The sequence below is a fragment of the Chelon labrosus genome (assembly GCF_963514085.1).
Source record: "Chelon labrosus genome assembly, chromosome: 13".
Taxonomy (NCBI): domain Eukaryota; kingdom Metazoa; phylum Chordata; class Actinopteri; order Mugiliformes; family Mugilidae; genus Chelon; species Chelon labrosus.
In genome coordinates this window covers 20,214,422-20,336,317 of record NC_140346.1, presented here as the reverse complement: position 1 = coordinate 20,336,317, position 121,896 = coordinate 20,214,422, and the positions used below count along the sequence as shown (strand labels likewise).

The 121,896-nt window shown below is 42.3% G+C and overlaps 2 protein-coding genes across 2 annotated transcripts; both read right to left on the bottom strand.

The window, feature by feature from the left end:
• Positions 1 to 1,118: 1,118 nt before the first annotated feature.
• Positions 1,119 to 28,253, bottom strand: arhgap32a (Rho GTPase activating protein 32a). Its single transcript, XM_084558799.1, has 22 exons — positions 28,201 to 28,253; positions 21,098 to 21,208; positions 20,148 to 20,253; positions 17,465 to 17,556; positions 17,176 to 17,260; positions 13,213 to 13,299; positions 12,979 to 13,116; positions 12,798 to 12,890; positions 12,137 to 12,259; positions 11,871 to 11,948; positions 10,542 to 10,623; positions 10,287 to 10,436; positions 9,051 to 9,153; positions 7,992 to 8,136; positions 7,535 to 7,617; positions 6,934 to 7,041; positions 6,664 to 6,809; positions 6,373 to 6,586; positions 5,946 to 6,094; positions 5,684 to 5,758; positions 4,899 to 5,579; positions 1,119 to 4,722 (listed from the first exon to the last, which is right to left on the bottom strand). The coding sequence occupies exons 2-22, from the start codon at positions 21,184 to 21,186 to the stop codon at positions 2,492 to 2,494; spliced, it is 5,058 nt and encodes a 1,685-aa protein (XP_084414925.1). The 5' UTR covers positions 21,187 to 21,208; positions 28,201 to 28,253; the 3' UTR covers positions 1,119 to 2,491.
• A 6,322-nt stretch (positions 28,254 to 34,575) lies between these two features.
• igsf9ba (immunoglobulin superfamily, member 9Ba) lies at positions 34,576 to 106,459 on the bottom strand. The gene is made up of 20 exons (XM_084559341.1): positions 106,330 to 106,459; positions 87,927 to 88,124; positions 79,117 to 79,263; positions 69,131 to 69,282; positions 59,559 to 59,676; positions 55,961 to 56,102; positions 54,353 to 54,498; positions 53,033 to 53,175; positions 51,695 to 51,835; positions 51,490 to 51,609; positions 51,197 to 51,347; positions 48,839 to 48,962; positions 47,422 to 47,597; positions 44,539 to 44,765; positions 44,353 to 44,437; positions 44,108 to 44,269; positions 43,695 to 43,740; positions 40,461 to 42,080; positions 35,396 to 35,526; positions 34,576 to 35,311 (listed from the first exon to the last, which is right to left on the bottom strand). The coding sequence occupies exons 1-20, from the start codon at positions 106,391 to 106,393 to the stop codon at positions 35,103 to 35,105; spliced, it is 4,302 nt and encodes a 1,433-aa protein (XP_084415467.1). The 5' UTR covers positions 106,394 to 106,459; the 3' UTR covers positions 34,576 to 35,102.
• Positions 106,460 to 121,896: the final 15,437 nt, after the last annotated feature.

Below are 121,896 nucleotides of genomic sequence, written 5' to 3'. Positions count from 1 at the left end.
TTGATCCCTATCAATATTACAAATTCAAAATCTTGTACTGTGTACTGATAGATCAACACGGTCAATAAAAATAACCATGTTTTATCAAATCTTGGCCACAGTAACACTCTTCTTTTAGTGCAAACATGTACTATTTTTCTCTAAACGCTGTTTAGTAACACAGAAAGACTCACATTTGATGACTTCAAATGGAATCAGATATATAAAAAATATATATATATTCAGATAAGTGCATTACTTATCTGTACATCTTATTAATCATGAGATATAATATCTCTCCATTATGGAAGTGCAGCTGCTTTTAACAATAATAAACAACAATTTGGGTATCTATTCTGTTCATGCATTACTTGGCATACAAAATATGTGGCATATGGCATGTGAAGTTTCCAAATCAAAACAAAGATGGCTGCCCAGATATCTTTTCATCCCAGGGGGTTGCAGGTAATTGCTGAAATTTAATTGGAAATCAACACCAAAAGTCGATTTACATGTAACTGGAGACTGCCTTAGTTTAAAAGTCTAAAAACATAGCTTACCAATCCTCAGTAGACCTGCGTCCCTCTCCTGGAGAACGGTTCCTCATCACTGCTGGAGGCTGCGTTAGCCGCAGCTAGCACGACGCCAAGTAGCAGGTGTATGGTTGTGGTCGGCTTCACAAAATTACTTGAGACGGGTTTAAAACACTGACGTTTTGAAACTGCGCTTAGACTAGCCAACTGGAATTTGGACAACTTCACAAAAAGTAAGACTAAGTGTAACAAAAGTTAGCCAGCACTATACGACCAGTTTCCACGGTGACAACCACAAACTGACAAAATGGATGAAACGTGGCTGTTTTGTGGTTTTAAGATAAGATTTAGGGGCGAGTTTTAAGAAATATACTATTTTTCAGTTCCACAGGCACCTGTTAACCTGACGCTGCAGGTGGCGTATTACGCAGATCATAATCTCGCGAGAATGCCGCCGCACCGCAAGGTAACGTTTGGAAATTAACAGTTTTCTTCTTCGTTTTCTGCTCGAGTCGATGGAGATGTCATTTTAAAAAATAATAATAATAATAAATAAATAAAAAAGAATTAATTTACCCCAACTCAAAGCGAGTTATTCCTATTTAAAACTAAACAAGTTTAGCTTGAGGTTAGCTTTAAACGTCGGGCGCGATCGAATTGCATTGTGGGTAATGTAGGCTCGAGGTTTAGATAAACGAGGATGTATGGACCTATTATACACAGTGTATGGTATGGACAGAAATAGGGTAATGTTTCCGAGTCTGCTGCATTATATCATTTTTTTTTAACTGTTCCCCACCAGTGAGGCAATGTTACTCAACTGCCATACTAAATAGAGTAGTCCATTTAATAGAGTGCTCTTTTACGGTATGATAGTACTTAAAGGTCTCTGAAAATGTACCCATGACACAAGAGTTGCACAGACTCAATATCATTGATAATATAACTTTATTTTTTGACTCTCACTAAAATAACGCATTTAACATGTCTTAACAGAATAGCATCATCTACATGTCAGGATTTCATCTTTAATGCATAAATCAACATCATAATTCATGTAAAACACCACATTGTTAAAAGTTCCCTATAAAGAGGAAAGAAAAATTTCATTTTTGTGACAAAAAAAACACAATGCCATACAAAATACACTTTATCACCTAAGTGAGAATGAGCCGGTTTGCATTTAGCATTATTTCGCCATGGCAGCTTTGACCTTAACAGAAATCATAGCACACTTTGTTATTTTAAGTTTGCATTATACAACGTGTGATAAAGAAAAATGTGAAAAGTTAGAAACCATGAGGTTACGTTCCGTTTCATCCCCCACCTCCTCCAAAAAAAGTGCTGATTTCGCATTAAACAATGATTCAGAGCAAGCCGTTTCTTACAGGAAAAAATATATATCGAGAGGCTTCATGTACACCACGTTAAGACAATGTGTTTCATACACAGTTATCCTCAAAAGTGCTTGTTGAAGTCTGAGCAGACCAGAATAGAAAACAAAATGTACAGTACATTGGCCACATGTTAGCTGTGTGTTATTTATACAAATATAATACATTTAAAATGAATGTTATTTTATACACATTCCTACACTTAAAAATCATATTAATAAAATGTTAATTTACCTTGTCATCCCTTGTCATGTCGTTTCGACATTAAATAAAACATGTCGGCCATCTTTTTTTCTCAAACGTGCCTCTCACCGTTAATTTCAGAGCTTTGAATTTAAGACAATATCTGCACATCGTTCCTTTCCTTCCCTTTGAGCTTCCCCAGAAGCCATTGCAAAAGATGAATCTACCAGTGATGCCGACAGTTTGATCCCCAGCAGCAGCCTCACTTCACACATTTTTTAGCAGCTCCTGAAGGTTAAAACAAACACGCTTTCAACGCAACAGTCTGTTGGTCTGGCTGAGGATAAAGTGCTGTTCTCCTTTGGCCCCGATGTGGAATCAGATAAAAGTCAGCGGTCAGAATCACTCGTACACCCCGGCCTCTGATCTCAGTGCAGCATGATAAAAAGCCTCGTGACTCAGAGCATTGGACAGCAGTCTTTGCCCGCGGGGAGACATGCAGCCCTGGCCGGGCAAATATCCGGCCGTGGCTTTACCGGATCTTGTGGGTTTAGGTTTGGGGGCTGCGTAATACCCCTCCATGTGGTCATATTGTGTGGGCCTGACTTTAGTGCTCTGAGTCCTTCTGTTGGGCTGAGTGGAAAATGATCCCAGATGTTCAGGATCCAGAGGGGATTTGGCGTGGTAATGATAGTAGTGACGATTTTCTCTGGTGCTCTGCGACCGTCCTGGTCTCCTGAGGATACTGGGTTTCACATTGCCGGAGTAGCTGTTGACAGCGTTGGTCATCATTAATCGATTCAGGTCATGACCTCGTGTGTGGCTTCTGTCATTGTGCTCGATGTTCTTGAGGTTAAGACAGGCTCTTTCTGGAAGTGAGGGTACTTTGCGAAGTGGTGGCTGCTGCATGGACCTGTCTTTGATCTGAATCCGCCTGGATTGTCCCGAGTCAGAGCGGTGACCACGCTGCTGCCTGCTAACCTCATGGTCTAGTGGTTGGGACTTAGGAGAGGTTGGCGATATAACCACAACATTTTGGCTTTCCATCCTGTTGGTGGAGAGGAGGAAGGCATTTCCAGGGTCTGACTTGCTTCTTGTGTGAATTATGTCTCTGTTTCTTGTGTCAGCTGGTGAGTTGGGACTCTCAATGGGAGATGCAGCTGGATATGGGTTTTTATGTCTGGATTTGCTCTCCTGATTGACTGGTTGGTATATGACTCTTTCAAAAAGTTCTGCATCTCTAGCCTCATAAACAACAGTGTCCCTGCTTTCTATGTAAAGCTCTCTGTTCACAGGAGGGACCCGGTGAGGAGAGTAGTTGTAGTAATCTGATTGTCCACCTTCTCTTGTGGAACGCATCGTGTAAGACTGACTGTGTCGGATACCGCTTTGCTGGCCGGGCTCAGCATAGTAATGTGAGGCATCTGCTGGGTTCACGTCTGAATAGGGGTTGTAACGGTAGTCAGCTTGTGTGTTCTGTGGCCGAACAGGATAAAGTCCAGTCTGAATCAGCCTCTGATAGGGTGCTTCCTGGCTTGTCGTCTGCTCAACATAAAACATGGTGTCAGGGGGCAGGACTTCTGTCTCTGCCAGCTCGTAGTGACTAATCTGAGGGGCATGAAAGGAGCGGGCCCTCCGGATGGCAGGGTGCCCGGCTCCTCTGTCTTCTGACCTCTGCCATTGGCCTTGTTGCCTGTGGCAACCACTGATAAGGTGCTCATCTCTCCGGTAACGTCTGTACTGAGGTGACAACGGCTGCCTTAAACCTAAAGTGCTGTAGCGGCTTTCAGAGGACTGTCTGTACAAGCCTTTTGGCCCAGAAAGGTGACGTGGCAGAGCATCAGGCCTGGGGCAGTGAGGCGCAGGCATTCGTCCTGCTTGAATCGGCCGGTGATGATGATGATGATAATTACTATAGACATCCTCAAAAATGCCCAGAGGTCTCTTTTCCTCTGGGCTGTAGTGACGGCTTGAGGAAGGCTGTAATGGGCGAGGAAAGACCTCCTCAACGGAGGCAGGCATGGAGGTCTCTGCCAGAACAGCGCGGAAATTAAAAACATTGATAGAGTCGGTGTTGACATATACAGGAGAAGTTGTCGGGCTCTGAGCCGAGCCGACAGGCGGAGTGGGTGTTGAAACCCCAACACTGTGATAGGTGTGCTCTGCTTGTGTGACATCTCTGAGCTCCTTTTCCTCTCTGCGGTCCCTCCTCTCTGCACTGCCTTCATCCAAGCTTCCTGACCCGAGCGGGCTGACATTTGGAGTGAAATTGCACATGCTTTCCTGTCCATCGGCGCCCGGCAGCTGCTCTGAGCAGAGGTGTGAAGGTGGGAAATGGACAGGATGAGGGCAGCGGTGAGTCTCCACGGGGCTGTGTGCTGATGTCTGCCACTGAGAAACAGAAGAGCCGTGAGGGCCGCAGTACTCCTGAGGATACATTTTGAGATCGAGGACAGAGGGCCTTGGTAGCCTGTCCTGTGCGTGAGACGGCAATGGGGCGTTACTTCTTCTTTGGGAGCCACTGCTGGCCTTCTGGGCAGATTCGGCGAGAGCCAAGGCCAACTTGCGTGCAGCACTCGTCAAGGGAGGGTGAGGAGGGAGAACAGACACTGAACTCATAAGTCTATCTGTTCCTGGGGAGGGATAAGACAAACAACGCTACAGTATGACAAGACAAACAAAGCTATGGCAAGACATGATGGGACAAGACACAAAAGCTTTCATAAGAAATTAGAGAATGCATTATTATTTAAATAGTCTCTAACTATGGAATAAATATTGCATGATGTTAAAGAGGAGTGGCACTGACCTGGATCAGGGAGGTTCTGTGCAGATTGGCTGAGGTCTGTCATGGCTGATGCCTGGCTCGCTGTGCTGAGTGGGCTGCAGTGTTGATAAGACGCTCTGGGCTCTTTTCCATCTGTCACTGGAGCTGAACATTTATCCACTAGGGGGGAGGAAGGGTGTAGAGGTCGAATAGAGGCGGATGCAGACTGGACATCTGCTTGCGTCTTAAAGGATTTCTTCCTGAGTTTGGGAGAGAGCTGCTTGGAGGTAACCTTGCTCACATTTTTACCGAGAACCGGGCTAATATCTGGAGACTGCGAGCGGCTGACGTTGTTGTTGTTGTTCGGGGAGGAGATGGGCTCTGATTCACTTGAGCACCCAACACTCTTCCTCCATTTATTTCCATCTTTGCTGTGTTGCGGACCAGGGGTGGCTGAGCCTGGGCTGCACTGAAAAGACATGGGGTCAAAGTCCAAGGTAGACATGCCTGCAGCCGGCGGGAAAAGGTCGAGATCATCCTCCTGGTGCGGAGGGGAAATACATGCGGCAGTTCGGACACGATCAGCACCATTATGACTTTCACTCAGTGGGCGAGATCTGCGGTCTTCTTTACTTCTGGTGTTGTGCAGGTCGTCTCGACTGAGGGCAGAAATGGCCTCACTAGTTGAACGAGGCCTGAGGGGACGGTAACTTGGAGGTTCCCCTGAGATGGAAAAAAAAAATAATCACATTTAGTTGTCACAAATATACAAATAAGATAAACCACTGGGAGCTTGTGTAACATGCACAGTTTCAGTGAATAATTACCTTCTAAGTTGTGCAAAGACGTGAGAGATTCTTCACTTTTGGTGGAGCGCAGTGTGCCGCTATCTCCTCTTCCACCTGCAAATGATTTTTTTCTTAATATATGAATCACCACCTCTAAAGCGACAACACATCCAGCTGTGAAGATTAGCAAAAGAAGCTGACACATTCAAATGGGGAAAAAAAATTAAAAATGAGGCTTTGAAAAATAGTAAAAAACAGAAGCTGCGTTCTGGCTGTGTAACAAGCAGCAGGGTGAGCTGACCTGGCAGTGCGATGCTCTTTATCTCGTTTGGCTCACTGGGGTGTCGCTTCAGTTTACGTTTGGACACAGAATGGGACTTGCCCAGGTGGAAAAAGGAGAGCCAGTTCCCAACTGGAGACTTCTTAGCCTTAGCAGGAGGTCGCTTGCAGCTGTGACACAGAAACAAATCATCTTCAACTCTTGCGCTTGTTGCCACACAAGAAGACAAGGACAAGAATAAGACACTGGGGCTGAAGCTATTGACTATTTTTATTCTAATTTAATAGTTTAGCGTACACAGTTTAGAGAATAGTGAAAATACAAGTTTCCCAAACTCTAAAGAATTAAAATTGTCAAGAATATAGCACGGAAAAAGGAGGCAAGAGTGCAGCATGTCACAAACAAATCTCTATAGAATTCATATAATAACAAAGATAGATAAATCTACCTCTCCATTGGGAGCTCGATGACTGTGTGGAACTTCCCAAGGAGAGCTTCAGGTCCCTCCCCGACCTCGATGTAGTCACTGTGGGTGAGGCAGGGGGTGGTAGCTGGAGAGCCCAGCTGCGCCTGAGTGCGAGCCTGGGCCTCCTCCAAAGACAGCAGCTTAGTGGACGGGGAGCAGACCATCAGGGACTTGGGTCTGGATAAGGTGCTGTTACCTAAAGTTGTCAGATATGTTAGAGATGCATATAATTTCTCCATTTTCTTGTTTAACCCTTACACAAAGTCATCGTACCAGTGCTTTCTCTTATGATGGCGTTGAGCTTCGGGCTGAAGAGCGTCTCTGTGTTGTTGAGGATGAACTCCACCACCACCGACTGGATGCGCACTTCCATGAACGCCGCCGTGCCGCTAAAGCAGGCCGACTCGATCTGTCTGGACCTGAAACGCAGCCACAGAACTTCACAACCTATTTCACAACTTTGGGCCACTGAGACGTGCCCCAGTTCGCTGTGACAGAAACACTGGAAGGAAACAGACATGGTGCCACGACGGAGACAGTCACCTGAGGAGGTTGGGCGCCCAGACGATAGCTAGGTTTTTAGTGTGCATGTTAGTGGTGGGGCTGAAGGTGGCAAGGTGGGAGAGGTGTCTCATGAGGAACTCCAGGGTCCTGTAGACAAAGAACAAAACAAATATTTAACATCACCCACACATTTTCAAATATTTTTCTTATGGAGAGTAAAATTATGGGTCATAGATGAGGCTTACACCAATCAGACGTAACATTATGACCACCTTCCCAATATTGTGTAGATCTCCTTTGTGCCCGCATGAGTCACAACTGTTTTGGAGGCACAAAGGTGACTCAGAGAAGGTGACTCAGAGATTGGACATGGTCCTTCTGAGGGTGTCTTGTGGTGTCTGGCAAAAGAATGTTGTTAGTGGGGGCCTTTGGCTCCTATGGGTTGCATCCCACAGATACTTGATCAGTTTGGGATCTAGTGAATTTGGAGGCCAGGTCAACACCTTGTGCTGTTTTTCATTGTTTTCAGTTGTTCCTAAACCGTTTTTGTGTGTGTCTGTGTCAGGCTGCATCCTGCAGGGGAAAAAAAACAATGTCCCCTTCATGCCAGCAGGGTGCAGCAGCGCGCTTTAAACCTGACCTGTAATGTGGAGGAGGCAGCTGCTGGATGACATTGTGTATTTTGACCAGCCTCTCCTCATCAGTGGCTGCAGACACGGCCTCCTGTGAAGAGACAGAGGATAAAGCGGACATCACTGCGAGGCCGATAATCACAGCGGAGGGAGCTGTCTCAACGTCCCCACTCTCCTTTTCCCTTTTATATTCAGAGCAGGCAGTGATTCAGCTCACTTAATCTGCTATTCGGTTTTAGCTACGCGCCCCCTGCTGTTCCTAGAAAGCTCAGTGTGTTGCAATGACCCCATTTTGAGCAGCACTTTTGAATGAGTTGAAATTTTGAAATAGTTTCTTCTGTTCTTTTGTTATCACCGAGTTGCTGGAAAATTCTCCCCTCCCGTTTTTTTCTCCGCACAGTACTTAACTCCGATGCTGTGCCAGCTCCCATACCAACAGTGTGCTGTGCAGTCTCCGGTGCTTACCGAGAATCTGTCGTAGAGCTGGTAGGTGAGCAGAGGGTTGGGCAGCTCTCTGAAGTACAGCTTGCAGAGCGAGCCAACTGAGTGGATATCCTGTCTGAAGACATCTCTGGTCAGGTCTGGGATCTGTTCAGAGTCAAACTCATGTCTAGACAGAAAGAGACAGAAAGAAGAAGATATAGAACAGCGTGGGAGTCAACCCATCTGCCAGTATAAAGACACAGAAACAACAAGGAGGACTTTTCAAACTGTCAGCTACTTTATAGACTATATAGATATAAATTCCTTCTCAAATTCACAAAATTCATAAAATCTTCATTCTCACATTTTATGCATGGCATCCTTTAATTCTTAATGTGAGAGAGCAGTTTTTTATTCGCCATATTTTCCATCATGTCAAGGGACTACTTCTTCTGGTGTCAGTCAAGTTTTTCCCTCCCCCGCTGAGAAAACTCCTTTTGATTGGCCGTCAAATCTCATCTGCTTTTGTGCCTCCAATTTATGTACCGATCGGAGTTTGTTCCGCAAATTCCTCCTGGCAAGAATGAAATATATGAGAGGACCATTACGGCCGTGCGAAGCTGCACAGCTGGAAACAAATTGAATTTGATGGATTTCGGGAGATGCAGCTAAACAAAAAAATGAAAAAACTCTTGGTTTATCAGGGTTGTAAGTTGGGCTCTACAGTTACAGCTATTCTATTATGATTTTCAATTACTGTTTCCTAAGCCGGCCATGCTAGTACCAACTCTGTGCACAATTTCTCAAGAACACATTCACCAACCAAGATGTCAGCCATGAAAACACACATTTGCAGCCTTGCCTTAATCAGGCTGTTTGAAGGAATCTCTTAAATGCTTGGAGGACATGTTCGGTACTTGGTGATGGGATCAATAGGAGCTGCTTGATCTGAGGCATTGTTTCAGGCTACATTTCAATCATGAAACAAGGTAAAACGAAGGCAAAGGTATGAGCTTTCTTGAAGAAGTTTCATCGTTCATCCAGGTGCCTTCTACAGTCCTGCCTTTGTTACATATGGAGTGTTCATAGATGAGCACGAACCTCAGTTTCTGGATGTTGGAGGAGATCCCGGAGAGTCTGTAGATACCATCCACGACTCCATGCTTCTCTATGAACTCAGCACAACTCTTGACAACCTGCGGGACTACAAGAGATAAAACACAACAATGTGCTTTTATTTATTTAGGCTATGTAAGGACACATATTTAAATGACCCAGCATGAAAGTGTGGCCTGATAACCTACATCTTATTCATCTGTTCAGAACACACTCTGTGATGTGTTCTGAACACTGTTGCTCTATAAATACAAGAGTTTATTTTGAGGGAATCCAAAATACACTGTGCTGCTGCTGTAAATACTCACGAGACCACCAAATGTGCATGCCCCATTTAATCCATTTGCAAAAGCATACCACACCCAGTTGATAAATGAAAATATATATCTGTCTTTTTTTTAGACATACTGTGTGTTCGACAGAAAGGACACAAACAGGAGAAGGGGAGTTCTGAGAAGTCGCTAAATGAATTGGAAGAGTCACAATGTGATTATCAGGAAAAGAAAGCAAACACATTTCTTGTTGCTGAAAGTAACACGGGATTTCTCTCCCCATTGTGCCACATCGAGTGATTACAATACACGTTTAAAAGAAAGTGAAATAAATGAAGCAATTATTCAATAATCTAAAAAGATCTCTACTGACATTTATCTGGAATTATTTTTGAGGTTAGCAACTCAAGGGAGCTCCGTGGGTTTATTAATATATTTACTGATACTTAAGATTCAAGAAGCACTAAAGCTCTCCTGAGTGCCACATCATTGAATAAGGATTATGTCAAGCAAAGGTGGGGCTGAGTATTTGACTTTGAATGCGTGGAAAACAGTTTTCTTCCACTGACTCTGGATCTGGATCTGGACCTGGATCTGGAGAGACCTTTGTTGGGAGAAAGTGATTTTATATTTTATCACAGCTAAGCAAAAAGCAGGAAAAAATGGTCCTCAACTCTGTGTGGAGAAATTAGGGCTGATTGTGCACATGTTGTCTTGGGTTTTATGACAACGATCACATCCCTCTGTCTTAGACAAATACATGACGATCTTACTTTGATCAATGGATTATCCCATGGCCTTTGTGAAAAAAGTTATTAAATGATAATTGAGAAAAATATCCTCTTTGCAACTAACTCTTAGCTGCTGGTAGTTAACGTTGAAATGTCAACAGGAAAGAGTTACTCAAAGCAAAATAAGAAATAAAGAAGCCTTTTCAGGACTATTTTACCCTCGTGTCCAGAGTTGTGGAGATGTTCCCCGAGGTCGCAGCCAAACACTCGCTCTCGGAGGATACCCCGCGCCCGAAGCTTCTGCGGCGGCGGCCGAGACTTCATAAAAGTCCTCAGGAACGTCACCAGCTTTCCGTGCTTCTTACACACTGATTATGATGGAACACACACACACAACAGCCACTTTAAATCAGTCTGACTCATATCCCAAGAACAGGCCTTCCATAAATCATCAGGCACCGATTGAAGTGTACCTGGCTTTGGCACGGCGCTTTGAACGCTGGGGGGAATCTTCTCATTTATCAGCTCAACACAGTCACAGGGGAAGAAACCGACCTGCAAGAAGAGAGAGGAGACACTTAGCGGAGTAAAGAAGAGCGACGGTGATGGTGCTAGGAGCGATGGGGGTGATTAAAGCCGTAGCAGACTGTTGTAGGGTGAAGGTGCAGGAACAGGTCAGGATGCAAGAGTGTGTGAGCTGCCTCAGGCTCAACAGTGGTTGTTTGCATTATGAAGTCATGCATGAACCACAATCACAAACTACCTTTCTTTTTTCAAAGGTGATTTTTAAAATATGGAGTTCAAATCGTGCTATATTTAAGAATATTAGCCACAACATATTGTGCCGCTTGCCTAATTTTACATGGAGCCACCTTTTGGCACTAAAAGAGCCCTGAACCATCGAGGCATGCACTCCTCTAGACCTCTGAAGGTGTGCTGTGGTATCCGGCATTAGCAGCAAATCCGTCAAGTCCTGCGAGTTGCAAAGTGGGCCCTCCACGGATCCAACCACACAGGCCAGTAAGCCTTGGCCACCCATGACTCTGTTGCTGGTTCACTGCTTTTCCTTCCTCACATCATTTTTGATCGGTACTCCTCGGATAAGTACATTTGCAGCCAATCACAGATCACAGGAATCACTATTGATCGACAATGGTCACTGATCACAGGCTCTGGCTGAGGTTGCTTCACAGGCATCCTATTTTGACTCACTTATATGCACATAGTGTGGTTCCAGTAAGAGATACTTGGAAATACTGGACCTGGATAATTGATGGAAAGTAGTACAGCGTAAACATTATAGACACGTAAGCATTACAGGCAGCCCTGTGTAAGCTTTCTGTGGAATACAAATGTTTTTTTATAAATTAAAAATGTGCACAGACCAGATTAAATTACACCAAAGCCACAAAAATTAATTCTAGTAGGGTAGAAGGAACAAAAATCTGTTCATGTCTTTAAATTCCAGGAGACTAATAGAGGAAACACGTTTACATTATGAACTGCACTGCTGAAAAGTCGCTCACTAGCCAGACGTATGCACAGAAGTAGACTTGTGCTACCTGGCCAGAGCAGAAAACTGTCTTTTGTTGCCATGCAAAAAAAAACAAAACAAAAAAAAAAAACAAGACAGCTGTCTCTGATAGGAAAATGTTCATTCTGTGATGATGCTTGGCTGCCACTCCAGCAAACATAGCATGCATGGAGTACTACTACTATAAGACAATCAGTGCTACTCACTTCACCTGTCATAATGTTACGGCAGATCAGTGTATGCACACAGTCTAAAGCAGACGTTCTACCTGAAAGCCGTGTTTTCCTCTCCACCAGCCCGTGTCTTCCTTAGGAGGCATGTCGATGACTGACACGATGTCTCCCACCTGAATCACGGAGAGCGATGATGAGAACAAAATCTGATCACAGCCGAGCTCATTAAAAAGGAATTACGACGGGGATCAGAAAGACGAGACAATCAGCGAAATAAAATCTGCTCAGAGAAAAATAAAAAAACAATAGCGACATGACTATTTTGAGCGAGGCTGTGCTTCTCTTATGCAATCGCGGTTACCTCGAAGGTTAACTCGTCTGTGGCCTGGGCCGTGTAACGCTTGGTGACGTGGGCAGCGGCGATGGCGGGGACATTAATCGAAGCTTCTTCAGACACCAGCAGATGGTTCCCCTTGTTGTCGATCTAAAAATAAAAAAAGCTTTTTCAGAAGGAGTCCAGAAGAAGCAGAGAGCGGGAGCTGGTTCCACTTCATTGGAAGTGACGAAGACAGGAAGTGACAAAGTTTTAAGTGGAAAGGAATCTTTTCTGTTTTCTCCAACCTGAACTTTAATTAATTATTAATTTGGGGTGCTTTGAACTTGTAGCAGAGCCTGAACAATGAATCACACGGAAGCCAAACATGTATTTATTAAAGAATGTGTCGGATTTAGAAAAAAAAAAACAAAAAAACATGGTGAAGGTTTTTAAGCTGCATAAAAACTGGATAATTATGTCCAATGCAGCTTCTCCAGCATCTGCACAGTATTATCACATGTGGTGTTGGAGAAAACTAGCACCTATCACTTGATTGACTCAGCGAATTGTCTTCTTTATTCAGGGTAAAAAAATGTATTAAGAAATAGTTAAAAATTTAAATAAGCTTATATATGTAGTAGTTTAAACAATGAGGTCCTTTCTAAAGAATAAAATGTAAGATAACCATGATAAGAGGAAGCTATACCTCCATCCATGTTAGCACTGGCCCACAGTTGATCTTGTTGTCAGCGATGACGGAGAAGCGGGACAGGTAGGTTGCCAGCATCGTGGTAACCGACTGAAGAGAAAACAGAGCAAGACAGTTTGACTACTGGAAAAATCAAGATTTATCCATGACCTGCCACATTTGTCTTGCTGTATGATACCTCTACGGTGTCCTTCAACGTGTTGTATCGCGGCAGCTCGGCGAGTTGGGAGTAGCGACGGTCATAGATACACAAGTGCAGGTGTTTGTCCAGCACCCGGAAGTCTTCATAGGATCTCTTCACCAGCCAGTTTCGACCCTGACAGAGAAAATATGAGAACTGAAGAGTCCGACCGAACAAGGAGATTACTGACAAATCGTACACGATCACACAATCGGACATATGCAGCGTTACCTGGCAGGTGATCTGGACCAGAAAGACCAGCTCTTTGGAGTCCTGCCCGGTCTTCGGTCCTTCGCTCTGCCCCTCTGCAAAGGCCAGCTATGAGGAAAAAGACAGAGAGACAGTGGAGCTAACACTGACATGGATGGTATATTAAATAATGGATGAGTATAATACAACAACCTCTCTGTATAAGACCTGGTAGACAAGACCGACACAGTTTTCCATTAAATAGTAAAACCACGTGGTGTATAGCAACTCAACGGGAGGTAGAGCCTGAAAAACGATGTCTGTAAAAGAATTTCTGAAAAATATTCCTTTAATTTGACAGCTTTTGTGGCGCAGTTTACTTTGGAAATAGGGAGTGTATTTCCTCTGCCGCCAACGTACAGCAGATCTGATTTATATTCTAACTTCAAGCATAACTCCTGCAGTCTGAAATGTATAATACATTAGCCGCTAAGATGTCAGCTCCTATAGATTCAGCACAGATTTCTCCCCGGTCCCTCTCACCAATATTTCATTCGGCCTAAAAACAACTGAGGATCAAAGCCTCGCAGGAGTTTGGGAATTGGTTGATAGACGTTACTGTAGGAGCGACTTCAAAGGCCTCGAAGCCAAGGGAAGTTCTGGTTATTTATAACAGTTAGCAACTCATCCAGATACACGGTTACACAACACGCAGCGACCTAGTTACCGCTCAGCAGTATTACAGCAAACCAGACCGACAAAGAGCGCACAGCGAGAAATTTTGTTCCTGAATAAGTCATGATGGAGGAGCTCTTGTTCGCGGCAATGGATTTGCGGGGAAATATTAGGCCGAACAAATTCTGAATACTCAAGCGGGTCGAGAGGTTAAAGGGATGACGGGAAGCAGGATCATGGGCAGAATTAGAGATTAGAAAATAGCTCGAAGAAATAAAAATAAAACAAAACAATAAAAATGTGAAAGTTCACACCGATTGCCATGCTTCCTCGGTGATGCTCAAACCTTAAAGGCGGCTCCTTTCAAAATAAAACATGCTGGTGCCGCTCAACTCTTTGCACAGAAACATGTTATTTGCTCACAAACAGAAGCGCAAATCAATGCTCGTTCATGTTACCTGCCACTAAGGCATCTCAGATACCCATCCGCCGTTGGAGGAAGTGGCTCTCTCTTTGTGTGCAGCCGCAGTCCTGGACCTCAATAAGCTCCTCCAACAACAAACCTTCTGAGGGCAGCAGAGTTTAAAAGCTGCTCCTTACTCGCCTCTTCACTCGTCCCCTGCTGCCTTACGCAAAAAGCTCATTTACAGTGCTTTGGATCATCCCGGCACTCACGCTCTATTCAAAGCACAAAATATGAAAAGAGGATGCTGCCCACTGTGCGTCTTACCCCCCTTCCTGCCTCCCTCTTTCGATCTCTTCCCCCCACCCTCCTCCCTCTCCTGTGCTCCGTCTCCGTCGCCCTCCCCCCCTCTCCCGCTCAACCGCTCTCCTTTCTCCGGTGACAAAAGGGGAGGGTTGCTGCTAGTAAATGGGCTCAACCGGCACACACACACACACGAGCTCATCCATCATACGGAGGCTCAAGGCAGATAGACGACCCTACGTCATTTCAGAAACAATTCTCATTCATTGCACTCTCAAGGCGAGACGGGAGCTAATCTGGAGAGGAATCAGTCAGGCTGGCTGCAGACAGAGGCAGTCTGCTGTCCTTGTGCTATTCTGCAATCAGGGGAACATGAGAGCTGATCAGCGGCTTCCCTCTTTGCTGCTGTGAATGCAGACATCACAAGAAATACAACCAGAGCAAAGACTGATCTCTCACATCAAGTCAAACCCGTGCACACTGTGTGTATTTGTTGCAGCGGTACAGTCTTTAGTGCCAGCGTCTCTCCAGTCTGGTGTTTTGCTTTCAGCTTATCTCTGTCTCCTTGTGGAGCAGTTCAAGGTCACTGACACTGATGTGCTGCTTCCCTACCCTCCACATTACTGATGGAGCAATGAGAGTCAGGGGCAACCACAGCAGGACATTTAACCACCAGACTGAGAGAATCCCAGGATTAAAATCCCATCCAGCCTGCTACACACCAGCTCGATAATACCAATGCTCAAGGATTCAACCCCACAGTCTGCGTGCTCTCGCTCAGGCGCTCTTTTGTGTTAAGCCACACTGGCAGCTTCAGTTTGAGCAGAGACGACTGGCGCACTCTGCTGGCAAGCGAGCAGAACTGCACCGAGATTAACCAGGCGACTAACATCCACTTCCACACATGACTGAGCAAGCACTAGGACTTCACTGCCTCTCATTATCACTGCTGTGAACAAACAGTTCCATGAACTGAGTTAGTTATATGTATCACCAAATCATTTGCTGGGTTGTAAAAGTAGTTAAATCCCATCTAAGTGACCCCAGAACCAGGAACACGATTAAATATTGCATGTCAATGTTTAAATGGCACCATGGTGCAGTGGTTAGCTAGGAAGCCTGCCTCGCTACAAAAAAGTCCTGGGTTTGAACTTGCGGGCTGGCTGGGGTATTTCGTTTTTGAATCTTCTCTGTGAGTATGAATGGTTCTAGCTGTCGCAAACATCTGGGAGAGGCTGCAGCTCATAGCGACCCCCTACCAGGTAGGCAGTAATAGATTATGGGTGGACGGACATTAAAGGGGAACTACTGTTGTTTTACAACCTGGACCTTATTTCTAGCATAAAATACGATCGTTTACTCACCCATATAACTTCTGTGTCATTTACACTCGTTCAGGAGATAATTAGATCAGCGTATTTCCATATAGCAGGAGTGACTGGGGCACCGAGACGCAGGCTCGGTCAGAAGACATCATCCAGGGTCTGTAAATCAATCTACAGACCCCAGATGATGATAACAGGTAACTCCGGACTCAACGGGGAATAGCACTAGCGTATCATAACAAGATATTGGTGAAATGAACGAGTTTTGCAGCAGATAATGCGTTATTTAGAGGCTGCGTCTCGGTGCCCCAGTCACTCCTGCTATATGGATATACGCTGATCTAATTATCTCCTGAACGAGTGCAAATGACACAAAAGTTATATGGGTGAGTAAACGATCGTATTTTATGCTAGAAATAAGGTCCCAGTTGTAAAAAACAGTAGTTCCCCTTTAAAACATGTACACTTTATATAAATATACAACTGACAAGTGCATCCAACTGTCTAGAGCCAAGCTTGCAATGTTGAGCTAAATGCTAATATCAACATGCTAACAATGCTAATTAGCGTTAACTAACGTACTCCTCAGTTACAACATATTAACTTACTACACACTTCTGTAATTCCTAAAAACGTCAGCAAATTTTCTAATTTTCATGCTAATATTTAGCAGGCAATGTTTACATCATGTTAAGCCTGTTAGCATGCAAACATTTGCTAGTAAGTGCACCACTAATTAGGCTGAGGACATTTTATATTTAGAGCAAAACTATCTTGAGAATAATATGAACCCAACTTTAAAGTGACAACAAAAAAGGACAAATCGGAGTATTAGCAAACTCAGTCATCTGGGAAACAACTGGGTTCAGTCATCTGGGAAACATGAATATGTTCAATAATTTTAATGGTATTCCAATGAGTAGTTGTTAATATTTAAGTATGGACTATAAAGCAGTAAATGGACCAACGATGCCATCCTAGCAGCCATTCTGCTAATGTGGCTAAAACTACAATATAGGCCCTACCACCTCCAACCTATATTAAACTGTAACCCTCTCACACCTGTTATTGTTTTTGTCAGGTCAGGTCAGCTGTGTAACACGAGGCATTTCAGGAAAAACTAAACAATTGAGGTTGACTGTTCAGAAAAGACGAACAGGGATATTGATTCAACTGCCACAGTGCGTTTTAAGAACGATGCATTTCTGGAGCAATTTACCAAAAATGGCCACTGAACCTGAGCCAAACTCACAGTCACTAAACATAATAAAGTATGGGAGTCACAGTGTACTGGCTCACCTGAACGTTTCCAAAATCAACAGTCTCGTAGTGGAAATGAGCGCACTCTGCCAGTCTGGGGAAGTGACCTTTAGGGAACGTCAGCCTAAAAAAAACACATCAGTATTCAAAACGCACAGTGATAGAGAGAAAGTGAAAGAAGAGACTGTGTGCGAGGACAGTGTTAAAGAAGCAGCAGGGCCGACTCGTGTGTGTCCCATCATTTTATAGCTCCTCATTTCACTGGCCTGGATAAGAGCCCTGGTTTACAGCCTATAATAGCACCAACGCCGTCACAGGGAGCACCTACTTCTTCATGTTCTTGACCTTCATGCTGGCCGTGCTGACGCAGGAGCGCAGGAGAGGCTCGGCCGGGTGCTCTGTGATGTCATCGCTCTTCACCTGCCAATCGGAGACAGGAGAGATCGATACGTGTCAGTCAGTCACAGGAGAACTGATGGAGAACTGATTACAGTACACAGTAATTATATTGATCACATACTGTAGAGCAGCGGTGGTGCAGCAAAGGAAGTGCGATACACACTTGTGGTATAAGAAGAGTCGTGAAGCTTATGTTTTGCTACACACAGTTCAATGCTAATGTTGTGCTACGCTAAACTACACTCACTTGCCAGTTCAGTCCTGCAGTTAATCTTATTGTATGGTATTCAGGATTTGTTTAAAATATCTGAGAGAGCTATTCTTGTGTTGTACTGACACACGTTTCTATTATTTTAACAACTTTTGTGTTTAGTTCAATAGAGTTTAACATCAACGGGCCTGTAACGATTAAGAATATTAATGATGCGTTCACAGCAAGCTTCAGCAAGACAACAAGCTACTTGGATGAGTGCTGAAACACCTTCAAGAAACTCTACAAGTCCGGTTGCCCTTGTTTCCTCTTTTTTTTTTTTGGATACACCATGATCTGGATGACTGAGAACCTCCACACACAAATCCTCACAATTAGTTGATGCCTAACTGCATGACTGGAGCATTGAAAAAGTTGACGCCCTTAATACGCAGCACATTGCACCCATCGTGTTAATGGGCGCCAGTTTGATGCTTCATATTACCTGCTTCCATAATGTTTCCCGTGCTCATGAGAACACAATCTCTCAGGTGGAAATGTTTGATAATACCCGAGTTCACAAGTCTGTGGCGAATTTGCAGATGCTTTTAGAAATTATGGAACCGAGTTGTATAGAATTGTTTCAATCAAGTTTGATAACATGCCTGAGAAAAATGTTGCCAATCCCAACAGCCTCACCCTTTCATTACTCCTACAGATCCCTTTTGATGACATTTTTAGTGGGCGGGGCTTAGCTGGAGGCAAAACAACCCACCCGAATACATTAGCTCACATGGACTAACAGCTCCTGTCAGCTTGTTTTTGACAATGGGGGAAGAAAATACAAGTTCTTTATCTGAATCACTGGTCACTCACTGCCAAGGGCTGGGAGCGTTACTTGAAAAAGTTAGCACTAACAGACGGGACCAGATTGGTCGACCCGTACTCAATAACACAATGGATGGAGGATCTGACAGAATTAGCTTCTGTGCAACTGTCAGACACTTGATAGAGAAACCAAGCATGTAGACTGAAGAGAATATGATGACATATAAATCCTTAGATGCCTATAATTATGTCCTGGGTGGTCATGAACAAGACTTAACTTACAAAGATTTAACAGATGAGCTTTGTGTTGTGCGAGCCGAAAGTTCTGCCTAGCTAGCGGCAAGGCTGGAAAACCAACCTACATCAGGCTTAGGTCATTGTGAACCGAACCAACGGCTACATCTGGACAGCTAACTGCACTAGCATGTCTGGGTAAGTAATCTATAAATAGTATCTGTCAGCCGCAAAGTTAACTACATACGTGTTATATATGAGATAGTTATATAGGCTAATGAATATGCCAACGAAGGCCTTTTCTTAGGCTAATGGCTAAGACGCTAATGAAACAGCAAAATGGTTTTAGCTGTGCTATTTTTGCAAAATATGAAGTAAATGAAGCTTGCTGTCAAAGTATTGGTGTAGCTTATTCTTTTAACATAACTTCCTAGTGCGAGCTCGCTAAATGCTATTTTGTGAAAGCACACACAAGCATGTTCGATGATGACCTGAGTCCAGTCCTCTCATTTTATCACGTTTAACCACAGGTTTCTATGATATTTTTAACTCAGAGTGGCAGCTGGTATACTGTAGCTGATAAAATTTCAGTTTGGAGTTATTAACCGTACTCCTCCGATTGTGGCACCCTACAACACAGCAAGATTTAATTTTGTGATTTTTACCTCCAGCTAACCGCCATGACATAGTCTGTAAAAGGGCCAATACACTATGTTAGCTGGTTATTAGCTTGCCTGTCGGTGTAGCCTCATTGTCTTCTAGAGTCCAACAGTTGCCTAGCAGCAGTCTTCTCACGACTCATGGTAGATGTCACCACTTGGACTCCAAACATTTTGTAGACATGACTATCGGTCCATGTTGTAAACATAAGTTCATGCTTCATTTGAAGACAGCAAATGAATTGTAACTCGTTGGTGTGAACGCAGCGTGAGACATTTGTTGTCAGTATCAGTTTAGTGCTAATGTTTGTGTCTTGTCTGGATTTAGTTGAGATTAAAATAACTAAATCCAGTACTATTAAAGCACAAGTGCTTCTACATAGTTGAATATATAAACAATGACACAATGAGAGCTGTAAAACTGGACCAGAAGTAAACAGTCATAATGTGTCACTACGCCTTTACAAATGCAAATGTAAAAGTACACGTGTTAAAGTTCAATCACTGTGACAACCGTCCCTCACATGTCCGCTATGTGACGTCATTGACTTCATGGCGTGAATCACCAACCCAAGCGGTGCAGCCTCATGGAAGAAGGCCAACATGCGAACATGCCTGTTGGTGTTGATGCGTCTTCTTGTATAAGTGGTGAGTCAGAGTCGTGTTTGTGTGTGTGTGTGTGTGTGTGTGTGGGTGTGTACCATGGCAGTGGACGTCTCCTGTGGCTGCTTCTCTTCTGAAGGGTTACTGTTGGCAGCTTGAGGTAAGGCATCGTCTTTGTCCAGGTCAGTAGGTGGTAGCGCATCGCTGCAAGTTATTTAAATAAAGAAGGAGAAGAAGAAGAACACATCATGATGTCAACTACTGTAACATGGAGTTTTAAATTGAGCCTTGTAGTTTCTTAGAAAATGCACCAGAGGGAGCAAGTGAGGGAGAATTGATATCATATGAGGTTCAGGCTCAAATCATGACATTGCATCAGCATGGCTCAAGAAACATACCAAGTCTGTCATGTTTGGATTGCTAATACAATCCAAAAAAAATATTTTCAATCTGATCTGAGTGGGAACAAATGCAGTGAACTCATCCCTCACAGAGATTACTCTAAAAAAATGTCAGTGTCTTTGGTTGGGTCAACAAAAAGCCACAGGGTCTTTTGTAGGCACTCAGGAAAGCAAAGCTCGTCTATTCAGGGAGTGATAAAGGCAATCCACCCACAAGGGAGTACTTCACAAAACCTTTCCTTGAAATGTGACTCAGTGCATTTGGGAGTGAAAGGCGAGGTCCTTTAAGCTCAACTTTTATGAGCAACAAAGAGGGCAACAGGGCTTGGGCGAGATCGGGACATGAAGCCAAGAGCTCGGACACACAGTGTAATTTAAAATGTAAATCAGTGAGGAATACAGTGAGGTCTGGACATGATGATGCTTGAAGCAGGGGCGGTTCTTGTCTCTGAGAACTGGGTTATTCTTTGGCCTTAACGTTGCACTACTCCTCCTTTTATTCATGCAGCAATCTCCAATGCAAACACATGTAAACGAGCACGAGGGCACGTCACACAAGCACACGTACTCCTCCTCTGTGTGCACATGGTGAATGGCGTTACATAATTCAAATCAGCTGACGCGAAGCGAAAAAGAGAGTAACTCACCCCTCAAGGACGTCACTACTTCCTGGTTCTCCCTGGGGTCCTGAGGCAGCATTCTCAATCACCGCGGCAACCACGCATCCAGCCTCCATGATGCTGCCTTTCTGCAACAGCCTGCCGTAGAGAAACGTGAGAGGGAGGGAGGGAGGGAGAGGGAGAGAGAGAAGGTAAAAAGAGTAGAACGACGTGAGTACAACGCTACAAAGCCGCCAGGCGTTAACCCACTTGAGGCTGTGGCGTGCGCGACACTGGAGGCTACAAACCCACCGAGCCCAGACTGTAATCTGCGATGACATCATGCTACGGTGCCGGGAGCTGCTTCAGTGATAAAACATGTCAGGCTGCGAAATCATCGCATGGTTTCACAAGAACATCCGCTTCTTTTTAGCAAGACAGTGACAGCTTTTAGCCGGGAAACATCCTCTTCATCAAAATGTCATGGCAGCGTCAGTATGACTCTCAGGTAGCTAAATTAGGATGATTCGTTTTGCCTTAAACACTCTGCTAGGAGTTTTTTTTTTACAGACTGCATCCATTCTTGGTGTGATGGGCCACTTTGACCTGAGAGGTTTTCACCGTGAAATGAGAATCAACCCTGGTTATGTAAGACAAAACCCCACTGAGGCTCCTAAGCTTTCCTTGTAGGTTCATCCAACGGTCAATTTCTTAATCTTTTAACAAAAACAAAGATGTTTTAATTTAAATGCCAAATAAACCACATTCACTGTATTGCAAGGGGCTTTATGGATATTTACACTGAAGTCTTTCAAACTTTAGCTCCATGGTTCCCAACCTGGGGTCCACAGAGTGGTTAAATTACAACGACACACACAGAAACACTGTATATACAAGCTTAGCCTAGCTGCCATGCTCATCCTGGCTCACCCTTGTTTTCTCTACAGTTAGAGTGTCACTCTTTCATAAATGAAACAACATGTCGGGAAAACTGTTGCCCCATTAGTGTCAAAAAGGACAAGACCAGACATGACCAGCATGTGTCATTTGTGGTGACATGCTGTCAAATGAAAGTTCTGATTCAAACATCACGCAGTGCAAATACGTCCTTAATGCTTTAGTGAATAAACTGGATTATAGTTTTGTGAGTAAGCTCCAAAAAGGGCAGGGATGCTTTAGATGGCCCCTGGTCAAAATTTAGTTTTGATTTTGGTGTTCACATGGTTATCATCCATTCATAATCAATATCTAGTTTATGGAGGGGAATCCCTGCGCACATTAGAAAGCTCAGTGCACCCTGGACAGACTTTTACTCTACCATAAAGCCATATACACCGATAAGCCACAACATTATGATACGATTCCTGATATTGTGTAGGTCTCCCTTGTGCCTCCAAAACAGTTGTGACTCATCAGGGAATGGACTTGGGCCTTCTGAGGGTGTCCTGTGGTGTCTGGTAACAGGATGTTGTTAGTGGGGGGTCTTTGGGTCCTATGGGTTGAGGGGAGAGGCCTCTGTGGATCATCCCACAGATACTTGATCAGTTTGGGATCTAGTGAATTTGGAGGCCAGGTCAACACCTTGTGCTGTTCTTCACGTTTTTTTTTAGTTGTTCCTAAACCGTTTTTGTGTGTGTGTGTGTCTGTGTCAGGCTGCATCCTGCTGGGGATGGCTGCTGTATCATTACTATGGGGTGGGGGTGTCTGGTTTGGTCTAGGTGGGTGCTACATGTCTACGTAACATCCACATGAATGAATGCCAGGTCCAAAAGTTTCCCAGCAGAACACTGAATTGTCACAGGATGGTCAATGTTATTTACTTCTCCTGTCAGTGGTTTTAATGTTGTGGCTGATCAGTGTATATTCTGCACTAACGTGAAAGGAAATAACTCTCCATACCACCAGGGGGTAGTAGGCTGCGTTCATTATTCAAAAGGGGAAACAGGAATACCATAAATACAAAATATTTTTTTCTCTGAATAATTAGATGAAGATAATTAAATGAGAAGTGTGTTCCGTGTGCCCTTTGAACAAACATCAGATGTTCACCGCCTTCATGTCTATGGTCTGAACACAGATACTGGGGCGGCCCCTATCACTGTCACTCATTACCAGACTTCCATTACTGCTACTCCTCTCCTTATGTACTGTAAACACGCACTAGGAATGTCCTGATTAAATGGAAACCTGACTCTTCTTCTACGATCTTCCCATAACCAGCTCCTGAACGCATGTGGGTGCTTAGTGTTAAACAATAACTTAAGGGCATGTGGGCACAGAAACAGGCCCCTTCTCACTCCTCTGAACTCCACCTACAGTGCAAAAAAAACACCCAATTAACACAGAGGCAGTTTTACCTCTTCCCTAAGGAGTTCTGCTAATCAACAGAGAGAAATGTTCGGACTAACGAGTGGATTCATCAGCTCCGACTGACCGCTGCTGGAGTAGCAGTTTCCCACCGGCCTCTCTGGCCCAGAGTCTCACTGAGTTACTGTTGACGGACTTCCACAAAGCCCCCTGACTCAGCAGAATGTGAGCAGGCAGACGGGAACACGGGCCAGATCGCACTCGCTATCTGTCCACATCTCGTACTGTATCTCCTCTCTCTAACAGACGGTGCAACCTTGCCAGAGGAGGGCGAATGCATTACGCGGGCCGCGAGTTAATTCACGGTTTAGAAGTGTCTTATGAGGGTCACTTGAGGGAGTCGTCTTGGGAAAGTCACATGAATGTGAAAGCGGCATTTCACCGAATTATACGAAACAGTGGACATTAGGAGGCCTCGTAATGTAATTAGTGCCTGTTTCTAAATCTTAAACATGTAAGGCAGCACAGCCGTCATGAGACAAGCATTATCTTGTTTACAGTATCTTGTCTATTGTATACCGTGCTAATGGTGGACAGATATTTCTAGCAGCTGCACACATTCCATGTCAAGAAAAAATAACGTTGCGTGGTGCGCTGCATAGTACCTGACCTTGCCGATTGTACCACATCAGACAGTGGGTCTTTTCAAGCGTAGGAACATGTTGTACTGCACAGTGCAGAGGAGGCGAGCTGTGCCTTAAAGCTGCCAGGCTGATAGAGGACTTCTGTTCCTGTCTGAAGGTGTGGGAGAAGACAAATGAGAGCAACATGGACCGATCAGACACAACATTATGACAGGTCAAGGGGATAACTCGGATTGCCTGGTTGTCATTGCACCTGTCAGTGGGTAGCAAGTGAACATTTTGTTCTCAAAGTTGACGTTGAGACGTTGAGGAAGACCTGGAGAAACTCTGGCAAGGGCCAAACTGTGACGGCTAGATGGCCGTGTCAGGGCATCTAAAAAAGTGGAGCTCTTGTTGTGGTGGTGTTACCATTCTGCAGAGGTCAGTACCTAACAAAAGCGGCTCAAGGAAGGAAAAGCCGTCAGTTGTCTACAAGATCGTAGGTGGTCAAGGCTCGCTGATGCACGTGGTGAGCGAAGGCACGCCCATGTCTTACGTTCCAACAGACGAACTACTGTAGCTCAAACTGCTGAAGAAGTTCATGCGGGTTCTAACTGAAAGGAGCATGCGGTTTTGTAGCTGTAGCCCAGTCACGGTGTCCATGGTGTCCCTGTCCACTGCCGCGCAAAAGCAACTATAGTGAGCATCAGAACTGAACCACGAATGGAAGAAGCCACACGGCACCAGGATGCAAGGAACACCTCCTTGTCGTTGCCATGATGCTGGTGCTTGGTCTGTGACAATGTTCAGGTAGCGGTAGAGAAGAACATGAGATCATCAGTGTTAGTCAGTGGTTTTAATGTTATGGCTGATCGATGTATTATGAACCCTTCAGTATTACGGATTTTAGAATACATGGAAAAGAGACTATTTTAGGAAATGTAGCTATAAAAAGACGCAGTGTTCACGTTTATGAAAAGTGATCAAACGGGCATCCCATGCTGAAGCTGCATCGCAGGTGACAACAACAGAACAACGTGAAACCAGGTAAATCTCAACCTTGGCAAACAGCAGCTGTATATCAACCGTCGTCTTCTCCACCAGGCAGCTCCAAGTATTAAAGCGAAAAGCATTCCAGACGCACGAGTAAAGAAGCCCTCTCTACCTGTCGCAGTTAAAGTGAAGAGGTGCTTGCTCTGATGTCAGGAGACTGGAGCATAAAAGGATGTCGCCCCGCTATCTGATGGCCTACATGGCATGTTCACGGAAAAATAGGGCAGCCTGCACAAGCTTGCGCGCCGTTTGCGAAACCGGCGTCGGCAAGAACGGCGACAGGAACGAGTGACTGCTCTGTAGCTACATGTCTGAGTGAATCACAGACACTTGGTCATACATGAGGGAGGTAGTAAAGCTAAGAAGAGAATATAGCAGGGAATATAAAAAGTGACATTTTATCCTTTTTCTGTAACACACTTTAACTAATACGGCTTCTGTTTGGATACTAGGCCTCGTGTTTATGGGACAATGACATACAAAATTGTATAATGTGTGCTACAACATAACCTCGCCACATCTGTTAGACCTCTGAAGGTGTGGTGGTATCTGGCACCAAGACGTTAGCAACAGATCCTTTAAATCCTTGTTGGATTGGACTAAACAGGCCCGCCTTCCCTCCCCGCATGCATCAGTGAGCCTTGGCTGCCCATGACCACGTCGCCAGTTTACCGCTTTTTCCTTCCTTGGGCCACTTCTGATAAATTCCGACCACTGAACATCCCGCAAGAGCTGCAGTTATGGAGATGCTCTGCACAATTTGCCTCTTATCAAAGTCGTTTCAAATCCAGACAAAATGTTTACTTGCAGCTTAATATATCCCTGCCACTGATGGCTGCCATGATTATCAGACAATTCAGAGTTAACTTGTTTACTCTTTAGTTGTTTGTCGTTCCAAGCTGGGCAGATTGCATTTAGTGGGTCTCAGTAAACTGTTAAAGTTATGGAGGCTAAGAATCAGGCCAGAAAACCAAAACAAGAAGCCGAAAGACGCTCAAATGCTCTGTATAGTCTCTCTGGTTTCAACAAAAACCCCCATATACACAGGCATAGGATGCCTTAAAAATAATGACTGCAGCAGCGCCGACGTGCCTCGATTCTGCAGCGGATCCCAAATAACAAAGGTGACAGGACCAGGACCGTGTTGTCAACAGGGAGGAAAAGACGGTTGCCTGCTCTCATTCTGAGCTCTGGATTGCAGTCAACACGGGCTGGAGACGCAGTGGAGAAAGCCCTGCGGTTGCCATGGTAACCCCTCTCCCGTCCATCGTGACTTGATGCTCCTCCAGACTGAGGATGAGGTAGCAGAAAAGGGGGGGCGAACGAAGCCTGCGAGGAACTTTGACACATCATCGGCCCGTCTGCCCGAGGCACGGTGTCACCGTCTCTCCTCCTGCTACTACAGCCGCCGTGTGTGCCACAAGCCACACAAAAATAAATAAATAAATAAATAAATAAATACAGCTCTGTCACCCACGCCGCTTCTTGAACCGGGGGAGGAGGTGGATGAGCCATCATTTGATCCCATAATCTTCTTGAAATCTACCAGAGTGAGATTAACTTTATTTCATCTCGCACTGAGTCGGTGTCGCAGCTTCAATCTTTGCCCTCGCAACCTGCAGAGTCACAGTGATCAGCGAGGGGCAGAGAGCGCGGTCAACAGAAGGCCGATTAAGCTGCAGATAACACGGGCCGAAATATTTAATCAACAAGTCGATCTGTCGCTCAGGGGGACAACCTTAGACTCACAGTGAGATACAAGACACTATCAGCACAAATACACTTGTTCTAATAAAACAACACCGCAGAAACAATTCACTGTCAAACAAATATTTAAGCAATGACAGTCAGGAATATAAACCTACCACTAAGTCACTAAATCAATACCGAGACTCCCACACATCCTCACCTGTACGGTCGAAAGCAATCCGATACAGCATCCCTGCAACAGCTGCCAACGTTGTCACAGAGGTGTGGACTCATTTATGAGGCAGCACTGTGTCACAGCACTGGACTGCATTACATCATTAAACGCCAAACATGTTCCTGTTACACTGGGCCCACGCACTCCTACACACACATACTGGTGGATGCTGTATATGGCAGGGCTAAAGCTAAAAACAAATGGTTTCCTGTATTACGTAACTGCTGATCGATTCCTGGATTCATAATATCCTAAATAAATAGTGAACAGTCTCAGAAACCTAGAAATATTCAGTTTACTATCACATATGACAAATAATACAACACAATGTTGACATTTGAGCAGCTAGAATCAGTAATTTGGAGGAGTTTTTGCTTAAAAAAACATATTATGAATTTCAGTTTAACTTTTCTGTCAAAACTACAAAATCTAATTGAAAACTGGCCTAAATATTCTGCTAAATATACTCAACCAAGGGTCCAAAAACCTTAATATTTGAGTTTACTATGACATAACACAAGCAAAACTATCAAAATCAATTAACTAAAACTGTGTGAGGGAACATTTTCTCTAAGGGTTCAGCCTCTGATAAATGATTTTGTTTAAAAAAAACAAAAAAAAACTGAAGGGCCTAAACATGGTTAACGATAGCAAAACCGTTTCCTGGACTGATTCGAGGATTAATCGACTAACCGATTGGACTCAGTTCCTCCGACGTCAATCGATCAATTCACAGCCTCCTACATTACAATAAAATTCTCACATATGTGGATAATTAACTATATAACTTAAACGAATATGATCATATTAGTGTCACAATGGATGCACTTGTTGCAGTAGATTACATTATTTTGTGACCACGCACTGCATTACACTGATTCGTTGGGGGGGGGGGGGGGGGGGGGGGCACAGCACCCAAACCCTCCTGACAGATGAAGTGTTTTCATAAGCTGTAAAGCAATCAGAGTCACGATGCAGTCCTGTAAACCGACGTACTGGGATCCACTGGGAAAAGTTTACCACCCCTGCTGTACTCTGACCTGTTGGGCCTGACAGATCATCGGTCAGCTGCATGCACACATAGCGCGCGCGCACACACACACACACACATACACGTTCAATAAAATAATCATTTATCAGTACCTGATCAATTGAGAAAACAGGTGTTACAATGACACCTTCGGGAGCAGCAGAATAATTAAATCACCGCGTCCGTACAGTCGGTGGCAATCAAACAAGCCTACCTGTAACCGTGCACGCTGCTCCACTCCGCTTCCCTCCTCTATGCTGCACAGCGATGAGCTTCTCGACGAGGAAACATGTTGTCAGCATCGCACTGCAGAAAGGCGCAGCTCGGACACACACGCGCGGATTCACAGCTGATCATTTGAGGTAGCAGTTTTGGGGGAGGACAAAAAGAAAACCCTGATCGGGTGCGGCATCGCGGAGGCAGAGTCTTTTCCGGGGGAGCCGCGGCTGGCTGGCTGACTGGCTGGCTGGCTGACTGAGAGCCGAGGATCTGCACTCTGCGCCGGGAGCGCGCACCGACGTCGTGCCCGCGCCTAGGATGTTTTAGCCTCAGGGGTTCCCAGACCTTTTCAAAGTCAAGGACCCAGATATGAGGCAGGAGTGAGTGTATGTGAGACCCCGTATGATAATATTCATGAGCCCGAGGGGCCCCATCTGGCAAATTGGGCGGTGTTAGGTAATGCTTGGTACGGAATTACATAACCCTCCAGTGTAGGTGGGTGGTAACAGTGAGAGGAGAGAAAACTGGTGTAAATCACTCATCCTCATACATCAGCTTACTGTGCTAGTCCACTGAAGGAGATAATGTGATATTCAGATATTTATTTTTGCTGAGGCGCCACTGGGACCCTTTATGACCTCTTACCTGGTCGTTGCAAGTCCTGACAATTTTAGAGTTCCTTTACTCAAGTGATGAAGTAACTAGTTGACATAATTTTCACCAGTTATTGTCAATTTATCATTTATATAATATCGCAGCAGTTCAAAAGATAATTTTTTAAACAGCGTTTGACACTAACCTGACCACAGCTACTGGCTACAATCAACCAAAAAAACAACTTTTTTACAATATGGCGGCGTAAACCGGAAGTTTAGAAAACAGTACTTTCTGTCAAATGCAAATCTTTCCTCCAAATGTACGGCAAACATTGTAGTTGTGAAATAAGGCTAAACTATAGAACAGACACAGAATAGAAATCATTTTTTTAGCAATTTATGTATTAGAAATATATGTGCTACTAGCTAGCTAGCTAGCTGGTAGCCATTAGCGATGTTACGACGTAGTACTACAGTATCGCACCTTTATGATATAATTTTCTAACAATAACACAACTATCTTCCTCCTAAAGTAACTATAGCAAATACAATGGTCTTGAATAGGTCAAAATTGGACGAAGATTGAATTAGTTTTGAGCAAATGATCTAGCTTAATTTTAATTAGCAATTTGACAATATGGCAACAGAAACTGGAGGCAAAAAAGCGGTTCTTCCTCTTACGTCTTTAATATGATTTTCTAATAATTACAAAAATGTCTTTTCCGAAAAAAGGTCAAAGTTGAACAAAGACTACCAGTTATTTGTTTCAGCAATTTATCTTCTACAGATATTTGTGCTACTAGCTGTTTGTCAGAATGTGGGCTAATTTTTACCTCTTGCTATCGAAGCAACAACCTTTAAGGCAACTTTTAATAATAAAGATCTCACCAGCTATGTTTGTACACTGCTAGTCTAGTCATGAAAGAAAAGGGTTACAGGTCATGGAGCCAAGTAAATGCATGTGTGTTGCTAATGTTAAACGGTTCAAGGTGACCATGGCATAGCCTATGGCTCAGATATGTGGTTTCATCCACGGCACACCCAAAAGTGTTGTAAATGTCATTTCTTTTTAATTCAATCAGTGGGGAAACTTTGGAACAACACAATCGGTTAAGGATTTTATCACCTTTATACTGCTCTAGTCTTTATTTCTCCCCATTTCCTGTATTTCTGCTCTGTTAAATGGCTGCTATCTGATGCAGTAGTAACGTTGATCTTCTTATTCATCCTCAACAACAACAACAAAAAATCATTCTTATATCTTTTGTAAACTGAGCATGCGAAGCTGCCATGGCTTATTTGACCCAAGTGAAATATACAAAATAATTAAGCTCTCTATCCAAGTGTCTGGTCTCATATTTACACAACGTAACCTCAGAAGATGCGAGTGTTTGACTGGTGGATTAACTGAGCTTTTTTATGTCATTCATGTGTATGCAGATGGCTGCTCGCTTGTTTGCCTCCCAGCCTGCCACAGGGAATTTGAACAAAAGCACAAAGGTCATTCTGACAGACCTCATCCTCTTTCAGGTTATTTACTTTCCTTGTTCTCACTCATACACACACCACACACACACAATTCATTCCTTAACGTTTGGGTGGAGATGGCAAGGCCGGGGTCAAAATGTCAATCATTGAGCAACATGCGCGCATTTAAACACGGCCTTTGATCTACCTTGTTTTAAATTAAGTTGCATTTGTCAGATCTGAGAGAGAATTCAGAGGATAAATGGGATTTCTTTGGAGGGGAAAAAAATGAATTAGAGACTTGGCACTCCTGTGCTGCTCTTGTCTGAGTGTCCTAGAATTAAAAAACAAAAAAAGCCCCTGACCTGATTACAAGCAGCTCCCATCGCCACACCATCTTCCCCACTTACACCGTCTGGCCAACACTTACACCCTGTGTCCAGGCTATGAACTACACCACCTTCCTCTCAGAGTGGAGACAAAACCACAAGATTAATAAAACCTCTTTTCATTTTTTTATTATATCAAAATACAAAAATTTGAGAGGAAAATTTCATATGGGACTAAGCATTTGAAATGATATGGTGACATGAATACAACACTGCTTTCATATTCTCACAGACATGCCATAGATAGAGCATAGATCATGTGCTAGGCCCATGTCTACGTCATGATGAGCCACCCAGAGCGAGCCTGTGCGTTTTTTCCCTATAAAGGCTTGTGACGGCGACTGTCGCTGTACATCTTTTTTTTTTTTTTTACATCATAGTTCGTTCAGTTTTCTGTTCACTCAGTAAAGAAATAAGATCCATGGCAGTTGAACATGAAGAGTGAGTAAGACATGATCTGAGACAGAATTCACTGGACAGCAGTGGCAGCAAAAAAATAAAATAAAATAAAAATAAAAAAAGAGAAAAGGAATACAAATATTATACATAAGGCTTTGGTACAGCACCATACAGTATGAGTTAATTGCTCACAAAAAGTGAAGTGAAGCGTTAAATACCTGATGATGAGGTGACAGAAAAGAATGACACAAAAAAAACACATCAGGTTATAAAACAGAGAAAAGTAAAATAATAAAAAGAAGTTTTTCCTTTGAAGTATTTACATATGAACATTATGTAGACACAAAAAAAAAAGAAAACTGAACATATGACAGAGAATGTAAACATGTGATGTACAGCACAGAGTTCAGTGGATGAAATGAAATGTGTTTTTTATTTTATTTTTTTTATCCTTTAAGCACTACGCGGCTTGCTTGAATATGAGCTAAAACAGTCAACGATGTAGTGCTTATTGTAGCCTACGATAAGAATAATAATAATACATTCTAGTTTCTCAGTGCTGGTACACATGAAAAAACAGAGAATATAGAAAATACTACATATTTCTATTTTCCGTCCAATAACAAACCAGCTCAGATGTCCATGAATGATTGCTAAATAGGCGTTTGTTGTATTTTTTTTTTTCTTTGTATTGTCTCTACATGCAAGATTAATACAATAAAAAATCAAATCTGTTCTAAGTATCATCCTACCGGCACCTAGTGATGCACTAAAAGCTGTAAGCAGAAAAATAGAAAAAATAATAATAAAAACTGAGCTAACAGTACGTCCAAAGCAGCCCTCTTTAAACACTGTACATGTTTCTGTTGAATATGCGAATTTTAAAAATAAAATAATAATAATAAAAAAAAAAAAAAAAAAAAAAGCCCGGAAGACGACATCCGTTTTGTAAAAACCCAATGGGGAGGATGTATGAGCTTTTCCCAATACCTTTCTACCAGGAGAATAAATACAAACCGATGACTACTCATGGCTATACTGTACAGTACTAGTAGGGACTCTACTTCAGAGACGTGGCGGGATGATGTGAGGCTGCGCCCCGTTGCAGTAGTGTGCTTGAAAAACAGTGCCGTTGGAACGAAACTACAGGAACTGGTAGAAAAAAGATTCCCAGGTGACCTGCTCTCAGACTCCCTTCCCTCCCTTCCCTCCCTCCCTCCCTCCCCCCGCGTTTTCTCGTGGCGAGTACTAATCTAAATCAGGTTATGTTTCTCCTTTTAGGCTGGGTTAATATTCTCATCACAAATATACTTTAGAGAGGGTACCTTGGAAGCACAGACAGACATTGCAAACACACCATAGAAAACAGGTCATCTCGAGTTCATCTGAATGTCACGATTATCTGAGGTTATACGACTACTTGCCAGTATTGTCTATCACACCATGTTATGACCTACAGTGTCTAGTTTAGTTGCTCAAACACACACACAGGGCCGAAAGAGTTGCTTGTGTGGAAAAGAAAAAGAAAAATATATCTTCAGACCTCTATTCTACAGCACCACAAAGTTAAACATAGCACCAAGTCGTAATGTTCAAAGCAACTACGCCCTAACACACTTGTCTTCATCGAAACTAATGTAAACACAATTTTCCTCCACAGCACGTATTGTACATGACTATAGCATGTCCCGTGACTCTTAGAAAAAGGTTTTATTTGCTTTGGACACGTGAAGGCGGAGAGGATCTGGAGTGAATCTACATGTGTGCTCATGGACGGTCGAAATACAGTGTTAACTTTGTTCCAGGGATATTATAGAGGGCAACACACTTCTGCTTCTAAAGCTGTTTCCAATGTTCATTCACGTACTATACATCAGAGAAAATACTACTCAGCTTGTGCAGCCAGCGGGCTATGGCAATAATAATAATAATAATAATAATAATACACTGTACGGTACTAACATTAACTTTTCTTTTTCTTCTCAGATAAAATAACGTCTGCTAAAGTATGACAAATTAGGCACCTTAAAATGTTTTAAAAACATTATCCACTTAAAGCCGTACTGTAAGCAAATACTTTTTTTATATATAATCTAATTTTTCTTCCTAATTTTACTCCCCCCGTCTTTTTTTTTTTAAATACATCCTCGTACAAGAACGTCTTCCTGTAAAACATGGTTTCCATTTCTCTTTACAAATACAATACACACCATGTACAGTACATAACAAATATAGATTTTTTTTTTCATATCATACATGAAACCAATTTAGCTAAAGTAGAATATGCACTTTGACGCTCGCTTTTCAGGCAATCAACACTTTCTCACTAGTCAAAAGATTTCACTAAGCAGACATTTGAGTCGATTCATTCACGTGGGCGCTCGGCGGAAAACGTCTTGATTTGTTGGAAATCTGCTTGATATGTCTCGGAGCGATTGAACTAGCTTTGAAACGAAACAAACAAACAAAAAAATAACAAAAAAACTGTTTGGGTTTTTCTTGTAGTCGCGCAGCGGGACGGCAAAACAGGAATTTAGGGCTTAATGCGATATATACCGGGGGCCGTTCAATGTACCATGACATTGGGACATTCATTTCCTGTACAGCAAAACATACATTCATTATCGGTTAGTGTTGAAAAATGAACAAACATACAGAGAAAGTAGCTAGCAAGTAATATACAGTTGAAGATAAACAGTCAGGGTGGCCATTTTTTTTTTTTTGTTTCCCATTGCTTTATGATAGCAGTCACATTCTGCTTTAACATCCCTCACTGTACCTTTGTTGTTTTGTTGTTGGTATTTTTGCATGTACAGTGCTTCTCCACTACAGCAACACGTATTGATTTATTTCCAATCTGCTTTTTTCTCTTTAAATTCTTTACAAGTTTTCTTTCCTTTAAACTTGGATATACACAGTTGAAGCAGGTAAAATGAAAAGTTATGCATCGTCCCGCATAGGATTTCGTCTCATGTGTCCTTGGCAGAGAAAGTAAAACTACGCTTAATATTGGAGTCCGTCCACTCCCACAAGAGAGACGGATGTGAGAAGGCGAAGGAAAAAGGCAGTTTATGTTAGAATAACATAAAATAAAAAACAATAGAGAAAAAAGGCAAAATAAAGGCACCTCGAGACGTGCCACATTTCACAAATGATTCCTTAATAACCAAATACATACTACTACAGTACATTTCACAATTCGCCATCCGGTTCTTCTGACCCTTCGAGTCCGAACTCTGCTGAGCGTTTTTTGTCCCAAATTAGTTGGAGGGATCTCTCGCGCGTGGTCGTGATGCAGCGCTGCAGCGAATAAAACTAAGACACTGTCCTCTAATGGTCGGCGTCGGCTCACAAACCAAAAGAAACACCAGCTACCACTGATAATAAAAAGCGTCTAAATTAGATTAGGCCGTATTGTCCGTTTGAATGAGAGCGGTGTGTGTGTGTGTGTGTGTGTGTGTGTGTATGTGTGTGTGTGTGTGTGATATAAACCTTTGTAAAAAGGTCAAGTACGTACAGTATACCACAAGAATTACAGCAACTCTGCGTTTACTCTGAGGTATATTTTGTGGTAAGAACCCTGTGTTTAAATACTGACACTATTTGTATTGTAGGAAAGGTAGACTCATGTCCCTGTCCGAGGACGCACCAGGCTTAACAGTACGCTGTATCACTGAAAAACCTAAACATATGGACCCCTCAATGACCAGTGAGTGAAAAATCTTTAACGTGTTGTGACGTACTCAACCAACACATTTTTATTACTGTAGGAGGAAGCTTAATTCCCTTGTTTTACTATTTATATACATTATATATTTTTTTAGAGCGACTTCAAGTGAGACAAGGAGCGGTGACAACTCAGAAAAGTTCTTGTCTTCAGGTGAGATTTTCCAAACCCCCAGAGTATTCAGCTCGATGTTTTCCCCGCTCCTCAAACACACATGGGCTTTTAGAGGCTATAAGAAATGTTTGATTTGTTGGAGCATGGAGGGCTGAGGTGGGGTGTTCAAGTTTAGTCGAGTCCAATGGCTTGGTGGGCAGACGGGTCAGCGTAGAGTCCCATAGTTTGGGCCCTCAGAGTCTGCACTGGCCAGAATGCCCGTCTGGTCCTCCTCAGACTGCCTGCGGTGCAGGAAGGAGGTCAAATAGAGATAGGGGTTCTTCTTGTTTTGCCTTTTTCTCTTTCTGTGGAAGTTAAGATCCTCTCTCTCTTGGGCGGTCTGAGATTGCTGCTGGGTCTGAGAGGGAGACACACCTGAAAGAGAGGCGCAGGCGTAACACATCAGCCGCATATTTGAACATCAACCTTTTGTCTCCTTTCTCTGATCTCCACACGAACCTGTTCTCCTTCCGGAGGTTGTGTTGTTATTGTTGTTGGCAGCCACTCCCTTGGCTTTAGTAATACAGTGGTGTAGCAGTGCTGGTAAGCTCTCAGACCCGGCAGTATCACTAGACGCACCTAGAGGTTCCCTGGAAAGACGAGACACAGCACAGCATACATTGTTCTGCATTAATCCAACAGTCGTGTTTGGTCAGAGAGACAACATGTCACTTTCGCTTCTATTTCCAGTAGGTGCTAATGTATGATTGGATGAGCTCTTGAACTTCTATTGAGAGCCCACTCACTAAGATGATGAATTTCCACTTTCTATCTGCGTTGATGGATGATAAAAGTTAGATACAAAGAAAGAGAAAGGGACAGAATGAAAAAGAGAAAGTGAAAAGAAAGAGTAGTCGACGTAAGGTGGCAGTGGATTTGGTGAAATTATTGGCTACAAGTTCGTTCTTAAACAATCACCACGTTAAAGACCCAGTCCATGATTTTATGAAATACATATTTACTCTTACAGACTGTTCCCAATAATCTATTTGTTCCTCCAATTCTATTTGTTCCTCAAATTGTAACTTAGGAACATAATGTAGCGTTAGCAACAGCGCTAACAATGGAAACAAACACATTAAAGCTTTAGAGGTTTGGGTCTTTAAATAGTGACTGCTTCAGAAATGCGGGCAACATTGGTCTCTTTGCTGTATAAAACTCATAAAATGAAAATAATTTCTGGAACATTATTGTTCCTGTGACACTGAAGTTTTATTGTATTATCTCCAACAGCACCAGGTTTAGGCCAGGGGTCGGCAACCTTTGAATAGTTTATATGATGTCCTGTTAAATCAGCATTTACCAGCTGAGGGGTCGTTAAGCTGTCCTGAGGAGCAAATCCAGCAGGACTCCTCAACCCAGCTGAGTTTGGGTTTGTTTGAAGAAGAGTGCATTTTGCTGCGAAAATGTGGTGAGGCCGAATGTTAAGCATTAGAAAAACAAAACATCAAAGAATCAAGAGGGCAGTGTCGTGCTTATATGCTCTGCCATGTCCGAACGTTTTGCCAAATGTGTCTGTGCAGATGGGTCAGTCATCCTGGTCACGGTACATCCAAAAAAAACAAAGCTAAAACAACAGCAACTGGACGAGTTTCCTTGAAGACGTTTCCCCGCTAAACCGAGGGTCTTCTTCAGTTATTACTTGTGGGGAGTTTAGGTTTTTATTAAAGGGGAATTACCGTTTTTTACATCCTGGACCTTATTTCTGGCATAAAATATGATCATTTACTCACCCATATAACTTTGGTGTCATTTGGAGTCGTTCGGACGATATTTAGATCCAGCGGAGCACCGCGTATATCCATATAGTGGGAGTGACTGGGGCACCGAAACGAAGCCTCTAAATAACACATTATCTGCCGCGAAACTCGTTCATTACACCAATATTTTGTTATGATAAGCTAATGCTATTCCCCGTTGAGTCCGGAGTTATCTGTTGTCTATATTCGCGGACGTGCAGTGGTTTGTTGTTCTTCGGACAGCTGTTCCTCTCTCTGCCTCCGCATCCTACTTTCAACAAGGTATACTCTGGCTCAAAACGGTAAGGTCGCCCATCATAAACAAAGTGGTCGTCCACAACCTCAGAATCGGAAAAATATTCAGCCATGTTGCAAAAAAATAGCAGTAGCATATCATAACAAAATATTGGTGAAATTAATGAGTTTCGCAGCAGATAATGCGTTATTTAGAGGCTGCGTTTCGGTGCCCCAGTCACTCCCACTATATGGATATACGCGGCGTAATATCGTCCGAACGACTCCAAATGACACCAAAATTATATGGGTGAGTAAACGATCGTATTTTACGCCAGAAGTAAGGTCCAGGTTGTAAAAAAACGGTAATTCCCCTTTAAGAGCATCTGCTGGAGGAGCACACTTACTTGAAGCTCACGTGACTAGAGCCTGTTAGCGAACAGATACTCACTTGTAATCAGAGGGCGTTTCTCAGATTAACCTTGCCGTGTCCGCTTTGTCAATTACAAAATAATCAAATTGTGGAAAAACAGGACACCACCGGGTTAAAAAGATCCTCTAGTTATAGGTGAGTGTCTGGTTGTTAACAGACTCGTATGAGTCTTTTGAGCAGATGAACTGGAGAAGCTACCAGACGTTGGACTGTCTAATGTGAGAGAACCATTTATTGAAATACTAGAATTACTGAAGAGCTAACTGTATCACAGCAGACTACATCTTAGACTGTGTGAATGAGTACCTGAGAGAGGACAGCCTGTGTAAATAATACACTTGAAAGTCCACAAGTAGTGCAAACAAGGTCAAACCCTCTTTAATGTGTAACTAACTATTAGTTTAAGGTTTGCAAATCGACAGTGATCATATGAAAGGTGGTCGACCCCTGCGGTCAGCGTTTCTCCGACCGTTTCCTCAAGTTTGAGCGCCAATGTGTTTTAAAAAGAAGCCGAGTCTGAAACTCAAAGAACTATTTTCATTTCATGAGTGATACATGCTAAGTTGGATGAAACATTATTTAATCAGCACAAAATAATCTTCAGATTTCTAGCCTGTTTCATGTTTTACCTCAAACCGAATACTTGTTGTCTCACAGAAAGATGTAATAAAGTTACGTAATAACCTCACAGACATTTAAGTTCAGGCTCATGAGGCTCAGTGTCTTTGCCTTTCAGAGGACTGAACGCAAACAGCTTCAAAACCCGACTTAATGTGCTTTCATTAAGTCAAGTTGTTGTGCCAAACATGTATTGTTTCAAAAGGGAAATGGAACACAAAGCTTTAGAGATGCTGTCCATCACTTGTCACTGTGGAGAGAGAGATTGAGAGCCATTAGCAGAGAGGGGGAGACAAATCTGAGAATTGCAACAGTCCTGGACAGATAAGAGAACATTTTCCATCATCAGAGGCCACAGTGTGTTTCAAAGGTACATTTCCATAGACATAAACACTATACAGCACACTTTCATAAAACATGAACACTGCGTACAGAGGCTTCACCATGCTGACGGGAGGAGATGGCAGGAAGAGGAAATGGCCGTTAAAGAACAAGTCACATGACAGGAAGAGGAAATGGCCATTAAAAAACAGTCACATGACAGAAAAACGAAAGCACTAAGGACAACAAATGTGACGAAGAATTTAGTTTGAGAATTGTTGTTATTTGTTTGGTCGTAGAGAGAAGTTTAGAGAATGCATGCATGGCATTTTGCACATGGAACAAAACTTTAAAGGGGAATACTCCAGTCTATCATTCATGTGCGTCCTCTATTGATTCAAGGCTTTTTTTTGTTGTTCTTTTTTGTTCAAAGAGCGAAAAAGACAAAATCAAATGCTTCTCCACAGTCCTCCTGCTTGCTCTCAAGCCCAATTACTGCAGCCTACACCACAGCAGGCTTACTGTGCCTTGGAAGTGTATTGACAAATGTGTCCTGCAGTCATTATTACCATTAGTTGTACTTCACTTGAATCCAGCACAGAGGCACAACCCAAAGCGATTCCCCTTTAAAGGAGAGAGTGATTAGAGCCCTCCCCCTGCTGACCCCTCCCCTCTCAGACATGGGTCCGACCCTTACCTATTGCGGCGTAGGGGACCGGGTCACAACAACGCTGCCCAGATAGCTGAGATCAATCAAAAACAAATCAGGTAAGACCCTTACCCTCTATAAAGCAGCAGCCCTATAAGCTACTTTCCTTAAAGGCCAGTGACAGTGCAGGGCCAAGTCTCGTCAAGCTTCGTGGGTTTAGCTACCTTATGACTGTAGCTCCTAGGGTTGTGAGGTGGGTGTGAGGGGCCACAGGAGTGTGTGCAGTAAAGAAACTTTATGGGGCATGAATGTGAAAGAGTCTCAGCTTGTTTTGTTTTTTTGTTGTTTTTTTAATGTAAAAGTCTAAAACTTTCTTCGTTATGTCTGCTGTCTAAATGTTGGATGTACAGGGGAAATGTTATGTTCAGCGAGTATTTATTTTTGATCCGTACGTTTCTAATAAAATAAAACTACTTACTTTAGTAAATAACTTCATGGCTGATAAATGATTTACTAATGCTGTAGAGAATAATTACAGTCTATTTTGGGTTGCCAGGTTGCGGCTAGCTCTTATCCTCCGCCAGCGAGGCACTTAACCTGTGCCAGAGTATATTTAACAACCTATTATTAATATTATAATTTATAATCCGAGAACAAATATATCACCACAGGCTTTTATTTATGACTTAGTAACATTATAAAACCCTGGATTTATCACACTTTATATCTGCAGACCTGATGGTTTATTCATCACCCATCATTTATTAAGTATTTATGAGTTTAGTAATGATTTAAAAACTGTTACAGACTATTAAGCAATCAGGTCTGAAAATATAAATGTTAAAGTTTCTCAAATGGCGATAAGTCAAAAGCTGGAAAGTATCATTAGAGGCCAACAAGTCATTAACAGATCGGCCATAAAAATAATACAATAATTCAAGTGTACTATTTAATTGAATAAAGATTTAACGTGCATCCTGCTGGAGGAGGATAAAATATAATAATAGTTCTATTCTATAAAGCATTAGTAAATGGCAGATTGTAAAAATTAAACCTAAAAACTTTCAGACTTCTATCAATAATGAATTTGATCAAATTTAAGTCCTGATCTGGAAAACAATTCATAATTTTGATGTTCAAGGCAGTCAGTTTAAGGTTTTCTGCAGCCCTGCATTCAGTGTGTTGACAAAACCTTCCTTTTAAAAGTTATTTAATCATTATTTCAAGAGATTAAATATAAGACAAAAATACATGATCTTAAAATCAAATTTCACATGCTCTTAAACTGTCATGGTTTAGAGAGGTGTCATTTTTAGGAAGTGACACAATGTGTGCTAAATGCAATTACATGCCTTCTGCATATTAAAGTACAATATGCATCTTAATTATTATTATTATAATTATTAAATGGACTCATCAAAGTAAAACTGTCGATATATATTGAGGAAATTTGGAATAGAGAGCAGACGAGGAGACAAGTCTCCTCCTTAAATAATGTGTGACTATTCTCTACTGGAATGGATCACCTACCCTGAGGCTGATATCTGGAGCTGGGAGGGCTCTGAGGGCAGCATCTCCTCCTCTGTCCTTCTCTGGGATGGCCTCTGCCCGAAAACATCCCTGCCTTCTGGAGGGGGAGAAGGGGACTGGGAGGGGTAACTGGCTGCAGTGGAGGCATAGGACATGTGGGCGTGGTAACTGGGGCTGGGTTGCTTGGCTCCCTGGCTCTGAGTGGGGGAGGCGGACAGGGAGGACCTCCGGGAGAAACTGACAGTGGCCGAGGGCTGCAGGGTGAGCTCATGCATCTCCAGAGACCGAGAGGTGCGGAGGATGCTGGGGCGCGGAGGGGGCCGTACTAGAATATCTGGGGAACCTGGCTGGGTGCTAAGAGGGCTTTGGGATAGTGGAGATAGGCGGGAGGGCTGGAGTACTAGCGGGGGTAGGCTGGGGTCTGCCCGGCGCCCCGCCCTCGGGCTGAGCCAGGACTGAGGGCTACTACTGGGGGCTGTGCTTGGGCTCCCTGCACGGGCTGCCGGGTCAGGGTAAGGCAACACTGGTACACCCACACCGTGGGCCGTGTGTCTGAGATGGCCGAGACTCTGGGCCTGTTGCATAGCTAAACGCCTCGAAGGCCCTGGGGGCCTGTCTCTGCCTGGGGGAGCCACAGGGACCTCCAGCTGCAGGAGTCCAGGGCTTGTTGGATCCTTTAGGTGAGAGAGATGCAAGCGACTTGGGGGGAGAGAGTGAGGAGGGTATGGGGGTGGATCAGGGAGGTCCTGGGGATGATGTAGGGGATGGTGAGGTGGGTATATGAACCGTGGGCCTTCTAGACCTAGGAAGGGTAACTCATGAGGCTGCCAGCTTTCAGGTGAGCGAGGAGGGCTGTGAGTGTGAGACAGAGAGTGGCCAGAGGCAGTGTACTGATGGAGCTCCATCTCCCCACTCTCCTCAGGGATGGAGGGGTAACCAAAGGGCCCCTCAGCGGTGCCTGGGGGTGAGGACAGAGCGGAGCTACGCGGGCTGATGTCAGGCATGTAGAATGGCGGTGGAATCCCTGATTCAGTGCGGCTGCCTAGATACCCATAGAACGGGCCCTGGGGAAAGCCTCTGTAGCGGGAGGCCGGGGCCTGCCCTGAGGCGTGAAGTGCACTGCCCTCTGCAAAGCTCATACCTTCCATGGGCCTGTGTAGGCGGGGGCTGTAGGTGGGGGGCTGCGTTGACTCCAGGCTGGAGGACGTTGGGGAGAGCTGTGGCCGCAGCGTGGGCATGATAGGTGGCAGAGGCCCGGGGTCAAAATCATTCTCCTCATCAGACTGTCGGAACTCGGGGTACATGTCAGACTCCTCCGCGAAGGGGAAGCCCTGGATGCGGCGAGGAGGTGGGCTGATGTCCATGACGAAGCGGCCATCTGGGCCGCGGCTTATCAGCTCGATAGGCGTGGTGACCTCCGCCTCATGTTTGGACACACTGTATTTCTTGCTGGCTATGGCACGCTTGGTTTTCTTGTAGAAGGAGAGCTCTTTGTCTTTTTCTCTCTGAGGGCTGGGCAGCTTCCTGACGTACAGGCCTGGGCCGTGGGAACCCTCTGAGGAAAGAGAGCGCGGTCGAGATGGAGGGGAGCTCTCTGGACTTATCTTCCCAGATGATAACCTGGTTGAAACAAAAATGCAGACACAAGGAACAGGCTTGATTAAACACACACCAAAAGAAACCCTAAAAATAAAGTGGGTTGAGAATAAAAAAATCTGCGGTGCTATAAATAAATAGGCATGAATGCAGTTTCTAAACAGATGACACAATACAAAGCCATAGCACTCGATCAAGGCAGCCATAATGGACTACATAATGATAATGACCAGGTCATGGCGGCAGCAGCATCCTGACAGGGCAGCAGCTAATGAACCAAGCCACAGTGACGGGATGAGAGGAGAACTAACAACGCAACCATGACAACCATATCACAGATCTATTGAATCTACATATTCTTGAGCAGACGTGAGACCAATTGCTGCAAAATCATATCCATATGCTGCACCAAATGTCGATGTGAGGGAAGCAGATGACATCTAACCAGGCCTCATTTGCCCACACCAGGAGCAGCATACTCGACACTTCCTGTACCGGGTCGCGGAATGCATCGGGTGGACATAAATTACAATGAGTGCATATACACAGTATTGTACTGTACATGCAGCTGAGCCAATGCAATTTAATCCCTGCAGGGTGAGTGGAAGTCTGTGCATGCAAATAGGCCGGGAGTAGGCTCCACTACAACTACAATAACCATTGGATCATTTCTATGCAATACGTTAACCATGCAGCCAAGCCAGTGCAGTGCAGCACACTCTGTATTTTGGTGCAGGCAGGCACTCACAGGGGGCTGGCCGGCGGGGGCAAGAAACTGCTCCTGGCAGGCTCGTCCCAGCAGGGCTCTACCCCTGGCAAGGGGGTGAGAGGAGGCCTGCGATGGGAAACAAACGACACGGGCCTGGTTCATCTCTAACTATGCTACTTGCAGGAGAGGACTGAGTGTAAACTCCCTGACCTGCCTGGACCATTCAGTAAAAACAGACAACATGATCTGACACTGATGATTTACCTAAAGCAAACACACATTTACTCAGGAATGGGATTTACACAGATTATTGTCAGAAATGGACTTCTTCTGGGATTGAAATGCAGTCATACATGTACACAAGATTTACAGACGGACAAGTACACACACGTAGCTGTTTACTGTACATTAAATGTGCAGCTATAAATAAAAAGAAAAAACAGCATCGTTTAACACTGAGGATCATGCAGAAAGCAGACAGCGTTTGAGGTTAAAGAATACAGATGGATCAAAAATCAATACACACACACTGCAGCTTGGGCACTCTGGGTAATGTGCTTAAAATGCTGACTTTGCTGCTTTGGATTTTCCTTAATTTGACCATGATCCGATAGAGGTTGCTGCTGCACATGTTCTTCCACACCCTCCAAGTAGTCCGAACATATTATCAGTATGTCTCTTAATCATTCACCTGGACTTCTTCTTGCCAATGTACCATCTGTCTAAATGCACCAGGGAAAGCATGCTGTAACAATTAGTTCCAGGCTCTGAAACGTTTTTACAAAATGTTTTGTTTGCGGTTTCTTTCTGTTATTTATTGCCAGAGCATGTGTGGCAAGAGAGAAGAACTTGTATGAAGGTGTAGGAGAAGATGAACAGTAGTGACCACCTCTGGCAGACTGCAGGGGCTCTGGCGTGGCTTTACTTACGGCGACTCAATGCTTTTCCTGAAGTGTGTCACCGACAAGGGAGGATCTGAGAGGACAAACACATTTAAATTTAGCATTTCCTTTGCTGAAAACCTCCATTGACATAGTATGAGACAACGGGGACCTGAGCACAGACAAAAAAAAAAGACCCAGCAGAAAATGTAGCTCTGGCTACCTTGAGTAAATTACAGTATATTAACTTATAATTCACCTCTGTATTTCTGAAAACGTCAGTTAACAGGTCGCCGTTCACTTTTTTCACATTCAACACAACCCCATTTCTAGGCAGCATCTTGGTTTTTAGTTTTCTGTCTCTTCGTGTCCAAACAAGAGCCTCCATTGCCACACGTCTGACCCATCCACAACACGAACTATGTGTAATACATGTCAACTAGTTAAAGATGGGAACCAACCTGGTTTACGTTTGAGTTTGCGACGGTGTTGCTTATTGACAAAGCACGCAGCCAGAGTGCTGAACAGTACTGCCGCTGCCAGAAAACAGATTGTTGCCACAACACCTGCCACCACAGGCCGCGCCAGCCCCTCGTCAGGCACCTCCACCGGAGGGAAGGGATCTGATGGGGCAGGCGAAGAGGGTCAAAAAAGGGGGCACAACAAACACAAAACTCAAATGTATTCTTTGCGAGGAGACGCTCACCTGTGCTAGACACGCCCACTACATTGCTGCTCTCACTGATCAGGTCATCCATGACGGCCATCACTCGAAACTCATACCAGGACTCCTATCAGAAAGACACACCAAAGAAAACATGTGGAATCCTGACTTTAATATGAAATATTCTGATTATTAACATGAAGTGTCCACATTAAAACGTTGACAGACCTGAACGAGGTCTCTGGCTATGAGCTCGGTCTCAGTGGATGGAATCAGGTCGTCCAGGACCTCCCACCTCTCCCCAAGCCGGAACTCCATGATGTACCGGTCGATGGGCGAGGAGTGGTTGGCTGGAGGGAGCCACGTGAGGAGGACACCGTGCTGCGTGCGATTGGCTGTGAGGCACCGTGGTGGAGTAAGAAGCACCAGTGGTTCTGGGGTACCCAGAGGAGAGCCTGCAGACCAGAATTAATGTTAAAGAGGAAACTTTAAATGATTCCTGACAGTGTAATACTCTGGTAACATGTTGGAATAGCAGGATTAAGTTTACACCGATGCTAACAACTCTGAGGTTCCTGTAGCATCAGCATGCTAACAACATCTACACTGCTAATTTGCTTACAATGAGTGACACTGCTAGCAGTGAAGCTAAGACTGCGTGATCTTGATTATGATTCCAGTTTTAACTCCGTATCCTATCATGCTAAATAGCGCCAAACTAGTGCAGATGAAGGTCATGTCAATCAACGTTACATTAAATGCCAATTCCTCCAATAGAGATATTTCCAATAAAACTGCATAGGTCAACTTCATGGCTGTGTACAAGACTAAAGGCTACAAGGCATTGTCTGGGGACCATGAATGTTTATACAAGGTTTTGTGCCAATCTAGGAAATAGATGTTGAGATATCTCACAGGATAAGTGGTAATCTGACAGTCAGAGGACCATCAATGTTATAAGCATTCATCCTCAGGGAACCACGAATCATGGCTGAGTCTGTACAAAGCTTCATTAACATTCATCTAAGTTGTCTAAGAGATTTTAGTCAAACCTGTTGGTGGCACTAGGGGTAATGTCATGGCATCAGAATAAGTAGGATTCATCCTCTGAGGAAAATCACTGTGCAGAATTTCATTGCTATCCCCGACTAGTAGTTCAGATATTTCCACAAGGACCAAAGCGGAGAAGTAGCACGGCTAAAATCAATGATTTACTTGATTTGAAAGACACAAGCCTCACTGAATATGCAACCCCACCACTGAACCACTTGACCTCAGACTGAATACTCGCAGCCAGCTTCACTTCAAAATCACACGGACGTAAAGAAAACTAAAACAGTCATTTTATCAGTTTTTTTGTGACTTGACTCCTTAAAAAGAATCACAGAAATGCTCTAGTCTTCTGTACAACGTTAGAGGATAAGACCTTTTACTATCTGTTCAAATGTTCAGTTAATCAATCCACAACTGCTGTCCATTTTATATGTTTCAGATATATGTGATAAGCCTCCAATATTTCATTAATAACTGAATTGTGGAGCAAGGCACGACAAAGCAGAAACCCTTTTGTCCACTGCCATCCATCTACTGGCTGACATCCGAGTGTGTGAATTAGGTCAGAACTTTCCAAGCCTCATTTAGCCTTTGTTGAATGAAAGGAAGCTTTTCTTTTGTTGGCATCGTGGAACACAATCCGTGTTTACACTGCACAAAGCCGTGAATGCAAAGACATTACTGCGGTTAAGTCCCTGAAATTACGTTTTCTTTAATCGACAACTCTCCGGTTAATTTTATGGATTTAAAATAATAGTAATAATAATAATCAAACTAAGTGCAGAGCTTCATTCAAAACTTTCACTTCTTTGTTATTTTTATTGTATTTTTTTGTATTGTATATTTTTCTGGCCAAGACATTAATTTTAAATACGACACACATTTAATTCAGCCTCAGTTTCCCACATTCAGCTGGGTTCACTGACGAGCCGTTCTTTAAAAATACTTTTCTCTTTGCAAACATGTTGACTTGTCAAACACAGGCGGGGCGAATGGCGTTAATAAGACCGTTGGTATTTCTCAGGCTGGTACATGGGCACACCTAAATGGAGCGGTGCCAGCACTGAGGTCATTAGCTGCACCTGTGTCTTTCCTGCTTTCAACAGATTATTAAAACGTGTCTGCTACTTAATGAAAATGTGAACCTTGAAGTCCAGCGCGTCCCCTACCTGCCTGATAATCTCAGGCGCGTACGCTGCATGTCAGATCACATCTGGTCTGCTTAGTCATATCATCACTAACACTGCGTGGATATATTAGTTTATCTATCAAAACAACACCCTCTAACAAGAAGGCAGACAGACCTTGATTTATGAGCAGTTTTAATCACCAGCAGAGCGTTATGCACGCAATTAAAACAGAGTGCTTTAATAAATGAGAATAAAAATGCTTAAAAGTATGAATCTGGTTTCTTTGATGTGAAGAGGATAATAAAATAATTTGATCATAATAATTCAATCTAACTTTTAAATTTATGATTAAACTGGTTCTCTTGCTTCACATAATAATTATGTATTTGCATCTTCTACTACAAGGACACTGGTGCTTTGACGCATATTTTTTTTGTGTTAATGGCTCGATTAAGCATCTGTTTAGAAAAAATATTAACATTAAGAACCCAAAATGCCCTCCTAAATTCACTTCTGGCTCACACACTAAGCCAACACCCCAGGATAAATCATATGTAGCCTGAAAGCTGAGACTCAGGGTTTAAAAAGCCCACGCAGCTGTTATAGCTGCAATTGCTTGTTGCTTGGAGCGCAGACAAGTTACTGAGAGTGACTGAGATGAAAATGCAAATGTGCAACTTTGACCTCTCATTTGGATTTTCGCAGTTTGGAGAAATCTGGAAAACAGTAAAAGTGAAAGTGACGGGAAGAGTGAAGGATTTTTGAGATAATCTACATGAAGTGATTCATCACTAGAGGGCAGCGTTTTCCATATGGAGACTGATCATATTCTAAAATTATAAATAGAGTCTCGGCTCAGTGCACCTCAGCGGGTTCAGTCAAGAAGCGGTAAACATGTTTGGAACAACCTTTGATTAGCGGTGCCCACCTGCAGTGTTGACTGTCACAACTTCACTGAATGGGCCCGTGCCCAGTTTGTTTTGTGCCAACACACTGAACTGGTACTCTGTCCCAGGCTCCAGCCCTGGCACCACCAACCAGGTCTGAGCACCAGAAACCGGCATCGAATGCCAGTCGTGAGGACCGTAGTCCATTCTCTTTGACCTGGGGACGGAAATGAGACAAACAGAATAATAAATACAGAGCAATTAAGGTAAAATGATGAAAAAAGTCTTGTTTAATCACATGGCAGTTTGCAGTGAATCTGAGACCTGCTAGAATATATAATACTTCTTTAAAGCGCCTGAAGGACCTAAAGCAGCCTACTGGTCTTAATTTTTTGAATTATGAACCCCGACGGCCCCTCAGGTTCTGTTTCAATGTGATGGAGGAAAACTTTTGATGAAGCAGCTTTTAATTTCATGCTCAAAGGATCAGAGAGCAGGAGAAAAGGTTTACACCTTTAGACCAGGTTTTGTTTTATTTAACCATTTATTTTATTAAATCATCTTTTTTTTTTTACAGCATCCTATCGATTTGTTTTCTTACGGTCATTCATCCATTTTGTATGGATTTTAAGCTATAATTATATAATTTTATTGATTTTGTACAGGTCTGTGTTTTTCCATTTGATTTTATTACTACAATATTGTCATTTATTATTTCGCGAGTGCACTCAAGTCAAATTGTACTGTCTCATCTTGGATTTTTTAAATACATCTTTTATACTTCTAACCTTTAAGATGACTTAACGGCCCACTTCAGAAACAAAGACAATAAAACGTCTAAATTTTAGCCTTTACTCCAGTTATATTTATATTTTGTTATATACCGCTATAATTTAAAAAAAGTGCATTGGCCATATCGGTGAAAAACAACTTTTTTTTTTTTTTATTTATCATTATTTTCTATCATACAAGCGTTATTATTTTGTGTGTATATCCATAATACTACACTCCATGGGACCATAATGTGTCTGGCTCTATAATGTGAAAGGTACTTAATATATAATAATCTCTCACTGAGGAAATTACAAAACTTTGACTCACATATTTAAAGTTCCAGCCCCATATGAAGTCCCTGTCTTGATTTCATGCATTGAAAAGTCAATAATATTCTCTTTCCTGACCAGGCGAACATGTATGAAGCTGGATGGGATTGTTCTGCACTAACGCTCCATTATGTTCCCAGAACGCATCATGAATTATTCACGTCAGCTAAATACCCAGAGAAATGAGCTGTCAAAACAATTCTGTCGAGAGCCTCTGACTGAATTTCATCTTTCATCATCATCATCAGTGGAAGAACGGCTCCTGCTGTATGTCAAACTGCGCCGATAACTTCATGTGGTGCTTCCACTTCGACAGGCTGCCGCCATTGTTTTAAAGTAAACTGAGAGCACTCACACTGGACCGTACCACACAGAGAACGTCTGTTCGAAGCCGCCATCATAACCCGGTTCCCAGGACACATTAGCAGAGGTTGTTGAGGGCAGTACATGGATATTGCCAGGAGCGTGTGGGCTGGTGCCTGAGTGGTTCAGAGACAGAGACAGAGTGGACATAAATATATAATGCACATGTACTCACTTACTGATCAAGTATACAACCATGTTCACTTATTATTTAATGTCACTGGGAAGTAATTAAGCTGTAAATATCCTGTTTATGTGAACGTTTCACTCTCATGTCTGACTCTGAAGTAAAAAAAATGCAACTGATGAGTGTTTTCATCCTGAAAACATTGCTGCATCATGCGTCTGGCATCTCTCGGCGGGCGATGTGACGCAGGCAGAGGTGGCGACCAGCGTAAGGTCAAGTTGGAAAGCGGCAGAGCTGTCTGCAGCTCCGCTCATCCCACCCACCTAACAGCTGTGCAGCGTGGCCCAAAGCCAGTTGCTTCACACCGGGACAAACAGGAGACCTGAGCAAGGTCTGAGGAGCACAGCTGTCTGCAGCAGCCTGTGACACCTGCCGGCTGACACTCAGGAGGGAGCCCTATAGCGACTCCATGGGACTCAACTGACCCGCTCACTTTTCACAGTCTAGCAGATGTAATGGAACGGTTCACTTTTATGGCTCTCGGATCTGTTTGCAAAACTTGCTGCCTTCAAATGGAACGTGTGACCTCCCGGGAAGTCGTGTTTAAGCGGGAATCATCGCTACCATTGCTGCTAGGCAACCGTGGCTGTCTAGAACTCACGGAGGCTAACAGTTAGCAGGCTAATGACAAGGTAAGCTAATACAGGAAATGAAAAGAGGAGGCCACTGGGGATATTGACATTCAACTCAAACATATTTTAAAATTACAAAACCTAATCTGACTTAATTACAATATATTAATTTACAGTGCACCTGCGCCGTTTCTGGAAACAAGTCTACGTAGGTGCTACAACTTGATTTGAAGGCAGCAACATTAAGCTAGATTTAAAGATAACATAGCATAGCAAAAGAGTTAGCATAAAGTATCTTAATTGTTTTTTCTTACGTTTAGTAAAAACATAATTGATTTTTTTTTTTTAAAAACCTTTGGAGAGTCATGCTGTGTCCACCTATCCTCAGTCTTTACACTAAGCTAAGCTAAGCTGAGCTAACTTTTAGCAAATAGCTAAAGACATCAGAGTTGTGTAAATCCTCTCACTCCTTAGTATGAAGGAAAACAAAAACCTAAAATGGATAATTTTTTTAAACTAATTTATAAAATGCTTATGTAAAAGTCTGTTAAGGAGATACTATTGTTTTTAAACAATATTTAAAACAATAATCCAGTAATAAAGTGCAAGCCTTTGGCCCAAAGTCCACAGTTTGACTTTTGTTTCATTCCATGAACAATTTTATCTTCAGGTTTCTTGTCAATTAACAAAAGTGAGATTGCCAGAAACACATAACTACTCTCCTATCCAGAAATATTTAGCTGAACTGTACCTAGTTTAGCAGATTATTCCATTTCCATTACTTAATTTTTGTACCTAATTAGCAGCTAAATTACTCAGCAGTTTGCGTCTTCTTTTAAAAGCCTGGACAAGAATCTGAAAATCAAGGCGCACATTTACTAAATATTTAGAGAAACGTGTAATTCTCATCATTTGCCATAATTATATTATCATTGAAGCCGTTTTAAAACGCAGCGCAATTTACAAAATAGCTGCTATTATAGCCATAGAGACGCTGTCACACTTGAGCAAGCGAAAGGTATAATCAGTGCTACATTATCAATTTTGTATCACAACGATTACAAAAGGTACTTAAAGGGAAAAGCCATATAATTAGATAATAGAATCAAAAAGGTGCAATTTTATTTTTTGCATCTTTTCAAACCCACTCTGACTTTTCTAAACGAGATAACAAATATAAAGATTGACCTAACAATTCAATCGTTGTGAGTCAGGACCTTCAAAAGCCGTGTTTGAACTTTATAATTTGCTTTGTCAACACTCCAGTCAATCAATATTCAGGTAAAAAGATGTCCTTCGTCTCTCAGCAGACAAAGGCAGTGGTGTTTTAGCAACAGGCCGGATACCGCACACTGTAGTTATGGATTCAGGCTTTGAATTAACTGTATGAAGATATTTCAGATAAGATCAAATTAAACTTTAATCAAGCCCATGGGGGGAATGGGGTGGAGGTGAGGAGTTTGAGGGATGAGGGTCACCTCTTCTTCCAAGCAAATCACTCAAACCACACAGCAGAGTGGGATCACAGTGAAACTCAAAAGAAGAAGAGGTGAAGAGCAAACTGAGAGCGCCGTGTGCAGATGGTTTGTACCGATGACTAGGATACGCGTGCTGGCAGTGATGCTCGTGACCACATTGGTGGCTACACACTCCCATTCTCCATGGTCCTCCTTGCTGAGGGACACAAACTGTAAGCTGCCACTGGGTAGGATGTTGTGCTTACTCCTGCTTGGCTTCCCCACCTTCAATGGACATGGACATTACAGGGACATGGTTAAGCAGTTGGCAAACAGATATTTCATCAAAGTTCATCAAAGGTAAAAACAAACTTATATGTTATTTTATTTCAGGAGATTTGTTGCGGTGTGTGTTTTTCTATGGCACCTTTCTCCAGGTGATGGTTGGTATATCAGGGTCTCCAGAAGCAGCACAGGGGATTACTAGCTCTCTCCCAGCCTCCTGACGGTACTCCCCCCCAGGCCTCACATTAAAGTAAGGGGGATCCTTGACAAAAACACACAAACTAATAAGCGGAAATACACATAAACTAAACAACACAATAATAAAAAAAAAAAGAGCAGCAATGTACCTTTAGCACCAAAGTGGCAGGGGGGGACATGCCCATGGTACCCAGGGCGTTGTAAGGCACACAGGTGTAGGTGCCCAGGGAGTCTTCTGTGGCCTCCGCCACCCGGATACTTCCATCTGGCATCAAGCTCCAACCGGGGTACTACAAGACAAGGGGGGCATCTGAAATGCTTGATTTCAGGGGGTTTTCCTGAACTCTCAGGGTCCCATCTAAATGTTTCTGAACTGCACGAGAAAACAAAGATCCCCAAAATTCTTTTAAATCAGATGAATAGAGAAGAAGAAGTTTATTTAATACAGACAGAGAAAGTAGATAAATAGAGCAACAGATGGAGAGCTCTAAAACACAACGAGGGAGACACTGTGTCTAGGGGGCAACATTTAAAAGGACAATGCTGAAATGACAAAATAAAGCGTTGTTAATAGCTCCTGTATTAATTGCTTTACAGCGTGTGTGAAAATTGATTGCGGTGGAAGTAGGACAAAGATCTTTAACTAGTACAAAAAAGCAGCAATGCAGAAATGCAAGATGAGTAAAAGTTCATAAGTATCATCTGCAAAATGTCTTAGAAGTAGGCAACATTACGTAGATTTAGCTCGGTCGCTTTAGCTAATGGTTCACAGCATAAGGCTTGGGCGCCTCCAAAGGGGTCACAAGATCAATCTTAGGGATCGTAAAAAGCGTATCATAACAAAATATTGGTGAAATGAACGAGTTTAGCGGCAGATAATACGTTATTTAGAGGCTGCGTTTCGGTGCCCCAGTCACTCCTTCTATATGGATATACGCAGATCTAAATATCTGAAGAACGACTCCAAGTTACACCAAAGTTATATGGGTGAGTAAATGATTGTATTTTATGCCAGAAATAAGGTCCAGATTGTAAAAAACAGTAGTTCCCCTTTGAATTTCAGACGGTTTATACCTTCTTAATAGTTTAATCTCTTTGGGCATCAAATGGTTACACAAATTAAACTATCCTTGAAGGTTAGAGGGGAAACGTCTCTTTGAGAGAAGGGAGAAGCTGCTTTTTTGTACACAAACTAAACAATGCAAGCATCCGGCTCCCATCATTTTGTATCATGCTTGTTTTTTTTATGTGTTTTCTGAAAAGATGACAGATAAAAGTGGTGCGGAAACATAAACAAGCGTTAAACGTTCTTCGTGTAGTTGGGTACAGGGTAAATTGAACTTATAATAAATGTCCACTTCCAGAGCAATGAATCAACTGTAATCAAGTTTGACTCTTTTAAAAAGATGCCAATAACTGTTCTTAAATGTTTACATTACAGCCATATCAAACTCTGAGAAAGCAAGAAAGCCCTGTGGCGGACCGACCTTTTCCACTCTTAACGGATAGCCGTCTTTCTCCCACTTCACCGACGTCACGGGTGGGTTCGCGTCCACCGGGCAGCGGATGATGCCTGGCAGTTTCCGTGGGACGTAGATGACCGGGGGCATGTTGATCACTCGGGCGGGGTCTGGTGGTGAAGAGAAGACCAGGGTCACGCATGCACGTTCACGTCGAAATCGACATTTCACAAAAACTCATCATTGTCCGAGCAGGATATTAGTGTCTTTCTTAGAGAGAGCATAGCAGGTCATCTGCATAACAACGAATGTTATAAAAAATACAATTTAATACACTAGTTTAATCCAATTCTTCTAAATTTATTTAAAATAACAGCAGCTTTAATATTTGAGAAATATATTTTACAAAGGATTTTCCCATGACTGAGGGACATTATGGGGAAAATAACATCTTCCGTGCTTGGACAAAAAGGGGGTGCTGAAAGGGGAATTAGAGGAAGAGAGATTAGGCGACAGACTGCAAGAGAGTTTAAAACATAATCTCTGCACATGCACGAGATGTGGTGCAGCATTACAGCATTACTGTGTGAGGTGGGGTTTTGAGGTTCAATGCATATTTCCCTCTTTATGAATGTCTATTAATTGTATTTCTGTCATTGATGCTTCACACACAAAGACAAGAGTTTGCTTTGCATGTGCAGCCCAGGCCACCGGTTTCATTTTGGTCAGCTGTATTTGAGGCCAGTGATGAAATCAGTGGCTGCAGTGCTGTGAATCCCCCCAGCTCTCTCTCTCTTTTCTCTCTCTCTCTCAAACTGTAGCACAATAATCAATGACCAGCAGCAACTTGGGAGCAAATTAGCTCCGCACTGAGGGCTGGAGATGAAACGTCACGCGGCCGGGAGTGGCGTTCCTCTCTCATCAGTACCAGCTGATGTACGGGGGACGTCACCATTTCGTGTAGCAGGGGGCCAGACTGAAAAAGAGACCAGGAAAGATGGAGTCTGAGGACGAGTCTGCCTCCATCTTTGTGCAGAGACATGAGGCTGGAGTCGGATTAGATGATAATTCAATCCTCAAAATCCACTGAGAATAAGAAAACAGTCACAGAGGCTCAGTCAGAGCGGTGAAGGGGGGGTACTCTGCCGCCTCCCCGCAACACCTGACCTTGAAATTCAAGAAGGTTACTTTGCGTTACAGTCGTGGAGCAGCGCCGCCAAATACTACAGCAGCCTCCATGCTGCTGCTGCTGCTGCTGCTGCTGTTCCCTTCTCCTCGCGCAGCTCGCTGTGCTTGTGCCGTCTCCCCACCCCTCCCCCTCCACTTTGTTGCCACGGTAACACTCACACTGAACAGTCAGGTAGGCCGATGCCGAGGGCGAGATGCCGAGGCTGTTGCTCGGACTGCAGGTGTACTTCCCAGCGTCCTCCGGCTTGACCCGGAAGATGATAAGGGTGCCGTCGATGAGGATGCGCACTCGCAGCTTCAGGTCACTGCAATGAAGACACAGATGTTTTGTCACATCGCTGAGACACACCAACAGGACAGGGCAACACGTCTGCTGCTAAGTTACATCAGGGTGCCATAAGAGAGCAGCAGAGAGTCAACCAGCAGCCAACTGAGAGGGATCCGGAGAGCACAGGAGTGCAGAGACTCAAATCAGTCTGCCATAATCGCCAACCGGTGCAGACTTCATGTTTCACCCCCTGACACCGTCTCAAATGAAACACATTTAAATGTTCTCCTTGTCCACGCCATATTACGTCATCATTTACAATGCATAAGAGTCGAAGCTCAGACTGAAAACACCTTTAAATAAAGCAGGACCGCTTTATTTTATGTTTAACTTCAACAAATTTAGACTTTACAAATGCTTAATTAATTATTTAAAGACGTCTGCAACTTAATGACCTGACTCTGACTGATTGGACACCACTTCTGGAAAAGAGATGCTTAAAAATCAGCTTATTAACAATTTATTAATGGATTACAAACATGTTTTTCACACCCTGGCGTCACACACGAGTACAAGATGAGTAGCAGTAGTTTAAACTTTACCGAGAAGCACAGATAAAGAATAATTTAAATAAAAATAACACAAGAAATTTGAAGTGTGCCAACATCTGTGGTGAAAAAAATCCAGGCAGCTAAGAAGTGTTACCTCTATAAAATAGTTGACTAGCTGTATATTTAAATTCATAATGTGTTTGAACAGTGTATGCAAAAAATTCTTTGCTGTAAGTTGGGCAAAGTGATAAATGTGTCTTGTTCCTGTCAGTCAGCAGTTTGCTCTCACAGCATTTTTAAATCTAATTATTAGAGGTCTGATAAATACCAGCTCCTCTCTCTCGTTGCTCAGCTCGAAGTATAAACTCTTATTATAAAGTGACAGCAGTTAAATATTGTACAGTCCCCTCAAGTAAATCTCACCTATCCTGCAAAAAAATGAGATTGACAGCACTGTTTGAAATTAGTTGGGGCACTTCCTCTGCTGATATCCCTCAGACACTTGTTTTCACCGCCAGTCAAAACCACATTCACTTCCTCCCCACTTGTTCTGTCTGTCACTTGCTCGCTGTAAAAACCACTCTCGGACTCTAAAGACCTGCTCTGGGGAGCCCGCAGAGGACCTGGCTATGCTTCAGATCATCACTGCATGAGAGGCATAAGATGACACAAGGAACCCGAGTCATGTGACCGTCAGAGAGAACTGACTCGGCTGGCACGCTGCAGACGGACCACCGGCAGGCCTGCATTTACTGCCTCCGGGGTCGCAGCGGGACGGCACGCACAGTCGCTCAAAATAAAACACAGCGGCGTGCACAGAGGCACAAAAGCTCTGGGATGAAGGCCTGCGCGGTGGTGGTGATCTGAATAACCAAGTCTCTTAAGGTCTTAACTTGAGACAAAGCCGGCGCCGCTACAGTACAGAAGTGAACTCGATCATAACTTTACTTCTTGAAGTAGACGTTATCCTCTTCCCAAAACCAGGTGTAGGTCAGGTTGCCGGGATACGCCTCCGCTTGGCAGGTGAAGAGTGCATTCTGGGATATGTTTACAGTGACGTTTTCGGGTGGTGAGACGATGTATGGAGGCCCTGAGGGAAACAGAAGACAAGAGTTACGGGTGTCGTCCGGCGGTACGGAAACTCTCAACGCCACTTTAAAGCTGTCACCTGTCAAGTTGATACGGTGAACTTGTTGGTAAACAGTTTACTTCACACATCCAGCAGTTACAGAGGAATATTAGGATTCATTTGGCCAATTATTAAGTCCAACTTTCACTATTTTATTTTTAGCTCCATTTTTGGTCTCCACCAGCTATGAAGAGTTATAATATCTGTCTCTTTAGCTGCGTGATGCGCCATCATGTCTCTAACTTCTACCAAATGCTTAAAATGCATCTAAAATTTAACATTAGAATAAAAATTAAATAGAAATTATAGTATGCAGTTCATTCTTTGTATAAACCACCGCTGACACTGTATTTAAACTCACCTAAAACCTGGTTAAACCCAGTATACCACATGCAGCGCTCACAATAAAGTGGTTAAAATCTATTAACCTATTTATTACTAAATATTAGAAGCATCAGACTGGATCTACATCATCACTTTCATTTAAAAAAACATCAAACTCATCAACAAATACTGTATACAGATGAAAAACATTAGTTTCCATCCTATTAACGACAGTTAGGCTAGTTTAGAGCTTCAGTGTTGCATCGACTCGTCAAGTCGTGGGACGTGCGCCTCCCAAGAAATCAAACTAACAAGAAAGCAGCTATAATTGGTCCAAAATGCATTTCCTTCTCCACGTCTCCAAGTGACCAGACAAGCACAGAAAACTCTCCGGCCTTCTTCCCTCCTACACACCGTCTACTCAGATGTGATTTCATTAAAAGTGACGGTTGTTCAACACTCATTCACTCCCGACTCCAGAAACTCCGACTAGCCGGTGCAATTACAGAACGATGGCAACGATTCAGCGCACAAGTATGAATGCTTACAACAACAGAGTAGGCCGCGGCGTAGGCTCTGCACAGATCCGTCGCGGGAGACTAAACCGAGCTTTAATACTCAGGACACGTTGAAAGCCACGTGTGCTTTAACGTAGTGCAACCTGGGATCTTTTTGGAGCCTAAACTCATTAAAGTGGCTGCTAGAAATGCTCCATCGGGTTTCTTTAAGTACAACTATAAAAATTCAAAATGTGCTCGATTGTGTCAAAGAGTATACAGTTAAAGCAAAACCTACTCTACAACATATTCATGCCTGAGCTGCTTTCACTCTGGAAGTGTCAACTTTTTTCTTTCAGCAACAGATCAGAGTGAGGAAAAGCACACGCTGAGTATTATTTACAATAAATCACCGCAGCCTGATGTAAAATACAGTGAGCAGCCAGCTATTGTGACCTTAATAGTAGTCGGTGTTGCGGCTCACGCGTGCTTCACATTGTAACCTCTTCATCCCCCGAGGTGCTCCAGGTTTGCTCTTAACTCTCAATAAAACCGCAGAAGCCATGAAAGGTAAGCTGTCTTTTATGAGCGGGCCCAGATACAAGCCTCCTGGTTATTTTCCTCTCAGCGTGCGCGGCTTTATGCGTCAGGTGGGGGCGACCGGCGGCGCCGTGCGAGCGTCTCACATAACAATTAAAAACAGATCACCGCAGCGAGAATCAGGACTCCTCAGATGTCTGCGTGTTATTGCTCTGGATGTGAGTTGTAATCACATCTTTTATTTCGCTGCGCTTTTTTTTTTTTTTTCCTTTTTCCAAGGCAATATTCAGAGAAAACATTTTGTTTTTGTGGCTTTCTTATTACCGCACCGTAGATTTCTGCATGTGCACTCCGCGGTGTAACAGATTGGCCTCCTTTGTGCATCCTGCAGGCATTATTCAGACATCAATATGACAGAGGTCGACAAGGTTATCAGTGGCTGAGATTAAAATACTGTAACCCTTGCAGCCTCCTGAAAGAGGTGAACAAAATGACATAAAAACCTCCAGTAGCCTGACAATAAATACTACTTTCAGCGGTTCCATTAAAAAGTCTTATTATGTAAATTTTATTCCTCAGCGTCTTGTAATAGATACAAAACCAAACATAGAAGCCCTGATATTTATTTTGGTATTCTCCAGCTCTAGATTTACTTCAGCCTGTTTCCTCGGCGTACATAAGCCGACCTATTCATCCACGTAGATTTATTTTTGGGTGTTTAATGGACACTTCCTCTTTATGTGGCGTACGATCAGCTTTGACGAGCTGGACTCTCTCAACATCAGATTTCAACGCAACACTTGGAAGTGTCTGTTCTTCTGCAGCATCCTGAGACAAGATGAATGGGGGGTGGGTTAAAAAAAAAGAAGTTGAGAGATGACCTGGTTCTGGTATCTTTGTTCTTGTTGTTTTTACAGGTTTGATTTTTTTTATTTATAGACACAGCTCAGGTAGCACCTCACACTGGACTGCATTGTGTCATAGATAATGCAAGGTGTCTAATGCATGTCAAGATTCTCAGTCATCTCGAGGACATGGTATATCTAAAACAAAGAAAACTGAAACATAATTTTAGTTTTGGGATAAAGTTGTAGGAATTATCTCCGTATTTTCTGCAGCTTTTCAGGTTTTTGTAGTTAATTTTCCCAGAATATCTTTGACTTTAGTGCAAATATAATGATGATTTTTTTTAAATAAGTTTCTTGCTACACTGGAAATTCAAACTTGGCCTTGTACTGCAACATTTTTAACACTATATCAGGCCATACAGCCAAAACCTAATGTGAAACACTCAATAATACGCTTTATGTAGTTGAAGAGTTGAAGAGTTTTATGCATCGGACGCCTCCCACATGAGAAGCCCCTTGCCGCAGCACGTCGTGCTCGGAGGAACAGGTATCGAACCGGTGGTTCCGCTGGAGGCCTGAAGCCTTAATGCGGCTGCATCACATGCATCACCGGCTCCCACTCTTCACAGCCGCCGCTTAATGCGTGTTTGCACTGTGTGTGTGAGTGTGTGTGCCGACATTTACTCTGCCGCAAAGGAGGAGAATAGTAATTCCTCTGCTGTGTTTGCACCTACAGAAGTCAAGCGTTAAAAATAGACCAAACCCTGCCATAAAAGCGAGATGCTCAGTTGCTTGTTAAATACACACTGTATCTCGAGAGGGAGAGGGAGAGGGGAACGGGAGGCTGGTATCACGAGCATCTATCTGATCTGTGTCTAGCAGAGAGCCTGGTTAATGGACCGGAGACAGACAGTGACGTTCTTCACAGACGGATCCTGCTGTACACACATGGCCGTGCACGAGGGCTCACGTGCACGCACGGAGGCCCCAGACTGAGCTATTGACTGCCTGATACAGACCCAGGCAGTGTGTTACATACATCACTACACCAAAGAGCTGCTTTAGGTATAAATAATGAAACTACTGCACTGATGCAACATTAGGCTGCAGGTAGAGCGTAGGAGAAACGTTGTTCTTTAATATCATAATCTGGAAATGTCAACAACACGTGTTGATAAAGAGCTTTGTTTCATCTGTGGAGACTTTACCTTGAACCAACAGACGGGTAGTGTGGAGCACTTCCCCCTGGTCACTGTAGGCTCGACATGTGTACGCCCCTCTGTCATCTCTGGTGATGCCAAGGATGGTTAGACTGCCATCGTGTACCTGCAGAAATGAAACAAACATGAAACCTTTGACATTTCTTTTTATCTGCCATCAGTCTCCCGTGTATCATCACCTACTATCATGTAATCATGTTTATATGCTGCATGTATGCGTTAACCAGATGCATGTATGAACTCATTTGCTTTCTTTTCACTGCTGCTGCTCTTTTTTTTTTCTCCCCTGTCTCTAGCAGGCGGCCTCAAGCAGATGGATCCCTCCATCAGAGCTGTTCAAGGTTTCTTCCTGTTAAAAGGGAGTCTTTGTTTTTTTACTATCACCTTAGTGCTTGCTCTAGGGCTTTCAGGCTCTGGATTCTGTAGAGCGTGAACTGTTATTGGAGCTACGTTAACAAAAATTGAATTGAATACAAGTAAATAGGAAGAAAACACCAAAATAATGTGATAAACTCAAACACGGTGCATTCAAATAGTTAATTAGCAAAGCTTCTGATTCATATTCTCTGTAACTTCACTGGTCCTTGCTTCTCAAAGGTGAATATTTGATAACATTTGGTTTCTGATGATACTAAATTGTATGTTTACGTTCATAAAATACAAAAAAGACATATCTGAAAAGGATTTTAAAATTGTAATGGGCATATTTCATTCGTGAGAACATTACTTCGTTACTTCAGTTCAACATGATTTTTGCCACTAATAATTAATTTCATGATAATATGATAACAATTAATAAGTTAATTGTTTAGTCCAAGGGGGCAAACACCGGTACTGCTTCAAAAAAATCACTTAAAGGGGAAATTACTGTAATTGTTTGATTTAAAGGAGAATTATAATTTTTTTACAACCTGGACCTTATTTCTGTCATAAAATACGATCGTTTACTCACCCATATAACTTTGATGTCATTTGGAGTTCTTTGGACGATATTTAGTTTCGCGTATATCTACATAGTGGCTGTGATTGGGGCACCGAAACGCAGCCTCTAAATAACGCATTATCTGCCGCAAAACTCTTTAATTTCACCAATATTTTGTTGTGATACGCTAGTGCTATTTCCCATTGAGGAATAGCACAAGCGTATCATAACATAATATATATCACGGCAGATAATGCATTATTTAGAGGCTGCGTTTCGGTGCCCCATTCACTCCCACTATATGGATATACGCAGATCTAAATATCATCCGAACGACTCCAAATGACACCAAAGTTATATGGGTGAGTAAACGATCATATTTTATGCCAGAAATAAGGTCCAGGTTGTAAAAAAAATTATAATTCCCCTTTAAATCAAACAATTACAGTATTAAACTGCATATTATTTTATCCAGTCATTATCTATTAAAGCTTCTCCTCTAGAGGGTTATGGAGGTCGGAGCCTATCCCAGCTGTCATTAAGGAAGATGCGAGAGACCTTGGACCTTGGTCTGGTCACCAGTCCATCACACAGATCAACAACCATTCAAACTCACCTGCACACCTACGGTAAATTTAGAGGCACCAATTCATCTAACATGCATGTCCTGGATTGTGGGAGGAAGCCAAATTAAAACCCCTTCATGCACAAGGAGAACATGCAAACTCTAAAACTCTAAAACTCTAAAACTTCAAACAGTATTGCATGTGTGTGCATGTAAATATTGTATCTTAATTTGAATACCCAGTAAATAAAGCATTTAAAAGAAAAAAAGGCACTCCAGATGCAAGCCACATAACGCCCCCACTCTGGAGGTGAGTTTGTGGTGAGCATCTATTCTAAAGGAAACACCATCAGACACTTAAAAGTCATGAATGCGTCGCACTTTAATTAACTCCAGGTCTGATTCCTGCACACGGTAACCTTGGAAACGTCTAACTCCATGTCGCTGCGCGTCCCTGTGTGCAGGCACTGATGAGAACCAATAAGTGGCGAGGAAACACATTAACCAAACCTAATAGAAACACCCTCATAAATTATGCAACAGGTTGCGAGAGGCTCTGTCCATTCAAGTCACACACAGCTGTAGTCTGTCCATTCACACAGCGGAGGGGAGAATCTGCTACGCCTGCAGAATTCATCCCTATTCATCTGTCTCTCTTTATAGCCAAGAGATGCTATTAGTAGATCAACGGGAGCGGTATTTAACTTCTGCTGGTCTGATGGTTTTGTCATCATATCACAGGATAACACTTTGTTTATCAGTGGTGTAAACATACAACACGTGTGGCGTGCTGGGTGTTGGGAGTGTAAATGAATCACTGATGTGTTGTGAAGCAACAGTTCGAGGCTCTGAAATCCATTTGCATTGATTAAAAAAAGTTGGAGGAGATTAAAACTGACTTTATTTCAGTGAAAGGATTCGGGCTTTGATTTGGTTTCTGTTTCTGTTCAGCTTCCTTCGCGTGCCAGTAACTTTTAATGATGTGCTCTACTTTAAGGCTCATGTGAAGTCTTAAACTATATTACGTCAGCTGTTTAAGACATCACATAAATTATATTTTACTACAATTTTTGTATTTATACTTTCCTCTGGCCTAAATTTCTACCCTCCAGGGTGACGACTACTGTAAAATGGAAAGTTTAAGTCAAATAAGACACAGTTATTAGCTAGCGCCAAAACTGCAGTTCCTCTTATGGCCACTTGAGGCTGTCGTTAGGTTAATTGGTGATTCTAAACTGAACATTTTTGAATTAGGTTGGAGTTGGGCGGAGTCAGGCTTTTTCAAGATAGCAACGGCCAGAGCCACCACACAATAGGGCGGTTTACCCAACACCCCAATAAAGATTAAAAAATATTGTGACTGTAGTAATTGGCTTCTGCTTCAATTTGATGCGGTAGTTACGGCGACCAGACCCCAAGCAGACCCTACGAAGTAGTCTGACGCACCTCCCCAGAAATGTAAGTATGCGTTGCGGCGACGCAGCCCACAAGATCTGTGATTGGCCCGCTTGGTAGTAGCGTATTTCCGCTTTAGTATTTCCCACTGCTTCTCCTTCTCTCTTTCGAATTAATTGTTTTGGATCAGTAGAGATGGAACACATCGAGGAGAGGTTAACTGAGAGAGCGTCAGAGATACAAACATTTGTATGACTCGTCTTCGGCGAAATTTCGGCATCGCATTGATTGCGGCGCCTATGTCCCGTAGAGGTATAAACTGCGCTTAAGCTTCTAATCCATCAGGAATACCTATAGGTGACATGTTTATATACAGTCAATGGACACTGTTAAAACCTGCTGAGAGCACAGGTAGTTGCCAGACTCTGTTTCTGTAATTAATTTAGCAAGAAAGAAACTAACCTAAATTTAAATTTCCTCTACATATTGTGATAATTTTAGTTACATAGTAAAAGTTACTCTGAATCCTTCCGGCCACAATCATGTTTAGGAAATCTGACAGCAGAGAGGTTAGGGCTAGGTCTGAGGCTGAGCTGAACTGATACACACAGACATTTCCAGCCACTGCAGGTAGCCTATAGCAAACACACAGTTTTTGCCCTGTTTGTTTGGACCTTTTCCAAATCCTGGGATGTAACGCTGCACTGAATCTGTAAAAGTCAAAGAATCAAATCACTTTTGGATCAAATCATTACACTCCTACACACAGCGAATGCAGCAGAGATTGTAACAGACTCCCGAGACAGCAAACTTAACAGGAACTGATGATATGTAATGGTCATCAGTCTGTTCCAATACTGTCTGTGCCGTAGCTGAACTCAATCCAAGGTGAGGGAGAGGAGATTAAAGGAAAAGAGGAGGAGGAGGAAGAGGAAGAGGAGGAAGTAGATAAGGTGAGGCATGAGATGGAGGCGGAATCTCAATTTGTGTCACGTGCACTTCACTGACACATCCAGCCAGAACGATTTTTGGCTGACGCCGTCTTTTGAGAGGACATTTACAATCTTTTCTTGGTTTCCGTCGTCTCCTTTTTCAACCGTTTTATCTTGTGTCTCCTTTTTTTTCTGTGGCTAAAAAAAAAAAGTAATGAAGAAGAGTAAAGAGAGGAGGAGGAGGAGGAGGAGGAGGATTCTTGTTCCTCTCTAACCCCGTCTGTCACATTCCTCCCTTTCTCCATGACGTATCCTTGGATCTGAGCAAATATAACCTCACGCTCTCTCACAAACGCACACAGCTATCTTCTCACCACAAGAAGGAGCATTCCCAAATTCAACGGGAGAGATACACAGTTAGATGAGGGAAGCGGATAAATGCTCGTGAAATGTGGCGTTTGGCTCTCGCTAGCGATTTTCCTTTTCGGAGTAACATTCGTATTAGGACTAATGTAATATTTATGCAGAAAAGGGGGATTAATAATGCATCCGAATGTTGTCTAATCATTTACTGAGGGGATGGTGTTAAAAAGAGGAGACTGGAGGGAGAGATGGTGGAGCAAAGGAAAGCAGGAATGAAAAGAGAGAGGCCTTTAACAGACGCTGCTTTATGCTCCTGTCACTTCCTCTACAGTATATCACACAGGCAGCTGTGAAGAGTTGATTAGCGCCTGCAGCAGACCGCAATATCACCGACATATGAGAGTGTGGAGGCATGCAGAAGAGCAAGGCGGCAACCAACATTTTTGAAGAAGTCCCAAAAAAACAATTACAGCATGAAGGAATGCCCTTCAGTGCTCCTGCGCTTGTTAGACATAATCAACAATCTGTTACGTCCAAGTCTTTCCAGAAGAGCTTTTTTGTAATTAGCTGCCACCGTGTACCTGCACGAGTCATCGAAATAATGTGATAAACTCAAACATGGCGGATTCAAAAAATCAATTAGCAGCAATTTTGTTTCATTTTCTCAGTAACTTCACTGGTTGCAGCTTCTCAAATCAGTTTTCTCTGTTTTCTGTGACAGTGATGTGTACATTTTCAAGTTCTAGGCTGTTTGTCGGACATAAAACATAATCTGGAGATGTTTTTAAAACAGATTTAGACATTATAATGGGCATATTTGACATTTAATTGAGAGTAAAAAAATTATTGTCAGACAGAGCAACAATGGAAAGCTCTTCTTCAAAAATCTGTCCTAGTTGCTTCAGCAGGTTTCTGTAACTAATGATTAATTTCATGGTCAGTTGTTAAATCCAAAATCTAATTAATCCAAAACAGAAAGTAGTACATTGCTTGTAAATATGACTTAAATGAAGCAATTATCGAAAAGTTTCTGGATAGTTTTGTTAATCTATAGCCTCATGTACTGGATATGTTTTCTATCTAAATGTTTTATCTATGCTGTATATTGTAAAATGACCAGTATGTATAGGTGTTAAATGTAGAAAAATGTACCGTTAAATGAAAGTACACAAGTACAGTACCTCAAATTTGAACTTAACAATACTATTCTTGCTTAAATTCAGGTCAAAGCTACATAGCCAATGCCCTTCTGTGCTCTTGTAGGTGATAAACTCAAACACAGTGGTTTAAAAAAAAAATGAATTTGCAATAATTTTGGTTCAATTTCCCCAAATGTCACCAGTTCCGGCTTCTCAGATCTGAATACTTGCTAGTTTTTCTCAATTCTAGACCATTTGTCGGACATAAAACAAAATCTGAAGGCATCTTAAATGGATTTTGAAATGATATTGGGAATATTAGATGTTTTATGGACAGGAATGTTTAATTAACTTGTAGTTTTGGAACAAATTTGGAACAAATTATTAATTTCACGGGCAATTGTTTCATCCGGAATCTAACAGAAAGTAGTAAACTGCTTAGAAAGATTTCTTCAGTTAATCAACTGTTGAAATATTTCCAGATTGTTTTATCATTTAATCTGTCACATCATATACTGGACAGGCAACCAGTTAATACAGCATTTAAATGTAGAAGAAAGAAAGTTAACAAGTCCTGTAAAATGAAAATACTCGAGAACAATACCTCAAATTTGTGCTTGTTAAAGTTACAGGTCAAAGCCACATCACAAAAAAAAGAGTATAACAGAAAACTGCCCTGCTGTGTTGTTGTAGGTGATAAACTCAAGCATTGCTTTCACAATTGTGTTGTACAGCAATGTTTTTATCAGCTCAGAATCATCACCAAATTAAAGCCGTTTTCATCTCTGTATGACCTGGAAACAGTTATCCGTGCTCTTATAACCTCCCGGCTTGATTACCGCAACTCCCTGTATACAGGACTGACCCATTCCACCCTTTCACAGCTGCAATTAGTGCAAAATGCAGCTCCGAGACTGTTAACTGGCACAAAGAAATAATAGCCACATCACTCCTGTTCTGGCCCAACTGCATTTTCTCCCTGTGAAGTACAGAGTCGGTTTTAAAATCCTACTATTTGGTTTTAAAGCCCTAGATGGTTTAGCTCCACGATACATCTCCGACATGCTGATTCCATACTCTGCCCCCAGGTCACTAAGGTCATCGTCACAACAACTCCTCTCAGTCCCAAACTCTCGTCTTAAATCTAAAGGTGACCGGGCTTTTTCAGCTCTGGTATCGTCTTCCATCCCACATTAAGTCCTGCTCCACTATCGGCTGTTTTAAATCTCATTTAAAGTGCTACCTCTCTTCTCTTGCTTTTAGTTTCGGTCTGAGGTTGCCCTGTGGCTAGCTTTATCTGGTCCACTGCAAACTGATTTTTATTGTTCTCCTGTTGTTTTTTACTCACTCTCTTATTGTATTTTTATTTTATTGTTTTAGTTTTGGTGTTTTATTGTTTTTGTATTTCACTGTGCATTAATGTTCTTCTGTATTATGGAGGCAGATGATTTTATCTGCTCTGACTGGAAAGCACTTTGGGTCAGCTTCTGTTGTTTTTAAATGTGCTATATAAATAAAGTGACTTAGGATGGGAGTGCCTGGTCTAGTATACTTGACTTGATAGTGAATAAAAAAAAAAAAAAACTAAGCAGCATCAATTCTGGTTTGTTTTCTCTAACTTCACTGGTGCCAGCTCCTCAGATCTGAGTATTTGCAACTTCTCTCTGTTGTCCGTTTTCTTAAAGTTTATATTTTCAGACCTAAAACACATTCTGAAGACTATTTTAAAAGTTGGATTTTGAAATTATGATGGGCATATTTAATGAATTAATTAATGAAACAACCATTGACAGATGGAGCAACAATGAAGAGACATTTGAAAAGTAGCATACCTTTGTCCTTTTGTCTCGTGTCTGCAACTAATTATTATTTTCACGGTCAAGTGTTACATTGCAAAATCGAATTAATCCAAAACAGAAAGCAGCAAATTGCTTGGAAAAACCACTTAAATGATTCAAATATCAAAATATTTCCAGACTGTTTCATGTGTTGAACATTTAATCCATAGCATCATTACAGTATTGCACACATATATATATATGCCTTTTAATATCTATCTAAATTTGTTGATAACCAGTTAATATAGCTATAAAAAGTATACAAAGTACAGTTAAAGGGGAATTACCGTTTTTACAAAAAACATCTCGATAGATGACTGTCCCATTGGTTTGAATGTATTTGAAATTAATTAACGGCACCTATGTCCCGCAGAGGTAAAAACTCCATTTAAAGGGGAACCACTGTTTTTTACAACCTGGACCTTATTTCTGGCATAAAATACGATCGTTTACTCACCCATATAACTTTGGAGTCATTTGGAGTCGTTCGGACAATATTTAGATCTGTGTATATCCATATAGTGGGAGTGACTGGGGCACCGAGACGCAGCCTCTAAATAACGCATTATCTGACGTGAAACTCGTTCATTTCACTAATATTTTGTTATGATATGCTAGTGCTATTCCCCGTTACGCCTGGAGTTACCCATCAGGAGTCTGTAGATTGACCTACTAACCTCTGACCTGGATGATGTCATCTCTGAGCGCCACACGCACCCCGCTCGGCTTGTTTACCTGTAATTTGCTACTGCTAGTTTTTTGCAACATGGCTGAATATTTTTCCAATTCTGAGGTTGTGGACGACGACTTTGTTTATGATGGACGTCCTTACCGTTTTGAGCCAGAGTGTATGGATGAGGAGCTCGTTGAAGGAGGATGCAGAGGCAGAGAGAGGAACAGCTGGCCAAAGAACAACAAACTGCTGCACGTCCGCGAATAGACAACAGGTAACTCCGGACACAATGAGAAATAGCACTAGCGTATCTTAACAAAATATTGGTGAAATGAACCGAGTTTCACGGCAGATAATACGTTATTTAGAGGCTGCGTTTCGGTGCCCCAGTCATTCCCACTATATGGATACAGGCGGATCTAAACATTGTCCGAACAACTCCAAATGACAGCAAAGTTATATAGGTGAGTAAACGATCGTATTTTATGCCAGAAATAAGGTCCAGGTTATAAAAAAAATGGTAATTCCCCTTTAAATGAAAATACTTAAGGACAGTCCCTCAGATTTAATAATATTCTTGGTGTAACTCCACTACACGCCAAAGCTACATAACAAAAGTTACAAGAGTATTACAAATTGAAATATGCCCTGCCTGTGCTTTAGTAGTTGTCAGATATAATCAACAATTTGCTCAAATCATTCCAGCCTATTATTTTTTTTTTTAATAAGCTGCTGCGGTTTGTTTATTTTCGTTTCAGAGTTAACCTCCCTCGACTACTTCTAATTCCAACCTTTGCACGATTAACTTCTGACAATTCCCACATGTGAGCTTGTTGCATCCAGGCGTCAGTCAGACGTGTAGGTGGAGAGGGCGATAGTACAGTGAGAGTTGAGAGATCCTCCACTTCACGGAAAGTGACATTTGCACCGTTACATCCTGTGGCTGTTATGCATCATCATCATCATCTTTTTTTTTCTGAGTCATCTACTTTGCTAGTGTGTTAAATCTCCCTGTTTCTGTGCAACCAACACCAACAAACCTGACGTTTATTGTTTGTGGTTTATGTAGCTGAGACGTTTTGCTGCTTTAAAAAAAAAAAAAAGAGAAACACGCTGAGGCTGAGGCTGAGGCTGAGCGAGAGCCAGAAATATCTTGTCATGATATCAGACTGTTTTGGGAGTTTATCCGCAGGAAATAAAAAAAAATAAATAAAAAAATCAGGCAGACAACAAAGACGGCTCTGAAATGTGAGGCGAGCTGCCAGTAGCAGTTCTAAATATTGTTAAAAGTGACTCAGGGTGTATTTTTATTTTCGCTAAAGACATTAAAGGGAAGCAGGAACAGCCTGACTGTCAGTCACCCCGGACCAATCGTACGTTTGGGTCCTAATTAACCAGAAATACAACAACTAAACGAACAGAAATAAGTCTTGTGATACAACGTGTTTCACTATCCTCCACACAGTGCTACATGGAAAATACTTTACTGCTGACTTTTTTATTGTTTCTTGGACTCTAATAACTGCAACCAGCACAATAATAAGGGATATTTCTGCAGCACAACAACAGAATGATCTCATATTAGCCTGAGTGAGATTTAGTCCATAACATACTTCCAGTGCAGATGGGCTCAGTGTATGACGCCATCTGTGCACAAAGCCCGCTTCTATTTTTGCACACAATCATAAATCAGAGTTATGCTCATTGCGTTCTTATTCATAATATTTCCTTACCGAGTATTTTGCGTTGGTGGCGAGCTCCTCCCCCTCCCTCAGCCAGCTGATCATTGGTTTTGGATTTCCCTGGGCAGAGCAGCTAAGCAGAGTGCTTCCCCCTTCCTTCGCCTCCACATATTGCGGCGGCGTCGCTGTAAATGAAGGTGGGGCTGTGGAGGAAAAAGGAATCATATATATTTATATATATATTTTTTTTGTAATAACAGTCTGCAACAGCAAAGCACCACTTTGATCCAGAGTCCAATACCTCGACAACTATTAGATGGATTAAAGCTGTTACTCAGCGTGGACAGGATGGATGGGGACAAAATACCACATGAGGCTCTGCAGCATGAGATTATTGTTTTCCTACCTTTCTTACCTTATAAATCAACTCATGACCCCCTTCAATTTTACGCTGTGACCCTCTGAAGGGGCCCGATCAACACTGTCAGAGCAACACTGTCGATAATATGAGGATACTGTATTTAAAAATATATCCAGGCCATTAGCTGACTTTATGCTGATTTTTCAACTTCATTGGTGTACATTTACTTTACATGTTGGTCAGTACAGGCATCAGAGAGAGACATACAACCTTTTACACACACATGCAAACCTGGGGTCAATTTATATATATACACCGATCAGGCATAACATTATGATCACCTTCCTATTATTGTGTAGGTCTCCCTTGTGCCTCCAAAACAGTTGTAACTCATCAGAGAATGGACATGGGCCTTCTGAGGGTGTCCTGTGGTGTCTGGCAACAGAGTGTTGTTAGTGGGGGCCTTTGGGTCCTATGGGCTAAGGGGAGGGGCCTCTATGGATCATCCCACAGATACTTGATCAGTTTGGGATCTAGTGAATTTGGAGGCCAGGTCAACACCTTGTGCTGTTCTTTTGTTTTTGTTTTTTATAGTTGTTCCTAGACTGTTTTTGCGTGTGTGTCTGTGTCAGGCTGCATCCTGCTGGGGATGGCTGCTGCCATCAAGGAGTGTCATTGCGATGGGGTGGGGGTGCCTGTCTGGTCTACGTTTCCCAGCAGAAAATTGTATTGTCACAAGACGGTCAATGTTATTTACTTCTCCTGTCACTGGTTTTAATGTTGTGGCTGATCGGTGCATCTGGTATAAAAACCGGAGCACCCAGAGAGAACATATAACCTCCACGCAGAAAGGTTGCCAGACTCAGAACCTTCTTGCTAACCTCAATATGTGCAGGATGAATTGGGACATAGAATTTATTCATCCATTAACAGTTCCCAGTATCATAATCTCTCCTGACTTTTCTCACTGAGGAGACAAGAATACCTGTAAATACCTGCAAAGCTAATGACTTTAACGTGAGCCTCTTCCCATTGTGTTTAGTGTTACATGTTAGCATGTTAAATTGAAAAAAACCATACAGCATTTTAGCAGTCATTTGAGCATGTTGGCATGCTGACATCAGCACTGATCAAAGCACCGCTGTTGCTAAGAAAAGCCTTGCAGAGCTGCCAGCATGGCTGCTGACTATTGCAAGGTTTAAGGTACGGAGACCGCAAAAACTACAGCCAACAGCCAGACGGTACAAAAGCACTGCACCTGCATGAGAAGAAATAACTCTGCATACCAGCAGGTGGCGGTAGTCTGTATTCATCAATCACAAGGGGAAACCAGAAGAGCTACTATTAGCAGAGAGGCTAGGAAGAGCTATGGTACAGAGCCGGCCCCTCCTGAATCATGTTGATCAGTCGGTCTACAGTTTATTCATTTTAGATGATCATGTTGATATGAAAATATTTCTGTATTTAAATGATAGGACCAAGACGAAAAATGAGAAGAGCCATCTGTGTGCCCTGTGAGCTTTATTGTGTCGTTTCTATTCTTGTGCACTGGTTTCGCTAAACTGAACTTTTCACTGCACCATTGTCTCCTAAACCGCTGCAGAAAGTGGTACAGCCATCTCAAACAGTGTGCGACATACCAAAACAACGAGAGCCACAAGAAGCTCATCAACGTCGCGGCGGCACTAGCAAAATGGCCGACTCTCAGCTTGCTGCATCACAACTTTTGAGTTTGAATTGTTGTTTTCTTTCGGAGAAGTGTTAATTCACCTCCATGACTATCTTAAAGATTGCACTTCGGCATGCTTCTGAATTTTGTTGCACTACTCTGACAGGTGTACTTTTTAATCCCATTTAAACTGATATGGTTCGACAATATGGTGCAATTCAAAAGCACCGCAAACAAAGATAAATCAACGCGGGAGAGCCGGTTTTTCAGGTCAGGACTCAGCAGTCCACCGAACCCTAAAGGAGAAGGGGCACTCATTTGAGGACAACAACGTCCATGTTTTAGCCAAAAAAGACAGATGGCTTGAAAGAGGAGTAAATGAAGCCATCAGGGTAGAATTGGGAAACTGCTCTCTGAACAGGGGAGGTGGAATGAAACACCACTCATCAACGACTTGCAACAGAGTCTTAAGATCTGTCCCTAAAAATCTGGAAAGGCTGTTCTTATTGCAGGTTGTTAACAGACCCTTGCCATACTGGTTTCAGGTGTGGCGCACCATCAGATTTTCCTCATAGATCAATCAGTTTGAGCTCAAGTAAGTTGGATGAGCGGCGAAACGTCTTCAGACCAGTCAAGTTGCCTCTGCTTTAGAGAATATCCATGACCTCGATGACTGGGAATCTTCACAGAGAGTTCAATCAACACCTCTTTCAAACAGTTTCCAGAAAAACTGAACATTATCACCTCCCCAAAGTAGCTGCTGTGTGGTGGGTACATGTGGGAACAGCTGTGCATTCGAGATCGGAGCGATGCATTTAAGTAAAACGCGGATAAAAGTAATGACCGTGCAGAGAGGTGACTCAGCTACTGGGTGACGTGTCTGCCACCAGTTGTCCGGTGTGTGCATGTATCACGGAGGATAACTACCTCCCTCTGCGTGCAGCCTTTTTCTCCTTTAAAACCTGTAGAAATCACTTTACAACATCACTACATTTCCACCCGATGTCACCGAGCTCCGCTTGCACCCACAAGGGAGCAGTTCACCACCTCCTGCAGGCCAATAAACTGTGGCTTCCTCCGCCTGCTGCTTTCAGTGTCTCAACGCAACATTTTGATTATAAATAGTGGCACTGTGTTTAGTTAAAGAGGAAAAAGGAAAAAAAAAAGGTGCTCCTATAGTATACAAGTGGGTCACCGCTTGCCGCTGGGAGTGCTGCCACACTTCAGTCTGCACACAAGCACCTGGCATGGAGTAAACAAATCGGCCAATTAGCACATTTAGACATCTGCCTGTCCACGATGCCCTCTCGCTCTCTAGCGCTCATTACATTATATGATACAGTAGATTAACGGAGATTCTAATAAAATGCTCGACTGATTAATGCACCCGTTGCTCATGCAGTTGATGGGTCAGCGGCTACGTTAAACGGATCATGATGCGTCATTTCGTTTATTAAGAGGCAACCTTGTGCTTCACTGTGAGTTTTATCTTAAGATACACATTGGTGAGTCCCAGCCTGTACCGCTGTGTTCAGTGCAGCCACATTTACTCAAGGTACATCTACTTCAGCACAATCCAAATGGAAATATTAAAAGCTTTAAAACAAAAATATATGTATGATAAACTCATAAAATACAATGCACTGTTCAATTAAACCAGTGGATCCCAACTTTTTTTAAGGCTTGTGGCGAGCAAAGTTGTTATTATAGACTGTAAAAAACGTGGACACCACGACAACTCCTTAAAAGTGTAGCCAAAGCATGTGGAGCTCCCCCTGGTGGCGGGTTGCAGTAAAGGTCCTAAGCTAAATTTGCAAACTAAAGCAAACTGTAATTTTAGGTAGTCAATGTAATGGTGGTTGATGTTCAAGTGTCCATTTTTCTGAGATGTTTTTATTTTTAGTGGATCCCAACTTTTTTTCGGCTTGTGACGGGTCAAGTTGTTGTTTACCCTAGACTGTAAAAAACGTGGACACCATGACAGCTCCTTAAAAGTGAAGCTTAAGCATGTGGAGCTCCCCCTGGTGGCGGGTGGCAATATAGGTCCTAAGCTTAATTTGCAAACTAAAGCAAAGTGTCATTTTAGGTAGTCAATACAATGGTGGTTGATGTTCAAGTGTCCATTTTCCTGCGATGTTTTTAGTTTTAGTTACTATAAAAATGGGACGGGACATCCTGATGATTGACAGTTGCCATTGACAACTGCTCTGTGGAGTGAACCTGTAGGAACTTGAGAGCTGAGGGGAAAAAAAGACTAAAACTTTGAGCGTATAATCCAACATTTCTTTGTAACTGGTGGAGACAGAGCAGAACGCAGTATTAACCTAACGCAAAGATGGCGCCGCCCGTGTTCCCTGGATACTAACATCAGTGTTTTTTACTTTACAGTCTGTGTTGTGGATCAAAAAAGGAGCACTTCTCTATAAATTATTGCCATATTTCAGAAAAAATTAGCACAGATTTGATAAAACAATATAAAATAAATCAACGTTTGTGTAGCAGAAAGTTGTCATTTCCTCTTTATTACCTCATTAAACATCCCATGACACCTCAGACCTCTAAGTTGAGAACAACTGAACAAATGAAAACTACTCGTTACACACTGATGGATCAGAATTATAAACGTAATACTGTACAGCTGATTTTCCACTTTTGCTTTTAAGACTTGTGGATATAAACTGAGCTTGTACTTTTTTGTACTTAAGTAGAGTTTTAAGTGTACACACCAAGCCAATAGTCGACTATTTGCAGAAGCTGGTCCATCTGTGAGCATCTGTGTGTCTAGTTTTGGTATGTCGGTTGTTTTTCAGCTGATTCTGCATACTGAAATGGCAAATAAACTACTTTTTGGTCCAGTCGAGGTGAGACAACGTCTTCACTTCTTCACTGACAGTGACGTCGGTCCGTACTATACACCATTTCCATGTGATGAGGTATTTTTAAACTGTGACTTTGCTGCCTTTACTTTAGATCTGAAATATTCTTGCACAGCTCTGAAGTGCCGTTACTGACGCCGATCCAAGTTTTCTCCGGGGACTGAGCATCAGCTGACAGGAAATAGGTGGCACACACATGCTGGCGTTGGTGACGGCGGCAGGTACATTGGCCGACATGGGATTTGTTTCACGCCGTCAGGTACAGCTCGTCACAGAGAAAAGTGTCACCGTGACTGGGAAACCTGGGAGTTGCTCTACAAAAAAAGTTAACTCAGCATCGAAGTCTCGCCCTACTTACCACAGCTCTTCATCAATTATATACATTAGAAAGAGGCTTGGAGATCCCACACTCCGCTCGTTCTTCTCTGTAGACCACACAGCACATCAGCAGATGGCCTGGATGCTGAAACGCAGGGTTCAGCCCGTTCTCTTTGAAGGCTCACATTTTCTGAGATTTACTCACTAACTCCAGAGTCTGTTTGCATCAATTTATTCCTTCACTTGCTTTTTCTTTTCTCGTCCCTGCTCCTAGGAGAATAAGGCTACACATTTTACATTGATTTCACATCATGAGCCTCAAACTTTTCAGTGTAAACTGTTACAGAGAGAAGAAAGAGGCACTCATGGACGCTCCCCTCCTTCTTCTAATGTTTAGTAATTGAGAGAACAAAGGGAGTCACTTCCTCACTGCCACATTCCCCTCCACCTTTTGTTCTTAGGTGGGAATGTGATCATTCTGTGACATTAGATGATCATAACCTCATAAAGACAGCAAACGACATTTTGAATTACAGCCTAACTTCTAATATTGACAGCGACTTCCTACAGTATGTGTATCCAAGAGTGTGATTTTGTACACAGCTATTGTGTGTCGTGTGTGAAGACGCCTTGAAGATCACAGAAAACAGAAACAGTGGGGAAGTACCGCAAGTGTAAAGTTATAAAGACTTGTTGTTAATCTGTAAATAGTTAGTCCAGATTATCAATTATAAGATAAAACAAAGTCAACTGGACTCGATGGGTTTCATGAAGATGTTTCACCACTCATGCAAGTAGCTTCTTGCATGAGTGGTGCCCACATGACTAGGGGCTGTACTGACCAGATATTCACCTGAAATAGGAGAAATTGATCCTGTTTTGTTTACTCAATAGTAATTATAGTATAGTAATTTGCTAAACTTAAATAAAAGTTCTTTAAAATTAAACAGATATGATCCCTCTTTCACTTTTATTCGGATCAGTCATTATTAGACAGGTTGGGTCATTATTAGGCTGATATTGTGTATTGTTACTCTGGTATCACACTAATGCCAGATAAAAAAGGTTATATTCATGTTTTTTGTTTTTTTTTGTGGATTGTCCTGTGTTGTGAACCTTTGAGGGAGGCTCACCCCAAAGTCGGTAACCATCGAACAACTCAAAACTGAAAACTGTCCCAAAGCTGGGATAAGAAAAACCACCAGAATACAAAAAGATTACGCTAACCTTTCAGTTATCTCCATCTCTAATCATAAAATATGACAGAAGATGAAGTAAAATTAATACAAAGACAGAAAACTTGTGCTGTTCTTCATGTTTTTGTTTCTAAACCGTTTTTGTGTGTGTGCCTGTGTCAGGCTGCATCCTGCAGGGGATGGCTGCTGCAATCAAGGAGCACTATGGGGTGGGGGTGCCTGGTCTGGCCTGGTCTAGGTGGGTGGTACATGTCTAAGGTACATGTCACGAATGCCAGGTCTAAAAGTTTCCCAGCAGAACACTGAATTGTCACAAGATGGTCAATGTTATTCACCTCTCCTGTCAGTGGTTTTAATGATCGGTGTATATTGTTGTTCTGTCTGACTTGCTGGAATTATTTGAATCTGGACATTTACTTAAAATGTAGATGTGTAGTTCAAGACTCGACAGGATAGAGACTCTGTCCCAAAACATCTAATAAATAATATATGCTGTGATTTGTCGTTGGAAAAAATGTCCACCTATTATTCAAATTTGCACGTTTGTCTCCCAATGCGGTCTGGAGGATAATTGTTCACTGTATCAGATTCATTAGTCAGTGACAAGGAGGGACACACAAGTGGGAACATATAGAGGCTGATGGACAAATGAGCTGACATTTGGACCCCAGTTGGGTGGACCAAATGGGAGCTAAATGCCAGCCCATCACTTACCCAGTGACACAGCGTCCGGATCTAATTTTTCATGTCTGAGTGCAGATGGTTAACACAAAATCATGTGGAAAAAAGGGGTGACAGCACATTTATTGATCTCTGAAGATATTGCTGACGCCTGAGAAAAGGACGGGACCAGCGAGGGAGGCAACAAGAGTGGAGAAAGAGAGGAGACGGGGAGGATGAGGTGGGAGGACAGAGAGAAATAGAGAGAGAGAGAGTGGCCTTAGTGTCTTTTTCGGGCACAAGGCCTTGCCATCTGACACCTGCCACTGAGTGGGCATGAATTCCCTGTCCGCTTGGCAGGAAGTTAAGGCCAGCAAACAGCAACTCAAAGGAGGAGTCTATGCAAATACCAACGGCTAAAGGAAATGAGTGTCCTCAGTGTCCAGACGAAAATGGCACCTGCTCCCTTCACAGGCTCCCATTTAGAGGACAACGCCGCCATAAAGTCTTCGTCTGAACTCCCTTGTTCGATGCCTCTGACACAGCTTTTGATATTTCTTCCAGTTACGTAACTAAATGTTAAACATATCCACCTGCTTGCACGTGTTTAGCACGACCGCTGCGTCTCTATAGTAAGACGGATTACACGAAGACGCGATGTCATGCAAAATGCCATAATTTAAAATGTTAAATATACATGGCATTCAGGGATATTATTAGTTCTGCTGCAGCCCGAAGAGCTCAGTTTCTGTTGAAAGGCTTGACAGGAGTGGAGAGCGGCAGAAGAGGGAGGGAGGGAGGGAGGGAGTCGTTAAAGAGTGAATATTGATGAGGCAGCTACAGAGATGCAGTATGTCTACACAACAAGACATTCATACACACACGCCTACAGATGTTCACCAACTCCAGACATCACCAGAGTGTGCAGGTGACGCTCGGCGACGGAGAATGACCCGTTCAACTTCAACTTTAAACAGTCTCTCAGCGAGACGCTCTCATGTCGGCGTCGTTGTAAAGGCGCTATACGCAGCGCACGGAGTAATTTGCGGAGTGTATTGACACGCCGACGCACAACAGAAAACATTATGTTCTGCACTGATAATAACCATTTATTCAGATCAGCATTTTTTTCCCCCCCAAAGTGATTATGCAGTGCAGTGGACTTTATAAATGGTTCTTTACACAGTTTTTCGCACACAGTGCATTGTAATCACTATGCAAACACGGGAATTGCATCCTTTGAGAAACATATGCATGATCACATTGAATATGCATGTGTTTCACACAGCACTCATGAGTTCACAGACCAAAAATATACATGCGAAACAGCCTGACAGTAATTTGCTCCTAAAGTCTCTCTCTAACAACACGGAGGATTACAGCTTTCTCAAGTTAGAGACCTGAGAAGCTTTTACACGAGAAAATCACTACTTCTGGGTTCAATATTTCACCACTTATAATCAACCGGTTACCAAAAAACCCCGGCTAAGACTTGCAGATGACCGTAATAATGCTGCAAAAGTCGACATACAACATGGGTCTGCTGCGGTTTCAGCATATGCAGCAGCTCTATGCGAGAAGTATTATATGAGACAGACACGAGGCTTAAAAACATAAAACACAAAGGCATCATTGTCTCTGGAGCTGTGCAACAATATGAAGACACACTTCACACAGGAGTCTCTGAGCCACTGGGGCATTCCTGGGAAATGCAAAGGTGCAGATTTTTTTTCCGCCTGGTCATCACTTTGATAGCTCTCAGACTATCGCAGACGATCCCTGCCGGAACCGCCTTAAACTAGCCACAATCAATCCTCCTCTAACCAGCCTCTCATCCCCCCCCCTTTTTTTTTTTTTTTTACCCCGGGGCCTTTTGAAAAGGAGCTGCAGGAGCGATCTAAAACAGTGCCTCATTCAAATGGTCCGATTAAAAAAAAAAAAAAACTTATCACCAAGAAACAACTGCAGCAGGGAATCAGCTCCCTGAGGTGAAGAACCGATGTGACTGAAAGGCTGTCTGCAGGGGCCGCAACCTATTATTGCTTTCTTTATCGATGAGTCAGGCGGTTATTTTAATCGTTTAATCATTTTAAAAGTAATATGTCAGTAAAGGAAAGAAGGAGATGGGTGCATCAGGTTCGAGCAAGTACATGAGCTCAAAGTAAGCTTCAGTTAAGCTAATTAGAGTAAAATAAAAAAAAATGTGATGGGGGAAAAAAGTGTCTGGCAATTACCCGGTAATGTCTTAAAAAAAACTTGCTTTGTCAATTTCACTGTCCAAAACCCAGAATATTTCATTTGTAGCTTGTGCCGCCTTCAAATGGAACTTGTGCACATTTGGTAACGACATAGGAAACTGCTCCGAGGCAGCTCTTGGCATGTCGAAGCCACCAAGGCTAACAGATTAGCACGCAAAAGAACACTGGTGATCTTTCTTCAGACATATCGTCAAATTATAAAGAAATTTTTGGAAACATCAGTAAACATCTCGAATAGGGAGCCGTTCATATGGACTTAACTCATAGACACACATAACTCCATTTGAAGGCAGCATCGATGCGACGTGACAAAGAAAAGCACACCAGAATTCACGCTAAACTTTCAAGTCTTTGCAACCGTACTCAAAAGAAACAAGACTATGATTAACTATAATAATATAAAGACAGAAAGCTACAGCTCTAAGTCAAATGTCAGCAGTTTCCTGCTCCTAAACATTACGTAGAGAATATATTGTTGCTTTTCTGCTTGAATGGACTGAATCTAGACGTTTACTTCACATTCCCGCACTTTAAAACTGGAAAGGAAGTAGACTGTGTCCCAAAACGCCCTCTAATAAATACAGGATTATTACATACGGAGCTTAAGTGTGTGTGACGCACGTTCTGTATTTTGTCCCCTTCACTCACACCCACAAACGCATGTTCCCACGGTCGGAGTGTAGGCTGTTTGTGACTCACCATTGACTGTGAGGTGCACCCAGCTGCCGTTGTGGAAGGTGTCGTACTGTTGCTCCAGCATCAGGACCCTGCACTCGTACCAGCCCTGGTCCTCGGAGCGCACTGGGTCGATCTGCAGGGAGGCCTTCCCATGCAGAGAGGCTCTACCTGCAGACACAGAAAAAAAAACAAAAAAAAACAACATAATTAACCTCTTCAGTGCTGCACATTTATCATTTAAGGTCCAGACTTTTTTCAGCAGACATGTAATCTAAACACCCAGGAGCTTTGCTGATCTCTACAGAGATCCATCACAGCATTTATGGATTAGGTGCTTTATTTCAAGGCTCTGCATGCGTTATACTTCCACACTGACAGTAGCCTACAGGTCACAGTGGTACAATGTTTTAAAGTGTGGGCCAGATAATGCAATATTAAGTGCAACATAATACGAATCTCTGCTTCTCCCATTTTCATTTTCTCTGCAAGGGCGTCAAAGGCTCTGTGCTGCTAGTTCTTTAAATAAACAAAAACACAATCCTAGTTTGATGCACAAAGTCCAAGGTTGGCGTAACAAAGAAATTCGTTTTTTTTTTTTTTTCTTTTTCTTAAATACTTATTCAGGCAGTACAACGGTCTGGAGCCTTTCTATGCACTGGATGGAGGGCAGGAAAACACTCAGGATCGCCTGCCAGTCTCTTATAGAGCTAACGGAGACACACAATCCCTAACACTTACTGCACATTCAGACCTACAGGCAACACAGAGCCTTCCGTCAACCTGAAATCCAAGACCGTTGAAGGAAACACACACCAATATAAACGACATTCAAAGTCCAGATACCACGCGCAAAAAAAAAAAAAAGGATTAGGCCTATTAGCAAAATTATTTTGTTTTTTGGATTTATTTTAAGTTGATATTTTGGATAATGTACGTATTTATTTCCTGTTGGATGTAGCTTAGTTCAGTGAAGCACTTAAAAAGGTAGAAATAGATAGCACCGACAGACATTTAGATTAATGTTAGCTTAGCAAAAACTATAAGCAGAGGAAACCAGCTAGCGTTTCCTTGGAAACCACTAGCATTATAGTAGCTCTGCCAGCTAAGGCTAGTTCAAAAGCTTCCTGTTTTCTGTAAAACTAACGAGTCGCTGTGTAAGGAACCTATGATGCCCCATCAAGGATCTGCTGGGCCAAACAAATCGTTTGTCTTTAAGTGACGGGAAACAGAATAACTACGACAACAAAAGCCAGGCTAGTTAGAGATACAAGTGGTAGAGCAGTTAGCTTAATGTTAGCTTAACCAAAACTAGACCCAGGGGAAAACAAGTCTGTCTCAGTTTGGCCATTTAAAGCTCAAGCGTATTTTGGTTTGTTTAATCTTTATTGCTTAATTTTGACTTAGCAATATCTAGACGGTAGCACTAACTAACATTAGCTAGCTCTTTCTGAAGATAACATTTGCATAAGCACATATTTTTTACATTGTCTGTCTTGTTTTATAACATCCCATATCACTAAACTTGATTTAATTTAATGTTTTAAAGCATTGACAATATTTTATTTTAAACCATACAAAAACAGAAATATTAGCTTAACATTAGCTTAGCAACAGTTATTAGCCTAGCTTTAGAGTCCCATTTGTTTAATCCGCATAAAATCCAAAATGCAAAGAGTTAAATGGTTAGTTATGTTCAATAGTGTGTCCAGGACTGTTTTTAAGGCTTTCTAAAAACAAAATGTTGCTACAGATGTTGTGAGCTTTAGAGTGCAGGTACAGAACCAGGTTAGCTGTTTTAAGACTTGCCTTGAGTCTTAAAGACAAACTAATGTTAACCTAATACTTCCTGGCAGACTTCTCACCTTTTTGCAAGAAATTAAATAAATATATTCCCCAAATTGTTAAATTATTCCTTTAACTGATTAAAAGTATAAATGAACTCCCGTCTGGCTTCAAGTGTTAGGATTTATTCATGAACCTGCCAAGGAGCCACACCTTAAGCTGAATCAAAATAAGGTATTTGGTGCCGCGGTGGAAAGAGACCAGCCCCAGCTACTTCACAGAACTCATCTTTCCTGTAAGACTTCCCTTTTTTCTTCAAGGCAGAGGATAAATTGGAATTCTTAAAGGAGGAAATCACAAGGGATGAGAGACATTCAGGAAACCCGGGCATGGTGAAATCTTCAGCTGCTAAGCTGTCTGTCTTGAAGCCTCCAGCCCGCTGCTCACATGGCTGCCTCTGACAGCCCAACAGACTAAAAAATTCGCTTCTGCTGTGTCTGACGAGTGTTCATAGATGGAGCATTTTTCCCAACTTTGATGTGTAGATGTACTGTAAGCACCGTTTCCTGTTCCTTCACTCTGACTGTCAGGCAAATATATTGACGTTGAGGGTGGGCTGAATTGCTCAAGCAGCAGCCTAAATGCAATAGATAGATATCCAACCCTGGGACTGCTGCCGTAGTTGGGGTAGAAAACTGACAGTTTTTTGTTAGCAGAAAATCAATACTGCAAAGAGGAAGCGAGAGGAGTGAGGACTGCAGTCTTGCAGTAAAAAGGTAGCTTGTCTTTAAAAAGTCAGGTCTATTTTTGCCCCGGCATTGAAGTGCTGAGTGGGGTGGGTGGTGGCGTGAAGGGTAGGGATCAACCTCAGCTCCCATTTGTCAAGCGGTGAGAGGGTGCAGCTGTAAACAGAGTTAACAGCACTGTATCCACGTCAGGACGGGCCTCCTGGGCATACACCACTTACGCAGTACAAGGTTCTGTCTACTGTGAAAACAGAGGAGCTAACACCTTGTTTAGATCACATCACAGACTGTCAGAGAGAAAAGCTTTGAAAAGTAAACACTAATGATCTAGAGTGACAATGCTGGCAGAAAAAAAACAAAAAACGCTTTTAAACTCAATAAGCTTCAATTAAGAATCAAAGAGCAACTTAAAGCAGCATAATTACAATACAGTATGGGCACTAAAGCAAAAAATTAAAATGTCGCCCTCAGTAATTATTGAGTTGTCAGCAGATGTCTTGACTGTAGGACACACTGTGGGGTTGTTAGCAAAAAGCAGTATGCTATAAAACTCTCATAGATCTGTATTTGTATTTCACTTTTTCAGAAGCTATAACAAATATGCTAATTTCAATGGTGTGACTTAGGGGAAAGGACTAAAGGAGTTTGCACACCAAGCTGAAAAATGTCCCTTACATTGTGCCAGTCATATTTAACTCACTGAAGTTTTGTCCACGATTGAAGCTATCGAAACTTTTTTTTTTTAAAACAACCCAGAGCGACCATAAAAATGTGTTCATCCAAAAAATGTTTTCTGAATGTTTGGTTCCAGTTTTGGTAGCACAGCATCAAACTGAACCACTGACCTCCTGAAATAAACCTGCAAATGATCAGCACAGTCCCTTTATCAGCGGTTCACACTCTATTTGCTCTTGACGTCTTCTCGGGACTGAATGCAGCTGATGTTCTCTTTTTCTTTTTCTACTTACAAGAGCTGAGAAGACGACAAAAATATTTTGTCAGCTTTGCGACTACAATTTAACTCGTATTTGTGCAACGGACCGAATAATGAAGTGTGTCAAGTTTTACATGCAAGGTTTCTGTCATTTTTTTACCTGATGATCGATGAAAATATACACGTAGAACAAATATCAGAACATTGTGAATCTTAATTTATTAATTTAATAAAATATTTTCTTGAATTCTGGGAAAACTTTATTTATATACAAGTAGAATTCATACATTATACAAAGAGGGTAACTTAACACTCCCAGCCCTCAACTGAAACTTCATAAATAACCTATATTTGCCATTTTATTGTGTTGCAGAGTTGTATTTATTCACATATGAAGTAAAACAATAGCCTTTAGCTCCATTGTAGATGGCTGACTCGACTTTATCAGAGCTAATGTTGGATTTTAGTTTGATAAACTGTCACTTTTTTCTCGTTTATTGAAGCTTATGTTGTTTTTCTCAAGTGAAGCTGCCACAAATGTTGTTTGAGTTGCTAAAATCTCTTTGCAACCAGTAGTGCAAAACTACTGGTTGCATGCTACCTTCACCACCACAAAGAAAAAGACAAATCTTTAATAACTTTCTATTAACAGTCGCAAAAAAACACGCTATTTTGCATCGAGTCTGCAGCCATCTGCGGACGCTGATGCCAACGTTACATACATATCCATACTAATCGCGTGCATGCCAAGGCTAAACCTGGTGGCAAGAGAGATATGATTTCGTTTTCCAACAGCTTGTCCCAAAGCGGGAGGATCTGACACTAAAATTTCACAAGCTGCACGTCTGAATTATTGATTGCGTCTTCGCTAGAGTGGGCACAAAAATAGATGTTTTTAAATGTTATAATTTCCATATAGCCGCAGGACAAACTGACAAAGTGATCCGGGATAGCGGGGAGATATGTGGCGGTTCTCGCTTTTGCGGCGGATTAAACCAGGGAAACACACAGCTGTAATGAGAAAACGGCTTCTCTTAGATTTGAATTATATAAAATTAACACACTGTGGGTCTCTTAACAATTAGTAGGACTGAAAACTGAACAATAGCAGTGTTCGCCGACACAGACGCATTGAATCTGGATGGATTTCTGGAATAAAAACAATCTGCAGCGTGTAAATATGTGGATTTGCGGATACTGTAAGTACAGTATTCATGGTTAATCTGCTCTGTTTGGGTAGCAGCTGTGTGATGGAATAATCACGCGTTCACTCTATCCATCAATGTTATTCATACTGAGTGATAACAATTCATGGGAATAGCCCAAATGAGCTCGGAGACCGCACGGACCCACTAAGCGCCCCAACGAGCGTCTCATAAACTGCAGTCCAGCGTCATTATCACACTGTCACCATGCACATGCAATCCCCAGAATACACTTTAATCTATGTAATGAGACTGGCCATATTCATGTTGCATCTGCTCACTGGTAATTCCTCAACAGTGGACTTGATGCCACATGGCAGCGGCCCGCTAGTGGGGTCCAAGTGAGCACAGTGGAGTGTTGTTGTTGCCCTGCAGTTAGTCAGGAGGTTAAAGTAAACAATGAAACGCTCCAGCAGCTGCAACATCTACTGTATCCACTACAAAATAAAGAGAAGGCTTTCCCCGACAGTGAGTCACTGCCATTAGAGCTTCTTCGCAAAGAAAAACCCCGCTTGAAAATGCCCTCAGGGAAAAATTTCAGTGAATACAACATTATTCACACAGTTTTCACACAATTCACATGAATAAAAGCACTGGAAAAGGTCCACATCCAGGACACTCACACTAGGAGGGTTAATCGTGACTTTGCCTCTATTCCGCAGCACCAGGTCAGGATGTGGGATTCGTTCTGACGGCTCACCATCTTATCACAGACACTGAGGCAACATCAGAAGAACCAATTGTCTGCTGTAAGGACTCACACTAAATGAAAGCTGCAGACATGGTGCCAGCCAAGAGAAGGGTATTTTTACGCTTGTGACGCCGCGATGAAGTGAAGAAATTTAAGTTACTATTATCAATATTCTTACATAAACAGGAGAGTCCTCTCCTTTAGCTCAATGGAGGATGTGGCTCATAAGTGATGTACACATTGGAAGAGATGTGGCGACAAGAGACTAGGACGATTTAAGGAAATTCAGAGAGTTGTAAGAGACTTGCTGTGGTGACATGAAGTGGACAGGACCAAAGTTGAGCTAATCGCAACCAATGGGAGCGACTCGTACGGCTGATATATAACGCAAACACAGAGTTCCCCAAACTCCCATCAAACCGTGATTTTGGTTCCCACCAACAAATTCACCAAGCTAATACTTGGGTTGGAGCACTAGGTGTACCCATATTAGGGGTCGCGTTAACTGAATATTTTCCGTCACTGACCATGTTTTTTAAAACGGTGACGGAAAAATATGAAGGCAATCTGTCAATTTGGCAGATTGCAATTCACACCCCAGACCACTTGGTGGCGAGTGAGCATATTAATTATCTCTTGTCTCTCTTGATTAGTAGAGTAAGAGTCAGTTAGTTTCGTTTATCTGCCGGCCGAGTGAGTGGCTGCTGATTCTCGGTTAAGCAGGGATCCACGAGCAGCAGTTATGGGTCGATTAAGTTTCGTTTCTCTGCATATTGTGCGTATTAACAAGAATAACCGGGTATAGAAAATGAATGAATGAATGGATATGTCATTATTATCATTCTAAAAAAAATTAAAGTGACGGGTAAAACTAGATTATGATGGGATTTTTATGACCCTGTCAGTCAAATTGACAGACAACGAAAAAGACTAGCGCAAACTCTGACCCATATGGTTGACAATACGTTCTTTTCACAGACCAAGCATCTTCCTCATATCGGCAATTTCTTTAATGTTTTTTACGTTTAACTTGAAAACATTTATTTTATTTGTTTATTTATTTGATAGGGACAATGCTCATTAATCAACAGACAAGTTACTTGCTGTAAACAAGCCAGAGTTAGCTACAAGTGCTAGTTTCCATCTGTTGTCCCTAGCCAGATCTTAACAGGCACCTTTTTGAGGGTGGGAATATTCAAGAGGGTTACCGAGGCAAGCAGAGCATGCAATGTCCACTAGAGTGCAACTGTCAGCTACGAAGCAATGGGCGACGAGTGACTTGCTTTATCCGTGGACGATGCTTCGGAGTGTTTTTATCAAAAAGACCTCTGAACACCAATGTGAGCTACCGGCCCGGCACCAAACATCAGACAGACACGGTCAATAATTAGCTGGCAAATCCCGATATTTCTCTCAGGTGCTGACAGACCAGAAAAAGAAAAGCAAAAACTGTCCTTCACCAGGTAACTCATGCTACTAAAATAAGAAAATACTGACGAACAGTTTCCTCATATCAACTTAAAAGTAAATTTGACTAGATTTGTAGTCTGCAGTTTTTAGTGTGGTTGACATTTTGTTCTGTTATTTTGTCCACCCAATTGAGCGTTGTGTTTCCTCTGCCTTTAGGTGCACAAACCATCAGTTAATGCAGGTTTAATAAATTGAGCGAGTCATTTTTCAATTAAATTCCAATAATTTGTCGGTTATTGCTTCATAGCAGCAAATATTTCCACGCTTTATTGCCATTAAATTACTTTATCTCCACACGTAAGGATTTTTAATACACTCTATCGACTGCGTGCCGCATGTGCCCTGTGCTGCATTGTCACTGGAGTGTGTGCGGAGGCATGTATGTACAATGCAGTGGTAAATTGCTGAGACGCAGTTATTTCCCTCTATGCACCGAGACGCAGCAGATGCCCCTGCACAGCCCCGAACGCCGTGTTCGAAGAGAAAGAAGAGCGGTTCTAGAGCCAGAACAGTTTGCTAAGGCAGCCGAGTTGTTCTCTTCACTACGTAAAGACCTCGGCATGCCGTTCTCGCCTTATAACTTAAAGCCCAAACAGCTGAAGCACCACTTGGAGGGGTAAACACCGAGGATCACGCTGCAATTGCAGGTCAATCTTCTCAATGAAATAGGATTGAGACGTACACAGCGCATTTGCACGGCAATCTATTTAAAACTGGTTGTCAGATATGGTTCTGCTGTCGGCCAGAAGCTCATAATTAGGTCTGCAGCAGTGTAGGGAAATCTATATCCCGTATAATCACAGAAATGTTTACAGAAGGATTACAGTTATGCAGTGAAACTATGTAATGTTTCTGTCGTAATCTATCATTACTACAGCGATCAGTTTGATGGAATCACAAGGGCAGAGTTGCCATGGCAGGAAGCACTCTGCATACTCCATATTATAGAGAAATATAGAAGCTGAATGGACTGATTGGTTCACTGAAACAACTTCAGCTAAATTAGATGATATATTCTCTTTTCTCTTTGCAAACACTCAAAAATCTGAGACACATTTAGCTCGACTCGACACAACATCCACCTACCTCTAAAGCTCACTAATTACCACGATATATGTTGTTTGTTTATTCAGCTAAAACACCAAATTGTCAGAGAGACAGGGTTTTATTGGGATTATGTGAGGGACCGAGCCTTGCAGGGAGCGTCTTGTCGTCGGCATTAAGTTTCAAGGCGCCAAGTAAAGAAGTTACTGCACATTATAGTCAAAACCCACCACACAGTGCCTAGATTATTCAGTGTTTTTCTAAGGATGACAAAAATTTAATTACAATGAGTTAGTTAGTCAGAGCCAAGGCAGATTTATGGTTGTATGATAGATCTATGACGTAGCTCCATCTGGGGCACATCGTCATGACAGGAACACCAAACAATTGTTTGAGGAAAGGGGTCACGCAGATGGCTACCTTTTGGTACATTTTGCAATGACCATAAACCTCCTTAAACCTATGAAATGCATGAAGGCGCATTGACAATACCCTCCTCTTAAGTTCAGTAAGTTTGGTTCAGACACTTAATGGAACTAGTGCAATGAAGCGACGCCTCTCTTATGTTCGTCAGGGGACCCTGAGAGCCGACAATCACCCCTGACCGCAACAGTTGTGATTGGCCCAAAATGCATTTCCTCATGCACATCTCTCTGTGGTCGGACAAGCACGGAAAACTAACCCTCCTTCTGCCTCCACGCCATCTACTCAGACTCTCCTCTCTCTTTTTTTTTTTTGTCACCGTTATTCGAACTACTCAGAGTGTATGAAGCTTGAATTAGCACTTGAATAGCACAGTTCAAACATGACATTAAGTTTTTAGCAGAGTGATTTGTGTCTTTCTATTCAGCCACTGGTTATCAGTATGTTCTCTGGTCCAACTTTTAGACCAAACCTGTTACAGATAAAACACACAGCACACAACGTGTTTCAGAGATGGAGTATCCGGCTCATCTTACCAGTGTATTCTGGATCCACATGAGGAGGGTAGAAGCGGAAGTTGATGAAGAAGGGAATAGGCACTCCAAACTTGAACCACTCCACCACATAGGGGGGCTGCTGGCCGTCCAGGGGAGGGGACACGTCACACCCCAGGATCACGCTCTCTCCGGCGCGCGCCGTCACTAACCGGGGCTCCTCTCTCACTCCGTGGGCACCTGAGGGGACACGGAAGTAGTCTTTAATAATGTTTGTCTCAGCTGGGCCCGGAGTCCGACACGCAGAAGAACAAGATGCGGGAAAAATTCGCATGCACAGAATTCCTGCAGACCAAGCAGGAAAATCTCAAGTCATCCAAGACCAATTTACAAACAACAATTGTGAGGCAATTAAAGTCGATCGACTAAATTGATGGATTAGAACTACATTTTGTTTAAGGTGTACCATACTCTATGCGTACTCTGACTGGTCAGCATGCACATGGGTAACCCCCCCATCATCTTCCCTCATCTTATCGGCCTATCGTCATCTGCCACCTGCATCTGTTGGTGAGTGTTTTGTGGCCGTGCCATACTGTACTATAAATGAGCTGCCAAGGGGCTCCATTGATCATAGCTGGCTGCCGCTCAGATGAGCTTTACTATGAGCACCACCAGGCCTGGCGCTTCGCCACGAATGTCCAGGCACGCTGCCGAGCGTTGACCTATCAGATGACTCAAAGGTCGGCGTACCTGCCTCAGCAGAACGCTCACTCTGGGAATGGATTTTCTCCAGCTGCCACCCCCGCTTTCATTGAGCCGGCTGCATCTCCACCGTCAGAGCAAGCATGACTACCCGCCCTCGCCCAGGGGGAAAATCGCTTCGGGGATCAAGAGACATGCTGACGTTTCACTCCAGAGCAACACCAGCTGAATAACTTAACGCTTTCATTAGCAGTATCATTTGCATTATCAGGGATAATTTTTACTGGAGAACAAATACATGAGCACTTGGAGGTGCCATGGGCTCGAGAAGCGCTGCTGCTACAGTCTGCAACGAATGTAGACCAACATCTCTGAGGTGTAAAGCTGAGATGTTACATGGACTGTGAGCAGCAGAATTAAAACCCAAATATTTCACATTTTCTCTCTCTCTCGGAAAAAATAAAAAATAAAGCTTTAACTCCACCCCTACAGGCCATATGCACCACTTAGAGATTGTGTTTACCAGTTTAATCTGCATTATCCTGTGACAGAGTTAATCCACTTTATTCGTTTCAGCCAGCACAGACTCTCGACAGAAACAGAGCAGATTTAATCAAATTACACTTTTTAAAGTGGAGATGGGGTCGGCCAGTTACGGGCCTCGGTGCTGGAATCTGCTTTGCAATTGTGCCTCTTTAATAACACATGTGTGCATGACTCAGTAAATCCCACATGACCATTTAACAGCCTGTGTAGGTCTCTGATGGACCAACGGGAGAGAAACAAAAAGGATGAACTCAGAATTATCACAAATTTAATAACTGAAGAATCTCACATTGGAGCTGATTTACAACTACACGCCAAAGAGTGTTCATCAAAGAGAGAACAAATCTCTAAATCGTGCAACTGATAAATTAGATAAACTCATCTTTTAAGGCTGGCCAAAAGCCTGACATTCACACCTGCACACACTAAATTGCATCATTGCCTATTACACCCCATAAATAACTTATGCTTGCTTTGGTTTGGAAAACAAAGAAATAATTTTACTTCTGATTACACCAAGCTCAGACAAAAAGCAGTAGTTAGATATTTTAGAAGTACTTTAATGATTGTTTTTGCATCGCGTTAGCTTAGCTTAGCATGAAGGCTAGAAACAGGGGGAGTAAGCTAGTCTAGCTCTGTCTTAAAATAGCAAAATCTCACTATAAGCACCTCTAAAGCGAAGTAATTAACACGTTACATTTATTCGTTTAATCCGTACAAAGGTGTAACAACCTTCGTTGTGCTGGTAGGTGGATTTTGCAACCTCAGGACAAAGCCAGGCACGTGGTTTTGCCATAAATTAAGCTAACTGGCTGTAGCTATTTATTCTACAGAATCAACAGCAGTATTGATCCGCTTATCTAACTCTGTGGCAAGACATTTAGTGAACACTTTACCTCACTGGAAAGAAAGCAATGTTTACATTAAATACTGCTTTATATTATATTTTTGTATCGGAATGTATAAAGATGCATTAAGCATATTAAAAGCTGTGCTAAATATTGTTGCCACAAGTCATAATACTGGCACACATGCAAGTTTTCTGAGTGTTATTGATTGATTTTGAAGCCCAATGTGGTCACACCAGCCGCCGCCATCTTTGATCTGCCTGACTTCTGTATAACTCCGGCTAATTCAAAAATGGGTGAACCACCCGTGACTGAAAGTAGCCTGACCTTCACTTATTCATAGATTTGATTGACTCTGATCGCGATACAGACAAATTAACCCCTGGAAAATTAGTTGCAAAGACCAAAAGCTGTAAAGATGTTTATACTAACATGAATTCGTCCAACTTCAGTTTTTGGCGTTCCTGTGTGGGCTTAATTTTTGGTATCTGTAGATGTATGTATATGTGTACCGGAGCTGGGGTGTTATATTACAGATTATGGAGGAACATGTCTTTTGTCTTTACTTTTCTTACGCTCCATGGCTCCCATCCATAATGAAACACACTGGACTCATTGTTTGGTTTGAGTAAGTAGAGTCACTTGACGTGAAGCTCGGGCTCAGACCTGGTGGCACAACAGTGAATGCTGCTGAATTCCATTGTTTTCTCTGCAGACAGTTCAGGTTGCAGAAGTTTAGCAGCTCGGGTTTCCGGCGGACATTATTTTTGGATCTTTGTGGCGGAGATAAAAAAGAGAGAGTGTATCTCGCTAACAGAATATATTTTGGGGGCTTGAGATAATGTATTGCAGGGCTAATAATTCTCCACTTCTTTTTATGAGAACCTCATGAGGGGACAATCAGCACAGGCTTGGTCACTGCTTTTCATTTCCTTAATGGAGATACTGTGACCCGATAAGAGTTTATGGGAGCTGATTCAGGGGAAAATATTTACGCGCACAACAAGTCATAAACCTGGTACAAAGATCCGAGATATTCCAAGTGCTGTAGATACAAAAGAGAGATGGTTGCGACGAGTGCACTGTTAATGTCAACTGAACTCAAGTTGAGGAGTGAAGACTGAAAACTCTCCAAACACACAGAGGTGGAAATCTGTTGAGTAAGATCTGCATAAATCAGACATCTAATAAATCCCGCCGACCAATATGTTTGATGTATCTATCCTCGGTCTAAAGGGGATTTACGGCCATGATCATGAGTTCCTGAAGGGCAACAATTCAGTCTGCTGTCAGATAAATCACCTGAACGGTGAGCGGTTCACATACAAAAGCAAAATACAGGGCGAATAAGTCCTCACAGTTTGGTGTCAGTCAAACAGACAGTGAGTTAGAGTGAGAACTTGGGTTTTTTAGGCCATAAAATAGAAAGAAAAATGTCCGGCAAACACATTCTTGACTTTCTTGAGCTTGCTGAACATCATCTCGTACAGAAAAGCAGCGTGACTCAGCCTCAGCTCATCACAGGATTTCTCAAACTGTCTCATTTATATACATTTAAGGAATACAGAGGTCAAACTATTGGATTCACAAGAATTTAAATGAGTGTATGGCAGAGACATAGATTTAAAATGTGACCCGTTGAAGGTGCCTCGACCTTAAAGGGGAACTACTGTTTTTTACAACCCGGACCTTATTTCTGGCATATAATACGATCGTTTACTCACCCATATAACTTTTGTGTAATTTGTATTCCTTCGGGAGATATTTAGATCTGCATATATCCATGTAATGGCACCGAAACGCAGCCTCTGAATAACGCATTATCTGCTAGTTTTTTTGCAACGTAGCTGAATATTTTTCCGATTCTGAGGTTGTGGACGAACCATAGCAGTAGCAAATTACAGGTAAACAAGCCGACCGTCGCGGGTGCGCGCGGCACTCAGAGATGACATCATCCAGGTCAGAAGACATCATCTGGGGTCTGTAGGTCAATCTACAGACCCCGGATGATGATAACAGGTAACTCTGGACTCAACAGGGAATAGCACTAGCGTACGATTACAAAATATTGGTGAAATGAACGAGTTTCGCAGCAGATAATGATAATTTAGTGGCTGCTTTCGGTGCCCCATTCACTCCCACTATATGGATATACGCTGATCTAATTATCTCCTGAAGGAATATAAATTACACAAAAGTTATACGGGTGAGTAAATGAGAGTATTTTATGCCAGAAATAAGGTCCAGGTTGTAAAAAACAGTAGAGCGAGAAAAGGTACAACTTGGTCAGATATTATCACTGAGTCACCACTGAAGTGTTGCACAAGCATTGGAGACATTATCTCTTTAAACATTAACAGGTGAAATCAATGGAGTGACAAAAAAAGTCGGAGCCACGCATTTACATGTTGTGCTTCTTGTCCATCATATAGCGATAAGTGTTGGGCGTCAGCTTGTCACTTCATGCTGAAAATGTGTTGTAGCTTGAAGCTCTCGCCGCTAGTGAGAATGCTATGGACACAACAAAAACGAAGGTCGACTGTGACGTTGCCTCTTGTCTTCTGTGCCTCGACCACAAAGTCTACAGCCAAAGGTCAGGTGGTACATATGTTCTCCGCCTGCATGAAAGGAAATAACTATTCATATTTCTCTCTTCATGTTTACTCTTGTCATTTCTCTTTTTGTGCACTGGTTCTCAAAGCTGAACGACCAATCAGAGTGATCTCTGAAGCGGCTCGTTCCACCACCAATTCAACGTGCTGAATTGGCTGAAAAGCTGCTGATGCGTGGGACACACTGCAAAATCTAGAGTCACAGACTCTCGCTGATGGTTCGATATCAAACGACCGACTATGGGCTTGGTGTGTCATGGTCTTAAGGCTGGGAAACACTGATGAGAGCAAAACTGTCACATAATAAGCACAACCTATAAAAAGGACTTAAACCAATTATGATAATGTTATTACCCAATTATTTTCTGTCGGCTGACTAATCCATTAATTTAACAACTAATTAATTGATTAAAAAATATCAGCAAAAGCATATGAAGACAAATACACACAGTAAGACGTAACAAACATTACAAACCAATCAGGGACAATCCGTTCGCTGTCAATCAACAGCAGTGAAATCCTCATTCAGCAGGAGCTCACAGGGTTAAATCAGCAAGAGAGCGTTTTCTGACTGAAATGTCTCTCTGCACAAAAACCACACTCCACTGTACTTTCAGTGATGATCACAGATTTGTACAGTAAATAGCCTCTCGAGGCAATTCTGGCCAATAATAAGGCAGAGCAGAGCCGGGGAAATATTTTGACAGTAATAACACAAAATATGAAAACCGAGGGAGTTCAGTGAGAGACAATTTTAGATGATCAGCGCTTGGATTTTCTGATCTAGGCCTCTTTAACCTCTGTTTTTTTGTTTTTTTTGAAAGCGCAACAATATTTCACCCACTTAGACTAAAATCTAATATCTACCTCATGCTCGGAGGATAACCATTGCTCACTGCAGTTGGGGATTTCGTAAGGGATGCATCAAAAGTAACAAATGCCGTGTGAGGATATGAGCTCCGCTTTTATGCCGGACGGAGCTCCTGATGTAGAGGATGTAATGGAATATAGACTGGACGGAGGCTGGAGAGAGAGCGAGAGAGAGAGTCTCAAGGACGTGCAGCCACTGGGCTGGATGGGCCACTGACAGGGCGGTAATTGAATGCCAGCCCGCATGTGCTGAAGGTCACATCAGAGAATGGCCTGAATGTGCGTGTGTGGTGTACGCTTGTGTGTGTCGATACATATCTGTGTCTCCGTGTTAATGTGGGCGAGCGAAATTTAAATAAACTACAACAGAATACAAACTACTCCTGCCATTTAAAACACAATTTAAGACAAATATTCCTTTTCTACTGCCTCTCTCATCCTCCTACATTTAGTGCGAACACTATCTCTGCAAAACTGCTCAACTGCAGAGAGTTCAATCACAAAAGGGAAATTCATTCATTCATTTTCTGTAACCGCTTGTCCTCTCGAGAGTCGAAGCTGTCATTGGGCGAGAGGTAGGGTACAGGTCACCAACAACCATGTCTTTGGACGGTGGGAGGAAGCCAGAGTACCCGGACAGAACCTACGCAGACACAGGGAGAACATGCAAACTCCACACAGAAAGGCCCCAGTTGGTCAATTGATTCGAACCCAGAACCTTATCGCTGTTAGCTAACCACCACACTACTGTGCCGTCCTGCACACTGTATGCACTCTGTAAACCAAAATGTATTTTCCAAATCAGGCTAAAGATAGAGAGAACCGGCAATGGCAGCCGACATATGCGGCCTCATGTTGCCTGTGTCTAGACCAAACCGTTACACCTGAACACATTGCAAAGACCACAGCCTGGTCAGATTGTAAATCCATTCTGCGGAAACCTTCTCTTCATACCAGCAGTAGTTGGTATTCACTATTCAAAAAGGAAAACCAGAAGGGCTACTATTAGCTAGGAGGCTGGGGAAGCTAGGAAACCTATCGTACTGAGCCAGCCTCTTCTGAATACTGCTGATTAGTTGGGTATTCTTCATCTACATGATCATATCGTTGTAAAGGTATTTGTGTATTTCAATGGTCAGATAAGATCTCACTCCCATTTTTCATGCCGATCATCTCTCTCCAGTTCAACATGCTGAATCAACTGAAACGTCTGCGATGGTGACAACCTTGCGAGACCCGCCTCAAAAGCCAGCCAGACACTGTCGTCAGTTAAATCAGGAAAAAATTCCTTCCCAGTGAACAGTAAAGACTTTATTTAATAATGAGTCAAATAAGAGAAATGTGAGCGTCTTTGCCGATTAGACTCGACTACAAAGTCATCATAATTGAGGAGGCGAGGGTAAGGCTGGGTCTAGACCCTGGTGGTGGTGCCTTTGCTTTTATTGATAGAAGAATGATATTTTAAGAACACATATTCTTAGTTGCTGTAAATTAAAAGTTCTGAATCCATATATTGACGGCTTCCCACCGCCTGCAGTTTTGACACTACAATGTAATGTCCTTTGTCTTGTCTACCGTCTCCTCTCTACCATTTGGTGATCTTTCCTACCAATACTCCTGGTTGACTTAGGTTCCAACACCCATTCTGTGTGTATAAGCCGTATAAACCACTCCACTGCAGTGTGGTCCTTCAATGTGAAACACAAACCTTTCACAAACTGAAAATGCAAATAAATACTGTACAGGCAATTGGAAACACACCTTTTGTGTACTGCGTCTGTCAATAGATCTGATCTCTTCATTATTTAATCCTCTTTAAAGACAAAGCCCACCCCACATCCACTGACAAGCAACGCTCAGTCAAGGATGCAATGGATGTGCTGACACCTGCTTGAAAGTGCAGCGAGAGGAGAGAGAGCAAAGACTCATGTGTGAAATGGACTCAGCTTGCCAAAGGCACAGAGGGCGAACTAACACTGCAGGGCCCCCGCACTGCCGGAGGCGCACATTATAGGGTACGTTCGGGCCGCAAGTCCCAGAAATTCCTCAATCCGTCCACGATTCAGTCATTATTCGTCGCTCGCAGCGATTTTTAGATGAGCGCTTTAGCCAAGGTGTTTGAAAGTAATTACACAAAGAGGCCTATTGCAGCTAATAGCGCTTATTAGTGCTTTCACGTGGCTTGTCTAATTACCGCCGCTTATGAGGCTGTTTATTCAGCCTCAATAAATCATATGTAACCCAGAGCTTCCATGCTGCATGTGAGCCGCTCCAGACATCCACAGCATCAGCCCCACATATCTCCCAATCAACGTATCCACTTCCACGTAATTCACTCCAACCCCTCTCTCGCGGCTCACTTCCTCTTTCTATGACTCTCACATTCAAGCTTGCAGCTCAGAGCGACCGAAGAGTGCTCGCTGTGGATTCAACACTCGTCTCTGTCCAAGTACTTCTTGGACAGATGCATGGATGTGTTTACCCAAAATAGGGGGAAGATGCAAGAAGTGTGTCAAACCCTGAAGTGGACAGTGTCTGACAGGTCCAGAGAAAAGAAAACCTCTCTATCTAAAATATAAATTTTATAAATTTAAAGTACATTTGCATTTTAGTCTTTTGTTAAATATATTTTAGCTATTATTTCACACTTAAACACACTCTTATTGTCAAATAGAGAAAACTAATTTTAAGCAAATGTAAATAATACTAAAAAAAATTGTATTTTGCATTTGGCATTCAATAAAAGAAAAATCTGATGTTAAAGGGGAACTACTGTTTTTTACAACCTGGACGTTATTTCTAGCATAAAATACGATCATTTACTCACCCATTTAACTTTTGTGTCATATGCACTCGTTCAGGAGATAATTAGATCAGCATATATCCATATAGTGGGAGTGACTGGGGCACCGAGATGCAGCCTCTAAATAACGCATTATCAGCCATGAAACTCGTTCATTTCACCAATATTTTGTTATGATACGCTAGTGATATTCCCCGTTGAGTCCGGAGTTAGCTGTTATCATCATCCGGGGTCTACAGATTGACCTAAAGACTCCGGATGATGTCTTCTGACCTGGATGATGTCATCTCTGAGCGCACCCGCGACGGTTCGTTTTTTGCAACATGGCTGAATATTTTTCCGATTCTGAGGTTGTGGACGAACCATAGCAGTAGCAAATTACAGGTAAACAAGCCGACAGTCGCAGGTGCGTGCGTATGTGAGTAAACGATCGTATTTTATGCTAGAAATAAGGTCCAGGTTGTAAAAAACAGTAGTTCCCCTTTAAATGCATGGTTATCTGCATACCATATTGACATTGTTGTGTACAGGCAAAACAAGATCTTGGTAATATTATAATGTCAATCACTTTTGAGCCTCTAAAAATAGGGGACTGTGCATAAAAATGGTTGCTCAAATTAAAGCTGAGATTCAGAACATTAATCCCATAATCATTATATGACTGGAACTTGAATATTGAATATAAACTGGCAAAAAACAAGCCAAACATGTCCAAACATTTATGAACTGTACATTTACTAAGCACCTGTAAAATCTCATGTAGTCTTACGTTAAATACAGCTGACAAAAAAAAATAGGCACAGTTTAAATATAACATGGGAAAGTACGCTACTACCACTACCACGTCATTATTAATAAAGAATAACGCAAAATTATCACCTGGCAATGTCGGCAAAACTGAAAATGTAGAAGCACGTGAAGGTGAAATTTATGGTAGAGCTGTTGAGGTGTTCCTAATAAAGTGCTCAGTGTATCAGTGCAACAAAATTGGTGAAATCTGATTTCTGGAATATGTAGTCAATAATACACTTGACCATCGTCATGAGGAAGACTCTGCCGTCGTTAATGAAATGCCTCGATATCATCTGCTCTGTTCAGCCCAGTCTGATGCGATCCTTATCTCCAGTTCCCAGCCCTGAATAATCACAGGGTCAGAGATTTGTCTTTCTATTCAACTCACTATACCCGACCTTATTGTACAGATATTCATCAGAAGATGGTTCTCAACCACTCTACTCCGTTCAAACAAATGACAAAACCATGTTTGTTTCCTCTTGGGTTAATCTACATCTGATTTCTTGCCCCTGAAACCTACTCGGTTACAGTTTGGGAAAGAGTCAAAACGCTCAAAGCGCAAATAAAATCTCCTCATAATTCTTTTCATAGCGGTGTAACGTTACACTGCTTCCACTTTTCCTAAGTATTTGTGTCACTCAACCAGCGTCCATTATTATTTCCTTTCATCCCACAATAAAGACGTTGTCTGAGACATCACGTTCAGCCTCCTTCACTTGTTATCTCGCTGCTGAGGCTTCAACTAACAATTATATCCAGTATAAAATAAACCATCTATTGTTTGCTGATTAGTCATTTACTCCGATAAATATTTAAATATTAGAAAATTAGGCCAAACATCATAGTTTTCAGTAAAACCCCCAAAGATATTCAAATTAAACCAGAAAAAAGAATTATCAGAATAATCGTTTATTTTAAACGGGGCTACTATAAACTACTTTCTATCATTCTTTGAGGGAAAAAAAATGGTTGTTATTGAGATGATTTAAAAAGTCATATCCATTATTTCAAGCAGTGAACGACTACAAGCTCCCAGAGAGATGATCTGGGGTTAGTCCGTCCATCCTGAACCACATGATCTGAAAAACTGGCTCTCCCAGAATGCTGCAGGCTTTGTTTGCAAGGAGACTCCGCTGGGACTGGACTGGCTGAGAGAGGAGAGAGGATAGAGGATAGGAGGGGGAGGGGGAGGAGGAAGAGGGGGGGAGGCATCACCAGAAAGGGCTGGCACATTCCCAGTACTGAGAGTCTGCCATCCACAGCTTGAGCACAGCCCCTCTCCTAAGCTCGTTACTAAGCTTTACTCTCACGAGCGAGGAAGTACAGCAAGGAGGGAAAAAAAAAAATGAGTTGTACTGTAAATGTGTTGGAAAGTGACACAATGGTTGGACCAACGCTGACAGATGAGAAGCACAGAAATAACACAGGGCTGCTAAAAATGAAGACTGAGTGAAACCAGTGACACGCTGACATTACAGAAGGTTCAATTGGTCGATATGTTTTATTTAACGCTGTTAGTTGTCATGACTCTGGTGTCTCCGCTCCCTACACGTCTCTGGGCGTGGCTTTCCAATCACCTCCACAATCTACAATGAGCCGAGACCAATCAGAAAAAACATTATGACCAGGAGAAGTAAATACCATTGACCATCTTGTGAAAATTCAAGGTTCAAGGAAACTTTTGGACCTGGCATTCATGTGGACGTTACTTAGACATGTAGCACCCACCTAGACCAGACCAGGCACCCCCACCCCATTGCAATGACACTCCTTGATGGCAGCAGCCATCCCCAGCAGGATGCAGCCTGACACGGGTGCACACACAAAACGGTTTAGGAGAAAAGCACAAGGTGTTGACCTGGCCTCCAAATTCACTAGATCCCAAACTGATCAAGTATCTGCGGGATGATCCCCTCAACCCATAGGACCCAAAGGCCCCCTATTAACAACATCCTGTTACCAGACACCACAGGACACCCTCAGAAGGACCATGTCTATTCTCTGATGAGTCACAACTGTTTCAGAGGCACAAGAGAGACCTACAGAATATTAGGAAGGTGGTCATAATGTTATGCCTGATCAGTGTACCTTACTTGATCTTTCATCCATTCCTGGCCAGTTTGCGTCTCCCTGTGCAGATCATTAGTTACCAGTTCAACTGATTCCAGATCTCCAGCTCAGCACCGCTCCACCAACTCACAACCAGCCAGTTCAGCCTCCTTCTTACCTACCTTCACCTCAGCCTTCCTACCACAATCAATAACGGCCGCTGCGGTCTGGGTCGTCACGATTTGTAGTTAAATTTCTAGGGAGGTGCACATCAGGTTGTGGCGTAACCTTTTACTCAAATCAATGAGGAGGTGGCGCACGACTATAAATGAAGCTTTAGTGATGTTTGAATGAGGTGTTAAGCCCTACCATCAACCGATAAAACCAAATCCCTGGTCCGGACCTCACTCTTGGGTCTTCAGCTCATATTGAGTGTGTATTTTTATTTATTTATTTGTCTAGTTGTTGCAGTTAATCTGTGCTGGATGTTTAAACCAGTGAGATAAGATAGTCATCAGGGTGGAAAGTACAGCAGCTAAGGACATATGCTTCTGAGTACCCTGCAACGTGCCCCTCCTCAGAGACGCAACAAAGACCAACAAAGCTGTGACTGAGGACAAAGCTGTGTGGCAAAACGCATGTCCTTGTCCATGTCCCACAATCACAGAAAATCAAACCATCTACTCAGACGTCTTCTCTCTTTTCTGTGTTGCAGGGATTTCAGTGTAACCTTCAACATTTATTAGCTCCAACTCCAACATGAGCTGCTCGGGTCTAATCACCATTGTTTGAGGTTTACAGAAAAACTCAACACAGCTGATCGGCGTTTTAGCGCCGTCATGGAGTACAAACGCTTATGATGCTAGAGATCAAGCTTCCTTGATGCTTAACTTGATTTCTTCCATTTTAGCTGCTTTATACTGCCATTGGACGACCTTTCAAAGAGTAATCCCCGACACGTAGTCAGCTTAATACAGTTTAATATACACTTGATGCATTCATTAACCAACTCATTCGCTTACCACAATAGAAATGAATTTGTCTTTGGTGTATTTTTACATAATGGTACTACTACTTTTGCGAAAGTAAAGGTTTTTAATACTTCCTTATCTATACTGGCAATAAAAATAATAATAATGTGAATGAATGAGAAGGAAATCCGATGACACAGTTAAGTGCTATCATCCATTTCAACCTAAAATGAACCCATTATACTGTATCATTGGTCAGCACAGGAGAGATACTGTATAAGATCATGCTTTCATTTCATTGCTCCGGTTGCTATAGCAACACATACAGTCATGCCTGTACATTTACTCAGCAGTGTGCAGCATTTACACAGTAAACGGTACAGTAGTAGTGGTTCGCTGGGTTTTCTTACTATTTCAAAATGTGGCTCTTATTCTCACCTTCATTATTATTATTATTATTAGGATATAAAAATGATTTATTGCAAAATTAAATCAATTAAATCGCTTCTCTAAGGCGCCACACTTCTGTTTCAGCAGTCAGCTTCTTTTTTTGTACGACAGTCTCTGAAAAAACAAGACAATGAAGTATATCGTTCTTTCTTTTCATATTAGAAAAATAGGAAACTTAACTTTTTGGAATTTTTTATGTATTGAATCTTTATTTGGTTTTGCAAGCCTTGACTTTTAACCTTTAATACCTCTCTAGGACTCTCAATGACACAACAACAGAAATATTAGGCATCTTAAACTAAGAGCACATTTTAATATGATACCAGTGCACCAATGACGTCCAAACCAAAGCAGTCTATTTAAAAAATACTGATACGATGATTTATGACGATGTCATTCTGCATGCTGATCCTGTCATGTTCATGTTCATGTTCATCAAGCACAACACACACAGAAGTTACTAACTTCCTGTTCATACAAATTGGACCATTTGATTAAATATCAAAATCTAGTTCGGGCTGTGTTTTAATTTGCTCAGTCCCTATTTTTGACAAATGTATGATACATAAATAATTGAATAACACAAATACTTTTAATTTACTAATTTGGAAGATAACTTGCCTATTCTACAGTTTTTTTGTTTTTTTTTTATATTGCACTATTTAAGCCAGGAGTCACATATTGACAATAAAGGATTCTTGATTCTTGACTTGATTCTTGATAAAGAGGATGAACGATATCATCAGGTTGAATTCAACACTACATTAAGCCAGATATTAAATCTCAATTATTCAAATCTATTTTTTGACTTACAGTATTTTGCTGTTGATTGCTTTCAAATAAATATCTCATCTAGCAGCTTTCGCTGATCTGTAACACTGGCACGACCTTGGTTGCCATAGATGTAGAGCAAAACTTAATCTGATTCTTCTCTCACAGATTAGATCTCTATGAACGCTAAAAGTCAGCTACAGCGGTTTTACGGTTTACAATTTCTCACAGAGAAGCAGTCGTCACGTAAAACATCATTAAACTGCGCTGTAGCAGAACTTTAAAGAAAAGACGCTCATGTCCTTCTCCATATCGTTAAAACTTTTGAAAACACTCTGCAGACGTCAGACAAATTAAAACTCTGCTGTCAAATAATTTTATCAGCCATCTCATGGAAGCAGCCTCATTTAAGGTCCCAGACGGCTCCAGCATTCAGACTAAAACTTAGGACAGAGCCATTTATCTGAATCCGCAATCAGAAGCTGGACCCGCAGTAACTGTGGGAGGGCTTTCAGGCGCCGCCTCTGTGCTGCTGGGAGGCCTCAAATACGTGAGTGACATTTCTGACACCTTCACATATCCTGTCTGCTTCTGTACACCCCGTTTTCTTTCAAGAACAAGTGTGCCAAGCCACGGTTCACCGGGGAGCTGCGGATCCTGTGAAACATCAAGGAGGGGACTCACAAGAGGGGAATTACAGATGAATACCATCTGGCCAAAAGCCAACTGGAAGAACGCTTTAAGAAAATAAAAGTCCCAGCACAGGACTCAAGAGCAGAGTCTCCATCAGTGACTCCGCCTGAAAATAGTCCTTCAAATATACCACTCCCCGACACTTGCCAATGACATTTAATTACTCCTATATTGCCGTCAGCGTCCCTCTTGCCTGACCTTGATGGGCTGCCAAGTCACCGTTGACTTTGTTGAACTAACCTCGGGTCTCCCTGACCATATGCTGTCTCACCCATGGGCACTTGGCACAAGAAAACTTCCTTGAACGTCCATTTACTGTGACTGACTGCTCATGGCTGAGCTGTTCTGAGTACAGCCCTGACTGACGTGGTTAACGGCTTGTGAAAAGAGTTCCACGGTAAACATTTGTACGGCGTGATATGTCTACCGAAGCGGGTTCGAATGGAGGTATGATGTGTTTATGTACAGTTTAACTGAATTTAAAGAGGAGGACTGCCCCAGTTTTCAGCTATTTGTTGAAAAGTGTGACGTATTCCCCATGTTCACAGTTAAATAAACATTCCTTACATTAAAGAAGTTTCCAAACTGTTCTCTGTATCTCACAATATACTTGTTTGAAATTGCGGCGACTTTCATGAGCTGGGGCACTGGTGGCGATGCATTTTACGTCAAACAGTCATGATGGGTTTGCCAGAGATAAAGAGGCTAGCAATCGTGCGTAAATTCCCAGAAGAAGACAAAGAAGAAGCAAAATCACGTGACTAAACATGTCTGCTGTCGTGTGGAAGAACTTCACTCTGGAAAATGAAGTCAGTCAGACGGAAATTTGTAAATTGTGCAATTTAAAGGAGGTAGTACGAGATTGTCAATCAATACTACCAACGTGATTTACCACCTACGACTAACGGAATATGTCAAGTACACTCAGGCGAAGGCTGCATTAAAACACCAACAACAAACACTGAACGCTGCGCTTTAAAGAAGAGAAAAGTTTCCTGGAGACAGCATTCAGGAGAAAAATATTCCAGTGAGGGTCACAGAGTTTATGTCATTGGATGACCAGCACATTTCTGGAGTAGAGAACACAGGTTTTTGGCATCTGGAGCCAAGGTATGAGCAACCCTCTCAACACTTTTTTTTTTACTTCTTGTTAATACAGTTGCACGGTGCACACGTGATCAGGGGAATGAATTTTGTTAATCCAAGATCTGATCGGGACTCGGATTGGCCAATACTCAGTGTTAAATGATTGGGGTAAGATCGGGGGTAAAAAAAACTTGACTGGGACGTCCTTATTTAAAACCCTTGAAAGTTACATTGGTAATTATCTGCTAATGCTAGCATTTCTGCTATCAAAGAAAGACCACTGTATTGATCCAATCCACTGTGCTAAAGCAGTGGATTCATACTTTTCACATCCGCAATGGTTCTAATGAGTAAAGTAATAGTTTGTCACCAGAGGACACGGGTGAGGTACGTTACAGACATCAGTGTAGCCTCAAGTAACACTGCCTTGTAACACTGCAAGGCACCAAATTCAAGCATAATACGTAACGTAGTATAATGAGATGGCGTTGCAGTCTGTCCATGAGTTCACAGCTGAGTATATTCGAGCAATCACAAGCAAATATGGTGTTTCTATCAATTGCAAATCCACACAAATCCAAGCACCAGCAGCAAAACAACTAAAAAGCCCCAGAGGTTAAGCTTTTCAGTCAAATCCTCCAGTCGTATCACAGGAATCTGATAGAACAGCCACATTTCTATTTTACATTATTTATATAGTTACTGTAGTATTGGCTTGTGAGCTTAATGTTATGTCCGAATGCATCCTGTCTAGACACCGACGGCGCACCGGAGAGTCTGCTTTAGCAAACATGCTGCTCACAATACAGCTCTGTGTAAACACGAGTTCTTTCGTCATCTGTGCATCAAAAATGAAAGGATATATATCTTCATTATTTCAAGCCAGTTGTCACATAAACCTTTAAACCTAGATCTTTCTTTTGATGATCAGGTGTATATATCCACTAACTCCCAACACTAACTCCACAAAAAATGTTCAAACTGCGAATGTTTGCAGATGACGCCACGTTAACGTCCCAAAGTAATAAAGACGGGATAAAGACGACCTGTGTCATTCAAGCTGTACCACTGACAAAACACACTTGTTCAAACGTCAAGCATTTCATGTTGGCTTTTTTTCTGTTGACTCATTCGTCCTCTGTTTATGTATGACACTGAGCAACCGTGCAATGTGCTCAAATCTCAGCCCTGACCTGTTTGTTTGAGCAAATTCCTTGTAGAAGCTGAAAATCTGAACTGCAGCTCTGGGAAAATTGGACTGGGCTTGCGTGTGGTTGCAGCTTAAAAATATATGACTGAATTTTCAATACCAGCAACAATGTCATGTCTGCACACAAGGCAGAACCAGTGTTTGATTAGCTTAGCTTAGCTTAGCTTATACTGGGTACGGTCCCAACAAACTGCACATGTAAGCCTCCTACAACACGCTTGCTTAATCTATATGGATGAAACAGCTTTAGACGTCCTCTCTATCGCCAGCATTTATGCTAAGCTAGGCTAATTATGTGCAAGTTGTGGCTATTGCAGATTGCTCAATTAAATAATTTGGATGGGATTTATGTGGTAATGGATTGACGATTCACAGCAACGTAGTTGTACACGCCATCTGAACGCTGTGGGGTTATATTGGTTTAGAACAAAACAGCTCTGATTGGTTGTAGACCTATCCAGTTACATGCAGAGGTATTTTTTTTTCTCTGTATTGGCTGCATCAGCGCTGGGTTAGTCTATGATCGGTTGAAACATGTCACATAATGTGTTACATGATATATATTCTGATAAAAACTAAGTCTACTCCAGGCCTGCAAATGCAGCCATATTACCTCAGTTCTCTTGCATTATTTTCAACTTTTTGGAGCTTAACACACATCTGTTCTCATTATCTCAGACACGGAAACATTCTTGATATTAAAACTTAATTATTGCCGGATATCCTGAAGAAGAGTTTGTTTGCAGTCTTTATCCTCAGCTGCGTGAAGCACCGGGCTGCAACAGTACATCCAGGGACACTGTAATATAAGAGGTAGACAAGCTCTCTTTTGTGATTACTAATAAGGTTGCGATGTGATTTGTGACTCTCTGGTGCAGCTTGTAAGACTTAAATCACCTTCAGTGAAGCGCCGATACCAGAAAACACCTTTAAATCAATATTTTTAAGCCACGTACATGCCCAAGTTAAGGTGGCTAATTTGTGGTTTTTAAAACAAATGACACCCCTGAGAGGTTCCCTGTTCCTAAATCAAACGTGCTTCGCTGCATTACAGCAAGTTTTCACGCTGTGCTCGTCTTGGCCTCGGCTGGCACCGTGAGAGGAGCCAGACCTGTGAGCAGACCAGTTCTGACTGGGTACGCGGGGTCATTGGGATCAGTTACCGGGCGACAGCTTGGCACATGTCTCCCTCATCTGGACACAAGTGGAAAAGCAAGGTTAAGTCAGTACATGGGTCAATACAGAGAGCTCAGGAAAAAAAAAAAAATATGAACAAAAGGGATATTGTGCAGTTTGTAGCTGCAGGAGTGACTAGTCAATGGACCTCTTAGATCAGCACAAGGCGAGCTTTGCAGCCTGTAGGTGATCAGTGCATCACACACACACACCGAGCACTGTGACCCCCATCCATGTGTAACGTGAAATCCATCATGTGAATCCCATGCATGCAGCAAAGGGGCTCTATCAAATCCAAGAGTGCATTTTATCTGACACGTGATGCATTATTTAGTTACTTTTCCATCTTGAGAGCTGAGGCGGTCACACCCCTCTCTGGAGAACTCAAATGGGACTGCTTGCCGTGACACACTGCACACATCTCCCCCCCCCAACCCACCCGTGTTATCTCCCAATTTGCTCGTTGTTCCATCACACAAAACGAGTCTCACAGATAACCACATGTAGCCACAGCCGCTATCAGCCAGCCCATCTTCGCCCATGATGATCCATCACTGTGGCCACATGGATGGATCCGTATCGCTGGCGTGTGATTTATCCCGTTTCACACATTGCCAAGCTCCATCTCAGGACTATTGTTGTTTCCCTGGTACCATTTAACTCAACTTTCACGTGACATATGAAGACACGCAGCCATTTGTTAGAATGAAATTGCCCCCCCACACACACACACACACTTCATATATGACCCGACGCGGACAAAATACATACATCATGCGATTGGGGAAAAGCAGGAGCGCACGGAGACAGCAGAAATCATCAGCTGCGTGCGGCACAAGATATATTGCACTTCAACTCACCTTGAGCGGCCGTTCCTCTGGTGCTGAATACACTTGCTATCAGAGTGGCCACATACCAAATCATAGTACTATTGCCGACCAGCTATTACCACGCAAAGTGCCCCGTTCAACCAATCTCTCATATTCGACCTTGCACCTCGCCGTCTCTTTAGCCCCTTCTCATATCCTATTTTCTTTCCTCGTGGCGTTTCCCTTCATCCCTTCCCTCCCCCGTCCTTCCATCCGCATCCTCTCTCCCGAAGAGACAGAGCACCTGCACCGCCGCGTTTGTAGTAGACGGAGCCGTTTTTACGAGCGCATAGTGAAACCAAGTGTGAGAATGCAGCCACAGGTCCGCCTCTCCCGTCATTGGATTGGCTGCTGATTGAGGCTTTGGGGCGTGTATTGGCTCCCTCCTTACGCCCCGCACCCGAATGACAGGAGGAGGCGGCCGTGCGCCGATTCAAGGTGAGTTGGAGCGTGCCGTAGTAGTGGAACCGCAGTATCATGCGCACTGACAGAGAGCCGCGTCCACATCTTTAAATACCTCTCCTTAAACTGGCCCCACGTGCACCATCACCGCCCATCATCCATTCATCCACTTTTTCTTTTTCTTTTTTCTTATTTTTTTTGCATCATTCATCATGTCATGCATTAGCAGCAGCCTGCAGCTATCTACTGGTTTACCGTAATTATTATAATAATAATAAATAAAAAGCTGGTGGAGGTGTGTGTGACTCATCCGCGGCTCACCCATAGCCCTCGGCTGTTGTCATGTCGCCGCCACAAATCGCTTTTTTTTTACGCGTCTGGCTTTATGTGATGGGTGTGGCGACACATACAATACACTTACGCCTGATTTTTTTTCTCTCCTCTAGCATCTAGGATGTGCGGCTCCATCACGCTGGCCCACTGCGCACACATGGTTACCGCTGATAAGGCTGCCTCAGATTCACTCCTTCTGTTTTTCTACATGCGTGACCACAGAGGGGTTCATAACGCCTGTGCGCGCCTCTGGCTGCTCGACACCAGCTCCAGATCAAATAAAAAAACCTACTGCTGCTGCTGCTGCTGCTGCTGCTGCTTCTTTGTGACTGTTAGATAAACGTGTAGGTGATCTATCACTTCACAGATTCGAGTCTCGGGACTGTATTTTTTTTTTTTTTTGGCAGAATTTGTCTCGACATGTGGGTCTCACTGTCTGTCTCCTCCCTCCCTTCCCTCTTTCTGGAGGCTGTCATGTTTCCCGTTCAAAATCAAAGAAAATCTAAAAAAAATAATTAAAAAAAATGTGTCCGGGTATTATTCTCATTTATGTTCCTTTTAGCCCTGCGTTTAAGTGTGGTAATTTATTTGGACATTTTAGCACTATTTCTCAGCTCCTCCAGGCTGACTGGGATCTAACCCTCAACCATTCAACCTCCATGTGAACTCAGACCTTTACTTAACTCTCCTGTATGTTTTGCTTTTATAAACGGAATCATAGTAAATAAAATTTGGCTTTTACTGACAAACAAATTACACAAAATAACTAAGTAGGCGATTTTAACAAAGTAATGGCAATTGTTTAAAAATATATAATGTAAAATAGAAGAAAAACCCTTTTAAAGTGACTGATCTTATTCATCTGACTCTTTGTTGGCCATCTGATTGGTCTCCTGGCCAATCAGATAGGGCTCCTACCATTTGTCAACTTCCTATATTACTATTGCTAGGTTAAACAAACAATTGCCATACAGCTGAAAATCTGTAGACTGAGTTAGCATTAAAACTCATAGTTATGATTCTTCAAAAATGTGAAAAAACGCACGCACTCAACCAGCGTTAGGACAGCATAAGGATATAACCAAACATAAATACTGAAAGCTGGTAAAAAGTCTAGTAATTTTTCCGATGTCTTCCAACGTTATCACGGTTGCTAACGTTAGCCGTCGTGGCCTCCATACTACCTTGAGACTCAGTTATCACCCCGTTTGTCTGACCTAGCTGCAGTATCATAGGACTTCGAGTAGGAGCTCTTTGGTTGGTGGTCAGCAGAACAATCAGAAGGTCAACAAAGGGTCCGTTGGGGCTAGTAGTCTCACAGTTAGTCTAATGGCGATCACCCGAGCATCGTAAATGTGGCCATGGTGGCTGTAGTATAAAGACACCTGTGTCTGGAAGGTCCAGTCACTGCTAAACAATTATTCCTGCCTATAGTTACACCATAAAGACAAAATACAATGACAAGCAACTCAGTGAACAGGTTACTGAAACAGATAAGACAAACTGAGTGACCGTGCAAGAAGACGACTAGTGAAGGATGCCACCAAGACATCTATGACTGCTCTGAAAGAGGGTGTACCATCTCTTCAGCTGGGAGTCTTATGGGAGAGTGGCAAAAATAAATTAAATCTTGATCAGAGTTTGCCCAAAGACACAAGGGAGACTCCCAGACCAGCTGGAAGAAGGTTCTTTCGTTTAATTAGAACAAACTGAGGTTTTTGCACTGCACGACACCACAAACTCACCATCTCCACTGCGTAGCATGGTGGTAGCAGCATCATGCTGTGAGGATGGTTCTCGGCAGCAAGCCCTTGACACTTTTTGACACTTAGGATAAACTGAATGCAGCAAAGCAGGGAAAGTCTGTAGGACGAACTAGAACTTAAGAGAAGACTTATATTGAGGATGATTCAGTTCATAAAAGCAATAAAAGGGGTAAACATCCAACAAGGGAATACTGTTTATAGGCACTGCATTCCCTTGTTGCAATGTTACATCAGCAGTAGTGGTTAAGAAGTAACATTAATGGATAAATCTGACAGTTTAGATGATTTACAAGACAAAAAATAAGATAAACAACAACATGTATGTTGGAATTCAGCGTCTCTTCCTCTAATTTGTCTTCTATTGTGAAATTCTGATGACTTTCACAATCTTAGAATACCAGACCACTAAAATAGTTCAAAGTTATGAGTTAAACATCACCTTTCTTTAAAGAGATGATTACTCAAAATACCGATCTTCAAGCATTAATGTTGAGAAGGAAGAACCTGCTCTTTCTTCACAGCAGGTCACAGTGTGAATGTTTCCATGTGAGCAGGTATAGGTGTGAGATCGAAGCTACAGAAAACCTCCTCAAACAAGTGTTGTAAAGAGAGCCGGGTGACTGCTGGTGGATTGACAAGCTTTACTCCGCATCAACCGTAAATGAGTCATAAATTATGAATCCTAATTATCAATAGCTGTGTGGAAGGGAGCCCCTGTCACATGTGAAACTTCCCCACTGAGCGAGACGCATGAAGGTGGTTCATCCGTCACATTGCTGTCGTTGGAGGTGTGCCGCACGGCAGAACAAGGTCATATTACCGACATGCCCCCCCTGCAACCCTCACCTAAAGTTACAGAAATGCTGACACAACCACCAGAACGCTCTGCAGGCCTTCAGCGGACGCCGTGATGCACACATGTGACATTTGCTTCATGGGGCCACAGGAGAATTTGATTTCCTGCAAGCCAGAGCAGGGAAAAGATAAGAGCAGTTAAGATAATCTCTTTACGTAACACTATTACCGTTCTGTTAGGGGAGACTGGCTGAGCAGCAAGAGAAAGATGAAATTATTGTAAATTTTAGCTGTCCAGAAAACAACCTTAGATTTGTTTTGGGGTTTTTTTGTTTTTTGTGGAAAATACCCCCCTTGTTAAACATACGATTGATCAGATTTTTCTTTTACTTTCAGCAGCCCGTCATTGATTAGACGTCAACCCTGCTGTTTTCTCATTTAAAGCTGGAGCCGGGATGAACAGTTCTACATTTCAAAGGGAAACGATGAACTAGATTTGTACCTTTGAGTTCCAACCGAGTGAGATTTCACCCAAATCCTTCTTCGACAGTTTCGTTTAAGCAGCACTTTTAAGCCCAGATAGGTCAATTTGTAGTCAAATATTTAATCTTGTGGGAGAGCTATGGACCAATGGTTAGAGGAACCAAAACTGATCTCTGTTCCCCACTGTATGGCTGCCCAGTGCAGTGTTCATGACTGGATGTGTGAAATGCACAGAATGAATGAACAAAAAAAAGCAAAGATTAGAGAGAAAACATTTGTGCAGCAAACCATATTTTTTCTACTTTTCTGCCTTATTAAAAATAATCTGAAGACCTCTCAGATTTATCTTGCGACTCTCACAAAGGTCATGACTTTTACGTTAGAGACCACTGGACAAAACTAGCACCACATTGAACTGATACTGCAGCAAAATAATCATGCATCAGTATTGCCAATCAAATAATGCCATACAGAGTCATTTATCATCATTTTAGTATTATGAATGGCTTTTTTTTTTACATTCTTTTAAATGATCTGAGTATCCCCTCTACCACTGATCAAACTGACTAATTTTGCTGCTCAGAAATCAGTAAGACAAACATTACTGCATCTATCTTTTGATCCCAAAAGCTGAGTAAAGAGGCAAGATCTGTGTGTGTGTGTGTGATGTCTAGCAGGTGCCCTGCCAAAAATAATGGAATGAAAAATTAATTGATATTTGTCTTTGAGCACGGCAGGCTCGTTTATTTTTAGGGTCATCGTCCGGTGGGATCGTCTGAGAAGGTTTGATGTCTAGAACGAGGATGCCTTTGTTTTATCTCCTCCAAAGCAGAAGAATAGAGTAAAAACTAAAAAGGCAATCACGCTGTTCCCCATCTATAATGTTCAACCGAAACCACAGACACAGAAACGCGCTCTGTTCCTGTGTCCTTTACGTCCGTAGATCTGTGCGACCGTGCATAGGCTGAACACGCTTCCACAGATGCTTTAGTGACGGAGACATATGGATGTGTACACTGAGGGCCCCATCCTGCATCAGTCAGTCAGCCTGCAGCTCGCTAACCTGTCTGAACCAAACATGATGTCGAGCGTGCCGGCTGCTGAACAGATGTTCTGCTGCATGTCTGTTTATGGTGTTTTATGAGCTCTGTGTGTCCCCGCGGTCCCACGCTCCTTTTAAGCATAATTCATGCTCGTGGCCAGTAGTGGTCAGCAGAGTTTTACACAAGAGGCTTGACCTGCTTTTCAGTTTGTGTATGTAATGTGTCTGTTGGTTGATTTTTGCTCGTTTATCAAATTAAGGCCAAATATTAATCCGATGGTTCTTTCACTTTAAGGTTTATACAGTTCAAATTGAGAGTATTGACCATCCTTTATATACAGAAAAGCTATAACTGAAACAAGTCATTATTCACCTTTTATCAGAAAATAGAATAAAAATAATAAATGTTATTTAACAGATAAAATTAGTTTTTAATGTTGTTTGTCACGCACCATGAGGTGAATTATTTTAGATTAGCTTCTGGGGAATTTAGCTTTAATTGTGATTATTAGAGCTGAAGGAATGCTTAAGTTAATTGGCCCGGACCAACAGATAAATACAGTAAACACTTTTCTTTTAATCATTTAACTACTTCAATTATTTTTCAAGCAAAAATGCCAAAAAAAAAACATTGCAGGTACCAGCTTCTTAAATGCGACAAATGTTTTGGACTCTGTTTGTGGGACCAGTTTACTGACGAGCAAATTAATTGAGAAAATAATTGGCACTTTAATTGAAAATGTAGCCCTCATTATTCAAACTAAATCAAAGTTTGAATAACTTGAATATTTATGTGATGAATATTTTTTTTTAATGTAGCGGCCGCAAAGTCCTTTTTTGAGACAGTTAAACACTGAAGGTCAAATTTTGGGCCTTGTGCTGTGCAGTTTGAGCAATAAAGAATATAAGAGTTTAAAATAACTGAAGCAGAGCATCAATAGTGAGCACTCCTTGAAAGGCTTCGCTGGTTTTTGAGAAATCACTATTGTGATTGTGCATCAGGAAATGATTTTACAGTCAAATAAATTATCCAATTTATTCCCTGTTCTTATTCTGAATGCATGTTTGCAACATGCAACATGCACAGATTTGATTGGGCATCACTTTCTTTTGTGAACGGAACACATGGCCATGCTATGTTGAGTCACAATAAAAATGAACTTATTATGAGGCGCTGCACGAAACTCACACATTAATAATACTCAATACTTGGCAATGTTTGACTTTAACCATATATGATGACGGTATATCAAACCAGATATAATGCAAAACACATACAAAATCCAGTGATAGCTACAAATCAGCAGTGGAACTATGGCTAGTGTGGTTATACCACAGCCAGTGTAAAGATGGATGGCGAACTGCTTCTCAAAAGTGAAGCCAAAGCAAGTAGAGCTCCCCCTGGTGACTGCCTGCAGTATAGGTCATAAGCTCCACCTCCTCCATGTTAGTGGAACTAAAACACTAAAATACACATCAAATAAATTTGATGAATGGTTTCTGTCATTTTAGAAACACGAGTGAGTCGGGTCATCGATAATGCGGCTCCACTCTTGGGCCGTACTGTTCAGACTCTGGCTCCAAACTGAAAGATGGTGCTGCCCATAATCCCCGGGAAAATAGCACCAGTTTGGCCAATGCAAGGAAGTGGGGGCACTTGTCCATACTTATACAGTCAGTGAGTTATACCAGTATGTACCTTTTTGGCAATGACAGTTAAAATGCGGACCAATGGCGCACTCTCACCCAAAATGCAACTTGTAAAAGAGTGTAACTACTAAACATGGGATGTGACTGAACTTCTGACCGGTGTGCACATTTAAACACAGAGATCCAAGAGCCATTCGACCATTTATTCACATTGAGGAGCAGAAATGTTGGCAGAATGGAGGATTTTTCTGTACAAAGACTATATGTCAAATTATTGCCACGCATAAAATAAGTTACAAGTACACAAGTTAGCTCACAACACTGAGGATAAAGGTCATGTTTCATTGCTGGCATAAACAGTCAGAAATAGATATTTTTCACAGCAGACTGTCACACTAAGAAAGGCGCCGGTGAATTAAGGGCAGTTCAGTTCCATTAAGTGTTAATCTAAGCAATGACAGTGAACCCGCGTGCACAGAAGCAGGTAAAGTGTTATGCAGCCACGGCTGATACATCTGTGCTTTTCCTACTGTGAAAATCTGGAACTACGAGATATGTGAATATGACACTTTGAAACAGATAAAGAAAAAAAAAATCTGCTCATTAAATGTTAAATAAAACATTCGTCTTTTGTCTCTTTCGTCTACAATGCAGCAGATGTGAATGCCACATGCACCGTGAGGGCTCAGGGGCCTCAAAGTCCCTTTGATTCTCTGCAGTGATCCTCGGATGAGAGTCACTTGTCATGTTCAGTGGTCATCAGGAGAATCTGACCACCCAATTTGTGGCCCTACGGTGGGAAATACAGAAGTGGAGAAGCGCACCTTTTGTCTTTTCTGGTGCTTTTCTACTCTTTTTCTAGCGTAACAGCATCCTGTAATCTCCCATGTGTATTTGTGCAAAATTAACCTTTTATATCAGCTCAGGAGGTTTAATAATTTCAACTTAAGTCTCTACGTTAGTGAATCTTTGTGATTACTCTATTTTCAAACAGCATTTGCACACATTTTAAACATCACTGTAGCTTTTCACTGAAATATAAAGGCAGCATCATGTATGTTTGCCATGATTTACATAGTTCTACATGCGTATTGCTAGAAATAACTTGTCTTATTGGTTAGTCTAATTAAAACACGCCCAGTTCATATTCTGCCAATGTGTGGACGTTGAGAAAAAATCTGAATTTAAAGCTCCTCTTATCGCACAGAAATCAACGCGTCTCTAAACATCTTCTTCTCCAGTGTGTCGCACCATCCTTCAGCTCACTTGTGAACTCTATAAATAAACATGTGCTGAAAGAGCTGTAGATGCACTGCCTGCTAATTCCCGACTCTGTGTGTTGCATCATTGTGCCATTTGGGCTTCACTGCTCCTGTGGCTAAGGGAAAGAACTCTTTAACAGTTTCTGACTTTTTCCAGCAACTTTCCGAAAGTTAATCCCATCGCAGGGAATATATAAACGTTCTGCAGTGCTCCTGATTCAGGCAGCTGATCAGTACAGCCTGTTCCCACATGATTAATATTAGACCGCCTCCTATTATTACAGCAGACTCAAAGTGATGCTAATCACTGATTGCAATGTTAACATTTATACTCAGTGATTACATTTAATGGCTATCTCAAACTTTTAGAGACGGTGCATTTAAATCTTTGCCTCAAGTTCTCCTCAAAAGCCTCAAAATGTTTTAATGATTTATAGAGAGGTTTGGTGTGGCTGCATTTATACACTGCCTGGCCAAAAAAAAAGGTCACTCACTCTAATATTTCGTTGGACCGCCTTTAGCTTTGATGACAGTATGCATTCGCTGTGGCATTGTTTCGATAAGCTTCTGCAATGTCACAAGATTTATTTCCATCCAGTGTTTCATTCATTTTTCACCAAGATCTTGTATTGATGATGGGAGAGTCTGACCACTGTGCAAAGCCTTCTCCAGCACATTACAAAGATTCTCAATGGGGTTAAGGTCTGGACTCTGTGGTGGCCAATCCATGTGTGAAAATGATGTCTCATGCTCCCTGAACCACTCTTTCACAGTTTGATCCCCATGAATCCTGGCATTGTCACCTTGGAATATGTCAGTGTCATCAGAGAAGAAAGAATCCATTGATGGAATAACCTGGTCATTCAGTGTATTCAGGTCGTCAGCTGACCTTATTCTTTGGGCACATAATGTTGCTGAACCTAGACCTGACCAACTGCAGCAACCCCAGATCATAGCACTGCCCCCACAGGCTTGTACAGTAGGCACTAGGCATGATGGGTGCATCACTTCATCTGCCTCTCTTCTTACCCTGATGCCCCCGTCACTCTGGAACAGGGTAAATCTGGACTCATCAGACCACATGACCTTCTTCCATTACTCCAGAGTCCAATCTTTATGCTCCCTAGCAAACTGAAGCCTTTGTTCCCAGTTAGCCTCACTGATTAGTGGTTTTCTTAAGGCTACACAGCTGTTCAGTCCCAATCCCTTGAGTTCCCTTCGCATTGTTCATGTGGAAATGCTCTTACTTTCACTATTAAACATAGCCCTGAGTTCTAATGTTGTTTTTCTGCAATTTGAGTTCACCACACGTTTAAGTGATTGCCGATCATGATCTGGATTTTTTTCTGACCACATTTCTTCCTCGAAGACGATGGTTCCCCACTATCCTTCCAGTTTTTAATAATGCATTGGACAGTTCTTAACCCAGTTTTAGTAGTTTCTTCAATCTCCTTAGATGTTTTCTCTGCTTGATGCATGCCAATGATTTGACCCTTCTCAAACAGACTATATATTTTCCACAACCACAGGATGTGTCTTTCGACTTTGTTGTTTAAGAAATGAGTAGCTACTGATTACATCAGTTGGGGTTAAATAACTTGTTGCCAGCTGAAAGATAATCACCCATGCAGTAATTATCCAATAGGAGGCTCGTACCCATTTGCTTAGTTAAATCCAGGTGGCGGCTTTTTTTTTTTTTTTTTTGGCCAGGCAGTGTATTATTAACAAAGTTAAGGGATCACGTAATCTTTATACTGGCAAGAATCATGATTTGGCAAAGGAATAGAGAGGAAAACGTTTATATTCTGCCAAATCCAGACTTTCTGCCACTGATGAGGATAATACAAATTCAGTGAGGCACAGCTTACGTCACTGGCTTCCAACCCTTTGTGCCCATAAACCATTAAAAAAAGCTTGTTTATGTGTGTGTACGTGTCTACGAAATAAAGGCTGAACGACTTTTTTAAACTCGACTATTTTGTGGTGAAAGTCAAGTCGAAGTCCAATAGAAAGTAATGCTCTTGACCTGAATACATATTGTAGCGTCTTACACAAAGGAAACTACTGAGGTTTTTCTGCTAGGTAATTGAAGCTTGAACGCGGGCTACTGTCGGCCGTAGCCCCTGGCAACACCATAAACACCATCAGTCTGACATGTCTAATAAGCGGCTCTTGCTCGGCAAACTCTTAACTCTACCATAACTTCTATCTCTCGCATGGTGCATTCACTGACATCAAGGAGAAAAAACACGCTCTATACAACCGCAGCAAAAATGTCAATAGAACTGAACAGAACTGAACATAAACACATAAGCTTGTCAATACTGTGCACTGCAGATATGTTTAGCCTACTGTTACCATCAATAACATTTAACAGTACTTCACAGCATGTTGTAAGATGGGGTAGTGTAGACAGGATGAAAAAAGGTTTTATTTCTCCTAAGCCTTTTCCGTGTAGAGCAGCTAAAGGTCTAATAACTTTGACAATGAAATTCACCAGCAATTTGTTGATTTGCAGCCTCCTTCTCTCTGTTACCACAGGGCATTTGGTGAAGTTGTTAATTGGCTGCTGTCAAGAGGATTTGGACCGTTCCTCTGCTAGCTTTAGTGGATACCTTTTCAGATGAGTGCGCAATGTAGTAGTACTTTTGTTGTAATTCAGGACTTATTTTCGACACACTTGGTGAACCATTGCTAGTTTGCTGCAACGACCCACTGGGTTCATCACCTGTCTTCTCGGAGGCGTCCATAATTGTTATTGTCACGTGATCAGCAACTAGTGGCCTTGATGCTTAAAGCATCATGGCACAGCAGTGAAGTCGACTAATCGACTAGTCGTCTATTTTATACAACTCCTACTATGAAGTGTGTGAAGTTTCCCAAAAGGTGGTTTAATTTAAACAATAATAGTGCAAGGTTCGCAAGTGCAAAGCATATATAAGAAACTATGAAACCAACAAAAACATGAAACAAAGCCTCAGATCTTTATCCACATGTAGACATAACCAAGAGGGAGTAAGTTAATACCGCAGATGGTCAGAACACTTGGTTGGACTTTAAGGGTTTGAATTTGCTATGGGCCTTTGCATGTTCTCCTTTTGCCTGCATGTTTTTTTTCTGGCTTCCTCCCTCAGTTTTAAGACATACGAGTCGGGTCAACTGAAGATTTATCCCTTTATTATTAATAATATTAAATTATTATTAATATTTCAAGCATGCACAAAATTTTGGTCATGCCTGTAATCCAGCTCTTATGTTTGTATGCTGAGATGAGCAAATTATTGTGGGAATTATGTTTTAAGGGAAATCTAAATGCTTTAACAACTTGGACAAAAAATGATGTACTGTAAATAGATGTGTAAATGTAACGCTTTGACATCCTGGAATCTGACTGTAACTGTTACATGCTTTGGTTGAAAATTCTCAATGACTACTGACGAGGTCAAGAACAGCCCTTTCCATAGTGCTTGCTGAAACGAAATGTGGCTTCCTTCGCTAGCGTCGTCGCTACCTGTGAACACGGAAGGAGGAGGCGGCCTGAAACCGTGTATGGACCACTGACTGATAGACTGTGAGAGCGGTCTAGTTACGTCACAAATGAGCGAAATATGACATGGCTAGCTGAAGGACACATTTTCACTCTCAGACCAGGCATAACAAACTGCCTGACTTTTTATCAGCTTTTATGGGCTGGCAGATATGCCACACACCCTATTAAATGTAGAAAAAGCTCAAAAAGTGAGATTTTTATCCTGTGTCCCCCCCTAAATGTTCCTACATACACCATGTTGATTTAATAATTCATCCTATTAGGTTACAGGTAATTTCTACATTTGTATCAAGTGTGATGCAATAAAATATTTAATGTACAACCGGCGTAAAATGATGTGTTCTGTTCTGTTCAGAAGTGTTCTGATGAGTGCTGAGAAAATAAGAACTAAAAACTGCCATTTAGCAACCTGCACAATACACATCCGATCAGAATAAATATGTCGTCAAAAGAACCTTTAAAGCTAAAAGGAAATCAATAAAGTTGCATCACGCTGCGAAGAAACGGAAAACCTGAATCCCTCATTAATGGACACATTTAACTGCTGTCCTCACTTAGCCATCACGATGTGAAAGTTTGGCCACCCTCTCGTTCGTTAGCCTTTTCTGTTTGACTGTCATGTCTGTGAATCTGAGCCGCCTCTTTATCTAAACCTTAAAGTCCTGCTCCACTTCTGATGAGCCCCTCCGACTCTTCTGGCTGCAGCATTTTAATGAAAGCTAGAAATGTGTGTCAGCTTTAGTCTGCAATATGTAAAACAAAAGATCAAAAATAGCACACAGTTCCTAAGGAGTCTCTATGTTTTTAAGATCAGACTGCAGCTTGAATATCCTTACATCACAAAGTTAGTGGAAGAACAATAAGCAGCCAGAAACGTTGGGAGGAGAAGAAGATGCCTCGTTTCACTAGCACACTAATAATAGCTGCGAGGACAGGGGCTGGGGGCTTTATGGGAAACTTCAAAGAGCAGGTTTTTGACTCTCACGGAAGGCTTCTTAGAGATAAGAATATCCATCAGAGGAGGGCTAGAAGTTATGACCAATATACAGCTAGATATAGTACACATTTCTTTGAATCACTTCAGATGAGGAGTGCCGTTAAGTATCCGACCTGTCTATTATCTATTGTGAATGTGGAGACCATGAAGTACACCAGTATGTACAATCAGGAGAGACTCATAAGAAGAGCAAATAGGCTGAGAAATGTTGAAGTACGATTAAACTTAAGCATTGGGAAGATCACCATAGGAAGCAGTCTTGTAAAGGAGGTGCTCCCAAAGTGAAGAAAACCGCCCAGAGTTCAGACACTGGTGGTTTATACTGAAGGAGGCCAACATACACAGTTTAGGTGGCGATGGGGTGGATGTCTTCTGCAACACCACATGGAAATGTGACTTGACAGTTTACCAGGGACTGGTTCAGGTGTAAGTAAGTAACAGACCGTGATTGGATGAAGACACTGGTGGATCGCAGAGATAGTGTAAAGGGGGGTGGTCTTAGGAGGCATGGTCTTCTGACTCTGCGTCTGTTAAGCTTCATTTATAGGTTGCAGTTGTCTTTTATCTTGAGCAGGTTTATAATGATGCCTCTTTATAGTTATGCAGATAATCTCTGCACTAAAGCCACAATTCTTTAACTTCTTTACTCATGTTTAAATACTAAATAGCTATTGCGATTGAGCTGCATGGTGGTAGATGGTAGGCTAAAGAAGGAAAATGTGACTGAAGTTTTGGGTGAGGGGAGAAAATGCATGAGAAAATTGGAGGACAGCCTTTTGAAAAACCTTTTCAGCACTTGTATTTTAAGGGAGAAATGTCTTTTATTTAATTAAATCTCAAGGAAGTCTAAATGCATTTAAATCTTGAATGGAAATTGTAACTTAGACAAAGCATAACCTGCCACAGATGTATGGATTTAATCCTTTTCCAGTCTGGAATCTGTTTTAAAAAGACAACCTGCCGCCATTGTTTAGTTGCACATTCGGGTACTCATCCTCTATGAATACGATGGAGCAGCAGTCAGTTGTGCTTCATTTCAAAGTTTCAAGTTGCAATTGAGACATTTCAGAACATGACTTGTGATTTTGATTCGGTGGAAGTGATCATATCAGCTTTTAAAATCTCACTCTGATTTAAAAAAAACAGTTTTACACCAAACAATTCTCTGCTTGTAGACTTTTATGTCAAATCTCACAAGAAACTAAAGAAAACGTGAACTTTATTTTTAATGTATTCCATCTGCAGCAGCGTCATAATCTCCTTTTATGTTCAAGAAATTTGTTGTTTCAGGTTTGATATGCTTTAATATCCTGTGCTTATTTTGACACCTTTAAATAGCTCGGCTGGTGTTAGACCTGTCTGTCAAGTTTGCAGAAGAACACTCATGGGTGTGAGGCCAGAGAGACAATATTAAATCCAAAACTAGCAGTGCATTATTCATGGCTCGAAAGATGTTCATAAACGGTGCAAATGATGCACGCGAGGGCGAGCAAACAGCCACCGCCTCGTTCAACAGCCGCATACCACGGGATGCGGAGGTGCCAGTAAGCAACACCTGTAATGTGACTCACTGTCACACTGAGATCACTAATTTAGCTCAGATGTTCACTTCAATAAACCGAAATATGAGCTTGATATTAACGTTTCCTGCGCTGACCTTTTTCCTCCCATGATCCATTTCACTTCATCAGACACAAGACACTTTATTGTCATTGCAGGTTGTACAACAATATTATATCCAGACTCATGTCCTTGCACACAAACTATAATCACAAAACAAGGCCCGTTCTCACATTACAAACCTGTATTTGTATTTTTATAAGCATGAAACTATGAAAATGTACAGTTTGTTTGAGCTACAGCTTGAACAGAGAAAAGATTTCTTTGAAACATACGATAAAACCGACAGTGGAAGCAAGGTATGGTATGGCTGTGCAGGAATATTATTTATTATCTATATTATTTTACCTTCTATGTCCCTTTTTACAGTTCAGTGGATGGAATGAAATGTTGTACCCACTCAAATCCAATATCAGCTGTTTTTCTATTATGCAATTATTTTAGATATGCTTTAAGGGTTTGCAATAGACCAAATTTAATATGACTTAAGTCTCTAAAGTCTGTAATCTACATTAAGATGGTGGTATTGATTGGATGTGTCTGAGGTATCGACAGAGGTGATGATTTCTGGTTTTACGCTGCCACCTACTGTAAATTTACTGGAATCTAAGCAGATGCTTTTTTTATATCTTTTTTTTTTTTTTTTTTTTTAATCAGCTCAGGTAATAAATTACATTATTAGAATCTTACAGGGGTCATTTGATCTCATCAGTCTGAAGCTACCCACAGATGATGTTGCTTTGTTTTCTTTTCAAAAATCTATTCTGCCATATTTAATTCTGCATCATCAGTGAGTTTATGTCGACGTTGGTAATATATGTTTTGGTGAAGGGCTGGGATTCACTGAAAGGGAATAACTTGTGTCATCTTTAGGGATCATAAAGCACACTGGTGCTGTGATGTCCAGGCATTTCCTGTCTGTTAGAGATGCATCTTCCGCCCTGATGCCCTTGTGGTGACCACTGTTGCTGCTGAGGCCCTCGGTGCGGTCTTACAGGCGACAACCTTTCACCATAGAAGAGACAGCACGTGCATCAGCACTTAAGGCTGTACTTCTCAGTTTCCTGTTGTTGTTTAATGGTAGCAGACAGATAATGCTCCCAAATATCAGCTATAACACGTCACGTTCAAATTTGTTTTGGGTTTAATTTGTGCATTATGTTCCCAATATACACCGATCAGACATAACATTATGACCACCAATACAATATTCTGCTGGAAAACTTTTGGACATGGCATTAGTGTGGATGTTTCCGGCAGAACAATTTTCTCACTGAGAGGCATTGTGAGAGTTATAAAACATGTCATCTAATCAACGAGGGTCTTTCAGTGCATAACACTCTGTGGAAAATGTGGATCACTTGTTTCCAAAACACAGTCAGGCAGACCAAAAGTCACCACACCATGAGAAGATCAATACATCAATCTTTGTTTACTGAGACATAGAAGAGAACATCCTCACAGAGACTGAAATAGCTAAAATAAAAGTCCTGCCAACAGAGGTCAATGTAGCAGGTTCTCAGAGGACGAGGATGGAATCGCTAAAACACTTCTCTAGAGAGGAAATAAAACCGAAGAGGTGGGGTGAAGAGTTGAAAAAACACCTATTTCACGGTGAATTCAAGTTTGAAATTTGAAGCAGAGCAGATGGGAGAGAC

Coding starts and splice junctions, on each gene's coding strand:
- igsf9ba (XM_084559341.1), bottom strand. CDS start 106,393: ATGATTTGGTATGTGGCCACTCTGATAGCAAGTGTATTCAGCACCAGA. Junction 56,103..59,558: donor TACCCGTCTGTTGGTTCAAG/GTAAAGTCTCCA, acceptor TGTTTCCCTCAG/GGCCTCCATACATCGTCTCA. Junction 51,348..51,489: donor CAACCATCACCTGGAGAAAG/GTGCCATAGAAA, acceptor TGTCCATTGAAG/GTGGGGAAGCCAAGCAGGAG.
- arhgap32a (XM_084558799.1), bottom strand. CDS start 21,186: ATGGAGGCTGGATGCGTGGTTGCCGCGGTGATTGAGAATGCTGCCTCA. Junction 12,260..12,797: donor CAGTGCTAACATGGATGGAG/GTATAGCTTCCT, acceptor TTTTATTTTTAG/ATCGACAACAAGGGGAACCA. Junction 9,154..10,286: donor CCACAACTCTGGACACGAGG/GTAAAATAGTCC, acceptor TATCTCTTGTAG/TCCCGCAGGTTGTCAAGAGT.